Below are 144179 nucleotides of genomic sequence, written 5' to 3' on the forward strand. Positions count from 1 at the left end.
TAGTAGGTGGTACGCCCAATATGGTATGGAGCACTTCCAAACATTTGAAGAACTGAGCAAGGCTTTCCTAAAAAGATTCAAGAAAGTCAAGACCATAATGAAGGTATTGGAAAAGTTGTAGAGGATGACATAGAAAAAGAGGCCAAGAGAAGACTTTGTAGTTGAATTTTGAGCAATGTTGATGCGCTTGGACCAGCCTAGCCATCCTGCTCTAGCCACATTGCGCTAGTGGTTCATGAGAGGATGACAGTAGCCTCATATGACCTAGATGCCCTTACATTCGAAAAAGTGGTGGGCTCTGGTAGCAGGAGAAGCTGCCAAAGTTGAAGGGGTCCTGAAGCAAACAAGAAAAGACTCTAAGAAAAAGAAGAAGGACAAAAGGAAGAAGAAAGTGGAAGAAACCTCAGAATCGGATTCCAAAGAAGATACCTGAGAGTCAAAGTCCAATCCTGAGTCGGAAGCAGAAGAGCGAAATCCCTAGAAAAAGAAAGGCAGCAGGAAGCAGGCATACATTAGGAAGTGAATGGGGTCTTCTTGGGCCCTTTAATTTGCCCAAGCCTAATCAAGGTGATTAAGGAATAGCCAAATGGGGGGTTGCCATGTGGACTGAAATGTTGGGTTTTTAAGAGAGGTGTAAGAGTGGTCAAAGGGTGCACTTTTTTCCCAAAAAAGGGGGGGGGGGGGGGGGGGGATTTTACAATTTTCGGACCTCCATAACTTCTACATACAAGCTCCGATTTGAGCGGAGATTATAGATCCGTGATCTACGCATCAAGAGCTTTCCATAGATATGTTACATGATATGGTTTTATTTGCTAGATTTTAAATTCCATTTTCCCCCCAAAATTCAAATTCGAATAAAGTAGCCATTTTGAAGCTTCTAATTAGAAAACGTTTCTTCTTAAGAGAAAAGGTTTGACTCCCTTAAACTGCCAAATAAAAGGGCCCAAGAAGCCTTCCATTGAGGTCCTAATGAAAGGTTCATGAAGAACTAAGGGACACCCTAGCCAAGATTTTCGGAGGACACATAGGATTTGAACTCAGACCAGATGTTTGGTGCACGAGGTGCAACAATCAAGGGCACATGAAAGAGGAGTGCTAGTTAAGAAATGCCACATAGGATTCGAACTAAGACTAGATGTCTGGTGCACGAGGTGCAACAATCAAGGGCACATGAAAGAGGAATGTCAATTAAGAAACGCTCAGCATATATGCACTATCTATGGGGGAAGAGCAATCACTCATGCTGCAGATATGTGTTACTATAATACTCAGAACAGAAATCCAAGGGTGGTGGAAAGGTAGCAGTAGCAAGCCCCAGCCATCAGCTAGGTCGCCACACAAGACCTTAGGAGCGGGCTGAGGAAGGGGGAGCGGGCTGAGGAAAGGGCGAGAGGGAGGAGCTGAGGCGGGTGTAAAAGAAGCTCGAGGTCTGTTATTTGATCCTCCAATAGCCATCCATAGCAAGCAAATGTCACTCCTAAGCCTTGCCAAGCTTCAATGATGGTGTGGCTAATCTTGGCCTCAAGCCTTGTCAAGCTTCAGTGGTGGCTAATCTTGGCCCCAAGCTCTCCATTTCTGTTCCATGATGAAGAGGGAAGAAGAGGGAAGCTTCTTGTAGGTCCACACCATAAAACTTTGTCCACATCTCATAAACTTTGAAGAGGGAAGAAGAGGGAAGCTTCTTGTAGGCCAAATTACAGCACGTAACAAAGATTAGGGATTGGCTGGAAATTCTTTTGCGTATGAAAATTGGCCATATTTTGCATAGAATAAAATGGATCAATGCGAAGCTTTGATACAAATGAAAGGAAATGTACGCACTCACTAAGAGTCCCACGATTACACTCATAATAATGGATTACCATATGCACTCAAAAAGGGAGTACCACCATAGCCATGAGCTGGGAACTCCAAGGTTCAATGATTATTAGCATCCAAGAATAGTACCTTCAACCTTATCCCATGTTATCTTTTATACCTTTAGCCTAGACGCACTCAACTAGGGTATCACGGTTTCACTCATAATGGAGTACCACATGCACCCATAGAGGGAGTACCACTATAGCCATGAGCTAGGAGCTCCAAGATTCAAAGATTATTAGCATCCAAGAATACTACCTACAACCTTAGCCCATATACCTTGAGCCCATGTCACACCATTATTAATTCTTGCACTTTTGGCCATAGGCCCATCCCATAACCTAATATGCACATGTCCATAGACCCACCATGTGACACTAATCATTTCACTGAACACCACCGAGGAAGACCTCCTTATGATCATGTCGATAGAATATCCAATGTGGAAGGAGCCTATCAAAATTGAGACAAAGGCCACCTATCATTTCACTAAACACCACCAATGAAGACCTCAGAACACCCCTGTAGCCAATTTGTATCATTGGCTTCCATGGCCACACTTGATAGATCCCCCCTTCCCACTCCCAAGTCCCATGGCAGTGGCATTAGCCAGACTCCGCAACTCATTAGGTTTTTTACTCTTTACATATTGAAGCCATTTTGGTTTACAAATCTAGGCATGTCAAGGCTAGTGTTTAAGGATTTTGGAGGTGACTCTAGATAAGATCTCCTATTTCCTCTGTCTCATAGCTCACTGGGGGTGTGATTGGCCATTATCATAGACCTGGATAGATACAGGATAGTAAGAGTCACTCTCTATGGGATCACCGCACAATAGGTTTTTGTAAGGGCCCTAGGGCAGAAAGCAAATGCAATTTCTTTACCATATGACAGGAAAAAAATAAAACAGGAACCCTAAGTTTGAGAAGAGGAGTTGAATTTTCTTGCCTTGGTGAACAAGAGAGCCAAATCGCATAGTGTTTGGGGCGGATTGAACTCCTTCCACCACATCCATTACTTCAGCCACCTCTTCCTCCTCATCTACATGTGCTACCCATAGCCTGTGTTGAAGATGTGCTGCTTTGACCTATCTAACAAATCAAGGACGCTCTATTAAAAAAAGGTAGGTCATTCATTTTTAAGGTTAAAACTTAAGGGCTTAATCAACCCATTTCTTATTGCATAAAGACACACACATGTACCCACACATAGAGAGAGACACACACACATGTACACACAGTCTTTAATATAAGGATAACATAGAGAGGCACACACACATGTACACACACACACACACATGCCATGGTGATTCAAAACATGCATATCGCATACTCATTATATACTCACACAACCATACCAAACGAGACTGAACGCCTATGCCTAAAAGCAAGATACACTTAAATCTGACATAAAGAGCCGAAAAGCGGGTTTTCACTAAGGGGCTCGAAGGTTGTTAGAGATGTCCAAGCATACACAAACTTGGGAGTCGTGTTAGCAAGCCCAAGATTTTGTAATGAGATCATGCACATTTGCAAGGAGATCTATCACTGGCTCATTTTGACTCTTGAGCAATTTGTTTTCATAACCATTCCAAGGCAATATACCTCCCTGAGGCATCATGCACTCACCGTCGGAGCAATGGCAATAGTTTGCACAATCATAAGAGGACAAAACACACTAGAAAATTGCTAAGAGTGTGCTTTTACATAGGTTTATGGTCAGCTCTAAAATGAGTGCCTTCATGTGGTATCTTCTTAGGCTTCCAAAAACTTGAGAATGCTTGGACCTACCCATTTCTCAGTAGTTTCTCAATAGTAATTATGGTTTTCAAAAATATTGTCAAAACTACCAAAATTTAGTCAAAAAATTTATCACACTTTAAAGGCATTTGACATCAAGAAGATGAAAAGATTATAATCTATAGTAAACTCAAACATTTCTAAAATTATAAATAAGAAAAATATGTCTTGTCCGATGCTCAATATCCATTCTCAAGTAGTATAAACGACACAAAAATAATAATATTCATGCACATAAAATTGATGATAAAATAGACAAATATCATAAAGGCAAAATACTAATTTGTGCAAATTAATGAGGGACACATAAATTCTACATATGTGTAAATTCTACCCATCTAAACTTTGGTTCACTCATTAAACGGGAACACCTTTGATGGTGGTTTTAGATGCATATGTTTTTTTGGTTGTAAACATGCTAAGAAAAAGAGAATGGTTTGCTATTAATGTCAAATAGTTTTTAGAACCTCCAAATTTGCATTCAAGGCCGTAGGAGGTCATAAGAGATCAAATATGCTCAAATGCCTTCTATTGTGATCCAAGGTCAAACTTTACACACATCAAGGCTATCTAAGATCTTGATTTTATTTAACATTACTAGTACCAAAGACTCACACACATCAAGGCTATCTAAGATCTTGAATTTATTAAACATTACTAGTACCGAAGACTCAAGGGCTTGACTCAAGGATTTATGAATTTCTCAAAGGTTACAAGAGCTTGAATATGATTAAATATCTTCAAGAAAGATCTTAGGTTCTCACTTCATGGTGATATATTGACTTTTCATTTGAGGTGCATGATGTCATTTACAATCTCCTCTGTGTGTGTGTGTGTGTGTGTGTGTGTGTGTGTGTGTGTGAGAGAGAGAGAGAGAGAGAGAGAGAGAGAGAGAGAGAGAAGATCGGCTATGAGACGGAGAGTTTGATAAGCTCTTGAATGTTATTAGTACTTGCTCTAAGATCCAAGATCGGTTGTCATATTAAGATTAATAAGGTCTTGAACATCATCAGTACTTCATCTAAGTTCCAAGGTAATATAAGATGACGTTGTTTCTTATAAGTTCTAGAACTTTATTAGTATTGCATCTAAGATCCAATATATAGACTATATTTTTGATAATGGGTTAATGGTGGTGTGGTAGTTAGATGCTCAGAATTTGATGAAAATTAGATGTAGTGTTTTAAAATTGGAATTTAGAAGAGGAAAGAAGCTCTGGGTGCAAAGCTTCAGCAAAGGTTCATGTCTTTTTCAAATGTTGCCTTTAAATAAAGGCACATGGCTATTAGTGTGAAAGGATATATATATTGACAAAAAGGCTACATCCATCAATCAAAGGGTTGTGTCTCTTTGTGAAAATGTGGCATCAAGAAACAAGAACTAAATGTGGATGGAGGAAAGAAACTTTCCTGGTTGAGGAAAAATGTTCAAACTTTGTTGATCAAAGAGAGTACAAAGATAAAATGTTACTTATTGCAACAAACAATTCAATGCAAGACAGTGAGTGGTTTCTTGATTCCATGGTACATCTTCTCATATGATGTACCATAGGGATTGATTTTCGTTTGTAGAAGAGGTTACAAAAATAATGCATTGAGGGATATTGAGATATCCCAATTCAGCTTCCTTTCATTGAGAAAGAACATGTTAAAGATGCTTTGTTGATTTCAAATGTAGCTAAAAATTTACTTTCAGTTGGTTGTATTGTTGATCAAGATACAAAAGTGAAATTTTACAAAGATAGAGGACATGAAGAACAACTTCAAGGTTGTTGCACAATATGCTTTGGTATGTTAAAAGGATGACAAACTGTGGCATGAAAGGTTTGGACAATTGAGTTATTTAAATCTTTAATTACTTCATGACAAAGGTAAGATTCTTGACCTTCCATAGATAAAATTGAATTTAGTTATTTAGGTATTTGTGACCATGCATGATGGGAAAGCAATCAATAGTTCCATTTCCAAAGCATGATGCAAATAGAACAAGAGGAGTGCTAGACCAACAGCCAAAATTTGGTTCAAAAAAGAAGATGTGAAGGGTGATGTGCTGGAGAAGCAAGCTCCTAGGGATTGTTCTACTAAAGCTATGGTTGAAGCTTGCATTTTTCTTGGGTACCAAATTTCTACGGAAGAGTTGTCTTTTGTATCTAAGGATGATAGATGGGAGTTTGTTTTTAGCTTGGTTAATAGAGGTTGCTAAATTTGCTGTTATTGGGTGACTGGTGGGGTTGAAAGGATGTAATGTAAAGTTTCTTTATTGCAATAATTTATATATAATATTGGTCCCCAAAAAAAAACAAAAAAAAACAAGAGTACGTGATATTTGGAGACCGTCACCAACATAATCCCATGGAGGTTCATTATTTTGTTTTATATTTATGATTACTCACGAAAGTGTTGGTTGTATTTCTTGAAGCATGTAACCAGCTTTTGAGTGTTTTCAAGAGCTCAAAGAAAAGTTAGAAAATAACCGGCTCAAGGTTTTGAGAACAAATAGAGGAGGTGTGTATAACTCATGGATTTCCAAGGAAATCACCATCAATTCATAACTACCTATACTCCACAACAAAATGGTTTAGTAGACGGAAATGTCCAAGGAGCATGTTAAAAGCAAGTAAGCTTAGTGATAGTTTTTGGACCAAAGCAATCTAAACAACAATGTATTTGCAAAATAAGTAAATAGCATTAAAAAGTATAAGTCATCTAGAAGTCTTCTCAAGTATCAAACCACACATTTCACATATTCTTCGGATATGATGTGCATGTGCATATATCCAATAAAAGGAGAAGAAAGATAGATACATGTCCAAGAAGTGCATATTTATTGGTTACGCATCAAATGAAAAAGCATACAGGTTGTTCTAACCTCATGAGAGGAAGATTATCATCAATCACAATGTCTTTTACAAACACACGAATGCTGTGAACTTTTTCTTTTTTCTTTTTTAAAGAGCAACTCTTTATTTTGATTTAATGCATTAATCAACATCATATGCAAAAGCATGTCAAAGAAAGGAATGAAAAGCAATGGAAGAGGAATACAAATCCATCTTGATGAATGATACATAGAAGCTTGTCTCACTACTAAAAGGAAAGAAAGCAAGAAGTTGACAGAAGAACATGTTATAGATATTCTCACAAAGCCACTTGCAAAACTAAAGTTTAAGTATTTCAAAGATATGATGGGACTGAAGGAAAATAAGTTGATCATGAAGGGATAGTTTTTAAGGATAATGTTTACCTAAGGAGCTCATTTGGTAGATGTTATTACATTGTGTGGTTGTAGACTAAGCTTTATATAGGCTGATTATAATAATGGATAGAGGATATGAACAGTAGTGGTTAGTCCAAAAGTCAGACCTTTGACATTCCATTTGAGGGTCATTTAAGCATAGCCCCAATCATTGATTTAGTACATTGTGCGCGCACACAATCATTCTAGTCAATGCTCTCTCTCTCTCTCTCTCTCTCTCTCTCTCGCACACACATGCATGTGCATGCACACACAAGCACACACACAAACAAACAAACAAGAAGTCTCAAATCGTGTCCCATTTTCACCATATGTATAGATAAAACAATATTTTTTCGAATTGATATGGAGGTACAAATTCTAATGGACTACAAAGGTAGCTAACTACATGCATTATAAATGATAAGAAACACTAATAAAAGGCATGTGTCAACTGCATACATGGTGCAATTCAAGAGCCTTTCAGCAATCGAGGTTACATGCTTCAAGAGAGCGCACACACATGCACACATGCTCCATGAGTTATTTTACCTATGCACTGTCAGAACTACAAAGGTACTGTATTTCTAAACCTCACATTGAGGCACAGTACATGCAATCAGCTTTAAACCCAATCACGTTGGAGTCAGTAGGGACAACAATCAGCAAACAATGGCACTGGTAAGAACTCTATTTTTTACCAGCAGAGCAACAAGAAACCCGCATCTATGTTACATTGGGCTCCTTAAGAGAGCCTCTCTGGGCCTTGTTAACAGAAGCTCTTGGTCCAACTTGCAGAGAAACCTATCCAAGTAGGCCTTGCATGGACAGCATAACAACTAATAGCATCTCCCTACCATCAAATACACGAAACTACCACGAGCAGCACATCTATAGAACCCCAAAGAATGTCTAATAGGTAAACCCTCTTCTAACTATCAAGTTGATGTGCTGAGATCATTCGACCACCAGTGACCTCTTCTCGCTTGAACCAAGCTACCCATCATCACCATCATCACCGTCATGATGGTCATCGTCTGCATCAGAGGCAACACCGCCGTCTCCAGCCAATGGCTCCCCATCAGAGCCCTCTCCTCTATCCCCGGCAGTGTCGTCCTCATCATCATCTCCGTGCTGGTCCCTACTATCTTGTCTACTCCTCCGTTCCCTTTCACGGTTCATGGAGTGTGTGTGAGAAGAGGGAGGGTTTTCTTCCTCATCTGTTAGGCAAACAAAGATGAAAAGTTGTTAACAAAGGCCAAAAGCATCAATAAAGTGTAGTAGCAGTTCAGAAAATCCAGATAGTTATATTTTTATGAGCTTTTCTGCCAAAAATATGTAGTCTTTTGGAATTTCACAATCCTGATCACTGTCTTCTTCTTTTTGGCCTTGTCAGACTTGTATAAGTTTTTCTCAGCCCTCTTGGCCACTTCTGCCAGTTCATCAAATCCAAGATCTTCCACGTCTATAATTGCAACTGACCACTTCAGCTTCAGATTCAGTCTGTGAGTGAGCAGATGGATGCCCAACAGAAGTCCATCCGCGTCCCCCTTATTCACACATGGAAGATCAAGGACCACTTCAGCTTCGGATTCCATCTCTGTGAATGAGCGTCTAGACACCCAACAGAAGTCCATCCACCTCCCCTTGTTCACACATTGGCCAGCATGTATCAGCAAATAAGCATAGCCCACGTGGTGTTGCATCAGCCTGGCAGTGGAAGGTGGGCCCAAGCGGGTGGCAGGATGTTGTGGACACCATAGCACTCACACATGCTCTTCTTGCCATACATGACCAAGGGCTGACACCCAGTTGTGAACCCACCCTTAGTTTCATTTTGACCCTACCCCAAATAACTATTTTCATACAGTAAGAAAAAATATCCCATATGCTTATTAAGCTCAATAGTACACCATCAATTGAACTAGGAAACGCACAACAGCTGAAACACACTATTAGTTCATGAGCATTCTTTCCCTAGATACTCACCACTTTCGCCTTCTTCTGAAGATTCACCAACTTCGGCCAATGCTTTCCTAAGCATTTCTTCATGTTCCTGCAAGAGTTCCATCTCACAAAGGTGTAAAGACTTCACCATTTATTTTAAACATATCCAGCTCTAGCCAAAATATACATATGACACACACACACACACACGTCCCTCTAGAGAGAGAGAGAGAGTGTGTGTGTGTGTGTGTGCAAGCGCGCATTGCATGTGCCCATGTGCACGTGCTGCTCTCTCTCATGGTTATCAAAACAAACAAACATGAACGTAATGGCACTCCATGGAATCGTATGAAACTGTGATATTGTGAAAACATAAACAGATGAAATCCTTCTTTCCTCTCTCTCTACATATGTGCGTGTGTACATACATACATGTGTATGTATATGCATATGCTTACATGTGTACACACACACATACATACATACATACAGTCACACTACCCTTATAATGAGTTCCCTTTCCTTGGGGATAGTGACTTTTTTTCAAGAACAAACCTTTGCGGCCTTCTTAACACTTTCAATTTTCGCTAGATCATCCTCCTCAGCAATTTTATCAACCTGATAACAAAGAAATGGGAGTTCATCTAAATCCTTCCACAAAGCATGGAAACAAAAGAACATGTAACAAGCGCTTCACTAGAATAGAAATAAGTAGGCGTAAAGATATATTCAGAGGTGCAATAAGACATGGCCAGCATCTCAAGCTAACCACCATTATGAAGGCCTAGGTAATAGTGTATGACACACCCACCTGCTTGACAAGAGCATCAAGTGAGGGCAATTGAATGTGCTTCAATCCCTTCATGTCCGAACCATTTTCAGGTGTGGAAGCTTTCCAACTTCTTGCAGGCATGCCTGGAGCAGACCTCTCAAACGAAATGGCCTGTCCTTTGCTTGCAGGTCGGCCCCGCCCACCAGGAGAAATAAAACCAGCTCTTCCACCTCCCTTCTTAGTGCCTCTACCTGCTGCTGTTCCCCGGCCGCCCATACCAAAGTTGGCCGATGCTGATGGTGGGCCTTTCCCGACGACAGAAACAAGTGGTCCATCAACAACTTGCAGATCATTGGATGACAACTGTGGAACATTAGAAATGTCAAAATTCAAACGTCATACATACATACAGGCCTGCACATACATGCCATACATGCACACGTGCACACACACACACACAAAAGTGTTGAAGAGCTTAAAATTCTTACTGGAACAAAATTATGGTTCAGAAGAGCAACATACCTCCTTCAAATCCACCCATTCCCAAGTCTCATTCTCCGTATTCATCTCATAGACAAGGGCATGCAGACCCTGGAGAAAAGATGGCATACCCACAATGTGGTTGCCACATGCACTCAGAAGAAAAAAAGTGTTGCTACCAAGAGACTTTAAAATAATGTTTTGCTACAGAAACCTAACATTTTATTAATACAGCAACACTATGAGTAAACAGAGCACAACATAGAGGGTAGGATCGCCTAAGAGTAACAAGCACTTATCCTTTAATGCCCATACTCTTTGCATAGATTCTCTCCAGGCCCATGATGTCATGTGTTATGCCCACTACTGCCTACCTTCTACCTACTCTCAGGCTGAGTTACAGCTCCTCACTCCTTCCATACTTTCTTGTTCTCTCTATATGTTCAAGGTAGTGGGCAGGTTCTATGTGTGCAGCTGTCTGCCGATTGTGTGAAGGTACTTACGGGCCAACACCTTTTTTGCTTAAGACGGTAACTAGCCACTATTTACATAGAAAACACAGGAAAGCGAATGAGAAAGAAAAGGGTAAAAACCCGTGTAAGCAAAGCCATACTGAATAGAATAACAAGGGATGATTAGAGAAAGGTATTACCTTCTCTGGGTTATAGTCCGTTATGACTGCTTCGTAAAAAGCATTGTCAGCTGGCCACCTTGTTTTGACTCTTTTACCTATCCAAGGATTGATGCCCGAGATCAAACCTTCACCTGCAGACGGTCCACCTAACGGAAGTGGTTTCGTACCCGGAGTTGCTGCGTTTGGCTGCTGACGACCCTACACAAAACATGGCTAATGAGCAATAATTAACTCACAAAACACCTAATTGAATGCTGACTCGGAGGCCATCATACCCCTTTGTTCTTCTTGCCTCTTGATCCTCCAGCAGGCGGTGCCCGCTTTCCAGGACCCGTCGGAGCAAGTGTTGGAGATGGAAGTGCAGACTTCATTGCAGGAGGGGGTAAACTTGCTTGTGAAACATGGGTAGTTTTCTGCTTCTTACGAGAAGCAGCCGTTGTGGCAGCTGGGACTGGGTCCATGTTTGGCGCATACATGGACCCTACATGTTCATCCTCTTGCAGGCGCCGCTCCCTATGGACAAATCACATGCCATAAATGAATCAGTAGCCATGCGGTTAAGAGAAAACAATGGGTCATGTGTAAATCCACTGCTAAGAACTGATTAGAGAATCAGACCCTACAGCCAACCTGTACTGGTGAGGTGCATTGTTGGAGTCCATTCCCATCAGAAATTCCAAATGTTGCTCATCAGAAATCCTCAACTCTTGCCGCAACGTTACCATGAGCTGTTCTTTGCGCTGGGAAAGGAACACACCAAGACTTAGCACAAAAAGATTTCTCTCACCCAAGACTCAGGCCTGCTGTGTGAGCCCTCTCTACCCCTGCCACGATCACGCCTGTTGTGTGTGCCCTCTCTCCATCTCTCTCTCTCACTCCTTTGCACACTCAAACAACCCCCCCTGCAGGTGGCCCCCCCATTCTAGGTGGTTGGTAACAAACCACTCATAACCCCGCCACCAAAAAAAACACAGCATTCTTTACTCAACAAAGCTTGTATGACTTGGCTTCAAAAATTCAACCACTAGGGAGTATTCTGCTTCAAGGATGTGTTTTTGGCCTGTGGACAGCTCTTCGATTACTCACAATTTCAGGTCTGCTAAAAAGGGCTCTCCATAATGCCCAAAAAATAAGTTAGCCACAACGATGTTTCGAGTTGAAATAGATCACACTAATTCTATAACAATAAGAAAAAAGGGGCTTAGGGTCACTTTTTTTTAGAGTGATACGATATATTTCAGTATCAAAGTTCACGCTCACCCCCTATTCTGAAAAGCACGGTGCCATAATAGTAAAACAAGGACCCACCGACTTAGGGTCAACTGGAACTTTAGATCCCATAGATAGAGGAGCAGCACAGAACTGTGTGGCAGTTACAACAGATTTTGAGCGAGCTTTCCTGTTTTCAGACCAGTTTTCAGCAGTTTTTGAATAACATTTGACCAATTTCCTCAGCTTGGATCACCACTTGCTACACATTGGCCATCCTTTGACTTGGCTTGACAACCATTGAAAGAGACTTTTATCAATGTTTGACCATCATCACATCTTTTTTACTACTGTTGCTACCCTAGGGCCCCCACCACGAATGGTGTATTTGCTTTATTAAAATGATGTAAATCTGAAAATAAAGACAGAATCTTGATCTGCACTTTTCACCTTGATTGAAGCTCTCCCCTTGGCTGTCCTGACCCTTGGAAGGCAGCAATCCTTTCTGAAGTATGAAATGATGGACTGAATACAGGGCTTGGGTATTTATACCCCTTCATGCATCCAGTCGTCCAGTCTACTGAAGTCAGCTGGCAAAAAAAAGCTCCAGGACTGCTGAATTAGCAATTAATGCTAATAATACCAGTGTTTTCACACTATGCAAGGGCTGGACACCCCAAGAAAGTCGGCTAGAGGCTGGGCAGCCCCTGGACTGGCTGTTTGGGCTGTCCCACAGCTGGCCAACAGCCACTCTAGGGCCTAGGGCCTAGGGTCTAGTCGGCTGGCTGTCCAACGGCCATAGGGCTGGCCGACAGCCCCTCCTGACCAAGCCTAGGCTGGTGGGCACAGCCTGGGACCCTCCTAGCCCCTTGGGGGTGGTTCTACGCCTCCCCCATGCCCACAACAAGAGCACATGGCTCTGCCCTGGGGTAGCCTTATGGGCTGGCCCCTTCTCTACATGCAATCCTACATGCACCTACAGATGTCCACCGGCACCCAATCCCAAACCAGATACACAGATCACTTGACATCATTCCAGAGGGACTCACAGCACAGACTGGCACTGCTTCATGTGCAAGACAATGCACACCTGACCTCAGACGCAAAAAGTGGAGCCCTGGCTAACTCGCCCCAGACTTGGCTCACATGGGACCAGTTACCACTCCACGTCCTGCACCTTCTTGTTCAGATATTCCACGTGGCATCCAAGTGCGGGATGCACGTGACATCGCCTTCTGCTTAACTTGACGGAAGCTGCATAGCCTCCAAATAAAGCCGGGTAGTCGTCGAAGACCTCTTTGTCAAGCCATACCGCATTGTGGGTCCCTCGATCCTCAAACTTCGTGAGGAACTTTCTTTGTCTTCGTCCGGAGCCATGCTTGACGCGGTTTTGCAATGTAAATGGAAGGGCAGCTGTAACACGGAAATCTTTTTTTTTTTTGGGGGAAAAATGATCCTTCTATTAGTTAATGAGAAAACGCCATAAGGCTACAAAGCTCACCTCACAAGGAGGGATAATAAACACAGTGAACACCTGAGCTCCACCCCCGTGGTGGCTGGCCGCTCTCTGGGGAGGGCTACCTAGTAGTACATGCGGGAGGTGAGAAGAGCCAAACTGGAGGCCTGTAGTGCCAAGTGACATCCTCGCCCCTCGCGATGAGGAAAGGGCCAGGCTGCCAAGTGCGGAGGAACGCCTTGCGGCGATCTCTCATGCGATCCGAGTCCACCTGAAGTTTCCCCCAGTGTCCTCTCAAGGTGTGAATGATGTCCACCTAGAGGGCCTGTATGACCTCCGCCGGTGGAGTCGCCTGGCGGTCTATGGCCTCCCTGCATCGGGCTCTCCATATGTGCCAAGCCGTCATGCTGCTGATCATCTCCCATCTGTGCCCGTCCCCCTCCTGGGAGACTGCCGAAGAGAAGTCTGGCATCGGAACCACCGCCATCGCCTGTCAGAGACCTAGATGGTCACACTGCCAGGGACGTCCTCGTATCCGAGGGCCGGGACGCTGTCCGTGGCCCAAGCCACCGCACCCCACGTCACCATCATCTCACCTGGCGAGCCTGCAAAAACCATCCTGAGAGCGCGCTACCAGACCTGCTGTGCCTGTGGGCAATCCCATAAGCAGTGCCGCTGCGACTCCTGTGCATGGCCGCACCGCAGGCAGGACGCTGGGTGTCTGCCAAAAGCTAGCCAAGCCCCCACAGCCAGTCCTCTATGCGCGGTAAGCCAGAGAAAAAGCGTCACCTTCCGGGGCCGGAAGCTGGCCCAAAGGCGCTGCCAGAAGTCCCTAAGGAAGGCAGGGGAGAGCCCCTGTCGCCGCCAATGCTCGGCCGCCACCGGGGTGCCCGCTATCCTGTGCCTCTGGATCCGCCGCCCCAGCCTCGCTGTGTACTGAAAAAAGGGGGTGCCTGGGCTGGTAGGGGCCGAGTAGGGATCTCGCCAAAGCCACTCTCCTGGATCCCACTGAAGGCGAATAAGAGGCCTGCTGTCCCAGGCCCATAATCTCCAAGAATAGTCCTCCCCTATCGAGGCCGGTGAGGGGTCTACGTGCCACTGTCTCTGATGAAAGCCGACCACCCGCACCCTCTGAAAGATACAACCCTGGAACGCATCCAAATCTAGTCGGGTCCTCTGAAGCTGGCCTACCTCTCCCACCTCGAAGGTGAGTGGGGCGACTCTCTCTGCTGAGCCGCAGACCGCTAGAAGGATCTCATGCCGAGTAAAGACGCCCATCCACTGTGGAGGTGGAGGGTCCTGTACTGGAGTCCGCCACTCCCGGGGATGGCCGCCTCTATGTCCTGTCTCATCAACTCTCTGCCCCTCATCCCGCTGAGTCTCCTCTCCTGAACCTCTAGAGGCAGCTGCTGAAAACATATCCAGTCGTATAAGGACTGGGCTGGGCCGGAGCTCAACGGGCCCCACGACACATGAGATCGCGATCCAACCATATGACCACTGGGAAGTCGGATCAAGGGGTTCGAGATCAATGGCTGCCTCAGGCGCTCCTCATCGGTGCCCGGGGGAGTCTGGAAGAGTGACGGCCTCAGATGCTCCCAGGCCTTCAGAAGGCTAGCTGCAAAACGCTCCTCGAAACCAAGGCCCACTCCTCTGGATCGCTGCTCTGTAAAGATCCACCTGATGTTGGGGGTCCAGGGGCCGCTAAGAGAAGGAGTGCGGCTGAGAATCCTGGAAACAAGAAACTCCTTCCACGGCTCAGCGCCTGGTAGGAGGCCACGAACCACCAACTTGCCAAGCAAAGCCCGGCTCTGACAAATAGGATCAACTATGCCCAGGCCGCCTCTCTCCCTCGGCTGAGTGATCACAGCCCATGCCACCTTGGCCCTGGCGGGCCGCCCGTCGCCACCGGACCAAAGAAAGTTCCTGATGAGCCTCTGCACCTGGCCAATGCACGCCCGAGAGAAGGCCCAGCAAGAAGTGATGTACCACATGGTAGCAAGCAGAACCTGGTTGGCCACAACCACTCGGCCAGCCAGAGATAAACGAGCGGTACTCCAATACAGAAGCTTCTTCCGAATGCTCAGAAGAAGGGGGGCTATCTGCTGCTCCGGAGATATGTCGATGCCCACATAGCATCCCAAATAGCGCACTGTAGTGCCGGGGGGCAACCACTGAAACCCATCAACTGGCCTCCAAGTCAGGGGGGGCACAAAACTGACCCACAACCCACACGACTTGTGCCAGTTGATCAAAGCGCCCGAGGCTCTGCAAAACCTGTCCATGGCTGAGGCGAAGCGGCGGAGGTTCTCCTCCCCTCCCTGAAGATAGACAGCAGTGTCATCCGCAAACTCCGCGTCTAGGAGCTCCTCCGAGGTGCGGATGGGGAGGTGGAGGCCCCGCAAACCTGTATCCTGTGCCGTCAAGAAAGTGCTCATGGCCTCCGCCACAAAAAGAAAAAGAAAGGGCGCCAAGGGGCACCCCTGCTGCACCGAGCGCGAGAGCTGGAACCTCTCTCCGCGCACGCCCTGTATCAGCACCTGGCTATGAGCCGATGTGTAGAGTGCAGAGACCCCACGGATCCACTGACGGGGAAAGCCCATCCTCGCCATAGTGCCTTCCAAGAAGGCCCAGTCCACCCGATCATATGCCTTCTCGAAGTCGAGAAGGAGCACTGCCAGATCCTCCTGCCGAAATCTAGCCAAAGGCGTAGCCTCCCAGAAAGAGAAGATGTTATCCAGGATGCTCCTATCCTGGATGAAGCCTGTCTGCGTGGAGTGGATGATGTCCGGAAGGTGAGGCTGAAGCCGCCTGCTGATCGCCTTAGCTAGGACCTTATAGGCCGTGCCTAGCAAGGTGATCGGTCTCCACTGTCTAATCTCCAGTCTGTCTCCTCCCTCTTTGGGGATCAAGTGAATCAACCCCTCTGCCATGCTGTCCGGCATGTCTCCCGACTCCATGATCTCCTGGAATGCCAATCTGAAACCCCTATGCAAGAGACCCCAGTACCTCTGGAAGAAAGCCACTGAGAGACTGTCCTCTCCTGGGCATTTGCCCCGAGGAAGTGCCTGAAGAGCCTCCTCCAGTTCCGTATCCGAGAAGGGGGAGAGAAGGGAGTGCTGCAAATGGGCCGGCACAACCGGTCTCGTGAAGCTCCAGACTGCCTCCCGAGCCTCTCACACCCTGTCATCTGTTGGCTCAGCAGAGAGCAGATCCCTGTAAAAATCTGTGGCGATCGCCCGAACCCTGGGGGGATCCACCACTACCTGGCCATCAGCCTGCCAAAGACGCCTGAGACCCTCTCGTCTGAAGCGAGGCCTTGTCGCCTCAAAGAAATCTCGAGTCACTCTGTCTCCAGCCTGTGTCCAAAAAGAAGCCCGAGCATGGAATCGGAACTCCACCCTCCTCTCCTCGATGGATCTGATCTCTGTGCGAGCTGACTCCATCTGCTCTGAAATCCAAGGGCTCGTAGGATCCCTCTCTTGAAGTCTCTGAAGGGAAGCTAGACTCCTCCACAGGCTCCTCTCCTGCTCTCTGAAAGCCTCCAGACGGTCCAGGGCAGCCTGTCTGAGCATCCTACTGATCTCCTGCAAACCCCTGTCAAGATCGTTGGCTGCCGATCCTCTCCTGAACTGAAGCTCCTGCCAGACCTGCTCAACTCTGGTCGCAATCTCGGGCTCCTCTATGAGACAATCTGGAATCCGGACGCTCTGGCCTCGCTCTCCTCTCGTAGGGTCCTCGATCTGGAGAAGCACTGGAAAGTGGTCTGAAAACGAGGAGCCTGCAAGTATACCCACAGTGCCAACTCATCAATGTAAAACCTGTCGATGCGAGAAAGGTTAACTCCTGTGGCCCGTCTATCCGAGCGCGAGAAAGATAAACTCCCCTGCAACCTGCCAAACTCCGAGAGAGTCCACGGATCCTGGCCTCTCACCTGCAGCACTAGTTCCTCCCAGACAACGAGCTCCAACCCATGAACGGTCTCTTAGCTGCCCCCCATCTTGTCCGCTGCATCCTCCAGCATGTTGCAATCCCCCCCTAGGCACCAATGGTCTGCCATGGGGAGGGACTGCCTAATGGTGCTCCAGAACTCAGCTCTCCCGGTCGCCCCATTAGGGGCGTAGAAGTTGAGGAAGCCAATGCGGTCTTCCCCAACCCGAAGGATGATCCACTGCGCTCGACCCTGGACCAGAGTGCCAGAATCCACAACCTCGGATAGAAGCTGCTCGCTGACTGAGATGCATACTCCACCCTGGTTCCCCTGGGAGCCATATGCCGGTGACCAAAAAGTGTGACTCCTGCCCGGCAAGATCTTCCCGCAGGTGCGGGTACGCCCGGCAGAAAGGTGGTGCTCCTGGATGAAAAGGATATCTATGGGTCCTCCAACGAGAGCCCTCTGGATCTCCTGGCGAAGTCTGCCCCGACCAATGTAGCAGCGAGGTCCACCAAGACCCTGGATGTTCCATGAGAGGATCCTCATGGATGAGCTATGGCAAGTGAAGCAGCCGCCACTGGCTCACCCCTCTCAGCCGGCCCGGATGAGCTGCCCTCCACTCTGTGAGTCTTGGGCGCCGGCTTGGAGGGAGAATAGTCACTGTCTGTCCGGGTGCGGAGTCTCTCCAAAAAGAGGGTGACCTGTCTCTGTGTCCAGCCCCACTCCACCTTCGCCCTGTCCAGGGCATAGGCGTGAGACCAATCCTCTGCATATATGTATCTAAAGGTAGGCTGCATCCTCGGGGCGGCGTGGAGGAGAATCAGTAGCACCGCCTCAATTGAGGTGTGGACCGGATCTGCCCGCCAATCTCCTATACCAAACAAGCTCATGCGGGCTGAGTGTAATCGGGTTTGCAATAGGTCCGTGAGCCCCAAGTCACTGAAGTGGTGAGAAAACTCCAGTATCTGATCACGCAAAACTTACTCTACAGAGTTGCAATCCCATGCTGTGCCTGGGGCAACATTGAGAGGAAAGGAGAAGGCCACCATGCTGCTCACCACTGAAGGAGAACGAGAGGGATGGCACACCACGCAAACTCGCAAGGGCGCGACCAGTGTCTCGAACGGGCCAGCATCCAGCTGGAGACACCTGAAAAACCGTAATCCACTGGGAGCCCCATCACTCGCGGGGGCCCCCCAGGGGAGGCTTGGAGAGAACTCTGTGGCGGGCGAAGCTAGGATCGCCATCTCCACCGGCCCGGAGTGGCGGTGGAACAGCCGCTGAACTGAACTCTGGCCTACCCAGCTGCGCTGTCCCAGGGCAGTGGGTGGTCTGGAGGAGTATCCTGGAGAGGCCGAGGGAGGGATGGTGGCTCGCGGAGAGGAGGGGGGAGAGCGAGGAGAGGATGCAGAGGCATCTGCCAGAGGAGAGGTGTCAGGGGGGGCCGCCGGGGGAGGCGGGAGGGGGGGGGGCTGGGGGGGGAGAGGGGGGGGTGGAAGGAGTGCTCTCCGAGTGAGGGGAAGAGGGGCCGAGGGTCGCAGAGTGCGGCCCGGGATCCTCAGGAATCTGCTCCATGGAGGGGGTGGGGCCCCCCGCGGGGGGGGGGGGGGAGCGGGGTCTCCACGTGGGGGGCTCCACCGGCGGCCTCAACAGGCACTGAGACTGAATCCTCGTCCATCGGGGTGGGACCTGCTGGCCGCCTATCCCTGACTGGAGCATAAGTGCGGGTAGGTGCCTGGACGCCAGCCGGAGTCGCCTGTCCGCCAGCCTGTCCGCCGCCAGCCTTTGCTGCCTGCTGGCGTCTGCGACGGTCCCTGCGGGCCGGGCGTTTCCGCCGGCAAACCTCCTGCCATCGGCCAGCCTCCTGGGTCTGCGCAGCATCCTCCGCCGAGGCCTGCTCGTCAGATGATGGCGCCTGCTGAGACAAGCCAGGGATGTCCAGTCTCTGAGGTGGATGGCCACCCCTCGGGGCTCCTGAAGGGGGTCCAGAGGCGGCAGAGCGTGAAGGATGAACCCCCTTGCGGGGACAGGCGCGTGCGAGGTGGCCCATCTCCTGACAGATGTAACACTGGCCGGGGAGGCCCGAATACTCCACGCGCTGTATCAGATGTCCTCCAGAAAGACAAGGGAGGAGGATCGTCTTCGGGAGGGACTCCGGTGACGGAACCACAATGCGAATGGCCGCGAGTCCTGCTGCCCAAGCTATCACTGAAGCCGCTGTCTGAGGCGTCTCCACCACCTGCCCGAACGCCTTGCCAATGGATGACAAGAGGGGCAAGTACTCCCTGCGGAGTCCAGGAAAGCAGATAGTGATGGGGAAACCTGTCGCGCCTGCACTAGCGGGTCAGAAGCGGGGTCGAATCCGTGAGTCCATCGCGCCAGGAACGCCCGGGATGAGCGGAGGGCAATGGGGCTCCGAGCCAGCACCGTCTGAGCTGCCTGGGGGGACTCGAAATCCACCTGGTAGTAGCCACGTCCCAGAAAATCGACGCTGACGATCTTGGCAGGCACGCCAACGAGGCTGCCTTGCAGAAGGTCGCGAAGCTCTCTCCGCATCGGACGGCTACCCACTATCTTGCAGACCAAGGAGGAGGCCTCAAGAGCGGATACTGTGGAGACAAACAACTGATGATTTGCATCTGTGAACTCCACACGGAGACCGGAATTGGCAGGGGTAGTCGGAGCAGCTTCCATGGAGTCCTCCAGAGGGAAAAGGCCAGAAACCGGGGTCACCAACGGGAGGGACATAGCCCTACGAGGAAACGGATAGGCGGAAGAGGAGAGGATAGCGGGGCGGAGCGGGGCGGAGCGGGGCGGAGCGGGGGGGGGGGGGGGAGGGGGGAGCTGAGACGGGGGAGCTAGCGGTGGGAGGAGGGGCGAGACGGAGGGGGAGGTGAGGGAGAAGGCGGGGGGAAGAGCCGCGAAGCGGAGGAAAAGGCGAGGGGGGAGAGATGGCGGGGGAGGAAGCGAAGAAGGAAGCGGGGGGGGGGGAGATGGCGGGGGAGGAAGCGAGGAAGGAGGCGGGGGAGGAGAAGGCGGGGGGGGGGGAGAGAAGGCGGGGGAGGAAACGAGGAAGGAGGCGGGGGAGAGAGGCGGAGGGGATGGCGGGGGACAGGCGGGGGGGAAGAGGGGGGCACGCGACGGCGAGAAGCAGCAGGGGGAAGGCAGACGGGAGGGGGATGAGGCGGAGCTCGCAGGAGCAGATCGACGTTAGCAGCCTCCACCAATCTCAATCTAACACGGAAATCTTATCAATCATGAAAACTGAATAAACACATAAGCATGCCAGATAGAAGATAACAACTCTGCTTAGTACACCACACTAGGGGCCAGAAGATGGGCTGACCCCCCCCTCCCCCCCCCTAATGGTTAGATTACCAATAAGGAGTCTGCTTCCAAATACAACTTCATGGGTGCCCAGGGATTCTCCACTGGCTAGCACCTCTCTCTTCCAGTACAAGTATGAAAACAAGAAAACATAACATTTCTCAGCACAAGTGAGCATTCCCGGCATCAAGCACATGCAGGACAACTATGGACAGCCCATAGCACTCCCACATCAGCCCGGGACAACTCAACATCATCGACTTCTTCCTGTCCGGCCACTTGTCTCACTTTGGTCCACTTTCTTGCCACATGTCCCAATCTAAGAGATGGGTCCTTCCATAATCTTTACCTCTAAAAATATCCCAACTGGTAGACATTCTGTCATAGGCACTTTGCCAACTCTTGGTATCTGCTCAATTCCAGATGTAATGACGCGAACAGAATTTCCATCGGAGTCGGGCCAAAAATAGCAACTCTCCCAAATTTTAGGAGTGTGGTCCTTTGTATTCTAGGATAATCCCCCATTCCCAAAGCTTGTACTTTCCAAATATTTAAACATCCTGGAGTCCACCAGATCCCTTTCAGACTGGGAAATGTCCAGGCTGGTGACATCCTCCCCAGCTTCTTAAAAGTTGTCCGCAACTTTAAGCTTCAAGCCATATATTCAAGATATAATCATGTCCCATCGATTGGGCGAGACGAGACAGTCTCAAAAATCCAATATAACTGAAGATTCCATGTCCCAAAGAAATGGGCGAGACTAAATAAGTCTCCATAATACCAATATCAAAATCATGTCCCAAGATAAATGGGCGAGACAAAACAGTCCCATAAGTCCAGATAGCATAATCCATGCCAATGCATATGAAATTCAGCATTTAGAAAACAATGGTATGTCGATGTAGATCACCAAGGAGCTGCCTTGACGCCCGGCCCGACTTCAGTGCCCATATTCTCTACCATTGGCTCTATGTTCTACCACGCAAGGTAGGAACATCTTGAAGAGCACTTAGGACAAGAGAAATACTACACAGGGCGGCTAAACAAGGAGTCCTGAAAACAATCACTCGCAGGCATAGATAACCTGGTGTTCCATACGCATTTCTGCTACACATAGTTTATAGGCATTTCGGCCACCAACTCACACTACCCTCTCAAGTGCCCATGTTCCCTTCCATCTGCTCTCTATTGTTCCACCCACACATGGTAGAAACAATCTTCAAGAGAGCACGTAGGACAAGAGAACACTACACAGGGTATGTTGTGCTTGTCACTACCCTTTGAAGTGCCCATGTTCCCTTCCATCTGCTCTCTATTGTTCCACCCTCACATGGTAGAAACAATCTTCAAGAGAGCACGTAGGACAAGAGAACACTACACAAGGTAAGTGAACCATGAGTTCCATAAGTCCAATGCATCCCAAATAAAGGGAGCCAAAAAGAATAATCCATCCCAGTAAAAGGGAGCCATAAACATAATCCATAAACCTGAGGATGGATCCAAATTCCTAGAAAAGAAGTCTAGGAATCCATACACCTGTATACCATAATCCTTGTATACCATAACTCTTACCACATACTCCGTGCTAACCACACACCTTGGAGTAGAGGTGGACTTTATCCATAAAAGCATCATATCCATGAAATATCCAAAGATTTCTTCTCTATAAACTCGGACAGATTCGTCCATAAAAATTGCTTGTGAAGCCCAATATCTATATAAATCTCGTCCAAGAAAGAAATCTCCATGGATATAATCCATCCCAATAAAGGGAGCCATGAAAAGAATTCATCCCATTAAAGGGAGCCATAAACAATGTTTCCCTAAAACCATCTCAAGGCAAACAACAACACCTTTCTCCTTGCATAGCTATACAAGGGTTAGTGAACATCAAAAACACTTCATAGCAAATAGCCAAAGCACCAACTTTGCAAACTCAAAGTATACTTAGCTTTTCTTTGCCAGGTTGGTCATGAAGCCAAAAGAAATATCTCGTCACCATATCCTTAAGATATCCTGAGATATATCTCCATATAGCTTGCCTGTAAGCTTGATAATATAATCCAGAATATCCATATGGAAAGAGTGCTAAACGTGTGCACATAAAGCCAACTTCACACTTCCACGATAAATTTTGTGAATTCATAAATCCTTAGACCAAGCTGTCTATTGCTCATGCTCTTGCTTCATAGGCTCTGAAGTGGCTGGCCATGCTTAATAGCAATGATGGTAAGTGTGGTCCCCACTCCAGATCTTTTCTCTTCCTTATTGATAGAAGGAAGCCTCCGCTTCCAAGAAAGCCTATGCTCTGATACCAATGTAACTCGCAGCGGCGGGTGCCCGGGGGACTAGGGCCTTTGACACACTTGTTGATACCATCAATGCATATTAAAACACTTAAACATGGCCACAGCCTTAACACATATCCATCATCACTTTGCATAAAACATAAAGCTGGACAAAACATCCACAAATGCTGAAAATGGAGCTTGCACGTGCGACACCGCATAGAGGCCGGAATGGGCCGACCCCCCCCTTGGAGTATTTTATTACCCAAGGAGAATAATATCATGTACAAGCTTTGAGGGCCTTACTCTCCCCACGGGAGATGCCGGATTATCCCTATACAAATGCCATAACACAGTCCAACACAAGGCAACCAAGCCGGAACATAGGCTATAGAAATGTCGAGCCAACAATATAATCCATATACCTCCGTGTGGGTACTGATTCTTCCCCAAAAACCACGGGTCTTCATGCAATAGAGCTAGTACAGCAAGTACAACTCTCCATTCAGCCGGTACAGCAGGTACAATGGCTGGTCCAGCAAGTACAATAGCTGGTACAGCCGGTACGGTGGCTGGTATAGCAGGTACAGCAAGTACAGAAGCTGGTACAGCAAGTACAATGACTGGTACAGCCGGTCCGGTGGCTGGTACAGCAGGTACAGCAAGTACAAATGCTGGTACAACACATACAATGGCTAAAAATCATAATAAATGATTGAATACCCTTGCCTTCAGTATTTCTTCGCGATGGAAGCCTCCAAAACAGTCCCCAACAGCCGGTATTCTTCATGGGCAGCCTTCAAGAGAGAGAGAAAGAGAGTAGCCATCATTAGGGCAACCTGTAACGGTGGTAGAGGCTAGTGTGCAGCAAGAGAGCCTCCATTAATGAAGAGAGAGGGCTCCAATTTATAGATTTGGACCTCCCATGAGCTAAAATGGCAAGAGAAGGTTACGATGACAAGTGGAGAGCCACACAATAGCTGAAGTGACAAGTGTGAGGCCACTTGTCTCACTTTGATCCACTTTATAACAAGTGTCAGGCCACTTGTCTCACTTTGGTCCACTTTCTTGCCACATGTCCCAATCTAAGAGATGGGTCCTTCCATAATCTTTACCTCTAAAAATATCCCAACTGGTAGACATTCTGTCATAGGCACTTTGCCAACTCTTGGTATCTGCTCAATTCCAGATGTAATGACGCGAACAGAATTTCCATTGGAGTCGGGCCAAAAATTGCAACTCTCCCAAATTTTAGGAGTGTGGTCCTTTGTATTCTAGGATAATCCCCCATTTCCAAAGCTTGTACTTTCCAAATATTTAAACATCCTGGAGTCCACCAGATCCCTTTCAGACTGGGAAATGTCCAGGCTGGTGACACTGCAAGAGAGAGAAAGAGAGAGAGAGGCTGTGGGGGAGCAAGCTCAACCCTCAATTCATGAGTTGTAGGGCAAGGGAGTGCACCACCATAGCTGTTTTTCCTGCAACAAAACCACACGATGGCTGCAAATGAGCCTCCTTTTCCAAATTCCCACGCTTCCCTCTTCTCAATGAGGAAAATGCACCAAAATTTGACACTTGGCATATTTTTAAGCCTTTTCCACATGCAATCTTCCAGGCTAAAAATCTCCTGACTGGTTCACATTCTCACAACACTTCTTTGTCAGCTTTTGATCCCCTTGACATTCCGCACAAACTGACGCGAACACTTTTCAATTCCGACACTGCCCAAAATAGCAGTTCCCTAGATTTTAGGGATGATGTCATCTGCATTCCTTCTGGTCTCCTGACCATCTTTGACCACTATGGTCACTTCAAAATTTGCTTAGAATTCAAGATACATTCACATTTCGGTGGCGGCCACTTACTAGTGTAAACCGGCCTATGCCCTCATTCAGTGGCCATGTCCTGGACACTGTCATTCATCTTTCAGTGTAGTTCTCAGGCTTAGCCAACCACTGGTCCAAAGTCCCACTCGCTGACCCATTCTGACATTGCAATGGCCCAAGCCCTTCCAAGAGATCCCGGGGGAAAACAACAGCAACCAAAGAGAAAGAAAAGAAAAATATATATATATTTATAAAGAAATGTAAATAAAGAAAACAACTGCAAAAAGTTTCACCTCCTGGTGACATACCCCCCTCTTGAAAGAAGCAAGCGACCTCGATTGCAAGTCCACATGCAAACGGATGACACAGGACGATCACAAGATTTCGGAGGTGATTAGTGTCATCGCATGTATCTCCTGCCAACGGATGACACGGGGCGATGATAGGGATTCCCCACTACCATTTGTGCCATCGCAGGTTCAAGCCTTTCAAATACATGTTTCCGGATGCAACACAGGGCGATAGCATATATCTTGTACTATTAGTGTCACAACATGTAAATCATTCATTTGAAGCGTAACAGATACAACTTCAAAGCACTGAAAGTTCATTCATTGATTAAGTCATTGACAACAAATGTCAAAACTGTACATTGCCAAACATATAATACGAATGTACAGGTCATTCAAAATTCAGGTTCAAAAAGCAGAAATAACTAGGACAGACTCTCCTTTCAGCTTCACATCCAGAACATGAGTCTTGTCCCTATGTACAATTGTGATTTTCCTGTTGAAAGCATCCAACACTGCATGTTTCCTATGACACCATGGAATTCCCAATAGGACATCACATCCTTCCAAGGGCATGATAAGAAACTCCTCTGTGTCCACATAACTCTGTATATGCATGCGAAGTTTGCCAAGTATAGGAGTGACAGGAACTGAATGCCCAGGGCATGCCAAATCAACCTGTCCAACTGGTCCCATCTCTTCAGCACGAATTCCCAACTTGGCTGCCAATGCCGGTGAAATAAAGTTGGCTCGAGCACCAGGGTCAAAGAAAATCAGCACTGTAGCATCTCTGATTTTACCCCATGCTCTGCACAATTCTGTCGCATCATCACATGGCTGGTCACCAACCATGTCAGGTATCAATCCTGCACTCGGCATTGTCTTCTTCTTGGGTGGCCCTTGTTTATCCTCCACATCTTTTGCTGGCTGTTGTGGACATTTTGCAGCCATATGCCCTTTCTGTTCACAGATGAAACATTTCCCAGCTTGCATCAATGCCTTTCTCTCTTCAAATGACTTGCCATACAGTGGCCTCTTCTGTCCTTTGCCTTGAGGTTCCTTCTTCACTGTGCTCTTGAAACCACCTGAACCTCCGTGAAGCAGTGCATTAGCCATGTTTGCATTCTCAATTAGTTGAGTCATGTTGGAAACATTGGTCTTAATACAGTAATCCCTGATCTCTTTGGGCAAACCACAGCAGTACTTCTCTATTTGCTCTGACAATGGCACTGTTCTGTAGGAAGTTACTGGCAAGAGTGCATCCCAAAACTTCTTATTATACTCTTCCAAATTTACACAGTTGGCTGCATCAAGTTTGTGCCATGCTGTCATAACATCTACTTCAAAAGTATTTGTAAGCCAGGCAAAAGAGAACTGCTGCTTAAACTGAACCCATGTAGCAGGTGCTTGTCCTTGCATCAACAGTGAGGTCCACCACTGCAATGCATTACCTTTCAAGAAAGTAGCAGCCTTCCGCACCTTAGAAGACTCTGTAAAGTTACCCCTAGTGTATGCTGCATCAAACTGCTGAATGAAAGTCAGCGCTTTCAATTTGTCTTGCATCCCACTGAAAGTGTCAAACTTTACTGCTTGACCTCCTTCTTTGTAATCCTTTTGCACCTTTTCTGCATCAGTCCTTACTGCTCTTTGTCCACTAGGTTGAGAAAATTCAGCCACACTGACAGGCGTTGCAGGCCCCAAAGCTGGGCTAAAATAAGTTTGAAATCCGGGCTGCACACCTATATTGGCATAAAGAGGGTTCACAGCTTCCATACGCATCATTCCTGGTGACCCTCTTGACATCAATCCTGGCAAAACTGTGGGCGGCCTAGCCATGGCCTGGAAAACAGACCCACCACCAAAATAAACGGGTTGGACAGCAACCAAAGGAGGAATGGTCGGCATGACCCTTTGCACATTACTTTCCTGGCCATTAAATGCATGTACCTGTGCCTGTGTAACATCCTGCACTGGATCGGCTGCCACTACTGGTGTCTGCTCTACATGCTGTGGCATCCTTGGCATTTGTTCCTGTGTCCTGTCAACTGCATGCTGAGATGATTCAGCGTGGGAATCCCCTGTCCTTGACTGCAAATACCTCTTCATCCTGGGATTCTTCACCAACTGTTCAAAGGTACCAACCATGCTCAGGAGCTACGCATGAAATAAATCCTCTTGTTCCTGTTCTTCCTCTAACAAGGCTGGCTGTACTACTGGCTCCATCCGAGCAGAGGCTGACACCTGAGCACCTGTCACCTCTATACGCTGTCTGCGAGTAGAAGAGGAACTCTCTTCGGCAGGGAGCTTGCCTTTCCCTTTGTCTGTCATACTGTCAACTGAAAAATTAAGGGAGCCTGTGTCCAAAGAAAGAGACCGTACTCTTTCTCACCTGTAATCAGTTGTACCTCACTATGTGTGTCTCCTGTTCACCCAATCCAATCCGTGTCCGGGCTCTTGCAGAAAAGAGGACCCTATCCCGGCAATGAAACCATAAAACCGGTCTATGGACACATAAAGCGGTAATTCATTCACAAATAACCTGGTCTTACTCAGACACACAATCACAAAATCCTCGCTCCCTCGCTCAACAACACATTGGCCCCGAAGTCCGGCGCCCCTTGCGGTATTTCTTTATTGTTAAAATGTTGGAAATTACAAAGCACAAGTGCAACAAAGCACTCTACTTGCATCAGCTGAGTTTCACAAATTCTGGGAGAAATTTGCTAGCATAACTACACTAAAACTGTTCCATAACATCTCAGAATGAGTCCCAACTGACAGGCTCACTTCCATAGGCATCACGCTACCCAATGGAGTCCAAAACATCACAATTCAGCTTGCTGTAATTTCCTGCACACAGACCTGTTTTCAGCTCTGTTTTCAACCCAAAATAACCTTTGTATTGTCCTGGAGGACTTTAGCAAAGTCCTACTGCATTTTGGCATCAACCGGGCAACATAACAGCCCAAAAACAGCACCTAAACAGTGCTGAAACAGCATTGTATTGAAGAGGTTATTACCCTCTTCCGTCCCTGCTTTGATGTAGGAACCAACTACACCTGTTCCTGTTCAAGGAGGCAACTAGCCTTTGCATATAAGCATGAAATTCACACAACTGTACCTGATTTTATCTGATGAGAGCATTTCCATAGTCTGCAAGAGAGAGAAAGAGAGAGAGAGGCTGTGGTGGGGAGCAAGCTCAACCCTCAATTCATGAGTTGTAGGGCAAGGGAGTGCACCACCATAGCTGTTTTTCCTGCAACAAAACCACACGATGGCTGCAAATGAGCCTCCTTTTCCCAAATTCCCACGCTTCCCTCTTCTCAATGAGGAAAATGCACCAAAATTTGACACTTGGCACATTTTTAAGCCTTTTCCACATGCAATCTTCCAGGCTAAAAATCTCCTGACTGGTTCACATTCTCACAACACTTCTTTGTCAGCTTTTGATCCCCTTGACATTCCGCACAAACTGACGTGAACACTTTTCAATTCCGACACTGCCCAAAATAGCAGTTTCCTAGATTTTAGGGATGATGTCATCTGCATTCCTTCTGGTCTCCTGACCATCTTTGACCACTATGGTCACTTCAAAATTTGCTTAGAATTCAAGATACATTCACATTTCGGTGGCGGCCACTTACTAGTGTAAACCGGCCTATGCCCTCATTCAGTGGCCATGTCCTGGACACTGTCATTCATCTTTCAGTGTAGTTCTCAGGCTTAGCCAACCACTGGTCCAAAGTCCCACTGGCTGACCCATTCTGACATTGCAATGGCCCAAGCCCTTCCAAGAGATCCCGGGGGAAAACAACAGCAACCAAAGAGAAAGAAAAGAAAAATATATATATATTTATAAAGAAATGTAAATAAAGAAAACAACTGCAAAAAGTTTCACCTCCTGGTGACACCAAACTGATCTTAAAAATTCTAGAATTAGTTTGCTTGGTTAGAGGCTCACTTTTTCCTATAAATAGAAGTCTCTCTCTTTCTAAAAGCTTAATGGTGTTTATGCATTGTTACTCTACTCTCCTGTCCTGAGCCATCTACATTGAATTTTTTAATAATTCAATTGTTTTTGGCCTAATCCTCTCCAAAGTGAATTGGTGGCCACTCTTGCTTCAAACAAGAGTAGAACCCTCAATCCCTCAAGCCAAAGGAGAGCTTATAAGCTCCATGTAAGCTAATTTTCTTACTTTGTTTAATGAAAAATCTATGGTTTTCTTAATTTTTATGTTTTGCAAATGTTTGAATTAAATTCAAATGCTATGCCTTGATAAAAAGACCACCCCCTTCTCTTCTTTACATTCCAACCTTTCTTAATCCTAGAAAGATTAATTAAACTCTTTTTATTGTTTACTCTCTTGAATTTAGAAAATTATGTAGATTAGAGTTCTATAAATCTAATTTGGATTAATTTAAGTTAAATAAAGATTAATTAAGAGATTAATTAAACTCTTCTTATTGTTTACTCTCTTGAATTTAGAAAATTGTGTAGATTAGAGTTTTATAAATCTAATTTGGATTAATTTAAGTTAAATGAAGAAGATAAAAATAGGTTAAAGATCTTGATGATGCCATCAACTCTATTCGAGAACTAGTTGATGATGAGATGAGTTAGTGTCAGAGTCCCATTGATGCCATCAACTCTATTGGAGAACTAGTTGATGATGGGATGAGTTGGTGTCCCATTGAATAGGGTAGAAAAGCTTATGACTAGGTTCGATGGACTTATATTTAAACTCAAGAAAATTTCCCAACTCTAAGGTCCTTCTCACCCTTTGATTATAGTGAGGAGAATAATAACATAAAAAGTGTAAAGTGAGGTCAAAAAAACGGACGGGAGGTTTTTTTTTGCAAATGCGATTTTTGTCGTCATTTCTGTCCTTGTTCCCTGCCCATTTGCCACTTGACACATCCAACACTTCTTCTCGGCCGCAACCTGTTGCTCTACCTCTTCTCCTTGTCCACTCCTCCTCCTCCATGCCTCCTCTTCCTCTTCCCTTTTCCTCTTTCTCTCTTCTCCTCCACGGTCCACCCTCCTCTTCCCTCCTCTTTCTCTCCTTTTCTTGTCTTCCAACTTTCTCTCCTCTTCTTCTCACCTTCCTCTTCCCTTCCAACTTGTTTCTTGCCTCCTCTCTTTCTCTCCTTTTCTTGCCCAAATTTTGAAAATACCAAAAAACCTACTCCCAAAATCATGAATTTCATACCCACTAGTTCCAAAACATGCATCTTCATCTTTCTGTTGGGTATGTGTAGATAAGAAGTGTCATTTCGAAACCTTTGCGTTTCGTCCAAAACAGCTGAAACGAAACGAAACGAAACCTTCAAAACGACGAAACGACGAAACGAACGAAACATTTCATGTTACTATGCTTGGAGATCCTTAGTATAGGTAGGCTAGACAATCAGATCCTCAGGTTATGTACAAGGGAGAAGATTTGGATATGGCCATTTTGATCTAGAGAGGAGTCCCTAAACCTATCACCCTGGATGCACTACTCATATTTGTGCAAGGACGGTCCCTTAGGCATAAACGCTACACTGGGAGACCTTTGGTATTGGATTATCCATGCAAGTTCTTTTTTGGGGACAATTGGGAGATCCAACTGGGAGAGACACATCTCCATGTTCTGGTTCCTCAAGCACTGTAGACTCCTCCCCTCCCCCCAACCTTCCCTCACATTCAAGCTTGAAGCTCCATAGTTTGTAAGTGTTTTTAAAAAATAATGCAAGCATGAAACTCTAGGTTCCTTGCAATTGCCAATGCGCTCTGACTGTCACTGAAAATGGTAGTGGAGAACGGATGTCCAATACCCAAATCGGCCATAAGGCGTCTGAGGAAAACACACTCAACTGTAGTTATAAAAGCTACCCTGTACTCAGCTTTATAGCTCAAAGTGGCCACTGTTGGCTACTTCTTGCTGAGCCATGATATACATGAATTACCAACATGGAAGCAAAATCCACTAGTGGACACCCTAGTGTCATAGCATCCAGCCCAATCCGAATCTGTAAAGGCATGCAGCTGTGCACCCCCCCCCCCCCAAAAAAAAAAAAAACGATAGAACGATCCGAGGTACTAAGTGCCCTGCCAGTAGCGGAACACCCGCTTGATAGCCTGCCAATGCCTGGAGCTTGGGCTATGCATAAACCTGCTCAATTGAGAGACCCCAAACTGAATGTCTAGCCTCGTGTTGCATAAATAAATCAAGCAACCAACAGCCTATTGATATAATGTTTGATCGAAAGGCTCTCAAGAATCTTGAATGCTAAGCCTGGCACCAGTCTCAACTGGTGTAGACACAGGCTTACAATTTTCAAGATCAAACCTTTTAAGAAGTCTCTATATGTACTTTGACTGCATCATGACTATGCCATCATCATGCTGTAAAAACTGAATGCCCAAGTGAAAATGTAACTAACCCAAATCTGACAACTAAAATGATAAATGTAATTCAACTTTGAAAGCTAAAGTCTATTCCTTATAAGGGTCTATGAGCAACATGTCATCAATGTACAGGATGGTGACCAAGAAACTATCCTAAGTCCTCTTGACATAGAGGGTACTTTCAGTAGGACTGTTGCAGAAACCATGTATAACCAAGTATGCATGAATCTTTTCATACCAAGTCCTAGGAACTTGCTTAAGGCCAAATAAGGCTTTCTTCCCTGCATACTTTGCTTTCCTACTCCCTTTGTACAAAACCACAAGGCTAGGATACATATACCTCCTCGTGCAAGTCACCATTCAAGAAAGCAGGTTTAATGTCCAACTGATGTACATGCCATCCATGGTGTGCTGCCAATGCTGAACCATGCGATTGCCCTATATTTTGACGTGTTTTGGGCCCTGTGAACAGGTGGTAAGTGCACTCAAAAACTCTTGCATTAGTTATTAAAGTGATTAGTAATGTTTAAAACCTTTGCAGGTTGACATTCATTTAAAATGGGTGGACATTTTTATAAAGTGCTTGGGGCCCAACTTTGTGGGCACCCGGTTTGGGCAACCTAGTGACCATTGTGTGGGGTGGGCACCCCATAAGTGGGGTGACCACCCAAGTGGCCATTAGTTGGTGTGGGCAACTCAAATCTCATGCACGATTCATTTTCACCACTCTGCAAGCAAATCGTCACTTTGTTGCATGCCTAGCTCTCCATCGTTTATGCTCTTTGCGGGTGCTGTACTCATCCATTTGCAAATCCGAGCACATATCTGTGATCAGCATCAAAAAAACGTCCTGCTACATCCCTCCATGTCAGCTTTCCGGCTACTTCATCAGGGCAGCCTTTGTGGGTGCCACGTCATCATCAGCCGGCTGGTTTTGCTGCTGTTCGGTCTCCGTGTGCTGCCCCAATCTGCCCATGCTGCTGGACAGCCTGTTTTGATCTGGTCAAGCCATTCTGGGGGCTGGTTGTGCTGATTTGGGGCTGTTCCAAGTGTCCTTAGTGCCTCTTTGTGCCTATGGGCAACGCCCATGACCAATCCTTTGAAGTTTACACGACAGAAATTCAGCAACAATATCACCGTTGCTTGAAATTGTGCCCGGGAGTGTCCACCGGCGCCAATTCTCCATTTTCAGCTTTCCCACATTGTGAGAGGGCAAGCCAGGTGCTAGTATGGGCACACCAATGTCGTGTGGACCCAGAACACCAGGGCCGCGTTTGCTTCTCTCCAATGAGTGACACGGAATTGTTGAAAGTCTTCGACGATGAAATTGTTCCCCGACAAACATTGTTTGGTATTTGTATTCGGTTCTTTGTTCATGGCAAATTTGGAACATTGTACAAATAAAATACTCCAATAATATACTTGGTATTGAGGGGGGGGAGGGGGGGGGTTCCAGCCCCAATGTAACATGCATGTGCAATTTTCAATTTTCACCTTTGTTAAGTTTTGTGATGTGTCCAATTCATTAAGTGTTTAAGTGATTGTTATTTAAGAGACAGTACCCAATACGTGTTCTCACACCCAGTGGGGTGAATTACAGCCCACTCAAACCCAGCTATGTATGGTAAACCCATCTCAGCACTTTCTAACGAGTCACTGTATAGAAAATGGCCCTGCATGTGAGACTCTCACTCAAACCTCCTAGATCCGACCACAGTGTGCCATTGCAGTTCCGTACCGCTAACCTTGGGTTTTTGGTCTCATAGACCCCATGCTGCCCTTATTTGGGGCGAAACTCAGTAACAATGATCACACCATCTCTATCCCACCGCCCACTTGTCCACTTTGTGGGCCTTATGAACTGTCACTATCACTTCCCACCGGAGTGCCACTTGAGCTGGGGTGAGATCATTCTCTATGTAAACTTGTGTGCCCCCACCTATCCAAGAAGGTTTGTCTGCTAGTCTGCTAGTGACATCGGGGAACTGATGATAAGGGACCTTCCTAGTGTCATGTCCTTCCTTGCTCTCCATGTGTCTGTGAGGAAGGAAGGAAGGGGGGGGGGGGTGTTTCATCTACGTCCAGCATTTAGCAGAGTGCCAAAGCATCTGATTTTGGGGACGTTCCCACATGTAGCCCGCGTACTTGCATATAAAGGGACCGGGCTTTTTCTTGTGATTTTCCTCCTCTAGGGTCTCATGTATAATTCTTTGCGGGGATTTGTGTCTCTTCACTCCAAACTGTGCCCAAAAGGTGTCCCATCCATGGGCCTATGTTCAGGGCACTTCCGGGTGCCTATAGGGCCCTGAAATCCAGTCCAAATCTACCCCTAAATATGCCCATATACCCGATAGCGAGGATAATCATGTCCATGAGCATCGGGATTGACGGATCCACATGACATCTATTTATTGTGGTACTAGTGTAGATCCCTGCCCAGTCCAGCTGAGAAATAAAGTTAGCCTACGAAGAGGGGAATGCGTGGTTCTCTTAAGTGTATCATTATCTTGTGACTCTGTGAGGCACTACCTTTTACACAAATGTTTTGATAGCTGATCCAAATCCTGTACAAGTGAGTGGACGGCTACATATCATTCAAAAACTTACCTTTTTTACGAAAAATGAGCTGTTGTCTAGCCTAAATTCTCTCACATAATTTACAATTTAAATCATGTTTACGATAAATTTATCTTTGTTTGGGGGCTGCATAAACTTAATCCAATCATAGTAAAACCAAAAAGGATAAGAGATTTACCCATGTAATAACTTCTGATTGTGCAGTGAAGGCCCGAAGAACGGCAATGTATGCATCTTTCTCAAGCTTGCGCAAATGTTGATCTTGAGCTGAGCGTCCGTAATGCCCCCCACCACTCATGGCCCTTCCATTCCCACTAACTCTCCCACCTCTGGAGGCCCGGCCAGGTTGAGAAGGTGGAAGGTCATCATCTGTCCCTGCTTCAGCAGCAAAATTAGTAGGAAAATGTAAAGACAAGGGAAACAAACACAATTCTATCAACATGGAACTCTACTCAAGTCTTCATTCACAGAATGACCAGTAAAGTGCACTATCAAGGTTATACATTTAAAACATTCTCGATCTGATGGCTCACGGTGTGTTCCTAGCTGGGAGAACACCTTGAGATTTGGATCTTGGAGAAGGACTCCATAACTTGGCCCGATGTCCAAAAGCTAGAACCAACCTAGAGCTCCCGTCTTGACCACCCCCCCACCCCCCCCCCCCCCCCCGGCGGCCCCGCAGATTGCCTGCACCCAGCACTTACCCTTGCCCCTCGCCTTCATTTGTCCCACTTCACTTGTGCCCTCTGCTCGCTGAGCCTCCTGTGTGCTGCTCAAGCATCCCCCGCCACCTGTGTATCCCCTTTGCCCCAACTGTTCGCACACACAATCCCCCCAAACCCCCCCCCCCCCAAAAAAAAAAAGGAATCTCGTCAAGCGGTTCCTCATCCCCAAGAGGAGCAAAACCAACATTGGCACACTATTGGTGGCCACAACCATCACCGTGATGAGCACCAGCACCAATACCAACAATCGTCCCGCTGCATGAGGGCCCACCTCAAGGCAAGGACACACTAGATAATGGTCCATGGCAAGGGTATCAGTCCTTAAGCAGGCTGGATGGATTGATGGCGGCCACCCCTCCAAAGGTCCGGGCCATCGCCTCAAAGTATTACCATGCCTTGCCCTCTGCTGAGCCAGACCACCCACCAATACCACCCCCCCTGTGGTACCAAGCCTGAGGAGGCCCGCCAAAGGGTCTGGCATCACATTCAGGCTCGTGTTTCAAACTCCCTCTGGTATCACTCAATCTCCTTTTCTCCTTGGAGGAGCTTAGGCTTGCCCTCCAAGCACTCCCCCGTAGGTAGGGCCCCAAGGAGAACTGATTCCCGGTTTCTCTCTTCATGCAGCATTGGGACATCATGAAGGTTAGCCTCCAGGCAGCTTTCAACGAGGTCATCTGGCTCCTTCGCATGGTGAAAGGTATCATTTGCCTCATCCTAAACTAGAGATTCACCAGTGGAGACCCATCACCCTCTTAGGGACAGCCTATAAGATCCTCGCCAGGGCACTCAGCCTCCACCTTCAGAGATTCGCCAGTGGAGACCCATCACCCTCTTAAGGACAGCCTATAAGATCCTCGCCAAGCCTCCATCTTCAGGTGATAAACTAGAGATTCGCCAGTGGAGACCCATCACCCTCTTAGGGACAGCCTATAAGATCCTCGCCAAGGCACTCAGCCTCCACCTTCAGCTGCACCTCCCGATACTGATCCAATTAACACAAAGGATTTATCCAGGATAGGAGCATCTTGGATAACAATGGAGGCCACCACGACCACCAGGAGGCGAGGGCTTCTTCTTGACTTTGAGAAGGCTTAAGATAGAGTGGATTGGACATTCCTGGAGGGGACCGTGATCTTCCTGGGCTTCTCACCATCTTGGGTATGAGACATCTCTGCCTAATACTCTAGCATCCTCACCAGGTTTTCATACAGGGAAAGGGGGGAGATTGCTTTGCCATTTCGCACTCTATGCGGCAAGGCTGCGAACTAGCGCCCTTCCTCTTTCTCTTCGTCATCGCGGAGGCGATGCAATTTTACCTCCAGGCTCAAGACACAGGACTCAAGGGTCTTCCCTCCCCATTCGGACCCTCGAGGAGCTCCTTGATTCCATGTTTGCCGATGAAACCGCTGTTAGAAGTCATCTCCTGTCCAGTTTTATACACCAGGGCCTTTGTTGTGGGTGTGCCCGCCCTTATGAGGTGTTTTCCCATTTTTCCCCACTCTCCGTATTTTTCCCCTATTTTTTCCCATTTTTCTGAGGCTTGGGAGGGCTGCCAGGTGATGCCAGGAGCACTCTGAAGCTGGCCGACTGGATCTACATCAGTCGTGGGCTGTCAGAGTGCTGGCCGACTTGTTCTGTCTAGGCGGAGGAATCTGTAGCTGGCCGACTGCTATTTTCAGCAGTCATGGACATATTCCTCAGTCGTGGGCTTTCCTGATGCTGGCCGACTGCCCTCTAGGGGAGTATATATAGGTCCTCATCCCCCCATACCTCATTTGTATTATATCTCGGGATCTTCTTGTGTATATAGAGCAGAGTTACACGCCTACATCTGTCTCTCTCTTGTGCTGTTTTTCTGCCTGCGTTTTTGCTTTTGCTCTTGTGTTCCCAGGCTTGGTCATCATCTCCGCTGCGTATTCTGACATGGTATCAGAGCCTAGGCTCTAGATAGGTCTTGCGATTTGTGTGAGCAAGAGGGGGGCTGTTTTTGTGGCTGATTGGTGGACTGTTTTGGGCTGATCGGGAAGAGGAGAAGCAAGAGGAAGGCGGGCTGATTTGCTGGACAGCCACTTGCAGGTATCAGTTCTTCTTTGTTCCCACCCACCCACCCTTTTCAGAGTACATCCCCGCTATGGCAGATCTGTCTGAGATGGCCGAGAGACATGTGAAGATCCCGACACTCCCCACGTTCCCGGTGGACCGTCAGTTGGACGGGAGCAACTACGGCATATGGAAGGTGATGATGGAATCCGTTCTGGAGTCTTACGACCTCGCCGATTTTGTCGTTGTTGGTGTTCCACGGCCGGAAGTAGAGGAAGGGGAGTTACCGTCAACCCGAAAGGACCGGGAGGCCCAGACGCAGATGTGGGATCGCGTCAACGCCAGGGTCCGTTCGTTTATTTTCCTCAACTGCACACCACAGGTAATCAATCATGTAAAGCACATGACGCTGGCCAGAGGTATATGGCAGCATTTGGCCTCACTTTACAACAGGGTATCGCCCATGAAGAGGATTTCCTTGGAAGTACAGATGCGGGTTATGAGCCCTGCAAAGTCGTCGACGATGCGGGAGCATATTAACAAGCTGCAGGCTCTTCAGCAGGAAGTTCTCCAGGCTGGGAAGGAGATATCGTCAAAGGACATGGCCATAACGTTGCTGTCACATTTGCCCTCTTCGTACTCAGCATTCTACTCGTCGTTGATTACCAGTGGCAGGCTCAGCACCATCACGTGGGAGGAGCTTGTGCCTATGGTCTTGGACCAGGAGGAACGATTCACGAACCCTCCTCAGGGTGGAGGTTCGGAGGCCTTTACTGGCCAACGGTCGAAAGGCCGTAACACGGGCAAGGGGAAGGCTTCGTCGGAGAAGTCTTCTGAGAAGATGTCCGTTAGTGACCGCGAGAAACTGAAGGCAGAGAGGACCTGTAATGATTGTGGCGAGAAAGGCCACTACTGGAGGCAGTGTCCCAAGCGGAAGACCGAGAAGGGTGAAGACTCCTCAGCAATCATGAAGACTCCGGCTTTTGTGCACCTGGAGGTGATGGACACCGATGCTTCATTTTCTTCAGGCAGGGAGGAGATTGGAGGACTCTCCGCAACGGATACTCGGGAGTGGATTCTTGATAGTGGTGCTTCCAGGCACATGACTCCTTCCCGTTCCGGTTTACAGGATCTCTGCAGGCTTTCTAGTCATATTCTTACTGGGGATACATCCACTATCCCAGTTCACAGTGAGGGCAGGATGGAGATAGTTCCCGATGGTAGAGGAGGGAAGCATTCCTCCCAGGTGTTGTATGTTCCGGCACTTGGTTTTCATCTGTTGTCAGTGCATCAGGTTTGCAAGGCTGGCGTACGGGTGGAGTTTGATGAGCATTTTGTTGCTCTCCGGGACAAAGCAACAGGCCAAGTGGTTTGGGAAGGTGGAGTGGAGAATGGAGTCTACAGGCTTTCAGCACTCTCTCTCCCAGGTCCTCAAGATTGTGATGAGTGGCAGTGTGGTAATAGCTACTCAGGTGTGGATACGCTGCAGGTGCGGGCTTTCCGGGACCAGATGGTGGATAGCTTACCAGTAGATGGCAGCAGTTGGCAGGAACTTTCCAGTACTGAGGTTGGTAGTTCTTGTGTTCGTGAGTCAGAGGAAGCTGAACAGGTCACTTATGCTCTGATGTCTCGTCGTGTTCGGGACATAGAACTTCTAGTAGTTGAGGATGTTCTTTCCACGGGGACCTTTCGGAAAGCCAGGCAGGTGACAGGTGATTACTTGCAGAAGGAGGTGGTTTCTCCAGGCTTTGTGGTTCCGGATTCAGAGGGGGTGGCTGACAGGTTTCATCAGGTTTCCAGGACTTGCTTGTGCACCGTAACAGGTGTTGATCCTTGTGAGCAGTGTGATGTCTCTGTGACTCAGAAGCTGGATGGTTCATTGATCTGGTTGATGGACACCGGATTGGACGGGAGCTTCCTGATGAGGCAGTTGAGCTCTTGGTTGCAGATGTCTCCTCGAGAGGCAGGATTGCGTTTCCTGTGGTTTCTGCGACATGCGAAGGATCATGGACTCTTGTACACAGGAGGGGGATTGTTGGATGGAGTCCGACTCCGCGGTTGGAGTGACTCAGTTTGGGGAGGAGATCTGGACACGAGGGGATCTACTTATGGCCCAGGAGCAGTTTTACGGAGCAGGAGGAGGTTGCATGGCAGGTTTGGGCTTCCACTGGAGGAACCCATGGTCATCCAGAGGCACTTTGTTCGTGAACAGATCGTTGCTGATGACATCTTGCTGGAGTTCTGTTCGACGGAGGACAGTACGGTGGACCTCTTCATGAAGTCGCTCTCAGGATTTGCTCAGGCGGCACCCCAGCTCCCAGTGGTTGGTTACACAGCCAGGAGCTGAGAGGGGGTGTTAGAAGTCATCTCCTGTCCAGTTTTATACACCAGGGCCTTTGTTGTGGGTGTGCCCGCCCTTATGAGGTGTTTTCCCATTTTTCCCCACTCTCCGTATTTTTCCCCTATTTTTTCCCATTTTTCTGAGGCTTGGGAGGGCTGCCAGGTGATGCCAGGAGCACTCTGAAGCTGGCCGACTGGATCTACATCAGTCGTGGGCTGTCAGAGTGCTGGCCGACTTGTTCTGTCTAGGCGGAGGAATCTGTAGCTGGCCGACTGCTATTTTCAGCAGTCATGGGCTTTCCTGATGCTGGCCGACTGCCCTCTAGGGGAGTATATATAGGTCCTCAGCCCCCATACCTCATTTGTATTATATCTCGGGATCTTCTTGTGTATATAGAGCAGAGTTACACGCCTACATCTGTCTCTCTCTTGTGCTGTTTTTCTGCCTGCGTTTTTGCTTTTGCTCTTGTGTTCCCAGGCTTGGTCATCATCTCCGCTGCGTATTCTGACAACCGCTGCATACCTGGAGAGCTCAGAGAGGGTAACCTTCGCCAATTTGCAGCAGTGATGGAGGATTTTTGCCTCGCCTCAGGACCTCGGATCAGCTGGTACAAGCCGTGTGGTTTCTAGGTCGGCACGGCACCCACAATCTGACTTGGAAGCCAATTGACGGTTTTCAATGGATCCCCCCTTGGCACTCCAGTGCGCTACCTTGTATGTCAATGGGACTTGACGTTATGTCAGCAAATCGCCCCTCTCCTCCTGAGCATTTGGAGAAAACTTCTCTACAGGAGCACTGCCCTTCTCTCCTCCCTGGCTGGGCCGTAATGGCCAACCGGGTCCTCCACGCCACCATGTGGTACACCACTTCTTGTCGGGCCTTCCATTGTTCCTCCATTGGCCAGTTGCAGCGGCTGATCCGGAACTTTCTTTAATCGGGAGGAGACGGCAGGCCCGCAAGGGCCAAGGTGGCTATGATAGTACTTGTACAACTATGTCAACAAGGAGGCCTTGACCTCATTGACCCTGCAGTAAAGAGCAGAGCCCTTCTGGACAAGTTTAGTTCCTGGTCCCCAGCCAAGGACACAGCCCCAGAAGGATTTTCTCTTAAGCCGCATCTCCTCTTGGCTCCCATCCCATCGTGGCCCTTGGACTCCAAAAGTGTGATGGTTCTTTTCCATGGCTCACTTGAGAGAGTTCAGCACCTCTTTCGTTGATAGACCTGCAGCCATCCTCCTCCGGGCTTGATGTGCTCTCAGCCTTGCATTGCACCTGGATGGCTTCATTCTCAAGGATGGGTGGGGGCCCCCCTTCCGATTCCCGGCTTAGTGGGGGGCCTCCCCTTTGTCCCTTTGGAGGTTGGTCCCCTTGGGAGCCTCACCCGCTCATGACGGCACTACCTCCACTCCCCTTCAGAGGGTCCATATTGTTGGCCTCCAAGAGAGGAAGTCCTCTCTTGAGGTCATGGGCATCGCATCTTAGTGCTTATGGCTTTGGGAATGGATTTGGGAGAACCAACCCTTAATGCATGTACAGTGGGGGAGTTGGCACGACCCCACTGCTTCGATGACCCTCCCACCCCCTTCTTCGGGTACTCCGCCAAACTAAGAATGGCGGATCCTCCTGCAGTACATTGATGGCATCCCCACTACCTCCACCCACTGGCAAGCTTAGGAGATCCCGAACACTTTCCCAGAGGATTTTTGGCAACGCCTCTGGGGCAACTTCCGCCTACGAAAAGTTTCATGCTTCTTATGGATGATGCCAACTTCCACCTACGCAAGGTTTCATACTTCTTCGGGTTGATGCTCACCATTTCAAGGCAGCCACCCTATCGCAGATGTGACGACCTTGATGAGTCCTAGTGACACTCCCTTTGGGATTGTCCAAAGGCCTAGCAAGTTTGGTGGCACATTCTCTGCCTCTTCACTTTCGACCCCGCCATTCCTAAACCATTACCTGGGGGCACTTGCCTCGCAACCAAAGTCCGGCACATAGTCATAAGAAATGTTTCGAGGTTTTTTTCGTTTCGAGGTTTTTTGGGTTTTGTTTTGTAAGGTTTCGTCCCTCGGATAAGAAACCGCAAGGTTTCAAAAAATCAATAATTTCATAAAGTATAAATACCTAAAGAACTTATAGTAGCCATCTAAAAACATAGTGCAATGATGAAAAAATGGTGTCTTCTCACACATCTCGAGGAACCATCCTTATTTTAGTGAGGCAGTATGGCAATTTTGCTTGATTAGATGCCACAAATGGACTCTTAAGTAATTGAAGAAGATAGAAAGTGGAAAAGATTTAAGACATTGAAGGATGGTGTATGAAGAAAAAGGGAAAAGAAGAGAGGAGAAGAAGAGAAAAGGAGAATAAGAGCAAGGGAGAAACAGAGGAGAGAAGAAGAGAAAGGAAGCTTTTTGAGGAGGGAAGAAGAGAATGAAGGAGAAGTGAAAGAAGTAGCACAAGATGAAAAAGGGAAGGAGGGAGAAAGGAGAAGAAGAGGGAAGGAAGGTAACAAGGAGGATACGGAAGAAAAACAAAAGTTAAAAAATCCCATAAAAATCGGGGAGGGAAAAAAAATAGAAATTTGGGCGAAACTGTTGTTTTTAAAAACTGTTTCGAAGTTTCAAGGTTTCGAGGTTTTGAAAGCTAGAAACAGGTTTTTTTGTTACTATGGTCCAGCACATCACTCTTATAGGCCTAGCTCTCGTGCTCACGCACCACCGCATCTCAAAGGCAATAGTGACCATAGCTGTGAGGGACTCCTCCCAAGGATCACCTAATACAAAGGCACAAACAAGATTAGAGAAACCAAATAAAAGGGGTACACGCAAGCTCACCACCCAACTGTAGGTTCACATCCGCAATCTCCCCCGAGCCAGGGGCTAAGCCTACGAGTCCATGCCAGTCAGCCCTAGTGTCCCATACCACCAATGCCTGATCACAAGGACCCTCGACAAGACTACCCCTTAATCCGTCAGCCTCTTAGTCCAGGTCCGGACCACACTGAATCAATAATAACCCAAGACTCACTTATATAGTGCTTATTGCTGCTATAAATAACATTGAACAATCCAATCATAATGTCATGTGCATGGCTTCCACGCACATGACCCCTTCCCGTTCAGATTTACAGGATCTCTACAGGTATTCTGGTCACATTCTTACCGGGGATACATCCACTATCCCAATTCACAGTGAGGGCAGGTTGGAGATAGTTCCCGATGGCAGAGGGGGGAAGCATTCCTCCCAGGTGTTGTATGTTCCATCACTTGGTTTTCATCTGTTGTCAGTGCATCAGGTTTGCAAGACTGGCGTACGGGTGGAGTTTGATGAGCATTTTGTTGCTCTCCGGGATAAGGCAACAGACCAAGTAGTTTGGGAAGGCGGAGTGGAGAATGGAGTTTACAAACTTTCAGCACTCTCTCTCCCAGGTCCTCAGTTTTGTGATGAGTAGCAATCCGGTAATGGCCACTTAAGTGTGGATACGCTGCAGGTGCAAGCTTTCCGGGACCAGATGGAGGATATCTTGCCAATTGATGACAGCAGTTGGCAGGAACTTTCCAGTACTACAGATGTTGGTAGTTCTTGTGTTCGTCAAAGGAAACTTTACAGGTAACTTATGCTCTGATGTCTCGTAGTATTCGGGACAAAGAAACTCCTGTAGATGAGGAAGTTCTTTCCACGGGAACCTCTTGGAAAGCCAGGCAGGTGACAGTTGATTACTTGCAGAATGAGGTGGATGTTGCACATTCTCTAGGCTTTGTGGTTCTGGATTTAGAGGGGATTGGTTACAGGTTTCTGAAGGCCTTGAGTGGTCTTCAGCAAGTTTCCAGGACATGGCATCCCACCGTAACAGTTGTTGATCCTTGTGAGCAGTATGGTGCCTCTCTGACTCGGAAGCAGAATGGTTCATTGATTTGGTTGATGTATACCAGATTGGACGGGAGCTTCCTCATGAGGCTCTTGAGCTCATGTTTGCAGATGACTCTTTGGGAGGCAGGATTGCGTATCTTGTGGTTTCTGCAACATGCGAAGGATCTTGGACTCTTTTACACAGGAGGGGATTGATGGATGGAGTCCGACTCCACAGTTGGAGTGACTCAGATTGGGGAGGAGATCCAAACACGAGGAGATCTACTTCAGGTGACAGTTTTACCCTCGGCTCAGGAGCAGTTTTATGGAGCAGTAAGAGGCAGCTATCTCTTGCCTTGTCGACAGAGGCAAAGTACCGGGCTGCTTGTGGTGCTGCTTGCGAGGTGGTGAAGTTGCAGAGGTTACTTGGCAGGATTGGGTTTCCACTGGTGGAATCCTTGGTCATCCAGAGGCACTTTGTTCGTGAAAAGATCGTTGCTGATGACATCTTGCTAGAGTTTTGTTCGACGGAGGATAGTGCGGTGGACCTCTTCACACGAAGTCACTATCTCAGGCGTTGCTCCGGCGGCACTCTAGTTCCCTAGGGCTGGTTTCACAGCCAGGAGCTGAGAGGGGGTGTTAGAAGTCATCTCCTGTCTATACATATACACCAGGGCCTCTATTGTGGGTGTGCCCGCCCGTATTAGGTGTTTTCTCATTTTTACCCACTCTCCATATTTTTTCCCCATTTTTTCTTGTTTTTCCATGGCTTGGGTGGCTGCCCTGTGATGGCAGGAGGACCCAGTTGCTGGCCGACTGCATCAGTATGCATGTGTTCACACTCTGGGAGCTGGCCGACTGGTTTGCACAAGTCGTGGACTTCTCAGATGCAGGCCGACACCTTTTCTGCTGGCCGACTGTTCACATATGCTGGTTGTGGGTTTTCTTGTCCTGTCGGCTGTCCTTGATGCAGGCCAACTGCATGTTTGGGGCCATATAAAATGGCCCCATTAGGGATTTTCCTTGTGTATGTAGAGCAGAGTTACACGCCTCTCTCTCTCTCTCTCTCTCTCTCTCTCTCTCTCTCTCTCTCTCTCTCTCCATTGCTGTATTTTTCTGCACTTGCTCTTGTGTTCTCAGATTTTGTCTTCATCTCCGTTGCATATTCTGACAGCTTTATAGCTGGTCGGCTGCCCGCATAGGTGCTACAGGACAAAGCGATTCTTCTCTCACTCTCCCTGGAAGTAGGCGACCACTCCTGGCCTCTCTACAAGGCTGGTCAACTGCTGTGCAGAAGGTCTTTTGGCTGATTATTGATGCTCTGAAGGCCCGTGGTTCAAGGCAATCAGCAGAGCACTCACCTCATCTCTTGGGGTGACTTTTACAGCATGTTTGTGAACTGAAAACAGGGCTGTGCAGTCCAATTCAGCAAGGTTCTTCGCAACAGAAGTGAAGGTAAACAGTCTCTAAACCTACATGAAGCCTGTGGGTCAAAGGGTGGAACCTTCGGGTGGCCAGAGCCAAGGTTTTTCATGGCTAGTTATTCGGGACAGCATCACTGCTAGAGGGTGTGATCACATACTAGAGTGTGGCTGTGCCCGAGAGGCTCTTGAAAGCTTGAGATTGAATACTCCGCTACTGTTTGAATTGTTTTTCATGATATTCTGGATGTATCCGGTGCCAATTTGAAGAGTGTTTACTCTCTGGCACCCGTTCTCTTGTACTGGAACACTCCGTTGGTAATAAAGATACCTCAGGGGGCCGTTCTCTTGTACTGGAACACTCTATTGGTAATAAAGATACCTCCGGGGGGGGGGTGTCAAATCCCCACGGATCCCCTAGTGATCGTCCTTGGATCGTGACTCGAATCCTGCAAACAAAACAAACAAACAAACAAGGGGGCGTGACTCACCTCCCAACCATGACAGCCGTGGGCGAGCCCACAGTCTTGGCTGTCCCCACCGAGCCACAAGCTGAGCTAACTAGGTTGACGTATCCACCAATCTCCTCCTCGCGACGTCCCATACCGCCACGAAGTTGCCCTCGCGGGCCTCGAGATTGCTGCCGGCCTCGGCTGCATAAAGCAGGTGCACGTCTGCACTAGATCCAGGCTCCAAGACCATAGAGCTCTCACAAACTCGCGAGACTCTCTATATCCCAATAACTAACCTTGGCCACTCTTTTATAGGCTCTTGGCCGGTTATCGGGCGTCCACACTTGGGCGCCCGCCCGTCCATACTTGGGTACCCGCCCGTTAGTATTTCCCTAACTCAGCTCGTCAATCAGCCTGCCTAGTTCCAAGCTTCCCCAAGCCTCGAAACTAGTCTTGCGTGCGTGTAGCACACGGTAGATACACACTGTGCACATGACATACTCTCCTTCCTCTAAGAGCTCACTGCTGAGCTCACTAAAAAGCCAGGGTACTCTCTCTGCAGAGTAGTCAATGTCTCCCATGTAGCGTCCTCCTCAACACGATCCTTCCACTTGATCTTGTATTCCGTGATAAGTGTATTACGCAATCTTCTTTCACGAAATCCAAGAATCCTTTCAGGTTCGTGCGAAACAAATGTCATGTCCTCGACATCTATAATTTCTTGAGGAGTAACTAACTGATCTGCTCCACCCAGTACTTCCTTAAGTCTACTGACATGAAATACAGGATGAACTTTCACATGAGAAGGCAAATCCAATTCATATGCAACTGAACCAATCCGTCGTGTAACACGAAATGGTCCACAGTATCTAGGGGATAATTTCGGAGATCGACCTGTCCGTAAAGTCTCAGAATCTTTCGGAACTCGCAAATACACCATCGTTCCTTCAGAGAACTCTCTGGGTGAACGATGTCTATTAGAATAAAACCTGTCTTGGTCTTAAGCACTTCTAATAGATTCCTTCGCAACTTGTAACATTTCCTGCATATCTTGCAAAAAATTACGTGCTGCATCATGCTGAAGTCCTAAGAATCCTACTGTAACAGGTGATCAAGGTTGAAAACCATACATAAGCATGAAAGGACTAAACCCTGTACTCGTATGCTTAGTACTGTTATATGCAAATTCTAACATAGGAAGATAATCCTCCCATGAAGTCTGTCTTTTGGATACATATGCTCGAAGCATATCCTCCAAAATCTGATTCACTCTTTCAGTCTGGCCATCAGATTGAGGATGATCAGAGGAACTCAAATTCAAAGTTGTTTCCAACTTCTCAAAAACAAGTTTCCAAAAATCACTCGTAAACTTAGAGTCCCTATCACTGACTATGTCCTACGATAACCCGTACAGTCTAAACAATTGCTCGATAAACTGCCGTGCTAATTGCGTAGCTGTAATAGTCTTCCGGGTCGGTAAAAATCTAGCCATTTTTGTCAAGCGATCTACCACAACCCAAATAGGATCGTGGCCTTGATGTGTTCTTGGCAATCTGGTAATAAAATCCATGGAAATACTTTCTCATTTATTACCTGGGATTTGCAAAGGATGCAACAACCCAGCCTGTCTAAAGCGTTCAACTTTATTTGCCTGACAAATTTGACACTTGAGAACATAATCTTCTACATACCCTTTCATCTTTGGCCAATAAAAAGTGTGTTTCACTAATGATAACCTCCTGTGTACCCCAAGGTGTCCAGCAGAAGGGGCATCGTGACACTCCTTAAGAATCTTGGACCTAATGTCCGGGATCTGTGGTACACAAATTTCGTCATTACGGAATAGTAAACCATTCCGAATCATTCACTGGCCTCCTGCAGCCTGAATGGTAGACTGCTCAGTCATCGAGTCTTGGTCAATCAATGAGCTCCCGTCCTAGATCTTCTGCCAAAATGGACCAAAATAACTATCAGTCCTGCAAAGCCCTCTCAATGACTGAAATAAGTCAGTAGAAATCTCGGTGAATGACAAAGTATTCACCTCTTATATCCGACTAAGCGCATCTGCAATACTATTCATGGACCCTTTCCGATAATGGATCTCAAAATCAAAATCTTGCATCAACTCCGCCCAACGAGCTTTCCTTCCTCTCAAATCATCCGCATCACACGCATACTTGATTGACTGATGATCAGTCAATAGCACAAACTTGGAGCCATATAAATAATGTCTCCAAACCTTGAGAGCATGAATCACAGCATAAAGCTCCTTCTCAAGGGTTGGCCAACAAGATTGAGTGTCGTCTAGCTTTTTAATTTCAAAAGCAACCCGTCTACCATCTTGAAATAAAGCAGCCCCGATAGCACAGTCACTGGCATCAGTTCAAGAACATAAGGCCGACTAGGATCAGGCAATGCTAAGATAGGTGCTTCCTTGACTTTATCTTTCAAAAGCCTGAAGGCCATATCCAAATCGTTATTCCAAGTGATAGGCTGATTTGACTTACGTCCATGACCTTTCAATAAGTCGGTCATCGGTAGTGTGAGCTGAGAGTACTCCCGTACAGATTTCCGAAGAAAAACAACAAAACCGAGAAAAGAACGAAGTTGTTTCACTGTTCGTGGTATAGGCCAGTCCAGAACCTTCTGAACTCGGTCATAGTCAATGCTCAATCCATCTCTAGTGATCTTGTGTCCCAAGTAAATGATGTCGGTCATAAAGAACTCACATTTACTTAGCTTAGCATATCGTCGATTCTGTCTTAAAATAGATAAGACAATCGTGAGGTGTCGATTCTGATCCTCAAGAGTACGACTATAAATCAAAATATCATCCAGGAACACCACCACAAATTTTCCCAAATGTTCACGAAAAAGATCGTTCATCATTTGCTGGAAAGTGGCTGGAGCATTGGTTAACCCAAAAGGTAATACGAGAAACTCATAATGGCCATACCTAGTCCGAAAGGCGGTTCTTTCGACATGCCTTTCATGAATACGTATCTGGTGATAGCCAGTACGTAAATCTATCTTCGTGAAATATTTCGCTCCTGCTAACCGGTCAATCAGGTCATCTGATCTAGGGAGAGAATAACGGTTCTTAATGGTCAGCTTGTTCCATCTCTTGTAATCTATACACATTCTCCGGGTATTGTCCTTCTTTCTCCTAAGCAACACAGGTGCACCCAAGGTGATTTACTTGGACGGATCTGGTCCATCCTTAAATAATCTTCGAGTTGTTTAGCTAACTCATCTTCCTCGGCTTGGCTCATCCTGTAAGGTGGAATACTGACAGGATGAGCACCAGGGATCAAGTCAATACGATGATCTACTGCCCGTTCAGGTGGTAAACCTGATGGCAGTTCCTTAGGAAATACGTCTTGAAACGAATCAAGTATCTTCTGTAATTCTTTGCTTTCAAACACACTTAATTCATTTACATCCATGGAAGGGATGAGAAAAGAAGAAAGTGGAATCAATACACAATGAAAAACGGTATACAAAGAAGAATCCATTATATTTCCAAAATCAATTGTATTTACAAGAGGTTCCTCAGAGGGATGAATACAATCACCTAAAATACTATACTGGGTGTCCTTATGCTGAAAAAAAAAAATATGACTAGACCAATCTATCTGGACTTGAAGAGTCTTAAACCACTCAATCCCTAATAACAAGTCTACATTTTCTAGATGCATTACATAGCATTCCAGAGTATCTTTGTAGTCTTGGATCTGGATTGGAAGCATCTCCACCTTGCGATCCCAAACTTGCCTTCCCGCAGGTAGGCGTACCTCATAGATATGGTCGCTAAGTATCGTATCAAGATTCAATTTCTACACAAGTTTATAGTTAACAAAGTTGTGTGAACTGCCAGGGTCTAAAAGAATGTGAATTTTATGGCCATTCACTTCTCCATAAACTCGGAGAAGATCATGCAAACCAAATACTTTAGAATTGAACAGACAATCAGAACAAGTACTAGGGTGAGAAAGTACAGTTATTGACGTACATGTCAAAGACAACTAGTTAGCTGCCTTTGGCTTGGGTCCTGCGCTTTGGGCACTCGTTACGCATGTGTCCTTTTTCTTCGCAGATAAAACAACGTCCTTCCTTCTTGAGTTTTAAAGCCCTAAGGAGTCGTTTCTTCTTCACTGGTGTCGAACTGGAACTCTTCGAAGATTGGTCCGAAGACTTTCCTTCTGTCGCGTTAGCCATAGGTGTAGAGAACTTTCTTCTATGCTTGTTCCCCTGCACAGTAACGGGTTTCGACTTGGAAGAGACCATTGTATCATCATAGATACGAGCTGAATGAATGGTCTCGTCCAATGTTTTACATTTGTTATTTTTAACCTGTAATCGGTACGAGTCTGGTAAACCAGCTACGAAAAACCCCAAAAGAGTAGTGGGATCCATCTTTGTAGCTTTCATTTGCAAGTCACGAAACTTCTGGAGGTAGACTTCATAAGTGAGGTGCTGCGAGGTCATGGTCAAAGCTGAAAACCGGGCAACAACATCATAATCATCCTCTTTCTTGAGGAATTCTTTCTTGAAGACGTCTTCGAATTGTGCCCAAGTCGTTGGCTTAGGGTTGAGTTCCTTCCACCAAAGCAAAGCTTTGCCGGACAGGAAACCTGCTGCTAACTAGATCTTCTTTCCATCATCATATGGATGAAACTGAAAGTGAACTTACCACTTGTGTAGCCACATGTCCACGATCTCCTTGGTGCGCTCCTTTTGCTCACTCCTGAACGGTTCCGGAGTAATGTTGGGGCCTAAAGCTAAAGCCAAGGTATCCATACCCGAGAAAGTAGAGAGGGTAGTGGTCAATAGAGCGATGGAGTTCTGCAAAGCTTGCATCTGGGCTGCGATTTGTGCCTGACGTTCCGTCGAAGAAGCTTCGAGAGCTACTTTGAACTCTTGGAAATCTGATTTTGACACAAAATCGTCAAAAAGATCGGCATCGGTACCTTCCGTAGCCGGCAAGCCTTCGCGTTCCACAAGGGACTCCAACTCCGATTCTTGGGTCGACATCGTGAAGAGGGGACATGGAGAGAAAATTCGATCTTTGCACAAGGAAAGTGCAAGGGAACTTGAGAGCTTGAGAGCTTGAAAACTTGAGAGATGTGTGGCAAGAAGCCCACTTAAGGGGTTTATAAAGATAGCCCCAAAAGCTAAAAATCTCCAAAAGCTAGGCTTAGCTTTTGCTTTGCTTTTGTGTTTATATATATATATATATATATATATATATATATATATATATATGGATATATATATTTTATACTCTTAAAAAAAATAAACACTTCGAAACCTTGGAGAAGTTTTTAAATCTTTTTTTAAAAAATTTAAACTCAAAAAAAAATGAAAGCCCCAAAAAAAACGTATGCTTTCCTTGTTTTTTTTTTTTCTCCTTCCTCCTGGAATAGCCGTCGCCCTGCTGCCGTCGCCAACCACTGCCGGCGCCTAATGTGCTGACGGCGTATGTGCGTCGCCGGTATCTACGCGCCATCTTGCGCCTGCGCCTGCCTGCGTGGGATTGGGCGCCTGCCTGCGTGGCCTGGGCGCCTGCCTGGCGTGGCCTGGGCGCTCGCTTGGCTTGGCTTGGGCGCTGCCTGGGCTGGCTGCGCAAGCCTGGCCGCCTGGCTTGGCAGGCCTGGCCACCTGGCTACGCAGGCCTAGGCGCCTGCCAGCCGACTGGCCCTGGCCGCCCATGCAACACTGGCGCCCTGCAGCACCCGACCAATCGCACGTGTCCGCAGCACTCGGCCAACCAACGCAAATCTGCAATCCAACACTTCTCTCGCTCTCTCTCTCTTTCGAACCAGAAAAGCAACGAACATGCTTTTTTTTTCTGTTTTCTCTCTACGGTCATGCGACTGTCTTTCCTCTTCTTTGCAAAGCAAACGACCCTTACAAAACTACCATCCCCATGGGTCTCTTTGATGAAGAAAAAACACATACTCAATCTGAAAACCACAGTATGCACAGAAAAACAGCAAGCTTTTTAACACATACCTTTCTTCGACCTCTTCTTCTCTACCTACCGACTTGCTCGTTCACGCGGTATGCTCTGATACCACTGTCAAATCCCCACGGATCCCCTCGTGATCGTCCTTGGTTCGTGACTCGAATCCTGCAAACAAAACAAACAAACAACAAGGGGGTGCAGGCCTGACTCACCTCCCAACCATGACAGCCGTGGGCGAGCCCACAGTCTTGGCTGTCCCCACCGAGCCACAAGCTGAGCTACCTAGGTTGACGTACCGACCAATCTCCTCCTCACAACGTCCCATACCGCCACGAAGCTGCCCTCGCGGGCCTCGAGATTGCTGCCGGCCTCGGCTGCATAAAGCAGGTGCACGTCTGCACTAGATCCAGGCTCCAAGACCATAGAGCTCTCACAAACTCGCGAGACTCTCTATATCCCAAAAACTAACCTTGGCCACCCTTTTATAGGCTCTTGGCTGGTCATCAGGCGTCCACACTTGGGCGCCCGCCCGTCCATACTTGGATGCCCGCCCGTTAGTATTTCCCTAACTCAGCTCGTCAATCAGCCTGCCTAGTTCCAAGCTTCCCCAAGCCTCGAAACTAGTCTTGCGTGCGTGTAGCACACGGTAGATACACACTGTGCACATGACAGGGGGGGGGGGGCACCAACTTCAGCCCCTAGTGCTGTGTCTATGTGCAAATTTTCATATTGTTGTTTCAGTGGTAACAAAGTATGATGATGATGATGTCAAATGCTATGTATGATGCCATGAACACGCTTCCGTATTTGTGATAGTGGTATCAGAGCTTTGGTTCTCTATTCTGTGGTAAATCCCCTTGTTGAGGGTAGCAGATAGAGGGTTCCGAGCACAGAAGATTACTATGTTGGCATAAATTTTGATCTGTAATCATGGTTGATCATGTGAGTGATGACAAACATGTGATGAATACACCAAACATACAAATGCAGGACGAGGTGCCTAGGGAGATGGCTGCAGCTATTAGGTTAAATGTATCAGATTATGGTATGCAAATGAATGTTTGGAGGAATGATCGAGTACATCCCTGGTAAGCATAACCCAGTCGTCGCAGATACTCTCAGTCGAAAGGCCAACATCCAGGCAGTGCATGTCAAGTGCATGTTTGCCATGGGCATATCCCAGAGCTAATCCTGAAGGGGCAACCAGAAAAAACAGATTAGAACCAAGAAGTTGAGCATGAGGTGCAGATTGGTAAGGGTTAAACTTGGAGGAGGACTTGGATGCTCTGTCGGCTGCACACAGGAGCTGTCGGCTAAACCAAATCAGAAAACACGAGCTGTCAGCTGAGGCGGCTGCAGGTGCATCTTCATTTAAGGATTTTATGACCAGTCGGCTAGCCAACCAGCAGTCGACCGGCACTCTGTTGGTCCAAGAGGCCTATATAAAGGCATGAAAGCTCATTGTTATGATCTTTCAACTCCTTATGAGTTGGGTCCTAGTTTAGGACAGATTTTGGTGTATTCCACCTTTTATATGAGACAGCCTAGGGCTGTAGATTAGGGTACCTTTTTGTATCATATGAATAAACTGAATTTCCAGCATCTCTCGCTCTCTCTCTCTACTCTCCCTTTTGTCTGCGTTTTTGCATCAGCATGTTCTCAGTGGTGTTTAGGGCTGAAAGAAGACCCCCAAAGCATCCGCGTGTTACATTGGTATCAAAGCATCAAGCTCAGCAAAGCTAAACACTGATTCAGTCCCATATGATGGTTGTAATCGGATAGTCTTCGAAAAATTCTTTGTCGAGCCATACCGCTTCGTGAGTTCCTCGGTCCTGAAACTTCGTGAGAAACTGTCGTAGTCTTCGGCCTGAGCCATGTTTGAAACGGTGCAGAAGGATCTGTTCTGGAACCATTACTTCTGCTTCATCAATAATGTCTGGTTCCGCTTCGTCTTTGACCTCTGAAGGGGGTGGACCTGCATATGGCTTTAACCAACTGACATGAAATACATCGTGCATAGTCCAACTCGGAGGTAGCTTTAACTGCATAGACACTTCATTAATCTTTTTCCGGATGGGAAATGGTCCAAAGCTCCTGAAAGACAACTTTGGGCATCGCTTGCCCACCTGCTTCAATCTTTGCTTCATAATCCGAAGATACACCCAATCCCCTTCCGAAAACGTCATGTCCCTTCGGTCTTTATTGGACTGTCGAGTGTAGGCCTCTTGCGCTTTAGCCAATCTATCTTTAACGGGTACTGAAGACGAAGTCCTGGTTAACAACGACTGGAAAGGCCTTCCAAACGCTGCCTCATATGGAGTCCTGCCAATAGCTGAAGAAAAAGAGTCATTCAAAACAGCTTGAACTAAAGGCAAAAACGATTCCGACTTACCTTGCTGATCGTGGACATAACACTTCAGCACATCAAAGGCCAACTGGTTGTATATCTCTGTCTGGCCATCTGTCTGTGGGTGGAATGCACTGGAAAAATTCAATTATCAAACAATGCCCTCCAAAAATGACTGGTAAACTTGGCATCTCGGTCTGACACTATGGTCCTAGGAATCCCGCCAATCGGGTACCAATGCCGAATGAATAGCTGGGCAACATCCTCGGCGGTCACATTGGCCCTGCAAGGAATAAGCATAACAAATTTGCTGAACCTATCAACAATAGTTAAACACTGCGTATTACGCTTACTCGGACTGGGAGGCAGATTTGTGACAAAGTCCATTGAAATGTCCTGGAAAGGACCCTCAGGAATTGGCAAAGGCTGTAACAACCCTATCTTCTTTCCCTTTCACCTTTTGACAAATGTCACAGCGTTGTACATATGTAAACACATCACGCCTCATCTTTGGCCAATAGTATTGCCGTTCTAATTTCTCCAGAGTCGAATTCATGCCCCTATGACCACCTGTAATGGCGTCATGGGCATCATGGAGAAGAGCTGCCCGGAATGATTTCATGACACATAGTCGGCCTTTGTAGAAAAGCCAACCATCGCGTATCAGAAAATGGCATGGTCCTGTGGCATCCAATGCCTATTCCCACTGTGTACCGAATTCCTCGGAATCCGCGTAAGTGTGCTTCATGTCTTCTAGTCCTGTACCAACAAGGTCAAGTCTAGTGGTCTGAATCGCAGATACTTGTCCCTTCCTGCTCAAAGCATCGGCCACTGGATTGGCCTTTCCTGGAAGGTACTCAATCATACCACCGAACTGCTGGAATATCTGACTCCAGCGGTGTTGTCGATCACTCCACTGTGCACTTGGCATCGTCTAAATCCAGCGCAATGCCTGATGGTCAGTGCGAACCTCGAAGTCACGGCCATACAAGAAATGTTTCCAATGTTTCAAGGCCTGTATAACTGCTAGGAGTTTACGATCATAGACTGAGTAGTTCTTTTCGGCGGGCAGTAACTTACGAGACATGTAAGCTACCGGATGACCATTCTGTTGTAATACACCTCCAATTGCGATGTTACTCGCATCGGTGATCACTTGAAATGGTTCGTCCCACGAGGCAAGGGCTAAACAAGGTGCTTCTGACAAAGCCACCTTGAGGTTCTGGAATGCCTCCAACGCTCGTGGAGTCATTCGAATCTTTTGCCTTCTTGTTTTCACTCCCTTTAGCAGATCGGTGAGGTCTGCCGAGAGGTCGGAAAACTTGTCAATGTGGGTGGAATATGCCTGGCATATACCCACAAATGATCTAATGTCATAAGCTGTCTGTGGTACTTCCCAGTTAACAATCTCGGCCACTTTAGCCGGATCCAGTCGAATGCCTTCAGCACTAATTATATATCCCAAGTAATGTACCTGGAACAGATAAAATTCTGACTTCTTTTCATTGACGTAGAGCTCGTTGCTTTCCAGCAACTTAAGGACTTTCTCCACATCAATGTCATGCTCCTCAACTGTAGCTGAAAATATGAGTATGTCGTCCAAAAATATGAACACACACTCTCCAATCAACTCCCGAAAAACACGCATCATCATGCGGTTAAATGTAGCTGGGGCGTTCGTCAAACCAAATGGCATGACCACAAATTCATAGTGGGCCCGTTCTGTACGGAAGGCTGTTTTGGGGATGTTCCCCTCTACAATCCGTACCTGGTGGTACCCACTCTTTAAATCCAATTTAGAGAACACCTTAGCTCCATTCAACCTCTCGAGAATATAGTCAATTCGGGACATCGGGAATCTGCTCTTGATAGTCAGCTTGTTGAGTGCACGATAATCGACACACAACCGAGAAGACCCATCTTTCTTCTTGACAAACAAGCTCGGTGCTGCAAATGGCGACACGCTGGGACGGATGAAGCCAGCTTGCAACAATTCTTGGAGTTGGCGGTCCAACTCCGATTCCATTGCCTTAGAAAGGCGATACGGAAACTTGCTCGGGGGTTCCGAGCCTGGGAGGAGATCAATCTTGTGATCCTCCGGTCTGGACGGGGGGAGCTGGGGAGGGAGACTGTCCCGAAGAAAAATCTTCTGGAACTTTTCATGGAGAACCGAGTACTTCTCGGAAGCACTGGCCACCGTCTGGGCTGTCTGGATGTAAATCATCGCACACTGTGCGCCTTTCCTGGCTGCTCGCTTAGCCTGCAAGTGGCTTATGAGCGGAAAGTTTGGAATATCTGGCTCACACTTAATGGTCACCGGGGTGTTTGACACATTCCGATCGATCTGGAACGTGTGCTTGTCCCACTTGACATCAGAAAGAAACTTGTGAAACCACTGGATACCCAAAATTATGTCTGCTCCTACAAGAGGGGCAACCATAAAGTCACGCACAAACTCTATGCCCTGAATCACTAACTTAGCACCTAGAGCTTCATACTTGACGCTCGTTGTCATACCTGTGCTAAAACCCTCAACCTGTTTGTCCACCAGAGTCAGCTCGAAACGGGCACGCCTAGCGGCCTGTTCCGTGATCACATCCTCCGTGCTGCCGCTGTCAAACAAGACAACGACTCTCTGGCCACCTATGTAGCCAAAGGACTTGAGCAATTCGTTGCGCTCATACTCCTGGTCATGGGCGCCCTTTTGCTTATCTTCGAGCTCCCGGCTAATAATTGCTCCAACTGAAGCACCGAGGGTTGAAGAACTAGGGGGAGCCGCTGGGGTCTGTGTGGGAGCTGTGCTCACCACGGAAGCTGTGGAGGCGGCGGCGGCCTTTGGAGGCTTCTTCGGACAATCCCGAGAAGTATGTCCTTTTGTGTGACAAAAGAAACATCTACCCTCCTTCTTGTACTGAGAAAGCTCCTCAGCACTCAACTTGCCACCTGTCTTGCCTGCCTCCGCTTTCTGGTCTGGAGTAAGCTTAGACGCATTGTTCAAGTTCTTGGAGCCAGAGGCTCCCGGGCTCTATCCTGGGGAAGACCGCGTCAGTTCTGGCTTTTGCCCCCCGAGGCGTTAGCCTTGGGAGAAGCCGGCTGGGAAGTCTTGGGCTTGCCACCATTGTGTTTCATTTCTGCACTCTGCGCAAGCGAACTCGTCTTCGAGTCGCTCAAGGTAGTGGGGCGGTAGAAACCGCTGCTTAAGGTCGCGAACGAACTCGTCCCACACATAAGCTGCCATACCTGCTCTGGTGTGGGCATGAGCCCACTGAGTCCACCAAGGAATGGCCTCACCTTCCAAGTACCAACTAGCTAAGATCACTTTGTCAGTATCTGTTTTCCTAACTGCGGCAAAGTAAGCTTCAAATTGATGTAACCATGAATAAAGAGTAGTGGGATCGAGTTTACCATTATACTTACTGAAATTCATTTTCTCAGGAAAATGATTCGAGGGCGCCGCCGGTGTCAATCTGGCGTCCAAAGCTCTGAGGTAACGCTCGTGTTCCACTCGTCGCATGGCGTCGTCTTCTCGTTGTCGAATCTCCAATGCACGCATCTGCATCTCAAGCAAGGAGCTTCGCTGCGGCTGTGACCCCGCGAGAGGGTCCCTGTGACGAGGATCTGGTATCTGGGATACGGAAGGAGAGGGAGGAGGAGATGGAAAACGCGACGCTAGAGAGCGAGAACGCTCCTCCAAAGCCAAAATCCGTGCCTTTTGCTCATCCAACTTGGTTGTCTGGTCTACGATTGCTCGCATCATCTGCTGGAACATGTCTGTGACACTCAAGCCGGGTGCCCTAGCTGGGCTGCCTAGTGCACTCTGGTCCCATGGTTCTGGTTCTCTCTCGTCGCCGAAACTCGCCATAGCGGGAAAATGCAATTCCTTTCCGGAACGCAATCTGACCATCCACTATCTGTGTGGGAGACTTCCGGAGGCTTCCGGAGGCTATAAACCAGGGACAGGAGTCACTCCGAAAGGGGTAGTCCACCGGCGTCTAAAAACCAACCACACGAGCGAGAAAATTTTCTGGTTTTCTTTGCTGAATCTTTGTCCTTGAAGTAAGCTCTGATACCACTGTAATATGCGGAAGCTTCGGAGAAGGATCGGTACTTCAAAACTCAGAAATCAGCACTCTTTTCGCGACGGAACTAACGCACAAACTGAAAGGAGATGTGCAGAAAATAGAGAGAGAAGGGGGAGATGGAGAGGACACAGTATTGGGTCCCAATTACCCTCTGTAGGGCCCCCACCACGGATGGTGTATTTGCTTTATTAGAATGATGTAAATCTGAAAACAAATACAAAAACTTGACCTTTTCTTGGCTGGAAAATCCTGCCCTTGACCTTCAGAAGTCCACCCCTTTGCTTGGCAATCTCCTTGGCTTGACTGGCCCTTGATTGGCTTGAGCACTTGGTGAAAACTGAGATGAATGATGGGATTATTGTTACCATATTATAGTAGTGATGTGTGTGAACACATTTAGGACCGCCGGGGCACTTTTTCCCTCACTAGGAGGTTTTTTCCCCCGTGCATTGTATATACGCCCATTATCTTCTAGGGCTTGTTATCTTTCATTTTTGGCACTCATAATACACTACTGTGTTGTGCTCAAGCTTCCTCATCTTCTTGAAGTTGTGTGTGCATTCCTGCAACCCTAATTCCAACAATTGGTATCAGAGCAGGCTTCCTCCTCCCGGGCAGCATCACCGGCACCTGCCGCTTCATCTCCTCCGATTGCGACGAGGTTTCACGAGCGTCTGCAGGTTAGTATATGCCGTGGGAGAGCCCGTAGGGCTCGTTCGTTTCAGAATTTTGATCTGAAGTCATTTCGCCCTCCGTTTTTGCATTCCAAGTACTGCGCAGGCAAAATCGTCCTACTGTGCAGATTTTCTGTCAAGATTAAAATCTGCAGGACAAGAGCCCATTCGTCTTTTTTGGGCTGTGCTACATAGCACAGGTCGATTTTATACAGGTTTACCTCTTACAGACAGCATTTACATCTAGTAGTACAGTCATTGGCCATGGCTGACAACAATGATGTATTCCGCATGTTGGCTGCTGAGGATAAGTTGGATGGCACCAACTATCCATTGTGGGCATATATGATGCGACATGTATTGGTAGCAAAGGGGTTATGGAACATTGTGCAGGGTATTGATGCACGTCCTATTGTGGCTGGGAATGCTGCAAACACATCAGAAACAGGTACTGTTGATGATGGTGCAGGCACAAGTGCTGTAGCAGCTGTTCGAGAACCACCACTTTCAGCAGAGCAGATTCGTTGGGATGGTAGAGATGCGCAGACTCATGCCTTGATTGCGCTGTCTGTCAAACGTACCATTATCCCACATATTCGCTCCTGCAGGACTTCTAAGGATGCTTGGGATGTACTTGCCACATTGTATCAGGCAAGAAATGAGGCTCGTGTTGCTTATCTCCGAAAACAGTTGGAGAGTGAGCATATGAACGAAGGTGATTCTATGGATAGCTTTTTGACAAAGATCAAGGATTTCAAAGAGCAGCTCATTTCTGCAGATGAAATCCTGTCAGACAGTTCACTTGTGCAGACTGTTTTGAATGGTCTACCAGATTCTTATCAGGGTTTTGCTTCCACTCTTCGCTTGATGATGAAAGGCAATCCCAATGCCTTATCATTTGAGGAGTTAGTTTCTGTTTTGCTGCAAGAAGACCAGTCAAGGCAAAACAGGAATATTATGCGTGTCGCAGATCAAGCTTTCGTTGCTAGTCAGAGAAGCGGGAAAGGTAAAGCTGGCTTTTCTTCTAGTAAGCAGAAATCTGCAAATGCTGCGCAACCAAAGAAGGAAGACAAAGATGAGAAGAAGGGTGACAAACAGAAGACATTTTGCAAGTACTGTAAGGGAAATGATCATGTCATCAAAGCGTGTCCTAAGCTGGCTGCGAAAGAGGCTAAGAAGAAAGAGGCTGGTATGGCTGTTGCAGATGCCTCTCCTTCTAACAATGAATCTGCTAATGTTGTGCTAGATACAGAATGGGCATTCAATGCGCAGTGCAGTTATGACCCATCTTTGCATGACACATGTATGTCTGCAGTAGATTCAGATGTATGGTACTTTGACAGTGGTGCCACTAAGCATATCACCTCGCAGCGCAGTTTATTCACTTTCCTTGAGTCTGCTCCCACAGGGAATACTGTCACTTGTGCCAATAACTCCTCTTATCCCGTTGAAGGAGTTGGACAGATTGTGCTGAATGTTGCAAATGGCAACACCTTTACACTTTTTGATGCATTGTATGTGCCAGGGATCAAAAAGAATCTGCTGTCAGTCTCCGCATTTGCCAAAACAGGTTTGGTTGTAAAATTTGTGGATGACAGATGTACTGTTCATGATCTCTCTTGTGGTGACATCATTGTAGCATCTGGTTCACTATGTCGAGGGCTGTATAAGCTCAATATGAATGGCAAATGTGTAGAGGATTCAGCATGTGCTATTATGGATACGCAGGCTATTTCAGATGCAAAACTGTGGCATGCACGTTTTGGTCATCTGAATTTTGCAAGTTTGCTGCGCCTGCAGAAATCTGAAATGGTGTCTTCTTTGCCTAAGCTTGAGGCACCTGTCAAGCATGTTTGTGAGGGCTGCATATTGGGTAAAATGCAGCGTGCTTCCTTTCCCAAAGATGGATCAGTGAGAGCTGAACGCAGATTGCAGCTTGTTCACAGTGATGTTTGTGGTCCCATGCAAACTCCATCATTTGGAAACTACCTTTACTTCGTGACTTTCATTGATGATTTTACCAGGCATGCATGGGTATATCCTTTGAAGGCAAAGTCCGAAGTGTTTTTGTGCTTCAAACAGTTTTTGGTTATGGCTGAAAATGTGTCAGAAAGTAAGATGGGCACCCTCCGTTCAGATCGAGGGGGGGAGTATATGTCTTCAGAATTTAATGCATTTCTGGCTGAGCGTGGGATAAAACACCAATGTACAGTGCCGTATACACCACAGCAAAATGGTGTGGCTGAGAGAAAAAACAGGTCTCTCATGGAAATGGCAAGATGTATGGTTAAGAGTCAAAGTCTACCACATGGTTTTTGGCTTGAGGCTGTCATGTGTGCCACTTATGTACTAAACAGGTGTCCCACCAAAGCATTACAGGTTGTCACTCCATATGAGGCTTGGCATAGCCGCAAGCCATCTGTTGGCCATTTACGTGTTTTTGGTTGCCTGGCATATGCATTAGTGCCTGTGCAACATCGCAGAAAATTGGATGACAAAGCTGTCAAATGTATTTTTGTTGGATATAGTGCTGAGAGCAAAGGCTATCGTTTGTATCATCCACAGACAAAGCGCATTTTGGTTAGCCGTGATGTTGTATTTGTGGAAGATGCAGTTCAGCCCTTGGTTTCATGTACTAAGGAGACAGATATCAGCTCACGTGATGTCTATGATACATTGTTGCCTCTTTTCAGTGGTGCACAGTCAAGTGCAATACCTCATGAGGCAGTTTTTCAGCCTATGCAGGTTTTAAATGATGGCACAGATCAGCCTATATCTGATGCAGATGTGCATGATGCACTTGAGGATGAGAGACAAGAGATTGAGGGCTCTAGGAATATGCCTAGATGGCTGGTGCAGACTTTGCGTGACAGCAAGTTGGATGCCCCTTTGTCTAGTCGCACTCGTTCTGGCTCTCATGGTGCCTCTTATGCGTCAGATTGTTATGCATTGGCTGTTTCTAGTATGTGCGATGAAAGTGAGCCTGTTTCATTTGATGAGGCACAAAGTTCAGAAAATTGGATGGCTGCTATGCAAGCAGAATACGATGCTATTATGAAGAATGGTACATGGTCTTTATGTGACTTGCCCCCTGGCAAGAAGGCCATTGGCACTAAGTGGGTATACAAATTGAAGCGTAAGCCTGATGGCACAGTGGATCGCCATAAGGCTAGGCTTGTTGCAAAAGGTTATGCTCAAGAGAAGGGCATTGATTTTGATGAGACTTTTGCTCCCACATGTCGTATGACCACTGTTCGTAGCATCTGTGCATTAGCAGCTCATAATGGTTGGAATGTACATCAGCTGGACATAAAGACTGCGTTCTTAAATGGAGATTTGCATGAGGAGGTGTATGTATCGCAGCCTCGTGGTTTTGTTCAAAGAGGGCAGGAAAACAAAGTGTGCAGGTTAAAAAAGGCTTTATATGGTTTAAAGCAAGCTCCACGAGCTTGGTATGAAAAAATACATGCATATTTGACTGCACATGGGTTTCAGAATAGTCCAACAGAAAGCACTTTGTATGTTAAACGTGTGGATGGTGTACATCTAATCATTGCTCTCTATGTCGATGACATGCTGCTCACAGGACCAAATGAGAGTCATATTGCTGATTTTAAGGCTGATTTGAATGCCTCTTTTGAGATGTCAGATTTGGGGCATTTGCATCATTATTTGGGGATACAATTTAAGCAGTGTGATGGAGGTATTGCTTTGTGTCAGACAAAGTATATTGAAACATTGTTGCGGAGATTTGGCCTTGAAGACTGCAAGCCTATTGCTACTCCAATGGAGACAGGTTTGAAGTTGAGTCTTCATGATGCTGGAGATCACTTTGATGTCACACTCTATCAGACAGCTGTTGGTTGCCTCATTTATGTATGCATTACGAGGCCAGACATTCAGTTTGCAGTCTCACAGGTGAGCAGATTTATGCATAGCCCAGGCATTAAGCATTGGCAGGCAGTGAAGCGTATCTTTCGCTATTTGAGTGGTACTCGGTATCTTGGGTTGTTTTATCCCAAGGGGGGATCATTGCCGCCAGATTTACATGCTTTTTCAGATTCTGACTGGGCTGGTTGTTATGACACACGCGTGTCCACGAGTGGTTTTTGCTTCATGCTTGGAAGCTCATGCATATCATGGTTGAGCAAGAAGCAGCCTACTGTGGCCACTTCTAGTTGTGAAGCTGAGTACAGGGCAGCTTTCACAGCTACGGTTGAGTGTGTGTGGCTCAGACGCCTTATGGCTGATTTGGGTGTTGGGCAGCCATCTGCCACCACCATCTTCACTGACAGTCAGAGCGCATTGGCAGTTGCGCGGAACCCAGTGTTCCATGCTCGTACGAAGCACATTGAGGTGCACTACCATTATGTCAGGGAGAGACTCTCTGCAGGAGAGATCAGTTTGGCTTATGTGCCAACACAGGATAACCTTGCAGACCTTTTCACAAAGGCTCTGCCTCGTGAGAAGTTCGAAGCTTTTCGCAAAGCTTTGGGCTTACTCCCTTTTGTGGATTCGTCCACATAGCTAGACACTTCCCTATACATGAGTGCTAGCTCTTGTTCACCGCATCACTCCAGGGGGGATTTGTTACCATATTATAGTAGTGATGTGTGTGAACACATTTAGGACCGCCGGGGCACTTTTTCCCTCACTAGGAGGTTTTTTCCCCCGTGCATTGTATATACGCCCATTATCTTCTAGGGCTTGTTATCTTTCATTTTTGGCACTCATAATACACTACTGTGTTGTGCTCAAGCTTCCTCATCTTCTTGAAGTTGTGTGTGCATTCCTGCAACCCTAATTCCAACAATTATGGCCTCCCCTATTTATACTCCTCCTCAGGAGCAGTCAGCCAGCTGAAAAACAGTCCATGTCCCACGACTGAGTAAATTCAGCATTAAATGCTCAAATAAATCTTAATAAATTTTGCATAAATTTCCTAGCAAGCTGGGGAGGTAGGCGCTTGCTTCTAGAAGGCTGGATAGCCTTTGCCCACAATCTATGGGCTGGGCAGCCTGTATGGGCTGCCCCATACTTGCCCTACAGCCCTATGAAGGCTGTAACCTCCTGAAAATAGCCTTATTCTTGCCTTAGGTCTGTACTACAGCCCTTCCATGGCTGGTGGGTCCAGCCTGAGCCTTACTGGCCCACATGGGGATGGTTTCACACCATTCCCATGCCCCCACTCAGATCCGGGGTAGCCCTATGGGCTGGCCCCTTGTCCTAAACCTAATCTACTCAGTGATCTGGCATCCGGTACCAAACCAGATACACAGAACCACTGACATCATTCTAGAGGGAGACTCACAGCGCGGACGAGCACTGTTTCATGTGCAGGACAGTGCACACCTGACCTTGGACTCATGTGCAGGACAATGCACACCTGACCTCGGACGACTGAGATGGATCCCTGGCTGACTCGTCCCGGACTGGGCTCACATGGGACCAGTTCACCATCCCAGGTCCTGCACCTTCTGTACAGAAATGTCTACGTGGCATCCAAGTGCGGGATGCACGTGACACTCTAAAGTATAGTCTTCGGAAGTGAAGCCTGATGTTTTAGCATTAAAAGATTTACAAATTTGCTCGCATTGCACTCATTTTTGCACAGGATTGCTCAACTGGAGCATGTGAGCGGAACTGGAGCTCATACTCTCTTATACACACCAAGATTCGAAATCGCCTTAGTACTTCTCAATTAGAGAAGTTGGTGTACTACAGAGCTAACATGAGGCTCGTGCGAAGCTACCATGCTTTGGGGTCACCGAAGCAAGTATAAATTGGACTCAAGAAGAACTTAGAAGTAGAAAATTATTTCTAGTTCAATGAATATCCAATATGCAATTTGTGGTATGTTTAAACAGGTTGATCCAACACTACTCAAATTGGTAGATGAACCCAGTCCGGAGCTTGTGGATCGGCAAGATGAGCAAGATGAGATTTTGAGAGCTTTACATAGAGAGCTTGAGAGTGTGGATCGTTGTGTGACCCGCTCACGTGCACGATCTCTCAGCATTCCTCTACGCCAGGCAGCTCCAGATCTAGGCTCTGCGAGACGAGAGAGCAGTCTCGCAGGGGAAAGCTTCCAGTTCGTCGCACCCAGCAGAGGCGTGCAAATGAGGCTGTCCAACTCATTTACACTCAGATTCCCGAGGCACATGACGAGGATGCACTGGAGCTTGTTGTTGCTGAGCCAGAGTTCGATGAAGAGGGCAATGGTATCAATGATGGAGGCATGCTCTCTTCAGAAGACTCATCATCTTCATCTGATGATGAGATTTGAGACTCTTGCATCTAGAGTCTAGACAACTGTAGTGTTTCATTGTTTTGCTTTTTGCACTTGTGGACCAGGACATGTGCTGTAGACATGATATTTGTACTCTCTTTTATCATCTATGACTTTCATGGTTCTTGCTTATATCACTATGACATGAGGTATTGTGTAACGGGCTTGGTAACTAATTTAAACTTTAAGTAATGAGGTTCACTCTTTATTTTAAGTATTTTGGTTGCTATGTCTACAAAATATTCAGGTTTCTAGGACTGTTTACAAATGGTACGTACTGTTTACGTACCTTAAAATTTGTTCCGTACATAAGTACATTCCGTACGTACTGATAGCGTGCCGTACACTACGTACCTTGGATGGAACAGATGCATAGATATTATTCAGAGTCAGAGTGGTTTTGGAGACCGGGCCAGGTTTCAGAGAAAAGGGTTGCCAGAGACGGATGGATGACAGGGGGACTTCGGGAATAGAATGGGATGATGACAGTCATCCAAGAACAGGTTGGAATCCCGTCATCAAGTTTAGCAGAGGGGGATGTCATGTGCATGAAATGCCATGGACATTCTCAGAGCTAATCGAGAAGGGGCAGCCAAGAAAAAGAGCATTAGAACCAGAAGACGGAGCACAGAGTGCTAATTAGTATGTTGGACTTTCAGCAAGGCTTGGAGGACTTGGAGGGCTCAGTCGGCTGCAAGACAGTGGAGTCGGCTATACAAGAGCAAAGGCGGCTGCAAGCGCTGCATTAATGGAGAAACCAAGCCCAGTCGGCCAACGTTTCATTTCTCCTATGGCCTATAAAAGGGCAAGTGTGCTATTCATTGTAATCATTCATTCCTTTAACATGGTTGGCTGACATGGCAGCTGACGTGTGCAGGTACGGCTGGCTGCTCAGGCTGGACTGCACATGTGCAGGTGTTGCCACATGGGCAAGCAGGCAGGCAAGCAAGAGAAAGAGAGAAGCGCCATGCAGCAAGCGCAAGAGAGGCAATGGGCCGCTAGTCGTGAAGGCACCGTGCAGCAAGCAAGAGGCGAAACGAAGCTCAAGGCTAGCTGAAGCGATGGCGGATAGGCGCACAAGCAAAGGAGAAAAGCAAGCGAAAAGCACCGGGCAGTCCAAAACAAAGATCAGCGTGGGATTTTTCGAAAATGCTGAAGCATCACATTTATATATATATATATATATATAAAGAGGAAAAAAAACTATTCGATAGTCTTTTTGGAAAAAGCTTTTGTAATAGTTTTTTTTTAGGGGAAAAGCCCCCTCAAACTTGTATAAATAAGGGGCCAAGGTTCTTGTATGCCACAACACAATTTGGGTGAAAGCTAGAAGATCTCCTCCACGTGGATCAAGGAGGCATCTTCTCGGGAATTGTACAAGGGCTACGCCGACCTCGAGTGATAAATAAATACCTGCGGGTGCGCCACGCTTTGGGGCCAATTGGTCTTTTGTGCAGGAGCACTCTAGCTCCACTTATTCTTTTTCTTCTTCTTCCAAGTTAATTATTCCAATTCATAAAGAGTTTTAAGTGTGATTAAGTGTGTTCACCGCCCGTCAAGTTTCTAAAGGCCGCAGGAGCACGGGGGCCGAGTTTTGAGTTGACCAAATCAGCTCGTCAGGGGTGCCCTCTCGCCCCGTTTCTTTTTCTCTTCTTTTCTGAGGCTATGAGCATGTATCTGACAGCAGAGGAGGTTGGTTTGAGAGGACTCCAGCTCCTAGTCCGGGGAGAGGACCTGCTCGATTCTGAGTTTGCTGATGACACGGGATTATTTTTGCATGGCCAAGAGGCCAATCTTCAGAGGGCAGAGCAGTCGCTACAAGTTTTTGGTGCAGCTTCGGGAGCATTGATCAATTGGCGCAAGACAGTGGTCTTTTGGATCAGTAGCGCTCCCACTCCGGCATGGAGCCCAGACCCGGGTTTTAGATGGATTCCTCCTGGCACAGCAGTGCGGTATTTGGGATGCCAGATTGGACTTGATTTGTCACCTGAGAAGCAGATCGCCACGCTTCTTCTAAGCATTCGGAAGAAGCTTTTGTATTGGAGTACAGCTCGGCTATCCTTGGCTGGGAGGGTGGTGGTGACAAATCAGGTGCTTTTAGCGACCATGTGGTACATCACGTCTTGCTGGATCTTCTCGAGCTCTTGCATCAGCCAGGTACAGAGGCTGATCAGGAACTTTCTTTGGTCTGGGCGGGACGGTCAGCCAGCCCGAGCTAAGGTGGCTTGGGCAGTTATTACTCTTCCGTTGGCCCAGGGGGGCTTGGGCATTATAGATCCAGTTGATCAGAGTAGAGCCTTATTGGGGAAGCTTATTGTTTGGGGGCTGCTTCCAGGCGCTGAGCCTTGGAAGGAGCTTCTTTTTCAGCGACTGCAGGGTAGGGCTCCTCCAGTAGGGGGCACTTGGGCACCAGAGATACGATGGATCTTCATAGAGATAAGGAGGACAGGCCTCAGTAGAGGATGGGAGGATAGATTTGCCTTGAGCATCCTGCGAGCTTGGGAGCTGCTGAGACCAGGGCTTTCTCAGAGACGTCCTACTTGTGATGAGGAGCGGGCCAGACTGCCGCTCATTTGAAGCCCCGCGGTACACGCTAAGCAGGGTCATATGCTGGGTTCTCGGCCTCGTCTAACCTGGGGACCATTGGCGGCAGGCCCAACACGCAGTTTTGGAGACTGGCAAGCCTTCTACAGTCTCCCAGAGGAGGTCTAGGTGGAGAGCTTGAGTCACTTCAGAGGGGGGCTGATTATGAGGGATGACATTCAGGAGGCACTCACTGAGGAGTGGTTCACGCCTTTCGAGCCAGCGGCCCCACAGTGGATGGGAGCCTTTACACAAATGGAGATCTTGATTGATGTCAGAGCTTGCACTGAGGATGGTAGATGCCTCTACTATGAGATCCAAGATGAGGGCAGCCTTCAGGCGGAGTCGCCTTTGGTTGCAGAGTGCATCTTTCAGAGGATACGGGTAGTGGCCGCCGCTTCTCGGAAGTGGCATATTGATCCAGACCCTGCAGATGTGGACTCTGATTCGCACATTTGGGCATATGCTGCGCGCCCCTTGGCCCGGCTCCAGTGGGACCCTGGCAAGTACGAGTGGCATGATCCTTATGCGTCCCCCGAGGCCACAGAGATTACCTTTTTCCAGTACACTGTTCGGTTGGGGAGGCATATTTTGACTGCGAGGAGGATGGTCTCTCCAGCCCGCAGAGCGAAGCATTGGCGGCTACAGGGACTCTCACAGGAGTTCCTGGAGGATTTTTGGGCCAGGCTCTGGGCTAGTCGACAGGCACGCAGGATCTTGACTTTTCAGTGGCTGGTTGCCCACAGGGGCTCTGCAGTTGGCACCTGGCTTGTCTACAGTGGTCTTCCGGCGGCCTGCGTCCGATGCGGCCACCCTTTGGAGACACAGAGACACTGCCTATGGGACTGTCCACCACACAGGCGCAGCAGATTTGGTTGAGGATGCTGCGCATTTTGGCCCCCCTCTTTCCAGAGGGCATGTATACGCGGGGTGCCGCTGCTTGGTCGACATCGTCAGGGCCTGCTCTGGGATACGAGTGTTAGCACTTTCATCCCCAGTTTCTGCTCTTTATGGTGCCCATTTGGTCCCCTTTTGTATGGCCCTTGCTTGTGGGCTGGCCACCCCTTTTTTTACTATTTTTCTAGGATTTTTCCCAGCCATTCTAGCATTTTTCCAGTCGGCCATGTCCAACAGCTCCAGTCGGCCTGTTTATGAGCTCCAGTCGGCCAGCACTTCCCCACTATAAATAGTGGGTGCGGGCCTCTCATTTTTCATTGAGTCTTGTACATATTTGCTCCCTCACTTATGAGACTATCACTGTCTCTTGCTTGGGACTGTTTTGGTTCAGTATATTCAGCATAGTTTGCTCCATATCTCTCTCTCTCTTGCACTCTCTGTTCAGCACATTCTAGTGCCACTCTGCTTCCGCTCTGTGCACTCTTTCATGGTATCATCGCTCCAGGTTTAGCAACCTTTCTGCTGCCCCAGATTCAGCCCTGTTTTCAGCACCTTCTCCTCTGAATGGAGCTAATGAAGCTCAGCTGAAACAGTTAGGGTTTCACATGTGGGAGACACACACAGAGAAGGGAGGGAGAGAGAGAGTTGTGGGGATAAGTCAACTCATCAAGTGTTGAGTGTGTGACTCCCCTATCACACATGTATATTGCACTAGTACACATAGTGCACTTAGTACATTAAAAGTACTAAGTGTACTATGTACTATAACTTATGGGCTTGTACACACTATAAGGGTGGGCATAATGCCTTTACCCCCCCAACCTCCCACTTAAAGGCAAAGTGCCCTTAAATGAAGGAAAAGAAAAATCAGTATGTACATGATAATATACAAGGCCATATCAAGGCTGAAACTGGCCTCATCCAATGCCCATCAAGTGTCTGCAATGAGCAAACCGCTCTGGAGGCAAACTCTTTGTCAACAGATCAGCCGGGTTGTCATCCGTATGAATCTTAACAAGCTGAATTTGCTTGTTCTCTATCACCTCTCTGATGAAGTGATACTTCACATCCACATGCTTCGTCTTTGCATGAAAGACAGGGTTCTTTGCCAACTGGATGGCACTCTGACTGTCACAATGCAACAATGGAATATCCCCTGTATAACCCAAATCAACCACTAACCGAGATAGCCATAATGCCTCCTTGCAAGCCTCTGTGGCTGCAATATACTCGGCCTCTGTAGTAGATAAGGCTGTGCACTTCTGCATCCTGGATATCCATGACACAGCACCTCCTGTGAATGTAAACACATAACCGGTAGTAGACTTCCGGTTATCTGGATGACCGGCATAATCCGAATCCGTGTAACCATGCACTAATGCATCCTGTTTGCCAAAACAAATGCACATATCCTGTGTGCCCTTCAGGTATCTCATGACACCTTTCACTGCTTCCCAATGCTTCTTGCCAGGGTTGGCCATGTATCTAGAAACCACTCCCACTGCAAATGCAATGTCCGGCCTAGTAGCAACCATGGCATACATGAGACTGCCACAAGCTGAAGCATACGGAATCTTGGCCATATCAGCCCTGTCTTTATCCGACTGTGGGCTGTCCATAGCACTGAGTTTCACATATGGAGACAAAGGAGTACTAGTCTTCTTCCCCCCATCCATATTGAATCTCTGCAAAACTTTGCCATGTATTCCTTCTGAGACAAATACAACATATGCTGATTTCTGTCCCGAAGTATCCGCATACCCAAAATGTGATTTGCATCACCCAAACCCTTCATATCAAAGTCTGATGCAGCCTATTTTTCAAGGCATCCATCTCTTTACGAGATTTTCCAGCAATCAACATATCATCAACATACAAGATGAGAATCAATAGACTGCCATCCAAAGCTTTCTTGGTGTATAAGCAGTGATCTATGTCACTTCTCCTGAAATCCTGGGATTTCATGAATGTATCAAATTTATGATACCATTCCCTTGGTGCCTGTTTGAGCCCATAAAGACTCTTTTTCAGCTTGCATACAAGCTTCTCCTTTCCACTCACTGCATAACCCTCTGGCTGTTGCATATATATCTCCTCATGGAGATCACCGTGAAGAAAAGCAGTCTTCACATCCATCTGAATCAAATCCAGATCATCATGTGCAACCAAAGCTAACACAGCTCTAAGTGTGGTCATTTTGACCACTGGAGAGAAGATCTCGTCAAAGTCCACACCATATTCCTGCTTGAAGCCCTTAGCCACTAGCCTGGCTTTGTATCTTGGCTTTAAGCCTGTAAACCCACTTGCATGGCAAAACCTTCTTGCCTGCAGGCAAATGCACCAACTTCCATGTTCCATTTTTGTGCAGAGAATCCATCTCTGACTTCATAGCACGCTCCCAAAGAGCCTCGTCTGCCCTCTGTAAAGCCTCCTTATAACATGAGGGCTCCCCACAGTCAGTGAGCATCAAGTAGTCAACCCCTGGAACAAACCTGTTTGGGGCTCTGAAGGGTCTTGTGGACCTCCGTACCCAATGACCATGATTTGCAGGTTGCTGTCCAACCTGCATATCACCTATTGGTGGATCCTGTTCCATGCCATAAGGTTGAAATATCATGCCCGGTATCTCCTCTAACTGTGGGATATCCATAGGGATATCTTCTGCCATCTCTGGCTGTCCATTTGGACCATTTTCAGCACCATTTAAGGGCTGGTTTTGCTGCTGTAATGGCTGATTTACAGCCCTTGGTTGTTGTCCATGATGTCCATCATCATCAAAGATGACTCTGCCAGGCTCCTGTTGCCTTGCAAGCTCCTTATACATGCATGTTTCATCAAAAATGACATCATTGCTGCGTATAATCTTTCTATTCACGGGATCCCAAAGTCTATACCCCATTTCACCTCTGTCACCATATCCTAGGAATATGCATTTGTGAGACTTAGGATCAAGTTTGGTGCGCATTTCCCTGCGTATGTGCACGTACGCAACGCAACCAAACACTCTCAAGTGCTTGTATGACGGAGGCTTCCCTGTCCATACTTCCTCTGGCACTTTCCCACCAAGCCTCGTGTTAGGTAACCTGTTTATAAGATGAACGGCTGTCATAACAGCTTCAGCCCAAAAACCATGAGGTAACGCAGCATGTGACAACATAGAACGGACCTTCTCCTGAATGGTCCTGTTCATCCTCTCTGCTGTCCCGTTCTGTGGAGGATCATAAGGAGTAGAGAGCTCCCTCTTGATGCCTTTAGCATCACAAAAGTCCTGAAACTATTTGGACATATACTCTCCACCATTGTTGGAACGCAAAGCCTTCAGTGTTTTGCCAGTTTGATTCTCAACAAGAGCAACAAACTTCTCAAACACTGAGAATGTATCACTCTTCAAACGAAGAGGATAAACCCACACCTTGCGTGTGGCATCGTCAATAAAAGACACAAAATATTTTGCCCCTCCCAAAGAAAGCTGAGGCATCTCACATACATCTGTATGCACAAGCTCTAGCTGAGCATCTTTCTGTCCAAGAGCTTTCTTGTGGGGGCACTGGAGTTGCCTGCCATATATACAATGCTCACAAAACTGAAAACTTGAAAACTTTAGAGAAGGCAAGTAACCCAAACGAGACAATTGCTCCATTCCCTTGACACTCATGTGTCCCAACCGGCTATGCCACATAGAGATTTCCGGCAGCTCGGTTGCATTTACATTAACATGGTGACAAACACCAGCATGCATGAAGTAAAGAGTGTCCACCTTAGAGCCTCTGGCAACAACCAGTGAGCCCTTACTAATCTTCCACTTTCCACGACCAAATGTGGTAACATAATCAGCATCATCAAGCTATCCAGTAGAAAGGAGGTTCTTCTTGATCTCAGGCACATGCCTGACATCATGGAGCATAAGCTGTGAGCCATCTGAAAACACAAGTCTCACATCACCTCTGCCAAGAATCTTGCATGCATGGTTATCACCCAAATAAACTACTCCTTCATTGCCAGCAGTATACATGACAAACAAGTCTCTGCAACCTGTGACATGAAAGGAGGCACCTGAATCAATGATCCACGAGTGCATACCATGTCCATCTCCTGCAAGTAGTGAATGGGCATCAAGTGAAGACGTGAATAGGACTTCATCCTCACTGTCACCTGCATGTGACACATTGACTTCTTCAATCTTGACTCCACTTTTGCCCTTTGGCTTTACATCTTTGGCTTCATCTTTGTCTTTGTCTTTGCCTTTTTCCTTTTCCTTTTGATCATTCTTCCATTTGTAGCATTGCTTTTTGATGTGTCCTTTCTTGCCACAATAATGGCATTCCAAGTCCTTTTTGGAGCGGGACTTGCTCCTTCCCCGTTCTTGGCTTTTACCCCTTTGTTGGGATCTCCCACGTGCATTCATTGCATTGGACTTTCCAACAGAATTGTTCTTCCTGTTCATCTCTTCTTGAAGGAGCGCACCCTCAACATCTGCATATGACAGCATAGCATTCGAATTGCTAGTGGCTGTCCTGAATGTGTCCCAACTCTCTGGCCGAGTGCATAAGAGAAAAGTGGCTTTGAACTCATCGTCCATTGCCAACTTTTGATTAATGACCTGGCTGACAATACCATTAAACTCATTTAGATGGGCTGTCATAGACGCCCCTTCCTTCATCTGAAGACCTATGAGTTTCTTCAACCAATACACTTTGCTTGAGGCACTTTGCTGGGCATACAAGTCCTGCAATCTCTGCCACATTCCCCAAGCTGTCTTCTCTTCACGAATGCTGAAAAGTAAAGAGTCTGACACAGACAACATGATAGTAGATCTTGCCAGCTCATCCATATCTTCCCACTCTTCAGCAGTAAGAGAAGCGGGCATTACACCCCTTTCTTTGATAGGCTTGTGTTGCTTCTTCTGGAGCAACACATTATAGCACTGGGTTTGCCAAATATCATAGTTATGTGAGCCTTCAAGCTTCTTAATGTGAAGCAATGAAGAGCTCTCACCTGTGGTTGCCATAGCAATATGCAACCTGTCAATGCCTAACTCCCTGCAAAATGTGCAAGCACTGCACCAAAAGCACACAAAGTGCTCACAGTTGTTCTCCCAAAGTTTATCTCCCACTGCGGAAGCACGAATGCAACTCTACTCCCACTGTATGTGATGAAATCACCAAAATCTGGTTGCTGCAGATTTAGGACAGCACCTTAAATGTGCTCTGTTGCCCTTCCAAAGTACTGTATAGCAGTACTAAGTGCTCACCAATGATGTACCAAACCTGTACCGACAAGTACAGCAGCTGAAAATGAACCTTTTCTTCACTCAAATCAATGTACAGCCATGCCAAAACTTGCACAAAGTTGTACCAAATCTGTACCAGCAAGTACAGCAGCAATAAATGCTCTCCTGGCTGTCCAAATGAGTGAAAATCAGACTTTTACAGTCACGACCACTGCATACAACAGTCCCGAACAGAAATTGGACAAAAGCCCCTTGACTGCAAGCTGATTTCTGAGGATTCAAGGCATAAAAGTCTTGCATGCTGCTTTGCCAAGCTCAACAAGCACAAAATCTTGAAAAGCCCCTTGATTTAAGCTCAATTTCTGATCATACATGGTACATTAACGCACATGAAGGCATCCAGAGTCTTCACAATGCTTCCCCCTGGCCACATATACATCAAGTACATAAAAGCCCCTTGATTTACAGGCACATTGAGTGCTTGACAGGCATCAACACATTGCCCAAAGCATCAAATGCGAGTGCTTGCATGCAAATCAATCCAATTGGCACAAAAGCCCTTTGATTTGCACATCAATTTCCTGCGATTTTGCCCAAATGTGAAATTTCTCACATCATACAGCATGTATGAATGCTTAATTGCACAATTACATCAAAAAGCCCCAAATTTCGACATCGAATTTCCTGCAAATTGATCTTGAATGTGACCAATGTCACCCAATTTTGCCAATTTTGCTCAAAATTTGAGCAATTTGGCACCTGTACCTGCTCAATTGATAATTGTACTTGCTCAATTGCAAATCCCAAAAAAAATTGAAGCATGTACCTCTTAATTTCTGATTTATTTTTTTTTGTTGCAAGAAAAGGGGGGGTTGGCTGATGCTGCTGCAGAAAAAATTGTGCTGATGAAGGACTCCTCACGCTTACCAGTTGAATGATGCTGTTGCTGCTGAAAAAGTGCGGATGCTGCAGTTCGTGCAGACCTTTGTAGTCGGGCTTGGACTGATCGCAGAGACGGGGCCCTGTTTGGGCAGGCGAAGGACCAGACGGCACTGGTAAGGACTAGTCGAAAGGCGTGGGCCTTGTTTGGGCAAGCGAGGGATCAGACGGCGCTGGTAAACACCTAGCACCCTCCTTCGCACGGCGCCCGACTCCTCAGATGCGCGCGAACCTACAGCACGGCGCCCGACTCCTCATATCAAAAAAGCAATGCTAGGTGCTATCGAGTCGGCGACGCACGGCGCCCAACTCCTCATATGCACGCGAACCTGCAGCACGGCACCCGACTCCAACCAGCTGTGCGCGCTAGTGAAGCGCCGCTGCTCTTCTTCTTCGCTCACCTGCCTAGTGGCCAGCGCTACACGCGATGGCTCTCACCGAAGCGTAGGCGTGTTCGATGGACGCCCGCCTGCTGTGCGCTGACTCAATGCTTGCTGTGCAGTGCTTTGCAGCACCTGTGCCTTGCTCACGCTGGCCAAAGTCCAGCGCTGTTTCTAAATGCTCACTCACACAGGAAACTTGCAGCGCACGTGCTCCTTGCTGAGCCTCTGCTCGTGCCAAGCTCAAGGCTCCATAGCCGAGCTTCTTCTTCGCGATGAAGACGACTCCGCACACCCGCACACACACGAACACAACCGTGGCTCTGATACCAGTTGAATGGAGCTAATGAAGCTCAGCTGAAACAGTTAGGGTTTCACATGTGGGAGACACACACAGAGAAGGGAGAGAGAGAGAGAGTTGTGGGGATAAGTCAACTCATCAAGTGTTGAGTGTGTGACTCCCCTATCACACATGTATATTGCACTAGTACACATAGTGCACTTAGTACATTAAAAGTACTAAGTGTACTATGTACTATAACTTATGGGCTTGTACACACTATAAGGGTGGGCATAATGCCTTTACCCAACATCCTCTACGTTTTCTTCCAGATCCATAGCTTTTGCTGCTGCGTTTTCTGGACAGCACTCTGCTGGTCGTTTTTTCTTCAGATTGGCTTCACTGATTCAGCCGTCTGGCTCTTGTAGATCAGCGTTTCATTGCCCACTTGGAGATTGGACTGCAGGCGGCCTGTTTTCTACAGGACAGCACTTGTTCACTACTGCGTTTTCCTCTCCAGTGGTCCTTTCCCTTTGCAGAGGGGGCTTGTGGTGTTGCAGGCTTTGGTGGCACTCTTGGTACCTGTGGAGGACACCTTTTTCTTTAGAGTTTGTGCATTTCTTGAGATTGAGCCCAAGCTCTTGTGATGGCTGCTCCCACTTCTCTTCATATGTTTGCTGAGTCTGCCAAGTTGGATGGTTCCAACTACACCCTATGGAAGGTGAAGGTGAAATCAGCCTTGCGTGGCGTGGATCTCTGGGATTGGCTCAAGGTTGGATCAAAACGTACGTACGGATCCAATCCGTACCGTACATCCGTACCGTACGGGGATCCGTACGTACGGATCGATCCGTACGCCGTTTTCTTTTTTTTTTTCTTTTTTTTGCTTTGCTTTGCTTGCCTGCAAGATAAACGTTTGCCTGCGATAAACGTTTTTTTTTTGGGTTTCGCCTGCGATAGCGTCTGGACTCCGTACGGCGCACACCTTCCGGTAAGGGCCTCTACAGTCGCACTCTCTCTCTCTCTCTCTCTCTCTCTCTCTCTCTCTCTCTCTCTCTCTCTCTCTCTCTCTCTCTCTCTCTCTCTCTCTCTCTCTCTCTCTCTCTCTCTCTCTGCTACTGTTGCCTCTTTCCCGTCGCCGCCGCCTTCCTTTCGCTTCGCCTCTTTCCCGGCGCGTTCCCCACCCACCCTTGCTCAGGCCCCCAAGGTAGCACCATAACTCTCTCTCTCTCTCTCTCTCTCTCTCTCTCTCTCTCTCATAGCCTTAGCCCACCCTCTGTGGACCGTGCATAGAGCTCTCAGCCTCTCTCTCCTTCAAGTCTCTCTCTCTCTCTCTCTCTCTCTCTCTCTCTCTCTCTCTCTCTCTCTCAGAGTTGAGCTGCCCACTAAATATTATGCATTGCATGATTGCTGAATCCTGATTGAAATTGTATGGCATTGTGCATTGAATTTGTCAGAGTAATCATGCATTGACTTGTGATTCTAATTTCTCACTTTTGAATTAGTAGGTTTTTGACCTTCTTGTGTCTCTATTTTGAAAGTTTTATATGTCAATGTGGACATGGATTGAAATTTTATGTAGGTAGCTGAAATTTCTGAGATTTTATGTATTTTTACCAATGGTACGTATTTTTACGTACCTTAAAATTTTTTTCCGTACCAAACAACGTACAGTACGTAAAGATCCGTACAGTACATAACGTTTGGAACCACCTTGGATTGGCTTGTTACACCAGCCAATGCCACCCCTCCCACCCTTGCTTCTGGTGGTGTGACTCAGGCACAGATTGATATTTGGCAGTCGAATGATCGACGTGTTTTCTCCTTCCTGAGTTGAACTGTCAGGATGCTGTTCTCTCTCATGTGCGTACAGCAGATGCTCCACATGAAGTTTGGAAGGCTTTTGCAGATCTCTATGAGATTAAGTCTCCAGGTCGGATTTTGGCGTTGGAAAAGCAACTTATGAACTTATCAGTTTCTGCGTTTCCATCTTTATCTGCTTTCATCTCGAAGATGAAAGATCTCCGGAACGAGCTTGCTGTTTGTGGCAAGGACATCTCCACAGAGGATATGGCTATTCGGCTGCTCTCCAAACTTCCAGAGAGGTTTGATGCATACTTTCAGTCTCTGGTTTCTTCTCCTCGTCCTGTTCCAGTTACTTGGGAGGAAGTTCTCCCCTCCATTATGCAGATAGAGTCTCGCTTTGAGGAGCGGACTGGCACCTCCGGTGGCCCTGATGGAACTTTGGCAGCACGAGATAAAGGGAAGTCTCAACAAAAGAAAGGTAAAGGGGGTTTTGACAAGAACTCCAAGGATTCCGATAAGGATAAAGACAACAAATCTTCAAAGAATAAGGACATTGAATGTCATTATTGTGACAAGAAGGGTCACAAGTCACCCCAATGTCACAAGAAGAAGCGTGATGAAGCAGCAAAGAACTCTTCCTCAACGGCGGTGTCTCAACCCAAGAAGGATGATGGAATTCTTCTCTTAGCAGGTACTCGGCGTATACTTGCTCTTGTGACTTCTCAGTCACGGTCTTGGATTGTTGATAGCGGTGCTACTGCTCATATGACACCCCATCGAGATTGGTTCGAGGACTTCACTGCCAGATCAGGCGAGATCACTCTCGGTGATTCTTCTTCTGTGCCAGTGCATGGTCATGGCACTATCCCCATCTTCCGTTCTGACGAGGACAAGAGGTACTTCTCTGACGTTCTGTATATTCCAGATTTGGCTTTTAACCTTTTGTCAGTGAGTGCTCTTACAGCTCAGGGTGCGGAGGTGATCTTTTCTCGTTATGAGATTACCATTCTTGATAAAGCGACTGGTAGCATCTTGGCTCAGGGAGTCCAAGATAGTGGCCTCTACAAATTGACCGCTCTGCTTTCTTCTGGTGCTTCTTCTGCTCTTTGGCATGCTCGGTTTGGCCATTTGAGCTATCAGCTTCTACAGCGAGCCTCGAAGGATGGGTTGGTTGATGGATTACCAACCATCAAGGCTCCGTCTTCTGCTTGTTCCTCTTGTTTACAGTTGGTCTTCAAAGGTCTTGCATTTGGCTTATCATCAGTCACACCGTCAATCTCTTTAAAGATAATAAAGCAAATACTATCTCAGTAAACGGGATAGGGGGCCCTTCAGTGGGTAATTCGGGACCCATACGGTGTACAGTTCTCATATCTCTTTAAAGTTTGAAGTCTTAAAGTGGATTGCTAAACTCGCGAAACTCAGGATACAAAAGACGGTGTGAGCATTTGTGTGACACGATCCTCCAATACAAATACTCCGCTGCATGTTACAACTACTTTTCCTAGTCGTGGAAAAATAAAGTTGTTGGCCGCCTTTGATAAGCTGGCTGACTGGAGATGAAAACAAGTATAAATACCCCAGCCCTTTTTCGCGTTTCAATCATCTCATATTTCACAAAGTGCTGCAGCAACTCAAGGGCCCGGACAGCCAAGGGAGAAGCTAACGCAAGGGTGCGGGTTGAAGGTCAAGGGCAGAGATTTATCTCAGTCAAAACAGGTCAAGGTTCAATCTTTTATTTTCAGATTTTACATCATTCTAATAAAGCAAATACACCATTCGTGGTGGAGGCCCTACAGAGGGTATTCGGGACCCAATATTGTGTCCTCTTCTCCCTCTCTTACTCTCTCTATTTTCTACACATCTATTTTCAGTTTTGTGCATTATTCTCGTCGTGAACGATTGCTGATTTCTCAGCATTGAAGTTAGAGATCTACCCCAAAGCTTCCGCATGTTACATTCACCTTTTAGGAACCTGCATGTTATATACTCATGGTAGTCAACCCACAAGACTATATAACTATCAACTCCATTACGCATAGTATGGACTAGATACTACGACATCCCCACTAACGTCATCAATGCCCAATAGTGGGTGTAGAACTCTATATCAAGATATGCTCTCACACACGCACTCCACACACACACATATAAGAGCATATATTCACACAAAACCCTTCGTACTGAGTTTCTGTCAAACCTTCGGAGATGATATTTCCATTGTCCTTACAATGACTACAATGCATCTGCTTTTATTCATGCACAAGATAAAACAAGGTTGCATAGAAGAGCTTTTCAACCCTGATTCAATTCTTTACATGAGCAACCCCAAGGATCAACTCTCGTTCCACCAAGCTCCTCAAAAGCTCTTCAACATCTTCCCACTATCTTCTCTTAAAACTTTTCCTAAATGACTAACCCTTGGCTTAGCAATGAGCCTCCTTATGGAGCTACTCCTTGCAAGTTGCATTTCCTAAAGTACTGAGAGACAAATTAACTACAACCAATGCAATCCTTGGACTTCATTTTAGCAGTCACAGGAAAAGGCCGTTTCAATCCCTACAATCGCGTTTCTCCGTTTCAGGACCCCATCCGTTTCTTGTTTCCCAAGTGATATTGTCACAAGAAACGGCCGTTTCCGCCCCTAAAAACTCGTTTCCCCGTTTCCATTCCTCGAACGTTTGCGTTCCCGTTTCTCGTTTCCGGTGACTATGCTACATAGAGCACTCCTTGCAAGTTGTATTTCCTAAAATACTAAGAAACAAAGATTAACTACAACCATGGATTTCATTTTGACTCTCATAGGACTACCTTGACTCAATCCTTGGACTTCATTTTGACTCTCACAAGACTACCTCAACAACTGCTCAACTTTACCAGTCTATCCAAATAACAAACATCTTAGCTTCTTATACACATCGAGGAGGTGTTTACAAAGCTTCAACCAACGGACTTGCCACATTTTCCAGGCCTATCTAGGACAATTCGGGTGTCCTTTTGGGCCCCACAACCTGAACGCCACAAAAAACCTGAACTGTTGTTACTTTTTAGCCCAGCACTCATTTTTGTAGGCTGTGTGTGCTATACACAAACTTCCTGGTGCAAACCTCAAGGGTACTGCCCCGCACACGTGCCCAATTCCAAAGAAAATTGAAAAAGTACACCTGGTCTGAGGATGGCTTCAGAAGAGGAACCTGCATCTGGACCGACCACATCATCAGGCAGCAGTAGAAGCTCGTCCACCGTAGACTAGCTCATGTGAATGTCAGAAAAGTGAAAAAAGCTATAGGCGGGAAGAGGAGAAGAAGGGGAGGGAAGGGGCAGGGGGGAGGGGGAGGGGGGGCATCTAAAGCCACTCGACAGCCAGAAGAATAATTTCTCATTGATGGCATGTTTCTCTAGTAAAGTGTAACGGGCATAGTAACAAAAGCAGGCTTAAGGTTTTCAAATTCTACGAACACAATTTGGTTGAGGGGAAAAAACCCTAAGTTGCACAGAGCTAGCCCTGGTTGTGCAGAGTTTGCGTTTAGCCTCATAACCCTAATTGCACAGGAATCGCCAAAAAGAAGACCCAAGCAATTAATCATGCAACTCAAGGCAACAGGAAAAAAACCCCTAAGTTGCGCAGAGCTAACCCTGGTTGTGCAGAGTTTGCGTTTACCCTGATAAACCTAGTTTTGCAGAGATTGCATTTAGCCCGATAAACCTAAGTGTACAGAAATCGCCAAAAAGAAGACCCAATACCCAAATCGCGCAGGGATTGCCTAAAAGACGATTCATGCAGGGATTGCATTTAAAAAATGACCAAACACCCTAGTTGTGTAGGAATTTCCCCCAAAAAAAAAAACCCAAACCCGAGGGACTCAGAGTTAGAGCTTGGCTAGAAGGTCAAGTTTTCTCAAAAAGGCGCCATCGCCGGAGCTCGCAGAGCTTGAATTGACCTACAGAACAACTTGATTTCTGTTTTCTAATTTTTCTTTTTGCGTTTTGTTTACTCTCTTTTTCTGCAAAAGGAGGGGGTGGGCGTGTACCGCTGGTGTCGGATCGCTCATACTCCATGGTTGCGTAGCCGAGATCAAGCAGGAGGGGAGCGCATAGCAAGGTGCGTCTGTGTCGTCCTCTCCTTTTCTACTTGCTCTTTAGTAAATGTCTTTTAGTCGTGCCGAGAGAGGGACTTTGCAAATTGCAGCCATTTGATTCGTTTCCTAAACCCACCTTTTTATAAGGCTTCCACTAAGGTCCATGCTTCTAAAGAGCTTTGAGGAGTTACAAAAATCCAAAACGTCCACACACCCCTAAAAGAATCGTCCCCGAGTAATCCACACTAGTGGCAAAGGTCAACCAGGTCTACCAGCCTACATGACAATGTTCACCACGCGCACACACAGGTGAAGGTCTCCATTTGTGAACAGTGCGAAGGTCTCCATTTGCAAACAGTGTGAAGGTTTACACTCTTGATTGCAACTCTCCTTATGCAACATGTGAAGCCAAACATCACGGAATCAGATTTCCTGTCATGACACTACTCAATCGATGAAATGCACGTGTTTATGCTTCAAGAATTCTAGTTCTAGAAGATGTGCACTTCAACAATGAAAGATGTGCATTCCTCTCAATACCTAGACAAATGCAGGTCTAGGACTTGAGCCCAAGATCTCAACCCTCTGAGGCTTGTTTTGAATTCACCACCATGCACTAGACCCATTAGAGCCTAGCAAAGGAAGAGGGTAAATCCCCCCACTTGTGATTGTTCCTTCATTGTGGCCTTTAGTTCCACTACTCTAAGTGCCAAAAGGATTGCATGAATTCATTTGCAAGCTATAATGGAAACGCAAAAGGTAGTCACTAAGAAAGAAAGGTGGAAAACAATAAGTGCAAAAAATATTCTCTACAAAACCAATGCTACAAATTATTACAGCATGCAATATTTGTTGGATATGCAATACTCTTTGTCACACAATGGTGCAAAATTAAATAAATAGGGTCCAAAAACAATTCATACCTCCCCACTTTTACATTGATTATTAATTCTTGCAAGGTGACCTTTCACAAAGGGACTCACATGAGGGTGCACGCACTTGTTATACTACATATGGCACCATATTCAAGAATATGGATAAATTTGATCTTTTATTACATCTGGAAAGGCCCAAAAAAAAAGAGGAAATTGTAGGACACGATAGGTTCATTAGGTATGTATTTCTTAACTAACAAGATAAGGAGCCAATGTAAGAAGAATTTTCACCACCAATAAGTCCTCTTTGCCCACCACAAGATTCCATTGTTGTTGATGAGGATGCCCCACTAGCCAAGACACCTCCTTCCTAGGTGGCCCCCAAATCATGCTTGCTAGAATTTGCAGTAGCTATGTAAGTTAATAAATGGTAGTCCATGACTAAGATCCTAGGTTTCCAAAAGTGCCACTTTTGCTAGAATTTGCAGTAGCTATGCAAGGCTATGCAAGTTAATAAATGGCAGTCCATGACTAAGATCCTAGGTTTCCAAAAGTGCCCACTTTAGTGATAAAGCATAAAAGCATGAAGACTTAGATAAGGTTGTTGTAGCATCTCACCCCCCAAGTAAACAGGTGGATGATGATGGAGAAACCATGATTTATAGGTTACCATACAAATAGACATATGCACTTGCAGTTGAGATCTAGAGCATTCCCTTCCAAAAACAATTCATACCTCCCCACTTTTACATTGATTATTAATTCTTGCAAGGTGACCTTTCACAAAGGGACTCACATGAGGGTGCACGCACTTGTTATACTACATATGGCACCATATTCAAGAATATGGATAAATTTGATCTTTTATTACATCTGGAGAGGCCCCAAAAAAAAAAGAGGAAATTGTAGGACACTATAGGTTCATTAGGTTTGTATTTCTTAACTAACAAGATAAGGAGCCAATGTAAGAAGAATTTTCACCACCTCCTCTCTGCCCACCACAAGATTCCATTGTTGATGAGGATGCCCCACTAGCCAAGACACCTCCTTCCTAGGTGGCCCCCAAATCATGCTTGCTAGAATTTACAGTAGCTATGCAAGGCTATGCAAGTTAATAAATGGCAGTCCATGACTAAGATCCTAGGTTTCCAAAAGTGCCCACTTTAGTGATAAAGCATAAAAGCATGAAGACTTAGATAAGGTAGTTGTAGCATCTCACCCCCCAAGTAAACAGGTGGATGATGATGGAGAAACCATGATTTATATAGGTTACCATACAAATAGACATATGCACTTGCAATTGAGATGTAGAGCATTCCCTTCCTTAAGCAGCTAAGGGGGATAAAGACCTAGTATGGCATGCCCCAATTAGCACACTCCAAGTGATGCACATTAAACCAATTGTGTGTTTTTTCTAGTTCCATAGAACTTGAGAGTTTGTTGATTTCAAGATGGAGTTCCACTTGCTACGACATCTCCCACATTCCCAAGGTCATGCTCTCAACTGTGACCAAGAAATCAAAGCGATAATTATCATATTATCAACATATATTAGATTTCCTTAGTTCCCTTGGTCTCAGACATGGTGCTAACTATCATCATCTTCATCCATTTTTTGAAAATTCTATTAGTATCTTGCTAAGAGTGCTTATGGTTTCTTAGTGGTCAGAATCCTTTTTTATCTTTCTTATGACCTCGCACCCCTTCATCTTGATATCTAACACCTATATTTATGAGCTTGCAACCTTCACATACTTTGAGCTCTAAATCATGGATGGATCAATGGGTTAAAACAATGATCTTCTCTTGGGCCTTGGCCTTGACAATGGAAACATTGGCATACTTTCATGGTGGTCAACTTCCTCACATGCATTACTATGTAAAGTGAAGATAACAATAGGAGGAATATAAGTGCCAAGAGTGCTTGTAATCCCTAAACTTCACATCCAAAAGAGTGGATGTCAACACAAAGATGGGGGAAACTTTGATGGGATCAATGCTATTGACCAATTCAATGGCATTCCACCATCTTGAATTATGTCCAAGGCATAGACAAGAGACCTACTTATTCTCCTGATAAATGAGGTGCCATTTTGTGGCCTGCTAGGATCTTGGTACAAGTAGAAATGTCTCACCACTCACTTACCTTTCAAACTAGAATTGGATAACATGTACAAGGAGAAATCAAAATCTCTCACCACTCAATTATAATTTATGGCCTGATTGAATCTTGGTGCAACGAGAAATCTCTCACCACTCACTTGCCTTTCAAACTAGAATTGGACAACATGTACAAGGAGAAATCTCTCACCACTCAATTATCTTTCAAATTGAAATTGGATACCATGCACAAATAAATCAACCATGGTAAAAGCATATGAAAGCACATAAAATCATAAAGAAATTAACACAACGTAGATCATTGGATGCAATCCCCCTCGGATGTAAGTGGCTCCACTATGCGAGGCTCAAATATTTCCTCTTGATCAAAAATTAAAGGTGGCTCTTCATAAATAGTTCATAAGTAGGATATGAAGGAAGTGGTCCTCAAAATGGTTTCAATAAAGTAATTATGAATGTGCCAGTGTGACTGGCAGATATAATCAATATGCCTAAGTTGTCAAAGAGTGTAGTCCAAAAATGACTACAAAACTTAGAATCACGTGGTAAGATACAATGCCTCAGGTAAGCCATGATGTACAAAGATTTTCTTGATAAAAAACAAGTGCGCGGAGTAGTAGGAAAGTCCGTGATGAAATCCATTGATATTTGCTCCCATGGTTCATGGCATCAATAGGTCTTGAGTCTTACCTTTGTAGCTTTTGATCTTTTGGCAAGTCATGCACTTAGCAACAAATCTAGCTGCATCCATTTTCATCAAATTCTATAGCCACAACATGTAATGTAGAGGATATCCGTCTAAGACCCATATATGGAGGTTGATGCATCTCCTCTAAAATAGTATGTCTTAATGGTCATGTGATGCATAATTATTTTTTAAAGAAAATATATCCTTCATTATATGAGTGCTCACTATTGGGAATCCAATTGTTATCTTTCATCGAGTTTCAAGGCTCTGAAAAAATTGGATCCTGATCATAGGAATCCTTCACGGCTTCAAAGGGTGAAGTCTCTATGGGAAAAAGTTATGATTGATGCTTGGTCTTACACTTAGAGCATCAACCACACTACATTTTCCTTGCCAGGTTGATATTATATCATTGGTTGAAAACTCTGAATAAAATATGCCCATTTGATATGTATGTCTGAAATCCAAGGTTGAAAGAGGTAGTGTCTAATACTCTATTAATCAATCTTGATAAGGAATTCATAACTCATAAGATAATGTTTCCAAATCCTAAGAGCATGTAATACAATAGTCAACTCTTTAGGAGCTTGAAATGATTTATCATGTTTTTCAATCAATGCAATTGTTTAGCCTTCTTTAGGAGCTTTGTCAATGCATGTGCAATGTATGTAATGTTGAAATTATATACTCATAACTCATATTAGAGATAAGATGTGTGTGTGTGTGTGTGTGTGTGTGTAGCAAACCATCTCATGTTGAGATAAGGTTTGTGTGTACCAAACCCTAACCTAGAGGCTATAAAGGGATCAACTCTCTCTCATATTTTGTGAGAGGAGAAAGGCATGTGTAAGTCTTTATTTTAGCTTAAGCATATTCATAAGCTTAGAGTTTCATCACACCGATTGGAGATTGCGACTCGCAGAGCAGCACGGATCCCCCGAGAGGAGAGGGTATGCAGATTGTGCAGAGAGGAGGTGGAGAGTGAGGAGCATTATGTATGCACATGCAGAGCATATACAGCCATCAGAGAGAGATATCCCATTTTATTCAGAGAGCCACATTCCTTACGCCAGATCTTTGAGGCAGCAGGCCGGCGCATACTAGGGAGATTCATTCTAGACATACAGCGCCACAGAGAGACATCATTACAGGCTCAGACAGCTCCAGAGGGGGGACGACAGACATAGATTACTACATTTTTTCAGAGATCCATCCCACTCCCAGCCCCTACATGGCAGGGAATTACTCTCCAAAGAGCAGAGACACTCAGAGCCCGCAGGAGACAGAGGACACCTGGCTTTCGGACACCACGCCTATACCAGAGAGAGATGACAGAGATCAGAGCTCAGTTTCACAGAGAGGGTGCGGAGCGACTGGCTCGCTTCAGAGCACACCCAGGCATGTTCTTCAGGGAGCTGTGGACACCCCCTTCATTGATGTATACCATTTTATACCCCCAGTATGGTACAGGATGGGGATCTAGCTAGGTTGCATATCATGATTGTATACTCCATGCATATAGCTTTGCATTCTCCTAGTAGTAGAGCTCCATTCCCACTCATTGTACTTATTGCACACCCAGATTCAGCTTTTTAGTTCAGTACTTTTTCATTTTGTTGGGATGACAGAGGATACCCCATACATGTACACTGATTTGTCTCATAGGCCGAGTTCGGTCTTTTGGAAGACGTTAATAAAATCTATCTATCTTTCTCTCTCTCTCTCTCTCTCTCCGTTCACCTCAACCTTATCTTGTTAGCATCACTTTCATCCATGCTTCACTTCACTTATCAACATGGTATCCAAGCCAGCTATGTGGTGGTCTCTCCTTGTTCCCAACATTGTCCCAACACCATAAGCACTGCTATGCTCTGCTCAGATATGCAAACCAACAAGTTGTCATGCACCTCTGCGTCTCCTTGTTGAAATTAGAGCAATGTGATGAGCTACGGTGGATCAAATACTAGAATCAACATCATTAACAAAGTGATTAGACAATGTAGTGAGTAATTAGCAAATAGCTTAATGTAGGCATGGATAATAAAAAACCAGCAAATTCTCATTAGGCCAATGCCTCAATTTATAGAGTTTACATCCAAGCATCTAATCCCACTGATTTCTCCTTGATTCACGCCACCTCTCCCAGAATATCTCCACCTCTTTTGCTTGATTCTCTCCACCTTTTCACTTTTCCCAGAATATCTCCACACTTCCTAAATCTTCTCATGCTACCCTTTATTCTCTCCCAGTAGATTCTTCTCACCTTTTCACAGGTTTTTTCACATTTACACATCCTCTTTTATAGCCTCTAACCAAGGGCTTGTTCCCGCACACACCCTATTCACTTGTATATTTCAACACCTCCCCTCAAGTGAATACTCCTAGAACACATAGACCCTATGCCAAGTTTCCCTCCTTACTTGATAGTCTGCACTAGTGTCTAGCACACCTCCCCTCAAGTTATCTTAGCACACCTAGACCCTATACCAAGTTTCTCTCTTACTTGATAGCCTGCGACCAGTGCCTCAAGTCCCTAAACTCATAGTCCTTGGACACTCTCTCTCTCTATGTGTCCAAGGCTTACTATAGTTGCCCGCAAGGTTGATTCCGTACGTACGTACGGATCCGTACAGTACGGTATAGCCGTACGGTACGGTACCGTACCGTACTGTACGGATCCATACGGATTTTTTAAAAAAAAATTAATAAATGGCGTGGCGTGGCGAAACGTGTGTGGCGACCATGCGCTTGCGGATAAGCGACCAGATTTTGGGCAATGTCCTGAGGGTTGTTAACACCCCTTCTCAGCAAGGGTCAGGTACTCGGCTATGGGCATGCAAGTATTGCGGGGAGCAGTACACTAGCACCATAACTCGCGTCATCAAGCACATGACAGGTATCGGGTGCACCAATCAATGTGGTCCATGTGATAAAATACCACAAGCTGTGAGGGACCAATTGATTGCGGAGAATTGTCCTGCAATGGGTGGTGCAAGCAGTGTTAGAGGTGGTGAAAGTACGCAAGATGCTCTCCATGATGCTTTTATTGGAGATGTTACAGGTTCAGGTACAGTAGATGAGGGTGAAAGTCTTTCGGCTTCAGCCCAATCCACCACAGGCAGGAAGAGGGCACGTATTGCTGATGATGAGGACCTCCTGCCACAAGATGCGAGAGGTACAGGGGAGGCATCAAAGCAATCCACTCTGCGTTCTTGTATCTCATCACAAGCTTGGGTAAAGGAGCGGCAAAGGGTGGCAGAAATGGAGATTTGTCGCACTCTTATTGAGTGTAATATATCCTTCAATGTGTTACGGACAGACCAATGGAAAAGAATGGTGAAAGCAATTGCGCAGGTAGGGCCTACTGAGACATGGACAGGTCTTCAAAGAAGCTGCGTACATCCATGTTGGATGAGCAGAAGGCCTTGATAGACAAGGCGCTCACACCTGTGAAAGCAGGTTGGCAGGAGTTTGGATGCACTATTATTTCAGATGGGTGGGCAGACATTCGCAAGAGGCACATAATCAATATCCTTGTGTCATCTTGCTTGGGCACCTATTTCTTGCGTGCCGTGGATGCAGGGAGAGCAGGCGACAGGATCACAGGGGAGTTCATTTATGGCCACATTCGACAGGCTATCCTTGAGGTTGGGGAGGACAATGTTGTGCAAGTGGTGACCAACAACGCCTCTAACTGCAAGGCAATGGGTCAAATGGTCGAGGCAGAGTTTCCACATATAGTGTGGACTCCATGTGCTGCCCATTGTCTTGATTTACTTATGGAAGACATTGGGAAGCTTGTTTGGGTGCAGCCCATTGTTGCAGATGCTGTAAAGATCACCACCTTCTTCCGCAAGAAGCATCAGGCTCTTGCCATCTTTCGGAGTCATAGCCCTTTGGATATGGTGAGACCATCCAAGACCAGGTTTGCCTACATGTTCTTGGTCTTGGATAGGCTCTACAAGATAAGAGATTCACTATCATCAACAGTTGTGGATCCAAGGTGGCGACAGATGCATAATTTAGAGGATGAGCGTACAAAATACTTGCAGAGGCGGATCCTGGATGATGATTTTTGGCAGCAAGTTCATAGCCTTTCAGTTGCACTTAAGCCCGTGTATGTCCTTCTCCGACTTACAGACATGGACGGCTCAACTTTGGGGCTGGTCTTTCATTTGTTTATGCAAATGAAAGACCATGTTGCTCAGTGCTCCATGATGACTGCTCAACGGTAAGCAATAGTTCTAATTTCTTCCTCTTTCTTTGATTTTTATGACTTCTCGATTCTCGATTCTCTTAGCACTATAACCTAAGACATGTATGTTCAATCTCTCATTTTCAGCCGAGGTGAGATCCTGGACATTGTAGACAAACGGTGGACATTCATGAGCCGTCCCATCCATGCGATGGCTGCCATGCTCCATCCTCTCTACAGGTCGCCAGAGCTATGGAATAATACTGCTTTGAGCATGAAGCAGTCAGAGTATGTGGGAAGGATGTTCTCAGAGGAGGAGCAACTTCAGATTGATAGAGAGTTCACCACTTACATGAGTGGTATTGGTGCTTCATTTGCGAGACCTGTGTCATTGAGGAAGGAAGCCATGAAATTCCCTTTGACATGGTGGCACTCTTATGGAAGGGTTGGTCTTCCAAACCTTTCATGAGTTGCTCTTCGTGTTCTATCTCAGGTAACTTGTAATTAATCTCTAAAGTATACTCTTCGGAAATGAAGATTGATGTTTTAGCATTGAAAGATTTACAAATTTGCTCGCATTGCACTCATTTTTGCACAGGATTGCTCAGCTGGAGCATGTGAGCGAAACTGGAGCTCATACTCCCTTATACACACTAAGATTTGGAATCGCCTTAGTACTTCTCAATTAGAGAAGTTGGTGTATTGCAGAGCTAACATGAGGCTCGTGCGAAGCTACCATGCTTTGGGGTCACCGAAGCAGGTATACATTGAAATTTGGACTCAATAAGAACTTAGAAGTAAAAATTTTTTTGTAGTTCAATGGATGTCCATTGTCCAATATGCAATTTGTGGCATGTTTAAACAGGTTGATCCAACACTACTCAAAATGGTAGATGAACCCAGCCCGGAGCTTGTGGATCGGCAGATTAGAGATGAGCAAGAGGAGATTTTGAGAGCTTTACATAGAGAGCTTGAGAGCGTGGATCGTTGTGTGACCCGCTCACGTGCACGATCTCTCAGCATTCCTCTACGCCCGGCAGCTCCAGATCCAGGCTCTGCGAGACGAGAGAGCATTCGCAAGGGAAAGCTTCCAGTTTGTCGCACCCAGCAGAGGCGTGCAAATGAGGCTGTCGAACTCATTCACACTCAGATTCCCAAGGCACATGATGAGGATGCACTGGAGCTTGTTTTGCTGCTGAGCCAGAGTTCGATGAAGAAGGCAATGGTATCAATGATGGAGGCATGCTCTCTTCAGAAGACTCATCATCTTCATCTGATGATGAGATTTGAGACTCTTACGTCTAGACTCTAGAGTCTAGACAACTGTGTAGTGTTTCATTGTTTTGCTTTTTGCACTTGTGGACCAGGACATGTGCTGGCAGCTGTAGACATGATATTTGTACTCTCTTTTATTATCTATGACTTTCATGGTTCTTGCTTATATCACTATGACTGTTAACATGAGGCATTGTGTAATGGGCTTGGTAACTGATAATTGATTTAAACTTTGAGTAATGAGGTTCAGTCTCTTTATTTTAAGTATTTTGGTTGCTATGTCTACAAAATATTCAGGTTTCTAGGACTGTTTACAAATGGTACGTACTGTTTACGTACCTTAAAATTTGTTCCATACAGAAGTACGTTCCGTACGTACTGATAGCGTACCGTACACTACGTACCTTACCACCTTGGTTGCCCGCGACCTTGACTAAAGTGCTCACACATACATCTATCTACCACGTGGCCTGCATCATCGGTGGCTCAGAGGTGGTTTTAATTTGTTGGGGCAGGTTACATTGGGTTGTGGGGTCTCTCTCTTTCTCTCTCTCAGAGATTTTCACATGGCTCCTCACTCTTTGGAGCCTCACATCTTCTCTTGTCTTCAGTCTTCTTGCCGTGGCAGCTTCTCTCCACGCGTCCGTCTCTTCTTTCAATCTTCTTAGGGCAGCTTCTCTTCTTGGCAGCTTCTCTTCTCGTGTCCATGTCTTCCTTCAATGCTTCCTCTAGATCTTCTTGGTGTGGATCTTCCTCTTGGAAGGAGATGTTCTTCTCTTTCATGGCTGGGACCCATGAGCTTGTCCGTCGTCAGGTCTTTTTGCTCCATGTGAGCAACATGTTCAAATGTTTTGCTGACAGTTCCTTTGGGTTTTTGATATTTATCTTGTATCATTATGCAATGCAAACCCAAATTTATGCGGGAGGTCTTACCTCTTGCCTTATTCTGGACAAGGGCAGTGTGTCTGATCCCATATTTACACTGATGTAATGTGCCCAATACATAATGTGATAGCATTCATTCTTATGCACATTCCCAAATGCAACTCTGGCTATGAATAATCTTGATTTTGAGTGAGATTTACAGGCATTAACCAAGGGTTAAATGCAAAATGATGATTACCACAATTTTATCAGCATGATTTTACTAGAAATTACATTAAATCAAGGGTAACCAATTTGTACGGAATGGTTGGAGTATAAAACAACTCCCAATTGCAATCTGAAGTTATAGGGATCTGTATCAGATACCTAATGGTTAATTTGAACCCTCAATTGCACCAAAATACAGTGTGATTAGCACCAAAATACAATGTGATTAGCACTGATTAATCACTGATTAGCAAATTAATCCACTATTTTGTGTGCAGAAAATAGAGTATGCGGGGAGTCTAGATCTGGTGCCTTAGACTTCAAACGAGCTCAAATGCTTTCAAGGCCATCAATAGCAATGAGTCTAGTAGAGGATTAAGCCAACAAACACAAGATTTGACCAATTATTGAATGCTTAATCTCTGTTTTATCAAAGTCACCTGCTCTGTAGATTTGATGAAGAGCTTGGATCTCACTGTAGACTTGATGAAATTGAATTCTGACTTCACTAGCTTGTAGAGCATGCTTGAAAACACTTGGGGCTAAGAGGAATTAGGCTAATTTGATTGGATGAAGTAGCAATGTCAAAATCTCCTCAGAAAAACGATGCCAACAAAAATCGCAATTTCTCCTACGTTTCTTGGCAGTTTGCGCTTTTGATTAGCTTGGCTGGAGCTCAAGGATGTTGGCTAGTTAGGGTTAGAAGCAATAGGCCTAATTTTGAGTGTGCAAGGAGCTAGAGATCCTCCACTGGCTGGGGGTGAAGAGGTGAAGTGAAAAATAACTAAAATTTTGATTATTTTCTAATTATCTACTAATCCTAATTAATTAGATAATGGGCTCATAAACCTGATGGATTCTAGGCATGGCTCTGATACCATGTTGAAATTAGAGCAATGTGATGAGCTATGGTGGATCAAATACTAGAATCAACATCATTAACAAAGTGATTAGACAATAATTAAGATAATTAAGACGTAATTTTAGCAAATAGCTTAATGTAGGCATGGACAATAATTAAGACATAATTAGCAAATAGCTTAATGTAGGCATGGACAATAATTAAGATGTAATTAGCAAATAGCTTAATGTAGGCATGGACAATAATTAAGATGTAATTAGCAAATAGCTTAATGTAGGCATGGATAATAATTAAGATGTAATTAGTGAGTAATTAGCAAATAGCTTAATGTAGGCATGGATAATAAAAAACCAGCAAATTCTCATTAGGCCAATGCCTCAATTTATAGAGTTTACATCCAAGTATCTAATCCCACTGATTTCTCCTTGATTCACTCCACCTCTCCCAGAATATCTCCACCTCTTTTGCTTGATTCTCTCCACCTCTTCACTTTTCTCAGAATATCTCCACACTTCCTAAATCTTCTCATGCTACCCTTTATTCTCTCCCAGTAGATTCTTCTCACCTTTTCACAAGTTTTTTCACATTTACACATCCTCTTTTACAGCCTCTAACCAAGGGCTTGTTCCCGCACACACCCTATTCACTTGTATATTTCAACACTCCTTGCACAGGCTTGTAAATAGGACCATAAGAAAGCTAGTTTGAGAACTGCTATAGTGACCCCCCTTAGAAATGCATAGATATGGTGAACACTTGGTAATCAAGTCAAACTCCCTATGTAGTCAGATCTTAAAGAGATTCACCGTAGCAAAAAGATCCATGTGAAACTAGTTTATTACTATAAACCTTGTTTAATTACATAGTATATCTCTCTAGAAATTAGTGAATAATATAGTCAAACTCTAAGAAGAAAATGGAAAATAGGTAATTAGAGTTAGTTAAATTTAATGTAGAATTTTACCAACTTAAGTAGAATGAGTTTAGAGAAAAATATCAAAGTTTGGACCATAAGAAAGCTAGTTTGAGAAGTGCTAGTGACCCTTAGAAATGCATAGATATGGTGAACACTTGGTAATCAAGTCAAACGATTTGTGTAGTTAGATCTTGAAGAGATGCACCGTAGTAAATTTTGTTATGATGAATGATAGACATGGTTATATGTGAAGTTTTTCTTCAAGCCTTTCAGCTACACAAACCTTTATATTAACGTTTCAAGTATCTAGTTCGCCCAAAAGGTCCTTCCTTTTGTTTCCTTATTTACCCAAGGGTCCTCTGTAAGCCTTCCTTTGAACTTTAGTTCCTAGTTTGCAAGTTGTTAACCACTCCATAGGCTAACATGGTTTCATCCACTCCATAGGTTAACATGGTTTCACCTGCCCAACTAACTGTAAATGCTTTTCCATTTTATCCGCTCAAATTTTTTATTACAATGGAACATATAATGTCAAATAGGGAAAGTCTACGGACTCAATGTACGTAGTTAAGACTAGTAATATAGGGGCCGCCTAACCTTTTTTAAATTTGACTGACCTAGTGTGAAAACTAGTCATTTGTATATACCATTTTCGACAATAAGCAAGACACAATCACTCGCTTGCAATAGTTTCCTTTGTGAGCTCTCCTTATTCCTCTCCTTACTTGCTTATATACTATTGAACCTTACTCCTTTGTGAGCTCTCCTTATTCCTCTTCTTGCTTGCTTACATTCTATTGAACCTTACTTGCTTGATGGAAGCACGTTAGATAGGTTTGGTTATAGGTTTTCTTCTAGCATTAACTTCCCCTTCATTCCCTACCTATTGTGAGAGAGAAAACATTGTGAGGACGGATCTCTTCTTGCCCATTGAGAGCTCTCCCTTCACCCTTTTGGCAAGGAACATTTTCGTGTAACAACGAAGTGAGAAAGTTGTATTTGCGGCTCAAAGATAAGACCCAACGCTCTTTGGCAATGCTAAGGTAAGCTCTTGACTTAAACATATTTGGTGCCGCTATGCCAGGGACTAGCCTAGGGCTTATCTCTATTTTTCCATCTATTCTAAGATATAATTTGGTATTACCTAATATTACTATTGGCTTGCAATCTTACTCTTTAAGCAAATCCAATACATACCATCTTCTATCTTGACAATCTCTATTCTTAAAAAGAACTTCAACTCACCAAGATCTTTTATTCAAATCTATCATGCGAATGTCTCTTCAATGTTTATATTTCTCTTGCATTCTTCCCACTCACTATGAGATTATCCACATAGGTGACTATGAGTGTAAGACTCCCATTCACTTCTCTTACAAATAAAGAGTGATTGATGAGCTAATATGAAACCCTATTTATTTCAAATACATAGCCAATCGCTCAAACCAAGCTTTGGAGCTTTCTTTAATCCATATAGTGCTTTCCTCAACTTGTATACATGTGTCTTCTTTAAAATATCCACAAAACCCATTGGCATTGTCGGTAGTATATGGATTTTTGTATAAATTTTTTGTTGGCGCGCGGATAGTAGGTCAGCCATTTGTGGACTTCTCTTGAGACCTATAAAAGGCTTTGCCAAAGAACCTTTATATCATCTCCCCTCACTTGAGGGCAGGTCTAGACATAGGACCCTTGAGGTCATAAATTAGGCGTTTACTACCTTTTCATGGGCATGCCCAAGAATATGTACCTTTTTGTATTATATAAATATACTAAAAATATAGCTCTCTCTCTCTCACTCTCTCTCTCTCTCTCTCTCTCTCTCTCTCTCTCGTAATAGAAGATATATCCCCAAAATTATTTTACAAATGGCCACATGGCCACCATGTGATGAACTAGCTGTCTCTCACTAATTACTCTGAACCATAGGTGTAGCTCGGAGTACCCTCATCCAATATATAGCCGTGTCATTCTCCACCAAATGAGCTGACCGAGGAAGAGACTTGCCACAATAGTGGCTCTTTTATACGACCTATGTGAGCTGTAATACTAACTTTTGTATCAAATATGAAGGCATTCCTAGTTAACCAAATATGCCACAAACCTATCCAAGTAAAAAAATGAAAGAAAATTGAATGTTGTGGGTTATCTGGCCCATTTGGAATCTTGCCAAAAACCTAGTCTTTAGGGCGAGGCTTTTGATAGACCTTGGTGACTTACCATAGTCTCAAGCCTACGTAAGGGTATTTTTTTGGTGGTATAGTTGATGGTGATGGCAAGGTCACCTTGGGAAGTCATCCTATATGCTAGGAAGGACCATTAGCATTAAAGAAATGATATTATCCCTTAATTGAGGTTTCAAGGACTCTAATCATTTGTCAGTCACATAAGGACGATCACCTACTTGAAGGCATGCTATCCAAGAATCCCAGTCAATCTAGCATCTATTATGGCCCATTCATTCTTGTCTGAGGAGGACCTCTTTTTGCATTGTCCTTGAAAGCATCACAAAGAACTTCCCTTCCAAGGGTTTATTCCAAATGCGGAATAAAGAAGTAAAATCTTTGTGACATGCAATCACCAACATTTGCCAATAACTTTGTGTTTGCTTCAATGGTATTAAGGTTAGTTTACAACCTACCATCCCATACTTAGACAACATGTGCAATGCATATTGCCTCCAAAGGCCAAATCCCATCTCATGATCTAATCACTTATACATCCAAGAAGTTTTGTGGCCCACCTAAATCTTTCATTTCAAACTTCTTCTCAAGAAGAATCTTCACCTCACAAATATCATCATCACTATCACCTGTGATAATTAAGTCATCAACATAGATGACCACTAGCACAATCCCCGTGTTAGTCTTTCTCACACATAGAGCTTTGGATATTTAAAATAAAGACAAGATACTCTCCTATCTTATGTGGTCATGCTCTAGGTGCTTGTTTTAAGTCATCAACATAGATGACCGCTAGCACAGTCCCCTTGTTAGGCTTTCTCACATAGAGTGGAAAATTAGCTTTGGATATCTAGAATCCAATAGTGATAAGATACTCTCCTATCTTATCTGACTAGGCTTGTTTTAAGCCATACAAGTCTTTGTGTAACCTCTACAAACAAAATTAGCGTGTGTATGATCCTCATATCCTAGTTGCACCATGTAAACCTCCCCTTGTAAATCACCATGTAAGGTGCTTTATATCCATATGATCTAAAGAACATCGCAGCAATAGTAATCATTGTCTTGCCATCCTAGTAAATGGGCTGAAAGTCTCCTCATAGACAATGCTAATATGTCTATACATTTCCCATGCTAACAAATCTTACATTGTGCTTGGTAATAGAACTATTTGAATTGTGTTTCCGTTTAAAACCCACTTACATTTAATTGCTTTTTTCTCCTTAAGAAAAGGTACCGAATCCCATGTCATATTTGTATCTACTGCAATTATCTCTTCGTCTATGACATCTTCCCAATGTTTATATCTGTGTCTCCTCAAAACATGTGAGCTCTATCTCTTGAATAACTTTGACTATATATGTATAATGACTAGTTGTACACCCATCATACCTCAACTTGTCAAACAACTGGATATCCAACCCTGGTAGACCTACATACATTTGGATCACTACTAGGTGTTCTTAACCCTACTTGGGCTCTTCGTACACACCAGATGTAATGACTATTGGGATCCCAAACTACTCATCACAAGACTCTGTTGTTTTGAGCTATTGGACTCTCCATGTGACCTACTAAAGCATTAGGCATTATAAAAGGTTGATTTTTCGTCTTTTATCCTTGCATGATATATGTGAACTTCTTGATTTTTTTTAGCACCAGGAGTACCACCATGTGATATGTCAGAATCCCTAACATTCTATCTCAACTTGTCTAACTAAAGATCTCACAATAGACTCACTACTAGAGGAATCTCCCGGTCCACTAACTGCTTGTGATTTTTGCTTTACAATTGAGATACCTATCCATTTTTTTCTTCAGCCTTCATAGAGTTCTTCACTGGTGTGGTACTCATCTCATCAACACAACATTTCTACTCATTCCTATCGCTCGTCGTTTGCTAGTGGGCTTAAGTACATAAACAATGCACTTAAAAACTTTCAAGTGTGCTAAATCTAGTTTTCTACCTATAACTTTTGTTCATGATGGGTGTATGGGCATGATATAAATTTCACTTGTTGCTCACTTGTTGTTATTGCTTCAGCCTTAAAATACGAGTCATCCCTTTCTCAATTATCAATGTATGAGCAGCTTTTGTAATGTGAATGTTCTTACTTTCTACAACCTTATTCTGGTATGTGGTGTACGTGTATGTAAATTGCCTCTTTATCCCATACTCTCTTAGATAATTCTTGAATTCATTGTGGATAAATTTTCTCCCCCACCATCTAACCTTAGGCATTTTACGTGCATGCCTTTGTCTTTATTTATTACCATAGATTTGGAGCTCTGAAAAAGTGAGTAAAGACTTCACTCTTCTTTGTCATTGAAGTATACCCACACTTTCTTAGTGTGATCAATGAAAGTCACATAATAGTTGCATCCTTTGATTAATGCTGACTTAGTTGGTTCTCCCAAACATCTTAGTGTACCACATTCAAAGGTTTTTGACTTACATTCATATCACTTGAACATGCATGCTTAGCCTACTTACCAATTGACAAGCTTCACATACTTTATGTAGCTTGCCCAATTAGTAAGCCGTCCATCCACCGTGAACTTTGGCAAACCTATAATAATGTTTAGGCCTACATATTTTTTAGCTCTGAATATTGATATGTCCAATGCGTTTATGTTAAATATCAATATCTATAATCACACCTATATCATGTGTAAACATTGCAAACTTCACTTCAAATATGTTTACATCCACAATGTAAGCATTTAGCCAACTTTGTTTTCCTTTGCAACCAAGCATCTAAGAGTATATGCTACATCACAAAGCATCACAAATATCTACTCACTTCTATCTTCAGCTACTTACTTAAAGATACATAGTTCAGGTTCTTACAACTTTCCACTTTTTATGTTATTCTATTTTCAAAGCAGTCCTTTACCACATGCCCAAAATAATAGGATTTTATGCTATGCTATTTTCACTTTAATTTCTTTTCCATCCACACCTTGGTCTCTCTGGATCCCCTTGCCTCTAGAGTGGACTCTTTCACTTGTTTGTAATTGAGAGTCGTATTTTTGTTATCTATGTTTCCATATTGGATTGCACCTCGGTCTTGATGAAAATCTACCTCTACCTCTACTTGTGTCTAAGTAGAAGGCCTTCTCCTCGTGCGTATTCCCGGATAATGATTTTCTCCCAGCATTATTCTCCTCACTATAATCAAAGGGTGAGAAGGACCTTAGAGTTGGGAAATTTTCTTGAGTTTAAATATAAGTCCATCGAAACTACTCATAAGTCCATCAAAACTATAATCAAAGGGTGAGAAGGACCTTAGAGTTGGGAAATTTTCTTGAGTTTAAATATAAGTCCATCGAAACTACTCATAAGCTTTTCTACCCTATTCAATGGGACACCAACTCATCCCATCATCAACTAGTTCTCGAATAGAGTTGATGGCATCAATGGGACTCTGACACTAACTCATCTCATCATCAACTAGTTCTCCAATAGAGTTGATGGCATCATCAAGATCTTTAACTTTTAATGAATAACCATTGATATATAGCTTTCCCTTTGTCAGTTCCCTTTGTTACATTATGTAGATCTCCTACTTTAACTACATCTTTCTACCCTTGGTACTTGTTGTGATATACACATCAGGTTTCCCATGTATCTTTAGGTGTTGCTATGTCTTGTATGTGACCAATCATAGAGTTCGACACACTAATAGGGACCTAGTACGACAACACCTTGATAGCCCTCTCATGCTTTAAAATCTTGTACATGTTTGTGGATTGGTATTTTCTTTGGGAAGCTTTAGCTCCTTTTTATCACCTATAATGAATCCCCCAAATCCTTTTCCCATGCGAAAATTTATCATCCTAAACTTCCATGTGTGAGATCCTTGTCCCCTCCGGGGCTCCTGTCGGTCGGCGGCGGCGGAAGCGGCGTCGGCCTCCCACGCGGGGCTGGGATCCACACTCGGGGCCTCGCCCCACAGATGTCCGGGACGAGAGGCTAGCCCGGGTAGTTCCTTCAAAACCGGGCTCGGAAAAACTCCCCTCGTCCAAAAGGCACGGGCGATTCTGCCATGGGAAAAATCTTCTAAGGGGGGAATTATTCTAATGAGTCAAAGTCTTAACTAGCTAAACTGATCTGACCGAACCTAAAGTCACATGGTCAGATCAAGAAGAGACTTGCACTTGGTCCATGGAATCACCGCTTTTTTCCTTATTTATGAGGCACAGCCGTTGATCCCCTCCCACAGAATAAAGTCTTCTCAAGATTTAATTTAATTAACGTAACTAATCGTATCTAATTGTTTCACAAGAATCCTCCGATCCAGCCTACCCGGCCCATGGGTTAGCCAGCCACCCGACCATTGTATTGGTGGGATTCCTTTATAAAGATTAGGTTGTGTTTTTGCCCGGGTATCGATGAAGAAAAGAGTTCCTAGGTCCCCTTGTTGATGATTTATGCAAAATTTAAGGTAGGCACGCCACGTACACACCCAATATGAAATCGTCATTTATAACAGATTCAACGGGCTTTAAAACAATCCTTCAATAGAAATCATAATATTACTGATCATCATCTTCCAAAATTCCGAGTCCATTGTATTACAAAATGTGTCCTCTGGACTCTCTGTTGAAGACCAGCTGGCCAACCAACGAGATCCAGTATCAAAATTTGGTTCCCAAATATCTTTCCTTTTAGTCCATTCGAATCTTCCTCGACGTACGCATGGGTGTCCTAGCAACCGCGAGCCCATGCATCGCTTGGTCAGAACCCTCTAGGATTCTCCTTGGGTATCCTAGCACTTCACTCAGGGACCGCTTCGTCGGTCCTCGCCCATCATACCGGAAGCACACCATTTTAACCGTACCAAGGCTGGTCAAGACCTCGACAGGCTTTGTCGCGAGCGACGTCCCTTGACAACTCCCCGGCCAGCTGTTCCAACAAACCTCCTCTTTAGTAAAACATATGCCAAATGCTTCCTCATGCTTCCTCCAGCATCCTAGCATAAAACAGTCCTTTAAATGAAAAACAGAGGTTCCAATGCAAGTAAGATTCCCAGTTTGAGATTGGCTCCACGAAGCCCTTTTCTCCATAATTCTTAGTTTCATAATGGGGATCTTTGATCTCTTATGAGGGTAATCTACCCATCATTTTGTCTATCTGTCTAACTAGATTATTGGTGATTTCGGTTAAAGAAAAAACTAATTTAGCTCCGGTAGTCTATTCTTTATATTTAGGAATCGAAATTGGTCACGAGGTTTTTGCTTGATTCAGATCGAGAGATGGACAAGTAGGTTTATTGTCCGTCCCTCTCGTAGTTTAACCAAATTCATTCGGTTTAGTTTTAACAAGGATTCCCTTCAGATAAACATCTAGTTTTGGATAAATATCAATTTAGTGATTTTTCCAATTAAAATATCCAAGATATTCTTTTTGCCACATAATTTCTTGACCTTAATTCATTAGTTAGAATTACGGTGGAAATTCTTTGACACAAATTAATTCAAATCCATCTTTTCCTAAATATCATAAAAATTATTCTTTTAACTGAATACCAATTACCTATTTTTTAAATAAACTTGAAATCCCTCTTTTTCTCATTTAATGAGTGCAATCCAATTATCATGGAATTTTCTCTTTTACCATGAATTAAATCTATCTAAAATTCTTCTTAAAAATTACATAAAAATATCCATTAATTCCATTAAGCTAGAAATTCCACTTTTCTCATTCAAATGATTGAATTCCAAATATGGTGGGAATTCCTCTTTCATCATTTAAATTATCTATGCAAAAAGATAAATTAAACTAAATTTTCTCTTAAAAATTAAATAAAAATCACCATTAATTCCTTTACACTAGAAATTTCACTTTTCTCATCTAAATGGTTGTATTCCAATTATGGTGGGAATTCCTCTTTCATCATTTAAATTTATCTATGCAAAAAGATAAATTTGACTAAATTTTCTCTTAAAAATTAAATAAAATATCCATTATTTGGGTATTCTAAATTTTTCTCTTTCCTCATTGGAATACATGGATTTCTATTGTCATGGGAATTTCTCTTTTATCATAAAAATGAATTACTAGAAATTTTTCTCTTTTTTCTAATTAATTATTTATGTATAAACATAAAAACTAATTTTTCCATGGTTATGATGAGAACTATTCAATTAATTAATCCTAGAATATGGTAGGAAGTCCTCTTTTCATATTATGTACAAAAATGATTTATGTGTTAATTTTTTAGAATTTTTGCCATAGCTTCGCTGCTATTACTGATAATTTTCAATAATTTTGAAAGCATAAAGTTTAGTAATACCATATGATAGAATAACTATCATTAGGATCAATATCCAATTATGGGCTTGATTCCAAAGTTTTTCATAAATTAAATAGCATAAAAGTATTAAAAAGCCACTTCTTTGGCCTCCAATTTGACAAGCATAGAAATTACTTTTAGATTTGAGAATTGCTTCATGAGAAGCATCATTTGAATATAGAATAGGTCATAGGAATGACCATTCTTTGTCATAGGAATGACCATTCTTTGGGGGAGAGAGAGGTATGCTTAAAAAATTATTTTAATTTAAGCATAAATATAAAATTTATAAGATTTATCACTAGAATTCATTAGAGAGTTCCAATTGCATTAAAGAGCCATTCAATTGAATGCTTCTCAAGCTTGAGAGGGATTGAGAAGTGAGAAACATTTAAGAAAAAAGACCATAAACCACACTTTACCTCTTAATTTGCTTGATTCTTTAGTCAATGGAGAGGCCCCCAACCAATCAAATGGTTTGGTATGTTGATGAAGACTCCAAGGAAGATTGAAGAGAGAGAGAGAAGCTCCAATCTCTTCAATTTGTAGAGGATTTTTAGAGGATAATAGAAAATAAGCTTAACTTAGAGTAATACCGACATAGTTTAGTTTATAGGTGAGAATACAAAAGAATGAGGGTGTATTTATAGGAGAGGGAGGCCACTAACTGAGTCCAACTAAGCTCTAGAATTTTCTAGCTTCAGTTTGGCTGAATTTGGACAAGATTTGGACCAATTTGGCTCCCTTTTTGATTTGGTTTGATCTAGGAGAGAGGAGAGATAAAAATATCTTATTATTTTTTAGTTTAAAACTCCTCCACACATGTGAAATAGGCACCTCCTTGAAGGTCCCCCTTTTCCTTACCAAGGTGTCAAAAATGAACGATTACTCCAAAATATCTCATTTTTTTAGTAATATTTCATAATTTTTAACTAATAAATCTTGTACTCAGTCAACTCTTCATCTTATGTGGGCATTTACTGTAAGATTCCTCCCTCCAGCTTTTGAGGTGTGCAGGTGTAAGAACCTCCCCTTTTGATCTTATAATTATTCCCCTCTCTAAAATAAAAGAAAGATCCTGTTTTACCCTGTTTTGGCTTGGAAAGAGAAAATGTCTCGAGGGAGGTAATTCAAAATTGAGATATTTTTGGATATAAAAATCTTCCTAGTGTCTAAAACGGCTTCCCTTGAAAAAGAAATTCAAAAAGAACTTTCTAATGTGCAATTGGTGTAATTGGAATTGGAATTAATTGAAACTAGGTGTAAAAGACCTTAGCAGCCTAAGGGTCCAGATTTTTAAAAAATTTGGATTATGGTCCAATTAAGGTTCCTATGAAGATTAATCCAAATGTAGGGAGGAGATATGTCACGTAGGCTGTAATGCCTGTGATCGACGGCAGACCGGCGGATGGCCATGTCCGGGGTTCAGTGGGAGAGGATGCCCATGCGGAGTCATGGGCGACCAGGGTAGTGTGGACGGCAGGCCACACACTATATAGCCTGGGAGATGAGGGGCAATCCTCATTCTTCCTCTATGGCTGGGTGGTGAGCCAGAGGCCGTCCCCTCCTGTGGTAACGCCCGTATAGCGGCGTTACGGATATCTAACACTGGTATCAGAGCGTGGTTCGATGGGGTCGTCAGGGTCCACGCGTGACCGGGGGACCGGAGCCCACTCAATGGTTTTCAACCATTCATCTCCTCATCCTTATCTCCAATGGAGTGTGTGGAGGGAGGCGGCCAAGAAGAATTGAAGGGAAGAACTCTCTCTCTCTCTCTCTCTCCCCGTCACACACAGCAAGCAAAAACGCAGGTAAGCAAAAGCAATTTTCGTTTTGTTTTTTTCTCTGCGTTGAAATTGTCTGCGAAAAAAATTTGTTGAAGCTTGTATGTGGGGGGGCGGCACCAGCCCCATTGTCTGTGAAAGAAAACGTTGAAGCCTGTGTGTGGGGGTGGGGGGGGCGCAGACCAGCCCCACGAAAGCATGTTGAAATGCACTACGGTGTGTGGGGGTGGGGGGGCGAAGACAAGCCCAGGACAAAGACTAGCCCACTACTGTGTGTGGGGGGCGAAGCAACTTTCGTTCGGTGGGGGGGGGGGGGGGGGGGGGGGGGGGGGGGGGGGCGAAGAGCAGCCCCATGGCGAACACCAGCCCCCCAGCCCCCCACGACTTGCGTTGAAGAAACTGCTATATAAGGCTTGAATGAAAGTGGCGTAGCCACCCAGGTGTAATGACCTGCGTGATCAGCAATGCCAGGCGGGCTATATGGCGGGCGAACGATGGGCGTGTGCTGCTCGATTGCGTTGAAGCTGGCCTGCGTGGCCAGCCAGCGGGCGACGGCGACGGCCAGCCAGGGAGACGGCCGGCCAGGCGCGGCGGCGGCGGCCAGCCATCAGCGGCCACTAGCGAGAGGAGAAAAAAAATAAAAAAAATATATTTTTAATATATATTTTATTATTTATTTTTAATGAAATTAAAAATGAACTAAATTCAAACAAATCCTCTCTCTCGGATGGGGAGGAGGGATAATCCCCGCAAGGGATAATCCCAGCAAGGCACAGCCTCTCGATCATTTTTATTTTTGTTATGAAGACTCTCGGAGCGTAGCCTCGCCAGATTTCAATTTCCACTTTTGCGAACGTCGTCTTGCTAGAGTTAAAGTTTTTGTTCGGACAAATTTGTGTTTGTTTTGTAGTGACAAACAAATGTGTTCTTCTGTAGACACACCTTCTCTGCAGTGTCACCACTCAGGTCTAGTCCGAAGTGACTTAATCCTAGTTCGAAGTGAATTGAGGGTAACACATGTGGTGATCACACATTTGGTTCAGAGAGATTAAATTTAAGCTAAGCATAAACTTAGTATTGACCATCAAAGTCACATAGTTTGGCTATAGTGTAAATCTAAAACTGCGGTGTGTTTTACTTGGGCTAAGAGGACCGGCAATGGCGTCAGTTGTGCCCAAATTAGACGAAGTGCTTATCACGAGAAATCAAGGTAAGCCTAATTGAGCCGTAGTGCTCATAACCCTTCACAATCTTTTAACAGTTGCTAGAAGATTGTGATAAACTTTGGCAAATGAGAACCATGTACAAGCGTAGTCTTGATGTGGTTATGCCTTGTGTCCAAACAAGTTGCTTACTGTTTGTAGCAACAAGAGAGCCTTGGCCCGTAGAGGCAAGCTGGCCCTTGTTGGTAGTAACAAAATAGTGTCACTACTTGGGCCTAGAGAGTAGTGACTAGTTTGATTTAGTCACGTAGATTGCCTTGTAAAAGTAATCCCTAAGGTGTGTATTACTTGGGATAAAGGGGCTAGCAGTGCTGCTAGCAGTACTCAATTGAATGGTTTATCTAGGAGTACTAATCTGGGAGATTAGCATATGCCTAGATAATAATAGCAGATTTAGGATTGATTTATAGAAATCAAAGGTAAATCTGAAGGGGTATAGTCTTGAGATGTAATGCTCAATGCCCTTATAGAAGTTGATCGAAGAGAACTGTTCTTAAACTTACTAGCATGGTTTTCTCTTCTTTTTATTGCCATGCATCGACATCCCACTGCTCGAGAGTTTGTGGTGATCTTTCGAGGGGGGAAAGAGCCTTTTTATATGTCACATCAATTGGTTTGGTGGTAATTTGATGGTATGGGACATCAAATTCTCACGGAATCGATTGTAGTCTTGGTGGAATGGGACGCCAAGGCTTGTGCATGTAACTTGACTCTTTGGCAGGTCTGTATGTACACTTGTCTGTAGTGATAAAGTGTGCAAGATAAAATTTGAACTTTGAAAATTACCAAATATAGCCATAAGTTGGGATAAAACCCAGTTACAGAGTTCGGAGAAGCTCTAGGTAGCAAGACCATGATGGTGTACTAGTGCTAACAGAGTGATTTAGTTCCGGAGTGATCTAAATCTAGAGGTTAGCAGTAAGACTAGTTTGGTTGGACAGTTTCATGTATGGGGGACGCCCTATAGCATTTTGCAAGCGTAGTCTTGCCTATGTTCAACATAAGTGTGCGATTGTGAGCACATTTTAGTTGCTACCATATGAATTTGGGAAATATATTACTTTCCTACATAAGCAATTGTAATATTGCATGGCAGGCTATTTTGCTTACAAAGTTCATGTGCGTGTAAACCCTATAAGTCGTATGACCCCTGGGGAATGAGTGGAGCATTTCTAGGATTTAATAAGGTTTTACATGGCAATAGTGAGTAGTATCTCACTCCAGACGAGCCTGGTTGTTGTTAGTATCGGATCCAACCTATGTAGTGTACATAAACTCGGGCTGAGTTAGGATAGGAGGCTAAGCCGGAGAGCTTAGTGGTAAATCCTACTGTATCTAGTGAGTTTTGACTTAACCGGAGTGTTAAGAAGGAAACTGAAAGTCTGGGGCTGAACTGGAGTGTTCGGAGGCAGACATATCTTTTGTTAAATCGGAGAATTTAGCAACAGATGAGCTTGGGGTGAACCATGGTACCCAGGAAAAAAGCTCTTCACACTAAAATAGTGCACAATAATTTTAGGGTGATAAAAATCCATCGCAGGAATGTTTTACAACTTTCCATAGATGATAGATGAAGACCATGTACTTTACGGAGTTAAAGTACATAGGTGGTGACTTCGGCGCCACATTTTTTGTAGGAAGTCACCAGTGGTGTAATTAGGTCAGCCGAGACTTCACGACCTATGCACTAGTTTTTAAGTTGACCTCTATGATAAGGACGTCCAAAAATTCGTGTTGTAATACCAGAAATTGTACTGTAATGTGCAATGGAGGGGTCAATTTGTGTAGTCACTTCTTAGCAGCAAGTGACTTAAGCATCTTGTTATAAATGGTTGTATATGGTACTCCCACTCGGGGGAGGTACGCCATTGGGTACGGAGTTACTCACAGACTAGTATGTCAATTTGTGTAGTCACTTCTGAGCAGAGCAAGTGACTTAAGCATCTTGTTATAGATGGTTGTATATGGTACTCCCACTCGGGGGAGGTACGCCATTGGGTACGGAGTTACTCACAGACTAGTATGGAGCTACTAGTGTGATGATAGTGGGTACGTAGTTACTCACTACTAATACATAGCTGCTAATAAAATTAAGATCCTCGAGTGAAAGATACTCTAGATCAACATTTTAAATTACCGAACCACAATCCAAGCAACCTATGGCTTCGCAGCAAGCTCAGTCATTATCTGTGGATTGATAATGTGGTTATTAGTAGTTTGGAATTTTTCTTGATAGAGCATACAACCCACCCAAATGATTCATAAGTGTGTAACCGCTTATGAAGGGTAATAATATGCAAGAATGAAGCACTTTGTTACAAGTGTGAAACCACTGATCTGTTGCAAAGCAGTTTATCAATAGTACCACCATATGTGCGTAGACACTATACCACATCTTCGTTGCAAGATGTTTAAAAGTTTCTTGGAAGGACTCAAGAATATAACATATGATATTAAACACGGTCTAGATTTGTTCTTAGACCTATGACACTAGCGCGTAGTCCACTTGAGAGTAGAGTTTTTGAGGACAAAAACCTTTCTTGAGGGAAAGGAGGGATATCCTCAAATATCACATAAACTCAAATAGTTGTGTGAGTCCAGACAATACTTGAAGGGATGTGTCTGGTAATAGCAACAAAGAGTTGTAAGTGATTGGATGTAACTCCAGACACCCATAGTGGTGCAAGAATCTTTATCAAACATCTCCACATACTATATGGTCTGCCCGCAGATATAGTATGGCATAAGAGATAGGAAGTTTGATTGTTATATGTGAAGGAAAATTTTCAAAACTTTTTACTCTGAGTTAGAGTGGAGTTTAACCATCCGTAGATTGATGGTAGTTAAAACTCAACAAGATTCTAGAGCATATGCTTGTGCAAAGATGTTACTCTAAGAGAGAAAGTATCTCTCAGCTTTGGAACTAATCCTTGTGATGCATAATTAGATTGGCTCTAGTTTATTTCTCCTATGGCCGTAGAGCTTTCCAAGGAGAAGTTTTAACAAGTTGGTGATGCAACATGGTAGCGTAGTCTACAAATATCTAGTAGCATAGTCTAAGAACTTGCGCTACTAGAGTGCTCTCCAGTACATTAACTTCTGTGCTAATGACATGATGCAAAATCAAGGCATGAAATTTGCCTTGGGGTTTTGGTTGAAATACCAAATCACGGCTTGCGTGAGTACTACTAAACATTTGCTTACCAATGACTTCCCCAGTTAATGGCATGTCGGATTGCCCGTAGCGGCGGTCGAGCTCGACCGGACATGTGGGAGAAATATGCTAATTACTCCATTGATGACGGGTACTTACTTTACAAGGGTAGAGTATGTGTACCAACTATTGGTGACTTTCGGGCCCAAATTCTTAAAGAAAGTCATGATAGTCCAAGTGCGGGTCATCCTGGGATTCAGAAGACCTATGCACTAGTAAAAAGACAGTTTTATTGGCCTAGTTTGTTTGAGGACGTCCAGACTGATGTGCTGAAATGCAGTAAGTGCCAGGTCAATAAACATGAACGTCTTAAGGTTGGAGGACTACTCCATCCACCGCTGGAGATTCCTCAAGGAAAGTTGGGAAAGCATTTCCATGGATTTCATTACCGGTTTACCCAAGACGAGTAGAGGGAATGACTCGGTGTGGGTGGTAGTGGACAGGTTAACTAAAATGGCAAAGTTTATTACCACGAGAAAACTATAAAAACGCCAGAGTTGGCAAAACTCTTTATTGAACATCTCTACAAGCTATATGGCCTGCCCGCGCAGATATAGTGTCGGATAGAGATAGAAAGTTCAACAGTCATTTTTGGAGGGAAATCTTCAAAAAGTTGAATACTACTCTGAGTATGAGTACGGCAGATCATCCGGAGTCTGATGGTCAAATTGAAAGAGTTAACCAAATTCTAGAGGATATGTTGCATTCTTATGTTAGTAAGAAGCAATCTAATTGGGAAGAGTACTTGCCCTTATCGGAGTTTGCCTATAAAACAGCTCCAAACACTCAGCGATTGGATTTACACCATTCATGTTAATGTATGGATTCCAGCCGAGATCTCTGATGGCTGTAGGCCTAGAAAAGGAGAAGATTCAATCTGTCAAGGATTTCCTTGAAGATATGAATGATATGCTTAGAGCCGCACGAGAGAGCATTCGTAACGCTCAGGATCGCGCTAAAACTTATGCGGATAAAGGACGAAGAAAGGTGACCTTTGCAGAAGGTGACTTTGTATTCCTCAAGGTTCCTGCGCAGTCAGAAACCATGAAAACGGGAAAGTGTGATAAACTTTCTCCGAGAAATTGTGGTCCTTTTAAAATCCTTAAGAAGATTGGAGACGTAGCATATAAACTTGAGTTACCGGAGAGTTCTCAAGTCCATCCTGTCTTCCATGTCAGTAAACTGAAGAAATCAGTTCACGGGTTAGAGAACGCAGTTTCTCCAGAGATTTTGGTGGACTTGATAGAGCCACCAAAGATACCACATGAACCTAAAAAGATTCTACAGTATCGTGACAGACAAACCCGACATAAAGTGTACCAGGAGGTACTTGTTAAATGGACAGATAGGGATGAGGAGGTGGCAACCTGGGAACGCCGTAGTGCAATTTCCAAAAGGTTTCCCTAGTTTGTTTTCGAGGACGAAAACTCTTCTTAAGGGGGGGATAATGTCACGTAGGCTGTAATGCCTGTGATGACCGACGGCAGACCGGATGGCCATGTCCGGGGTTCAGTGGGAGAGGACGCCCAGGCTAGTGTGGACGGCAGGCCACACACTATATAGCCTGGGGGATGAGGGGCAATCCTCATTCTTCCTCTATGGCTGGGTGGTGAGCCAGAGGCCATCCCCTCCTGGTAACGCCCGTAGCGGCGTTACGGATATCTAACAAGATAAATTGAAGAATAAAAGAAAAACTCCCCAAAAATGAGTAAATGCTCACATAAGATGAAGAGTGGACTAAGGACCAAAGAAAAGAATTAAAAAAGCCAAATTTTGACACCTCAGTGTGGGGATCACCCTCATGAAGTAGGCACCTTTTTCTCATCATTACCCCCAATTTTTAATCAATAAAATGAGATATTTTCATCTCTCCTCTCTCCTATTTCAAAACTAGATCCAAAAAGTAAGCTGAACTAACCCAAAAATGGTCAAAAATTGACCAAACTGATCTGGAAAATTCTAGAATTAGTTTGCTTGGTTAGAGGCTCACTTTTTCCTATAAATAGAAGCCTCTCCCTTTGTAAAAGCTTAATGGTGTTTATGCACTGTTACTCTACTCTCCTATCCTGAGCCATCTACATTGAATTTTTTAATAATTCAATGTTACTCTCCTCTCCTATCCTGAGCCATCTAATTAAACTCTTCTTATTGTTTACTCTCTTGAATTTAGAAAATTATGTAGATTAGAGTTTTATAAATCTAATTTGGATTAATTTAAGTTAAATGAAGAAGACAAAAATGAAAAATGGTCAGCCATACAAAGGAGGTTATGGCAAAATTTTCCAGAATTTTGTGAAAAAGAAAGTTTATTTTTATGTTATTCCAAAAGAGTAATTCCCACCATTTTTACATGTGAAAGAAATATTCTGATTACTCCATGTACATATTCATCTATGAATATGCATGGATATCACTGATATTAATTATTAAATTTGATTTTTATGCATAGAAAGATGCATAAAGGAATTTTTTTATTATAAAAGTGTTATTCTTATTAAATTTAAATTTTATGCATAGAAAGATGCATAAATGAATTTTTTTATTACAAAAGTGTTATTCTCATTAAAATTGATTTTTATGTATAAAGGAAAATTTTTTATTACAAAAGTGTTATTCTCATTAAAATTGATTTTTATGCATAGAAAAATGCATAAAGGAATTTTTTAATTACAAAAGTGTTATTCTCATTCAATTTGATTTTTATGCATAGAAAGATGCATAAAGGATTTTTTTTATTACAAAAGTGTTATTCTCATTAAATTTGATTTTTATGCATAGAAAGATGCATAAAGAAATTTTTTTGATTACAAAAGTGTTATTCTCATTAAATTTGATTTTTATGCATAGAAAGATGCATAAAGGAAATTTTTTATTACAAAAGTGTTATTCTCATTAAATTTGATTTTTATGCATAGAAAGACGCATAAAGGATTTTTTTAACAAAAGTGTTATTCTTATTAAATTTGATTTTTATGCATAGAAAGATGCATAAAGAAATTTTTTTATTATAAAAGCGTTATGTTTTTATAGAAATTGATTTTTATGCATAAATAGATGCATAAAGAAACTCTTTTTATTTTAAAAGTGTTATTCCTATTAAATTTGATTTTATGCATAAATAGATACATAAAAGGATTTTTTTAATAAAAGAGTTATTCCCACTGAAGTTGATTTTTATGCATAAATAGATGCATAAAGAATTTTTATATCAAAATTAGAATTCTCTTAAATTCTATGTTTAAATTCTATGAGTAGTCAGATCAGTTCTGTTAGTTAAGGCTCTTGACTACGTTAGAGTAAATTTATCTTGGCGGAATCGCCCGTGCTTTCCGGGCAGGCGAGGGAAGTTTTTCCAGGTTCGGTTTTGAAAGAACCGAGGGATTAGTCTCTTGTCCGAATATCCGTGGTGGGGAGCGAGGCCCTGAGTGAAGAACCCTGCCCCGTACATGAAGTGCTACTTTCGCTGCTAGCACCCCAGGATTCGTTGTGCGGTGGGGACAGGGATCTTTCATTTACTCATTTTTGGGTATTTTATTTTATTCATTGGATTTATCTCATCCCAACACTTGGATTAGTCTTATTGGTCCATAGGAACCTTAATTGGACCATAATTCAAAATTTTCAGAAAATCTTGACCCTTAGGCTAAGGTCTTCAAAATCATTTAATTCCAATTGCACCTTGGAAAATTTATTTTGATTTTTTGTTTCAGGGAAACATATTTTTGATATTTGTAGAATTTATATGTCCAAAAATATCCCAATATTGAATTACCACTCTCTAGAAATTTTTTATCTCACTAGGCAAAACAAGGAAAAAATAATATTTTCTTGTATTCAGAAATAGGGAATAATTATAGGGGATTCAAGTAGAGCCTATTCATTATTCAGGCTGAGGAGGAATCTTATATCCTCTCCCACTTGAAAAACGTGAGATGTTCTCATCTTGCAAAGTGGGGGTAATCCTTCGCCAACTCTTCTTCTTTCTCCTAGGTGACATCTTCTAGAGGGAAGAACTTCCACTTTACTAAGAAATATCTGAGGACTCTGCTCCTGAGAATATTCTCCCGAACGTCAAGGATTTGCTCAGGTTGGAGTACCATCTGGCCTTGAGTTGGAGAGATCAATTGTTTATCATCAAGCATGTGACTCGGGCTGGTACATATTTCTTAAGCAAACTGACATGGAATACATCATGTACCTTGAGATGGGGAGGCAGAAGAAGTTTGTAGGCTAGATCACCCACTTTCTTTATAACAGCATATGGCCCACAATATCTGGGAGAGAGCTTCTTGTACTTCCCTACTAAGGATAAGCAACTTCTTTTTGGTCGTACTTGAATGAAAACCATATCTAATTCTTCAAACTCTCTCCTCTGACCTCTTTTTATCTGCATACTACTTTTGCCTGTCTTGGGCTGCCTTTATATCTTTACAGATTGATTATATCTGTTGGTCCATGTCATCAAGCATTTGTCTGGACATTTTGACTTTGATCAATGGGTCAGACCAGGTCAACGGTGTAAGGCAATCTTGTCCATACAAGGCTTTGAAAGGACTCATCCCAATGCTTCGATGATAAGAAGCATTGTAAGCAAATTTGACTAGATGCAAATGGCTTAACCATTTCTTAGGCTCCTTGCCACCATAGCATGACCGAATGATATCTTCAATTACCTGGTTCACTCTTTCAGTCTGGCCATCTGTTTCGGGGTGATAGGCTGTGCTGAGATCCAAGAAAGTTCCTACTGCTTCGAAGAATACAGTCCAGAATTTTGATGTGAATTTGGGATCTCTGTCACTTACTATCCTCCTGGGTAAACAATGCAATCTGAAGATCTCTTTAAGGAAAACTCTGGCAACATCCACTGCTGCAGAGTATGTTTCTTTCACTGGAATTAGATGGGCAACTTTGGTTAGCCTGTCAACTACCACAAAAATGGAGTTTTAACGTGATTGCACTGAAGGTAAACCAGTGACAAAGTCCATACTGATACACTCCCACTTCATCTGTGGAATGTCTAGAGGCTGCAGTTTGAGGCTGTAGTTTCCCTGGCATCTTGACTCTCTCTGCCTTGACTCTTTGACACATTAAGCATTTCCGCACATGATCAAGTACATCCTTTTTGAGTCTTGGCCCAGAAGAAGCTTTTCTTCACAGACAAATAGATTTTTATAAACCCTGGATATCCAGCTACTATCAGGCTATCATGGGCTTCTCTTAGAATTCTTCCCTTTATTCCCTCATCATTGGGGATACATAAGCCGATTAAACTCGACTCATTTCTTGAGGAGTCTTGCTTTCCTCCATCAGAAGGATAGCAATAGGGGCAAGGAATTTGTCCTGCATGATTTTATCCTTTGCTTCATTTTGATTAATGGATTTGACACCACTGTAATTGCAAGCAAGGAGGCTTTTCTGTTGAGTGCATTTGCAACCACATTTTCTTTCCTCGGTCGATACTTAATTTCAAAATCAAATTCCTGCAGGGTCTGCATCCATCTCCTTTGATGCATGTTGAGATCCCTTTGGGGGTGAAGATCCACTTCAGACTTTGATGATCTATCATCAAGGTGAACCTTTGTCCCAAAAGATAATGTCTCCATAACTTTAGAGCATACACTACTGAGAGTAACTCCAAGTCATGGACGTCATAATTTCTCTCATGTGTTCTGAGTTTTCTGGATTCATAGGCCACTCCATGACCTTCCTTAAGAGCACCACCTAAGAAGGCAAACCCACTGGCATCAGTAACTACCTCAAAGGGTTTGGTAAAATCTAGTAACTTAAGGACAGGGTTGGTTACTAAGGCTGTTTTCAGCTTGTCAAAGGCACTCTGACACATTGCAGTCCACTGAAAAAGTGTACTCTTCTTGAGAAGGTTAGTTAAAGGGGATGCTATCTGAGCATACCTAGGTATAAAGATCCTATACCATCCGGTTATTCCTAGGATTCCTCTGACTTCCTTTATTGTCTTGGGTTTCGACCATTCTACTACTGCTTGGATTTTTGCGGGGTCAGGAGAAATCCCATCCTTGGCACTATGAATCCCACGTATTCTACCTGGTCAACAGAGAAAGAACACTTGCTCTTCTTTGCAAAGAGTTGGTGTTTTCTTAGGATTTCCAGGACCTTGCGCACATGATCTTCATGATCTGCAACATTCTTTGAGTATACTAAGGTATCGTCAAAGAAGATAAGAACAAAATCATCCAAGTATTCTCTGAGAATATCCTACATAAGACGATTAAATGTCGTCGGGATATTAGTCAATCCAAATGGCATGACTGTGAACTCATAATGCCCATAGCGAGTATTGAATGCTGTCTTTGGGATGTCCTGCTCCTTGATTCTGATCTGGTAGTACTCGGATTTGAGATCTATCTTTGTGAACATTTGGGTCCCACTTAACCGATCCAAAAGTTCATCAATCCTAGGAATAGGATACTTATTTTTAATTGTTAATTGGTTCAATCCTTTGTCAATACAGAGTCTTACCGTTCCATCTTTCTTCTTTTGAAAGAGAACGGGCGCACCCCAAGGTGAGACACTGGGTCTGACGAATCCTTGTTCTAACAGTTGTCTTAACTGCTCCTTAAGTTCTATAGCTTCAGGGACCGGTATTTTGTATGCACGCTGAGCTACTGGCTGAGCTCTGGGGGTTAATTCAATCTCATGATCTACTTCACGAGACGGAGGCATCTCAGTCAGCTCTTCAGGGAACACATCTACATACTCACTTAACCACTCTGGTTCTTTAGCATTGCATTTTATGTCTACTGGACTCATTTTAACGACATACACAGCTTGCCTATTTCTGAGCCCTTTTAATAATTTGGAAGCCTTGACTAATTGCAGCACTGGGGATCCAGAAATTCCAATTCCTTGAACTTTATTCCTATGAAGGTCAAGGAAAGAGATGGTTCCTTTGTGACAATGAATGTCAGCCTGATTCTTTTGGAGCCAATCCATTCCAAGGATCCCATCATAGACTACCAAGGGTAGGACTCTGAACTTGCACTCTGTTACGTTCCCATCTAGGCTAAACTGAATAAGGTCAGTCTCAAGGTGTATGAAAAGAATCTTTCCACTGGCCAATTCCACTTGCATAGGTTTCCCTGATTTTTGATTTAGGACTAATTTACGCAGACATGCTGGGAAAATAAAAGAATAAGTAATGCCTGCTTTGGATGGAGGGTGCAGGAGGCTGAGCTGGCACTCTTCTAGGGTTACCCTGATTTTGGCACGGGGCACCTTGATTGGACTGATACGAAGGAGTCTGTCTTTGAATTCTGGGACCCTGGCTTCCTTGGCCCCATAGAAGGAGATGGGGAATCCTTGAGCTGGTGCCCAAATCCCTGACATCCGAAGCATTTGTTCTCGCTTCGAAGCTCTTCCCTTTGCATTCTTGAGAGAGCCAGAGTTCCTGAGAATGTACTTCAAGGGAAAGGTCTTCCTTCATTCCTGAAGCTTCCTGTCTCCACATTCTGGTTGGGACCTTGGTGTCTCTTTGGAGGCGGAAGGTTGGAAGAACTTCTCGGTGTCTGAAATCTCTTGAAAGATGAGGGAGCTCTGGCTTTGGTGGGACTTTTACGATGAAAGCTTTGGCAAAGTCTTTCGCCATCCTGACCGCTTCTACCATGGATACTGCTTGGCATTTTTGACCAGTGTGTCTAAGGGTTCGTTCATTCCCCGAATGAACCTGGTCGTGAGTTGCTCTTCATCTAGAGGTGGTGAATACCTGAGTAGAAGAGCGAATGCCTGGTGATATTCTTCGATGGTTTTGCTCCCTTGTTTTAGTTCTAGAAATTCATTCATTTTGGTTTCTAAAAACTCGGGGAGACAAAATCTCTTCCTCAAATAGGTTTTAAGGTTGTTCCAGGATTGAGTATTTTTGTCTAGATGGTTGGTGTCACAATGGTTCCTCCATGCCACCTTGGCTATTTCCACAATTTTTAGCCTCGCAAGAGCCCTTTTGCTTCTCTCATTGTAGCCTGTGACATCAAAATATTCTTCCATAGCTTCCACCCATTTCTCCATAGCCTCACCCAAGTTCTCCCCTTCTCCTTTAAAGTTTCCTGGCTGAGTTTTGTGAAGAGCCTTACGGACGTTGGGGTCAAGCTCTTCATCTTCAGAGAGAGGGTCTGGCTGACGGCCACGGTTTCCTCGTCTCATGATTCTGCCAAAAATGATATATTATTAAAATTTTATTTTGATATCATCCACGAGATCCTAAGACTTAAGAGGTTCGAAAAATAATTTCTTAAACAAGATAAATGATCTTATTGGAGATCTATGACATATGTTCGGTAACATATTTTTCTTTATCAGTTCGTTCATAAACAATCACTTATACACAATAGGAAATTTTTCACCAGAAAACATTTCTTTATTTATATAAAAGTTGCAATATGTATATAGAGCAGCTCGGCTCCAGAAATCAAAATCTCCTCTCGAGAGACGCATAAGACGACAGTACTGGGAGGGACATAGCCATGCCCTGATACAAATGTTCCCTTACTGCCAAGGGAGCTACTATCTTCTCCTTTTAGGAATAAAGCGACTAAGGAGTCTGTAGATTTGGTATGAAAGTCTGAAAGTCCAAGGCGTTGAATGATATAAAATAACACCATGTATCACCTTCAGCTTCCTCAGAATCATTGTCAATGAGAGATTCTCCCTTAGCATCGCACGTTGGTCGTAAGAGGCGTGGACATACTACCCTGCAAACCACTTGTGCTGCCGTCTCTCTGCTCTGTGGGTCAGGAAAATATAGATCCTCGAAATGGCGTGCGAGTCTTGCTTGGCTCGCTTGAGTTGTAGCGGAAGAGATGAGATGCTCGAAGGCGAACGCATTGTGACTGGGTGAGATCGGGAATACCAGATAAGTGTGGCACTTCCATCTATAAAAACAATTTCTTTGATTAAAATTTCTTTAGTATTGAAGCGTACGGAATGAAAATACAATATGAAAATGCTTTTTCTGAGCTTTTATTATCAATTCTTGATAAGAACTCGCTTATTCTTATTAACTTTCAACAAAGCTCTGATACCAGTTGTGAGATCCCTGTCCCCTCCGAGGCTCTTGTCGGCGACGAAAGTGGCGTTGGCCTCCCGCGGGACGGCTGGGATCCACACTCAGGGCCTCGTCTGTGGATGTCTGGGATGAGAGGCTAGCCCGGACGATTCCTCCGAAATCGGGCCTGGAAAAACTCCCCTCGCCCGGAAGGCACGGGCGATTCCGCCATGGGAAAAATCGTCTAACGGGGGAATTATTCTAATGAGTCAAAGTCTTAACTAGCTAAACTGATCTGACTGAACCTGAAGTCACATGGTCAGATCAAGAAGAGACTTGCACTTGGTCCATGGAATCACCGCTTTTTTTCTCATTTATGAGGCACAGCCGTTGATCCCCTCCCCCACAGAACAAGGTCTTCTTATGGTCCAATTAAGGTTCCTATGGACCAATAGGATTAATCCAAGTGTTGGGATGAGATAAATCCAAAGAATAAAAGAAAATACCCAAAAATGAGTAAATGCTCACATAAGATGAAGAGTTGACTGAGTGCAAGGTTTATTAGTTAAAAACTATGAGATATTACTAAAAATTTGAGATATTTTAAAATTATGATACATTTTTGACACCTTGGTAAAGGAGGGGGGAGACTTTGAGGTAGGCACCTATTTCACACATGTGGATGAGTTGTTAATTCAAAAAAATTGTGATATTTTTATCTCTCCTCTCTCCTAGATCAAACCAAATCAAAAGGGAGCCAACAAACTAGGTCCAAATCTTCTCCAAATTCAGCCAAACTGAACCTAGAAAATTCAGCCAAACTGAACCTAAAAAATTCTAGAACCTAGTTGGACTTGGTTAGAGGCCTCCCTCACCTCTATAAATAGATCCTTGGTTAGAGGCCTCCCTCACCTCTATAAATAGATCCTTAGTCTTTTGTAAAAAAATGTGTGAACTATACCATGCCAGTATTACATTAAAATAATGATATTCTCTATTATCCCTTAAAAATCCTCTACATTTTGGAGAGATTGGAGATTCTCTCTCTCTTCAACCATCCTTGGAGCTTTCCTCTCGACACACTAACCAATTGATTGGTTGGGGGCTTCTTCTAAGATAGAGAAGCAAGCAAAATCAAGAGGTAAGGTGTAATTTCATGGTTTTTCTCTACTATTCTCAATGTTTTCACTTCTCAACCCCTCTCAAGCTTGAGAAGTTTCTAAATTAAGTGTTTATAATGAAAATCAAGCTTTTCTTAAGAGTTAAGAAAAGATTACATTTATGCTTAATTAGGATGCTTTTTATGTTTATCTCTCTCTCCCCAAAAGAATTGGTCATTCCTATGACCAATTCTCTATTCAAATGATGCTTCTCATTGATAAATTCTTAATTCACAAATCAAACTCTAGGCTTGTGAAGCTAGAGGTTAAGAAAGTGGCTTTTTATACTTTTATGCTTCTAAAATTATGATAATCTTATGATTTAAATCCATAAATTGGATTTAAGTTTAGAAGATAGTTATACTATCATAATTGTATTACTAAGTTTATTCTTTTCAAAAATATAAAAAATTATCAGTAATAGCAGCGGAGCTATGGTAAATTTTTTAAGAAATTAATACATAATTCATTCTTATACATAAAGTGAAAAGAGGACTTCCTACCATACTCTAGGATTGGTCATCCTATGCTAAAAGGATGATTTTCATCACATTCAATGGAAAACTAATTTTTAAGGTTTATGCATAATTAAGAAAAGAGAAAATTATGGTAATTTTATTTAAATGATAAAAGAGGAATTCCCATGACATTTGGAATTCAATCATTTAAATGGGAAAAGTGGAATTCTTAGCATATTGAATTAATGGATATTTTTTTAAAGGAATTTTAGATAAATTTATTTTATGCATGAGAAATATTTAAATGATAAAAGAGGAATTTCCATGACATTTGGAATTCAATCATTTAAATAGTAAAAGTGGAATTCTTAGCATATTGAATTAATGGATATTTTTATTAAAGAAAAGAGAAATTTTAAATAAATTTATTTGATGATAAAAGAGGAATTTCCATGACATTTAGAATTCAATCAATTAAATGTAAAAAGAGGAACTCCCATGATATTTGAGATCCAAGAAATTAAATGAAAAAAGAGGAATTTTTAGCATAATTCAAATTATGAGTATTTATCAAAAGTGGAATTTTGAGCATTATTGGGAAATATGGGTAGAATTGATTTTTGTAAATCCCATGAATCTTTTACTGAAAAAGAAGAATATTGAATATATTTCACTTGAGAAAATTAAGAAAGAATATGAAAATATCCGTTGAGAAAAAGAACCTTTACACCTAGGCCAAGCAATTGGCAGAAATATTAGAAAAGTCCCAAATATAAAAAATGTTACTAAATGTGAAATGGATGTGGATGTGAAAGAAGACATGAGAATGAGATGTGAGGATATGTGAAAGGATGTGATATAAATGAATGTGGATGCGAATGAAGAGATGAGAATGAGATGTGAGGATATGTGAAAGGATGTGATATAAACGGATGTGGATATGAATGAAGAGATGAGAATGAGATGTGAGAATATGTGAAATGATGTAATGTAAATGAATGTTGATGTGGATGTGATAGGATGTTGATGTGATGTAAATGAATGTTGATGTGGATGTGATAGGATGTGATGTGATGTAAATGAATGTGGATGTGGATGTGAAAGGATGTGATGTGATGTAAATGGATGTGGATGTGGATGTGAAAGGATGTGATGTGATGTAAATGGATGTGGATGTGGATGTGGATGTGAAAGGATGTGAAGTGATGTAAACGGATGTGGATGTGGATGTGAAAAGATGTGATGTGATGTAAATGGATGTGGATGTGGATGTGAAAGGATGTGATGTGATGTAATTGGATGTGGATGTGGATGTGGATGTGATGTGGTGTAAAGGGATGTGGATGTGAATGTGATGAGATGTGGATGAAATGTGATGTGATGTGAATATATGTGGATGTGAATGTGAATGTATGGATGGATGTGGATAGACATGCATGTGGATGACTGGATAGATGTGGATGAATGAGATAGAATGTGTATGGATGTGATGAGATATGGATGGATATGGATGTGATGTAATGTGGATAGAATGTATGTAATGGGATGGGAATGCAATGAATGTGATGGATGTGAATAAATGCGATGAGATGTGATGGATGTGAATAAATGCGATGAGATGTGAATGGATGTGAATAAGCGCTAGGTGACTTGCGAAGGATCCTAGAGGGTGCTGACCATACGGTGCTCGGTGGGCTCTGGGTCGGCCGAAGATACCCACGCGTGCGTGAAGGAAGAAAATGGAACAAGGTGTTAGAGTTGTTTTCTAAACTCGGGCATGGATTTGGTTGATTGACCTTGCTGGTCCTCAACGGATGAGTCCATGGCTCTTTTATATGGATCTGTTGGTTGATCTTATTGATCTTCAACAGAGAGTCCATCTGGATTTTCTTATGTGATTATATTCCCGGGTACTATGAGCTAGGAACTATTGAAAAGGCCCCTGAGTGAACAGGTGGTGAGCATTCTGGTTACCAATGATGCCATAGGTACACCGATGATGAAGGAATGATTGAAAATTAGAGTTCAACCGGATATTTTGAAAGATTATGATCAGTGATACTATGGTTTCATTTAAAGATTGTTTTAAAGACAGCTGAATCTTTGAAAAAGGTAATTTCATATTGGGTGTGTAAGTGGTGTGACTATCTTGAAGTTTGCATGAAGCGCTGGGCTAGGGGGCCTCGGAACTCTTTTCCCTGGTACCGGGGACAAAACATAACCAAATTCCTAAATGGATCCTATCACTACAGTGGTCAACCTAACCCGTGGGACTGGATGGGGTTAGGTTGGACTGATGGATCCCTAAAATGAGACTCAATTCTGTTATGGTACGATAGATGAAGTAAATCCCGGACAGTCCTTGTTCTATGGAAAAGAATCATCGGTTGTGCCTCTCGATGAGGAAAAAAGCGTTGGTGGCTCTTGACTACGTTAGAATAAAAGTATCCTGGAGGAATCGATCATGCTTTCTGGGCGAGGGGAGTTTTTCCGGGACCGAGGGATTAGTCTCTTGTCTGGATATCCGTGGGCAAGGCGCCGAGTGAGAGTCTCTGCCCTCCGCGCAAGAAGTGCTACTTCCACTGCTAGCACCCCCGAATTCGTTGCGCGGAGGGGGCAGGGATCTTTGAGCTGTGTAAACTAGTGTAACTTCCTAGCAGATTGAACAGGATGACAAATAACCTGACTCCTGATCTGACAAAAAAAACTCTAACTTCCACATTCTCTCTAAGATAAACAAAGACGAACAACATTGTACAGAGTACTATAAAGAGAGGAACACCTTCCATTAATGAGACTGATAAACATCAAAATACAAATCGACAAACTTACTAACTTCTTCATTGTCCAAAACACAGTTTTGCTTACATCCATCTACATTTTTCTTGTGCACAAACATAACTGCGGATTTATATCCAACACCAAAAGACATTCCAACTTCTCCTAAGATCCCAAAAGTCACATTTGATTTTCCTAAGGTTACATATCATATGACAAAATAATAATCCTTCTAAGTTCATCCCCTAAACAAGCTGGTATTAGAGAGCGAATTGGCTAAAGTGGATCAACCGAGAAGCAAGAAATGTCAAAATTTTAGGAAGTACTAGTAAAAGATTATAATTGTGTGATGAAACTCATACAAATCATATGATGGTATTTACCTTATAATTCTAAGGATCGTGACTATCCATATATACCGTGGGTATAACTGTAGCTCTTTATTGACAATATATAATACGAGTAAATCTAAGACCTTGAAATTATAAGTAAAAATACTATCGAGATGATGAATTGGAATGTTGGTTAATATGATTTTAGAATTCTGGTTGAGAATTGATGAGTTGATTTGGATTCTGATTGAAAGATAATGATTCTTGAATTCTAGTTGAAAGAAGATAAGATGAACAAAGCCACAATGAGGATGAATGGGATGAATCCCAGTGATGATGATAGTAACTGGAATGACAATTGTGACCTCAGCAAATCACTATGAGATTAGTGGATTGTGCTAATAGATTGCTGCTGTTTGACCCTTGACCCAGTGGATATAATTAAGGGATGACAAATTAAAAACCTGTATAACTGAAATTCCCATGGAGGAATGATCAGATGGAATTTTCGGTCTGATGGACCACATTACTGTGTTAAAAATATGAATGAATTATTCTTTGATAATGAGTTCTGTATGTTCTTCTATTAGAAGGGATCTTTTACCCATGATTTTGTGGGGGGCTGACCAATCTAAAGAACCCCAGAATCAGTTGGATCTAAAGTCGGTTTTGAATTATAAATAAAGGGACTTAACAAGAATTTTCGTATTGATAGGATCATGGATCGAGGTCGTCATAGTAGGAATGATAACCCCCAACTCAATGAGGAAGAGCTCGACTTGGATGTTCGTAAAACTCTTCATAGATTGCAGCCTGGACCTTTCAAGGGTGAAGGGGAAAACTTGGGCGAGGCTGTGGAGAAGTGGATCGAAGCAATGGAAGACTACTTTGATGTCACCGGGTACAACGAGAAAAGTAAAATGGCTCTTACAAGGCTGAAGATAGTAGAAACACACAGAGTTGCATGGAGAAACCACCGCGAGACAAACCGTCTGGATTGGAACACCCAGACATGGAATGATCTCAAAATTTACCTAAGGAAGAGATTCTGTCCTCCCGGATTTTTGGAAACCAAGATGAACAAATTCTTAGAGTTAACCTAGGGGAGCAGAACTATTGAAGTGTAACACCAAGCGTTCACTCTCCTCCTCAAATACTCGCCATTGTTGGGACGAAGAACAGCTAATGGCCAGGTTCATTCGGGGACTGAACGAACCTTTGAATATCCTAGTGAAGAATTCCAAGCCAGTTTCCATGGCCGAAGCAGTACGGATGGCGAAGGATTTCGCTAAGGCCTTGATGTCAAGGTCCCGCCGAAGCCAGCACCATGATCTTTCAAACGATTTCAAGCTCCTGAAGGTGATTCCAACCTTTCACCACCTAAGATGAGATAACTCCAAAGAATAAAAGAAAATACCCAAAAATGAGTAAATGCTCACATAAGATAAAGAGTTGACTGAGTACAAGGTTTATTAGTTAAAAACTATGAGATATTACTAAAAAATTGAGATATTTTAAAATTATGTTACATTTTTGACACCTTGGTAAAGGAGGGGGGAGACTTTGAGGTAGGCACCTATTTCACACATGTGGATGAGTTGTTAATTCAAAAAAAATGTGATATTTTTATCTCTCCTCTCTCCTAGATCAAACCAAATCAAAAGGGAGCCAACAAACTAGGTCCAAATCTTCTCCAAATTCAGCCAAACTGAACCTGGAAAATTCTAGAACCTAGTTGGACTTGGTTAGAGGCCTCCCTCACCTCTATAAATAGATCCTTAGTCTTTTGTAAAAAAATGTGTGAACTATACCATGCCAGTATTACATTAAAATAATGATATTCTCTATTATTCCTTAAAAATCCTCTACATTTTGGAGAGATTGGAGATTCTCTCTCTCTTCAACCATCCTTGGAGCTTTCCTCTCGACACACTAACCAATTGATTGGTTGGGGGCTTCTTCTAAGATAGAGAAGAAAGAAAAATCAAGAGGTAAGGTGGAACTTCATGGTTTTTCTCTACTATTCTCAATGTTTTTACTTCTCAACCCCTCTCAAGCTTGAGAAGTTTCTAAATTAAGTGTTTATAATGCAAATCAAGCTTTTCTTAAGAGTTAAGAAAAGATTACATTTATGCTTAATTAGGATGCTTTTTATGTTTATCTCTCTCTCCCCAAAAGAATGGTCATTCCTATGACCAATTCTCTATTCAAATGATGCTTCTCATTGATAAATTCTCAATCCATAAATCAAACTCTAGGCTTGTAAAGCTAGAGGTTAAGAAAGTGGCTTTTTATACTTTTATGCTTCTAAAATTATGATAATCTTACGATTTAAATCCATAAATTGGATTTAAGTTTAAAAGATAGTTATACTATCATAATTGTATTACTAAGTTTATTCTTTTCAAAAATATTAAAAATTATCAGTAACAGCAGTGGAGCTATGGCAAATTTTTTAAGAACTTGATACATAATGTATTCTTATGCATAACATGAAAAGAGGACTTTCTACCATATTCTAGGATTGGTCATCCTATGCTAAAAGAATGATTTTCATCACATTCAATGGAAAACTAATTTTTAAGGTTTAAGCATAATTAAATAATTAAGAAAAGAGAAAATTATGGTAATTTTATTTAAATGATAAAAGAGGAATTCCCGTGACATTTGGAATTCAATCATTTAAATGGGAAAAGTGGAATTCTTAGCATATTGAATTAATGGATAATTTTTCAAATAGGAATTTTAGATAAATTTATTTTATGTATGAGAAATATTTAAATGATAAAAGAGGAATTCCCATGACATTTGAAATTCAATCAATTAAATAGTAAAAGTAGAATTCTTAGCATATTGAATTAATGGATATTTTTATTAAAGAAAAGAGAAATTTTAGATAAATTTATTTGAGATAAAAGAGGAATTCCCATGACATTTAGAATTCAATCATCAAATGTAAGAGGAGGAACTCCCATGATATTTGAGACCCAAGAAATTAAATGGGAGAAAGAGAAATTTTTAGCATAATTCAAATTATGAGTATTCATCAAAAGTGAAATTTTGAGCATTATTAGAAAATATGGGTAGAATTGATTTTTGTAAATCCCATGAATCTTTTACTCAAAAAGAAGAATATTGAATATATTTCACTTGAGAAAATTAAGAAAGAATATGAAAATATCCGTTGAGAAAAAGAACCTTTACCTAGGCCAAGGAATTGGCAGAAATATTAGAAAAGTCCCATCGGTATCAAATATAAAAAATGTTACTAAATGTGAAATGGATGTGGATGTGAAAGAAGAGATGAGAATGAGATGTGAGGATATGCAAAAGGATGTGATATAAATGAATGTGGATGCGAATGAAGAGATGAGAATGAGATGTGAGGATATGTGAAAGGATGTGATATAAACGGATGTGGATATGAAGGAAGAGATGAGAATGAGATGTGACAATATGTGAAATGATGTGATGCAAATGAATGTGGATGTGGATGTGATAGGATGTGATGTGATGTAAATGAATGTGGATGTGGATGTGATAGGATGTGATGTGATGTAAATGGATGTGGATGTGGATGATGTGAAAGGATGTGATGTGATGTAAATGGATGTGGATGTGGATGTGAAAGGATGTGAAGTGATGTAAATGGATGTGGATGTGGATGTGAAAGGATGTGATGTGATGTAAATGAATGTGGATGTGGATGTGAAAGGATGTGATGTGATGTAAATGGATGTGGATGTGGATGTGGATGTGGATATGGTGTAAATGGATGTGGATGTGATGTGGTGTAAAGGGATGTGGATGTGAATGTGATGAGATGTGGATGAAATGTGATGTGATGTGAATATATATGGATGTGAATGTGAATGTATGGATGGATGTGGATAGACATGCATGTGGATGACTGGATAGATGTGGATGAATGAGATAGAATGTGTATGGATGTGATGAGATATGGATGGATATGGATGTGATGTAATGTGGATAGAATGTATGTAATGGGATGGGAATACAATGAATGTGATGGATGTGAATAAATGCGATGAGATGTGAATGGATGTGAATACGACGTGACATAAATAGATGTGAATGGGTGAGATGTGATGTGGATGTGATGTAAATGGGGATAGATGTGAATGGATGAGATGTGCTGTGATGTGATGTGGATATGGGTAGATGAGAATGGATGAGATGTGATGAGGATAGATGTGGATAGATGTGATGGGATGTAATATAATGTGATTAGATGAGAATGGATGAAAGAAGGACGATGGGAATACATATGATTGGATGTGGATTAAGCAAAGTGAATTGATTTAGAAGAATGTGGAATAACAAAAAATGATGTGGAACGATGTGAAAAGATGAGAGTTTGTTAGAAACTGTATTTATGACCTGTTTTTAAATGACTATTTTATGACCTGTTTTTAAATGACTGTTTTATGTCAAAAATGTTGGAGAAGCATTTTGACCATCTTGTGAATTCGTCACAACGGATGAGTCCATGGCTCTTTTATATGGATCTGTTGGTTGATCTTGCTGATCTTCAATGGAGAGTCCATCTGGATATTCTTATGCGATTATATTGCCAGGTACTATGAGCTAGGAACTATTGAAAAGGCCCTTGAGTGAATAGGTGGTGCGCGTTCTGGTTACCAATGATGCCATAGGTGCACCGATGAAGGAATGATTGGAAATTAGAATTCAACCGGATATTTTGGAGGATTATGATCAGTGATACTATGGTTTCATTAAAAGATTGTTTTAAAGATAGCTGAATATGTGAAAAAGGCAATTTCATATTGGGTGTATAAGTGGTGTGACTATCTTGAAGTTTGCATGAAGTGCCAGCTAGGGGGCCTGGGAACTCTTTTCCCTGGTACGTGGGACAAAACATAACCAAATTCCTAAATGGATCCTATCATTACAGTGGTCTAACCTGATCAAATGTCAAAATATGATGAGTACAAATAGTAGAATGTGAGGCCGGCATAGTCTACCTAATCCTATACTCATGTCTATGTGTAATAGTATGTAAAACTATGTATAATGTCACCTCCAAATACAAAATTGGTCTCAAAACAAGCTAGGGATCTAGAGCAAGGAGAAGGAGGATCCTCTAGTCTCTATGGTATATACCCTCGTCATCCTCATGATCATCATCCCCTATGCAGGACATAGATTTGCACCCAATGGCACTCTGTCAATCTACCCCCGTGATGTTCTCATCGCTGTGCAACTCCTATATTGGTTTAGAAAATGTAATTACTTGATGTTTGAATACTTTAATTAGAGGTAGAATGACATTTAATCTAGATTACTTACAAAAGTAGCTGGTGGAGGTAGTTGGGTCTTCAAAAACTTATAACCCTAATAGGTGGCCATCTCTATCTCCTGAGGCGTGGGCTCGCAACCATAATCCTTCACTTGTTATATAAAAACCACATAAGTTATTGGATGATATAAAAAACATAAGATACACACCTACATGCATGTTTAAGACAAAATGTGAACATACTTGAAAGTGGCAATCAAGCCCTTCTTGCCCGTCCTACCAAGACGTGTTGTATGCCCAGCATGTAGCCTAGCTCATGCTGCATCCTATAGACATATGTTTGGAATAAAAAGGCATGTGTATATAGACCTAATATATTACATAGCTAGAGAGTAAATATTACATACCTTCTGCTCTGCTGATCCCAATGTATCCTCAATTGCATCTCCGGCTGCAGAAAGTCCCTCCACGACTCAAGATGCATACTAGTGGGGCGGGTATTCTCGGCCACTGCACAATATCTCCTACGCATTTTGAAGTCACATCCAAGAAGTTTGAATAAAAAATAAATGTGTGTCTCAACAATTGTGAGGTGTGAAACACTCACCCATCAATCTGTCATCGAGTTTCATATCATGTAGACATAGGTTGCAACAAAACAATGAGCCTAAATATATATTACAAGTACAGATAATACTTACTAGGTTCATATGATGCAAAAAAAATGAACATGCTATGAATACTTTTACTACAAACTCATACATAACTTACTTTTAACAATGAATAATTGTTGTAAATTTTATTTTGTTCCAATGGCAAAACATGTTCCGACTCCTCCTCTGGTACACCACCTCCTCTAGCACGCCTATGAGCTCCTATGATAGGATGAGGAGGTGTGTCCTCGTCTCCATCAACATCTTCTTCGATGTCCTCTAGATCCGTATAGCATGAAGTTGATGAGGCACATGCATATTACAAGTAGAGAGTTCCATGTTGGTGTGTGAATTATCAAGGCACTCACCACAACGGACATGATGGCAATGTCGTATCCACCACAAGCTAGAGTTTGGAAGATGTCATGATGCACTAGTACCAGAGAGACAAGATCAGTCTATGGATAGTGATATTTCTTTTTCTAAGAATTCTACATTGACTCGTTCAATTTCTATATGGTCTTGATAGACAAAGTGATGTATAACATGCATCTAGGTACAATCATCATGGCCAAATCTAGTTGTACATCTTTTTGATGATGACGATGGATTTCATGGGATTGATCTATGCTTTCTTGCACGTGCTATAGTCAAGCTGTTCTTCAGTTAACAAATGGAGGCATGTGCGCACCAATTACCTCTTAGTTCTCAGTCCGAGACGTCTGTCGATCATTCCTTACCCAGTCACCTCTCATAAAGATATATAATTGCAGACATTATGGCGGCTCGTTGTGTGCAACAGTTCCGGCTGATGGAGTATTTTTAGCTTTTGGGGTGCTCGCTATATGTGATCATGCCATCTTCAATTGTCAGTGGGGGTCGAGGTCTTTTTATTGCACATGATTTACATGTCCATTAGGAAACCTTTGGTGGACATCTTTTGGGCCCTTTGCTAATGACATTCACTAGCAATGGACCAATAGGAAGAGAGGAGTGTGCACATTTGGTCTCCTCCAAAAGTAGGAGGCAACTAGGCTTGTCTCCCTCATTACTACATTTGTGGGGTTCAAAAAGTAGGGAGTGGCCTTCATAAATTAGGGAGGTGGAGTGCAAAAAGTAGGAGGGTGGCATAAATCAAGGGGGTAGCTTCTAAAAAGTAGAGGGCTCCACCAATTTTCAGCCCCATCATTCTCGTGGGTCAAAAAACCTTTTTATAAACCCTAGATGTCCAGTTATAAACCCTAGATGTCCAGTTATCAGGCTATCATGGGCTTCTCTCAGAATTCTTCCCTTTATTCTCTCATCATTGGGAATACACAGATTATTATAATACATGCATCCTTCATCCAATTTGTACCCAAGAACTCGACTCATTTCTTGAGGAGTCTTGCTTTTTTGCATCAAAAGGGTAGCAATAGGGGTAAAGAATTTGTCCTACATGATTTTCTCCTTTGCTTCACTGATCAATGGATTTGACACCACTGTAATTGCAAGCAAGGAGACTTTTCTACTGAAGATCCACTTCAGACTTTGATGATCTATCATCAAGGTGAACCTTTGTCCCAAAAGATAATGTCTCCACAACTTCAGAGCATACACTACTGAGTGTAACACCAAGTCATGGATGGCATAATTTCTCTCATGTGTTCTGAGTTTTCTTGATTCATAGGCCACTACATGACCTTCCTGCATAAGAGAACTGCCTAAGGCAAACCCACTGGCATCAATAACTACCTCAAAGGGTTTGGTAATATCTGGCAATTTAAAGACAGGGTTGGTTACTAAGGCTGTCTTCAGTTTATCAAAGGCACTCTGACACATTGCAGTCCACTGAAAAAGTGTACTTGTCTTGAGAAGGTTAGTTAAAGGGGATGCTATCTGAGCATACCTAGGTATAAATATCGTATACCATCCGGTCAATCCTAGGAATCCTCTGACTTCCTTTACCGTCTTGGGTTTCGGCCATTCTACGAGACTGCTTGGGTCTTTGCAGGGTCACGAGAAATCCCATCCTTTGATACTATGAATCCCAAGTATTCCACATGGTCAACAGAGAAAGAACACTTTCTCTTCTTTGCAAAGAGTTAGTGTTTCCTTAGGATTTCTAGGACCTTGCGCACATGATCTTCGTGATCTGCAGTATTCTTTGAGTATACCAAGATATCATCAAAGAAGACAAGAACAAAATCATTCAAGTATTCTCCGAGAATATCCTACATAAGACGATTAAATATCGCCGGGGCATTAGTCAATCCAAACAGCATGTGAACTCATAATGCCCATAGCGAGTATTGAATGTTGTCTTTGGGATGTCCTGTTCCTTGATTCTGATCTGGTAGTACTTGGATTTGAGATCTATCTTTGTGAACATTTGGGTCCCACTTAACCGATCCAAAAGTTCATCAATCCTAGGAATAGGATACTTATTCTTAATTGTTAAATTGATTCAATCCTTTGTAATCAATTGTTCATCAATCCTAAGAATAGGATAATTATTCTTAATTGTTAATTGATTCAATCCTTTGTAATCATACAGAGTCTTAATGTTCCATCTTTCTTCTTTTGAAACAGAATGGGCGCACCCCAAGGTGAGACACTGGGTCTGACAAATCCTTGCTCTAACAGTTGTCTTAACTGCTCCTTAAGTTCTATGGCTTTAGGGACTGGCATTTTGTATGCACGCTGGGCCACTGGCTAAGGGGGTTAACTCGATCTCATGATCTACTTCGCGAGACGAAGGCATCTCAGTCAGGTCTTCAGGAAACACATCTGCATACTCACTTAACCACTCTGGCTCTTTAGCCTTGCATTTTATGTCTACTGGATTCATCTTAACGACATAAACAACTTGCCTCTTTCTGAGCCCTTTTAATAATTTAGAAGCCTTGACTAATTGCAGCACTGGGGATCCGGTAATTCCTATTCCTTGCACTTTATTCCCGTGAAGGTCAAGGAAAGAGATGGTTCCTTTGTGACAATGAATGTCAGCTTGATTCTTATGGAGCCAATCCACTCCAAGGATTCCATCATAGACTCCCAAGGGTAGGACTCTGAACTGGCACTCTGTTACGTTCCCATCTAGGCTAAACTGAATAAGGTCTGTCTCAACGTGTGTGAAAAGAATCTTTCCATTGGCCAATTCCACTTGCATAGGTTTCCCTAATTTTTGATTTAGGACTAATTTACGCAGACATCTTGGGGAAATAAATGAATGAGTATTGCCTGAATCAATCAAAAGCTTGAATTGCTTACCCTGGTACTCTGCTGGAGTCTGGAGGACTGAGAATTGACAGTTATTCCCCTGATGCTCTATTGTTGCATAGATCTGTCCTTTTTCTTCCTCCACTTCATCAGCTATAGTGACTACTCTAGTAGCTGCTGCAATCTGAGGTGGAACTCTCTCTCTTTGGTTGTTCCAATTTTGGGAGGGAGTTTGGAGACTGCTTTGCATGGAGGCTATAGGCTGAGCTGGCACTATTCTAGGGTTACCCTGATTTTGGCGTGGGGGACCCTGATTGGGACTGACATGAAGGATTCTGTCTTTGAGTTCTGGTCCCAAGCTTCCTTGGCCCACTCAAGGAGATGGGCAATCCTTGAACTGGTGCCCAAACCCCTGACATCTGAAGCATCTTTTCTTGCTTCGAAGCTCTTTCCTTTGCATTCTTGAGAGAGCCGGAGTTCCTGAGAAAGTCCTTCGAGAGGGAAAGGTCTTCCTTCATTCCTGAAGCTTCTCGTCTCCAGATTCTAGTTGGGACCTTGGTGTCTCTTTGGAGATGGAAGGTTGGAAGAACTTCCCGGTGTCTGGAATCTCTTGAAGGATGAGGGAGCGGGCTTTGGCGAGACTTTCACGATGAAGGCTTTGGCAAAGTCCTTCGCCATTCTTACAACTTCTGGCAAAGACACTGGCTTGGCATTCTTGACTAGTGTGTCTAAGGGTTTGTTCATTCCCCGAATGAACCTGGCCATAAGTTTCTCTTCGTCTAGAGGTGGTGAATACTTGAGTAGAAGAGCAAATGCCTGTGATATTCTTCGATGGTTTTGCTCCCCTGGTTTAGCTCTAGGAATTCATTCATTTTGGTTTCTAAAAACTCGGGGGACAAAATCCCTTCCTCAAATAGGCTTTAAGATCATTCCACGACTGGGTATTCCTGTCTAGATGGTTGGCTTCACAATGGTTCCTCCATGCCACCCTGGTTGTTTCCACAATTTTCAGCCTAGCAAAACAAGAGCCATTTTGCTCCACTCATTGTAGCCCCTATGACATCAAAATACTCTTCCATAGCTTCTACCCATTTCTCCACAGCCTTGCCCACGTTCTCCCCTTCTCCTTTGAAGGGTCCTGGGCTGAGTTTTGTGAAGAGCCTTACGAACGTCGGGGTCAAGCTCTTCTTCTTCAAAGAGAGGGTCTGGCTGATGGCCACGGTTTCCTCGCCTCATGATTCTACCAAAAATGATATATTATTAAATTTTTATTTTGATATTGTCCACCACGAGATCCTAAGACTTAAGAGATTCAGAAAATAATTTCTTAAACAAGAAGATAAATGATCTTATTGTTTGGAGATCTATGACATATGTCCGGTAACAGATTTTGCTTTATCAATTCATCATGGAATTTTTCAACAAAATATTTCTCTATTTATATAAAAGTTGTAATATGTACATAGAGCAACTCGACTCCAGAAGTCAAAATCTCCTCGCGAGACGCATAAGATGACGGTACTGGGCTATAGCCATGCCCTGATACAAACGTTCCCTTACTGCCAAGGGAGCTACTATCTTCTCCTTTAGGAATAAAGCGACTAAGGAATCTGTAGATTTGGCATGAAAGTCTGAAATTCCGAGGCGTTGAGTGATATTAAATAACACCATATATCACTTTCATAGAATCATGGTCAATGAGAGATTCTGCCTCAGCATCGCACGCTGGTCGCAAGAGGCGTGGACATACTGCCCTGCAAACCACTTGTGCTGCCGTCTCTCCGCTGGGTTAGGAAAATATAGATCCTTGAAATGGCCTGCGAGTATGGCTTGGCTTGTTCGAGTTGTAGCGGAAGATCAGGGTAATCTACCCATGATTTGACTGATTGTCCAACTAGATTCTTGGTGAGTTCGGTCAAAGGAAAACTAGTTTAGTTCAACAGTAGTCTATTCTTTGTATTTTAGGAACTGGATTTGATCACGAAGTTTTTGCTTGATTCAGATTGAGAGATGGATAAGTAGGTTTACTGTCCGTCCCTCTCGTAGTCTAACCAAATTCATTCGGTTTAGTTCTAACAAGGATTTCCTTCAGATAAACATCTATTTTTGGGTAAATACCGATTTAGTGATTTAACCAAATAAAATATCTAAAGATATTCTTTCTACCACTTAATTTCTCGACCTTAATTCCCTAGGCAGAATTAATGTGGAAATTCATCTTTTGACACTAAAAATTAATTCGAATCCTTCTTTTTCTCATTTAATGAGTGCAATCCAAATATCATGGAAATTTCTCTTTTATCATAAATTAAATATATCTAAAACTCCTCTTTAAATTAAATAAAAATATTCAATATTCCAATATACCAAGAATTCTTCTTTTTCCATTTAAATGATTGAACTTCAAATATGATGGGAATTCATCTTTCATCATTTAAATCTATTCATGGATAAAATAATTTTAACTAAAATTTCTCTTAAAAATTACATAAAAATATCCATGAATCCTAATATGCCAAGAATTTCACTTTTTCCCTTAAATGATTGAATTTTAAATATGATGGGAATTCCTCTTTTATCATTTAAATTTTTTCTATGCATAAAAATAAATTTAACTAAAATTTCTCTTAAAATTGAATAAAAATGTCTATTAATCCAAATATGATAAAAATTTCACTTTTTCCATTTAAATAATTGAATTCCAATTATGATGGAAATTCCTCTTTTATCATTTAAATACTTCATGCATGAAAATAATTTATCTAAAATTCTTCTTTAATTTTAAATAAAATATCTATTATTTTAGTATCCCAATTTTTTCTTTCTCCATTGGAATACATGGATCTCCATTATCATGGGAATTTCTCTTTTCTCATAAAAATGAATTTACTAGAAATTTCTCTTTTTCTCTAATTAACTATTTATGCATAAGCATTAAAAATTAATTTTCCATGGATATGATGAGAATTATTTATTTAATATAGGATGACCAATCTTAGAATATGGCAGGAAGTCCTCTTTTCACATTATGCATGAAAATGATTTATGTGTTAATTTTCTGGAAATTTTGCCATAGCTCTACGGGCTATTACTGATAATTTTAAATAATTTTGAAAAGCATAAGGTTTAGTAATACAATTTGATAGAATAACTATCATTTGGATCAATATCCAATTTATGGACTTAATCCCTAAGTTTATCATAATTTAAGTAACATAAAAGCATTAAAAAGCCACTTATTTGGCCTCTAACTTGACTAGCATAGAGTTTACTTTTAGAATTAAGAATTGCTTCATGAGAAGCATCATTTGAATATAGAGTTGGTCATAGGAATGACCATTGTTTGGGGGGGAGAGAGAGAGATATGCTTAAAAAACATTCTAATTTAAGCATAAATGTAAACTTTTATGATTAATCATTAGAATTCATTAGAGAGCTTCATTTGTATTGAAAAACCATTCAATTGAATACTTCTCAAGCTTGAGAGGGGTTGAGAAGTGAAAAACATTTAGAAGATTAAGAAAAACCCATAAAGTCACACCTTACCTCTTATTTTGCTTGATTCTGTAGTCTTAGGAGAGGCCCCCAACCAATCAATTGGTTAGTATGTTGAGGAAATCTCCAAAGAAGGTTGAAGAGAGAGAGAGAAGCTCCATTCTCTCCAAATTGTAGAGGGTTTTTAGAGGATAATAGAAAATATGCTTATTTTAGAGTAATACTGGCATGGTCTAGTTCTTCACAAATGAGAATACAAAAGAATGAGGGTCTATTTATAGGTGAGGGAGGCCACTAACTGAGTCCAACTGAATTCTAGAATTTCTCAGCTTCAGTTTGGCTAAATTTGGACAAGATTTGGACCAGTTTGGCTCCCTTTTTTTGATTTGGTTTGATCCAGGAGAGAGGAGAGATAAAAATATCTTAATATTTTTGAATTTAAAACTCCTTCACATGTGTGAAATAGGTGCCTCCTTGAAGGCTCACCCTTTCCTTACCAAGGTCTCAAAATTGTATGATTACTCCAAAATATCTCATTTTTTTAAGTAATATTTCATAATTTTTAACTAATAAATCTTGTACTCAGTCAACTCTTCATCTTATGTGGGCATTTACTCATTTTTGGGTATTTTCTTTTATTCATTGGATTTATCTCATCCCAACACTTGGATTAATCTTATTGGTCCATAGGAACCTTAATTAGACCATAATCCAAAAATTTCAGAAAATCTTGACCCTTAGGCTAAGGTCTTTTAAATCATTTTTAATTGATTCCTAATGCACCTTGGAAAATTTATTTTGATTTTCTGTTTCAAGGAAATATATTTTTGATATTTGTAGAATTTACATATCCAAGAATATCTCAATATTGAATTACCACTCTCTAGAATTTTTCATCTCTAGACAAAAAAAATAATATTTTCTTGTATTCAGAAATAGGGAATGATTACAGGGGATTGAAGTAAAGGCTTATTCATTATTCAGGCTAAGGAGGAATCTTACAACACTTCTGTTACCTATTGCCATTTTTGTAAAGCTGGTTACTATTATAAAAGGTGATCTTGTCCAAACTCTCTCTATCTCCTTTTTCTCTCTTCCTCTCACTTGTTATGTTTATGCTTCTGCCTGTGCATTCTCCAACATGGTATCATTCGCTTAGGTTCACGCTGCTCCACACTTCTGCAATCTACTCACCATCTTCTTCTATGCCTTATGTTTTGCTTCCATAGCTTCTCTGGCTGCAGATCAGTCTCCTATAGTGGCTACGTTTCACTACCCGACTGCGTTTTCTGGTCCATCCATCATCTTCTTACCATTGGCCAGCCTTACATGCTGTGTTTTGTTTCGCACAGGCAGGTTAAGGAGTTGTGGCTGCATTTTTTGCTCCGACATCAGTTTGTGGTGAGTTTCTTGCATTTGGTGTTACCAGACAAGTGGCACTGCATCTTCTTCTTCCTCCATGGGTTCCTTCCTTCCAATAGGAGGTTCCTAGTGGTTCTAAGATTATTTTGCTGCTATCCAGCCTCTTTCTCTCTCAGATTTGAGAGGGGTCTGATCGGTCCTGGTGCCTTGCTTTACTGGAAAGCACTCGAGAGAGGAGTTTTGGAGTGCTCAGATTTGTGTTCTTTGTTGCTGTGGATATGGCTCCCCCCTTACGAACAAGGATGACAAGTTGAACAGACCCAACTATCCCCATTGGAAGCTGCAAATGCGAATTTGGTTCATCCACAAGGGTTTGTTGGAGACCGAGCGTCCGTAGAACTTTAGGAGGTGGACTTAGCATCAAGAGAATGAATTCCTTGCAAAATTACAAGACTAGGAGAATCGGGCTTCGAAGGCACACTCAGTGCTTGTGTTGCAGAGCATCACACAAGAGATCTCACTGGCCGTGCAAACTCTCACCAGTGCAAACTCTCACCAGTGCTCATCAGATATGGTCTAAATTGGAGGATCTCTTTGCTTGAGATTCATCAACGAGGGTAGTTACTTTGCAAGGGCAACTTTATGGTTTGTCCTCTACTCAGCTGGCGATGGGCAATCTGAGAGAGAAAAAGGCTATTTTGCTACTGGCAATGGGTGCTGCTTTGTCCTACTCAGCTGGCTGCACTTATCCTCTCTAAGCTTCCCTCGGAATATGATGTGGTTTCAAAAATTTTGAGGTGCCAAGTCACAATCACTCGATTGGATTTTCATGATCTTAGCTCCCTAAGCTTAGATGAAGATTCCATCCTAGTCTCACAAGGTAAGATGAAGGTGTCTCTCAATAGTTTTGACGAGGCACTTTCCACAGTTCAGAAGAAAGGTCAGAGTCATTGCTTCTCTTGTGGGAAGAGAGGACATCTGTCCAAGGATTGTTTGCCTAAGAAGAATGACAAGACCAAGGGCAAGTCTTCATCTCAGAAAAAGGGTAAGGACATGACAAACGACAATGATATAGATTCCTCTAGTAACACATCTAGGGCTCCTAGGGCGCTTCCAGCTCGGGAGGACCAAGATGGCGTACTTCTCTAGTATACATGCAATTCCCCCCATGTGATTCTATACATGCAATTCCCCCCATGTGGGTGGGAGAGGGGACTGATTGCAGCTCCAGTTTTACTGGTGCATGGGAATCGTGATTCAGAGTTCCAAGCATTAGACATCTGGCAGGACATGGTTATCTTTAGTGTAGCAGAGATTATGAACTAGATCTATTCTGAGTTCATTGTTTGAGGTTTTTGGGAAGTGATGTGGTTTCCGTCCACTATTGGGAATTATGGCACAGTGTGTCTAGCAGCTCATCATCTATTCTTAGAGTTCACTGCACACTTGTGTGGGAATCTGTAGCCAAACAAAGTTCCTTGCTGTTTGTGGTGGCATTTTGTTTTATTTCTTTAATCATACTGCTTTAGGAGGGGTGAGAGGGAGGGGGTGGCCCGAACTAAGAATTTATAGTGCATATCAAACATTCAAAGCTGAAACTCTTGTTTAGTTAAGGCCCAAGTGGAAAGGGATACAGATTTACTCATTGCCCAGGTGCATTGAGAGTAAAGACTTCACATGCATACCTTTATTGTTAAGGCCATGGTAATTTAATAGCCAAGTGCCAAGTGGTAAATGGAGTGGCCAGTGGCTAGCATCTTACCATGTGATCCCATTACCAACACAATTGTCAATCATGTAGAGTGGCTACTAGAGCCTCAGTATAGCATATATCTCCCATATGGTCATTGGATGAGCACAGTTCTTTTTTTTTTTCCTTGGGAAAAAGATCATTCAATTAGTTAAAGATAAAAACAACCACACAAAGGGGGGCTAAATACAACCACGAAGGGCTAAATAAAAACTCGCCTCATATAAGGGAAGGAAACAAGTGCTCATAGGGGGGAGAGATGCTTCTCCTCTAGCTGGCCGCTCTATGAGGAGAAGGCTATCTCATACAGGGGGAGAGGGGGGAAACAACCACACAAGTGGTCTGTATGTAGTGCCAAATGGGGTCACCACCTCTATCTGTGAGGAAAGGGCCAGGCCTCCAAAGTCTCAAGAAGGCTTCCCACCGCTTTTGCATGCAGTGTCAGAACATCCCTACAGCTTTCCCCACTGGCCGCGGAGGGTGTGAATGATGTCGAGCCATATGCTCCTCATGGTCTCAGCCGGCGGAGTGTGGGTACCCTCCTTGATGGCTTGCCTACATCTAGCACGCCAGATGTGCCAAGCGGTTATGCTACTGCAAATCTCCCAGCGCTGGCATGCGCCTGGACGCCAAACACCTGCTGGTGGGACTGTGACTGGAACTCCTGTGCAATACAATGATGGGTGTAGCTATTTGGCCCTCCTAGCTCAATTTCACATAATGAAATCCATGCCCCCGAACACCAGACAGGTGGAAGAAGACATGGGGACAGGGTCCATAAGGATTGATTAGTGTATATAGTAAGTTTAAATTGGATGAGACTTGAAGGTATGTATGAGCATTTATTATTATATTAAGCCTCTAAGATGTTTGGAAAAATCATCTTCTAAATGAGTATGTGAAGAGTTAAATCACCCATATGTTGAGATATCGAGCTCAACTAGTATGGATATGGATGACACGCCAGGATGGTAGCTCAACTAGTATGGATATGGATGACACACCAGGATGGTAGCTCAACTAGTATGGATATGGACGACACGCCAGGATGGTATCTCCACACTTACACCACTAGCATGGTAGTAAGATTATGGTTGATATACCTACCAGTTGGTTTATAGGCTATGTGATAGACACTTTGGTTTATTAGAGTTATGGCATAGTTATAGCGCCCGATGTAACGTACCCATATGTACATATTTTTTTGGTCCATTTGACTCAGCGATTTTTAGCATCTACATTTAATGCTGAAAAGTGAAAAATAATTAGACGTAAAAGATTTTGTTTGGTCACAAATTTAGTAATTTTAGAGATGTCAATTTTTGGTCAATTTTGGGGCTTTCTATGCGTGTTTTGTGGTGTCATTTGTAATCGATTTCTATTCTATACTTAACCATGTTATATAATGTAGAAGAGGGTCATAGTGAGTAGTTTAGCCTAAAGGAAACTCATATGGGGGTTTACATAGTAAATATAACCGCAAACGAACGCCCAAAATAGGGCCCGGACACCAAATTGACCTTTAATTTTCAGTAACAGCCTCACATAAGGGGGTAGATAACTTTATTTATCAGAGAGAAGTATTAAAGAAAGTTAGTTCATCACACAAGAAGAACAAAGTATGTGTTCGGATAATTGGGAGATTCCGCATTGGGGTGGCCGATATTCGCGAAACGAATCCGACACCACTTTCGAGTATTTTTTTTTAATGTATCATCTCTAATTTGGTTCAAGATCATGTTTTTAGAAGGGATTTCTATCTTTATCATTTTCATGCATGATAAGCTATTGATTCTCGTGGGCTGTTGTTTTTTGCTTCTCCCAGAACCTTGAGGTGATTTCTATGTAGCATAAAAAGAGAGAGAGAAAGAGAGAGATTTTGAGATTCAGGCCGGGCGTCCTTAGACAGGGAACACCAGATAGAGAATGTGATTTATGTGCTCTGGGAGCCATTTGGTAGAACCCAGAGAGGATGAGATTTAGAAGAGGCATACGTGGGATAGCCACGCGACATCCAGCGTGGGGTTGGGTGGATGGGCATTGGCGGCAGATAAAAGCCCTAGATTGGCTAGATCTTTTACCATCAAGGTCAATCAACCAAATCCATGCCCGAGTTTAGAAAAAAACTCTAACACCTTGTTCCATTTTCTTCCTTGACACGCGTGGGTATCTTCGGGCGACCAGAGCCCACCGAGCACCGTATGGTGAGCACCCTCTAGGATCCTTCGCAGCTCACCTAGCGCTTCACTCATAGGCTGCTTCCTTGGTCCCTCATCCACCGTACCAGAGGCTGGTTAAGACCTCGGCCGACCTTGCTAGCGAGATGTCCTCCATTGACTCTCCATCAGCTCTTGCAACTTTATCACTTAGGTCTCTACGACCTCATTCACAAGATGGTCAAAATGCTTCTCCAACATTCTTGACATAAAACAGTCATTTAAAAACAGGTCATAACTACAGTTTCTAACGAACTCTCATCTTTTCACATCATTCCACATCGTTTTTCGTTATTCCACATTCTTCTAAATCAATTCACTTTGCTTAATCCACATCCAATCATATGTATTCCCATCGTCCTTTATCCATTCTCTTCTAATCACATTATATTACATCCCATCACATCTAATCTCATCTAATCACATTATATTACATCCCATCACATCTAATCTCATCTAATCACATTATATTACATCCCATCACATCTATCCACATCTCATTACATTATATTACATCCCATCACATTATATTACATCCCATCACATCTATCCTCATCACATCTCATCCATTCTCATCTACCCATATCCACATCACATCTCATCCATTCACATCTATCCCCATTCACATCACATCCATTCACATCTATTTACGTCATGTCGCATTCACATCCATTCACATCTCATCGCATTTATTCACATCCATCACATTCATTGCATTCCCATCCCATTACATACATTCTATCCACATTACATCACATCCATATCCATCCATCACATTCATTGCATTCCCATCCCATTACATACATTCTATCCACATTACATCACATCCATATCCATCCATATCTCATCACATCCATACACATTCTATCTCATTCATCCACATCTATCCAGTCATCCACATGCATGTCTATCCACATCCATCCATACATTCACATTCACATCCACATATATTCACATCACATCACATTTCATCCACGTCTCATCACATTCACATCCACATCCCTTTACACCACATCACATCCACATCCACATCCATTTATATCACATCACATCCTTTCACATCCACATCCACATCCATTTACATCACTTCACATCCTTTCACATCCACATCCACATCCATTTCACATCCACATCCACATCCTTTCACATCCACATTCACATCCACATCTACCTCCACATCCATTTACATCTCATCACATCCTTTCACATCCACATCCACATCCACATCCACATCCATTTACATCACTTCACATCCTTTCACATCCACATCCACATCCACATCCACATCCACATCCACATCCATTTACATCACATCACATCCTTTCACATCCACATCCACATCCATTTACATCATATCACATCCTATCACATCCACATCCACATTCATTCACATCACATCTTATCCTATCACATCCACATCCACATTCATTTACATCACATCATTCCACATATTCTCACATCTCATTCTCATCTCTTCATTCATATCCACATCCGTTTATATCACATCCTTTGACATATCCTCACATCTCATTCTCATCTCTTCATTTGCATCCACATTAATTTATATCACATCCTTTCACATATTCTCAAATCTCATTCTCATCTCTTCTTTTACGTCCACATCCATATCCATTTCACATTTAGTAACATTTTCTATATTTGATACCGATGGGACTTTTCTAATATTTTTGCCAATTGCTTGGCCTAGGTAAAAGTTCTTTTTCTCAACAGATATTTTCATATTCTTTCTTAAATCAATTCTACCTATATTTTCCAATAATGCTCAAAATTCCACTTTTGATAAATACTCATAATTTGAATTATGCTAAAAATTCCTCTTTTTTCCATTTAATTTCTTGGATCTAAAATATCATGGGAGTTCCTCTTTTTACATTTAATTGATTGAATTCTATATGTTATGGGAATTCCTCTTTTATCATCAAATAAATTTATCTAAAATTTCTCTTTTCTTTAATAAAAATATCCATTAATTCAATATGCCAAGAATTCCACTTTTACTATTTAAATGATTGAATTCCAAATTTCATGGAAATTTCTCTTTTATCATTTAAATATTTCTCATGCATAAAATAAATTTATCTAAAATTTCTCTTTAAAAAAATATCCATTAATTCAATATGCTAAGAATTCCACTTTTCCCATTTAAATGATTGAATTCCAAATGTCACGGGAATTCCTCTTTTATCATTTAAATAAAATTACCATAATTTTCTCTTTTCTTAATTATTTAATTATGCATAAACCTTAAAAATTAGTTTTCCATTGAATGTGATGAAAATCATTCTTTTAGCATAGGATGACCAATCCTAGAGTATGGTAAGAAGTCCTCTTTTCACGTTATGCATAAGAATGAATTATGTATCAATTTCTTAAAAAAATTGCCATAGCTCCGCTGCTATTACTGATAATTTTTTATATTTTTGAAAAGAATAAACTTAGTAATACAATTATGATAGTATAACTATCTTCTAAAATTAAATCCAATTTATGGATTTAAATCATAAGATTATCATAATTTTAGAAGCATAAAAGTATAAAAAGCCACTTTCTTAACCTCTAGCTTCACAAGCCTAGAGTTTGATTTGTGAATTAAGAATTTATCAATGAGAAGCATCATTTGAATAGAGAATTGGTCATAGGAATGACCATTCTTTTGGGGAGAGAGAGATAAACATAAAAAGCATCCTAATTAAGCATAAATGTAATCTTTTCTTAACTCTTAAGAAAAGCTTGATTTGCATTATAAAGACTTAATTTAGAAATTTCTCAAGCTTGAGAGGGGTTGAGAAGTAAAAACATTGAGAATAGTAGAGAAAAACCATGAAATTACACCTTATCTCTTGATTTTGCTTGCTTCTCTATCTTAGAAGAAGCCCCCAACCAATCAATTGGTTAGTGTGTCGAGAGGAAAGCTCCAAGGATGGTTGAAGAGAGAGAGAGAGAAGCTCCAATCTCTCCAAAATGTAGAGGATTTTTAAGGGATAATAGAGAATATCATTATTTTAATGTAATACTGGCATGGTATAGTTCACACATTTTTTTACAAAAGACTAAGGATCTATTTATAGAGGTGAGGGAGGCCTCTAACCAAGTCCAACTAGGTTCTAGAATTTTCCAGGTTCAGTTTGGCTGAATTTGGAGAAGATTTGGACCTAGTTTGTTGGCTCCCTTTTGATTTGGTCTGATCTAGGAGAGAGGAGAGATAAAGATATCACAATTTTTTTGAATTAACAACTCTTCCACATGTGTGAAATAGATGCCTACCTCAAAGTCTTCCCCCTCCTTTACCAAGGTGTCAAAAATGTATCATAATTTTAAAATATCTCAAATTTTTAGTAATATCTCATAGTTTTTAACTAATAAACCTTGTACTCAGTCAACTCTTCATCTTATGTGAGCATTTACTCATTTTAGGGTATTAAAATCTTGACCCTTAGGCTAAGGTCCTTTATACATATTTTTAATTAATTCCAAATGCACATTGGAAAGTTCTTTTTGAATTTATGTTACAGGGGAAACCATTTTAGACACTAGGAGGATTTTTATATCCAAAGATATCTCAATTTTGGATTACCTCTCTCTAGACATTTTCTCTCTCTAGGCCAAAACAAGGTAAAATAAGATCTTTCTTTTATTTCAGAGAGGGGAATAATTACAGTAACAGAAGGGGAGGTTCTTACACCTTTACACCTCAAAAACTGGAGGGAGGAATCTTACATCCTACCCCACTTAAAAAATGCGAGATGTCCTCATCTCGCAGGTGGCGTAAAATCTCTTTCGTCTTCAATCACTTCCAGCGTTATTGCCTTGGAAGTGGACGGCCGATTCGGGAACATCTCTTTCGTCTTCTTCTTCTTCAATCACTTCCAGTGTTATTGCCTTGGAAGTGGACGGCCGATTCGAGAACATCTCTCTTTGACTTCCCTTATTCTGAGGTGGAGGTCTTTGCATTACTTTGGATTGAAACTGAGGGTTGGTTAGAGGGTCTACCTCTGGGATTTCCTTGATTTTGGCGGAAAGGAACCTGATTACTCTGGAAGGAAGGAGCTGGAGTCTGGATTCTTGGTCCCTGATTTCCCCACCCCGAAGACCTTGATCCAAAAGGAGTTGGGCAATCCATACTGCGATGTCCAAATCCTTGACAGTTAAAGCATTTCACTTCCTTGTTCAAGGGTGGAACTTCTGAAGTTGAATTCCAAGGGGATTGAGTTCTGGGAAAAGAACCTTTCTTCCATTCTGGAACTTTCCATATCCTGAGCTTAACTTTGTTGTCTCTTAGGCGATGAAAGGTTGGAATCACCTTTAGGAGCTTGAAATCTTTTGAAAGATGATGGTGCTGGCTTCGGCGAGACCTTGACATCAAAGGCCTTGGCGAAATCCTTCGCCATCCGTACTGCTTCGGCCATGAAAGCTGGCTTGGAATTCTTCACTAAAATATTCAAAGGTTCGTTCAGTCCCCGAATGAACCTGGCCCCACCAGTTGTTCTTCGTCCAACGGTGGCGAGTATTTGAGGAGGAGAGCGAACGCTTGGTGTTACACTTCAATAGTTCTGCTCCCCTGGGTTAACTCTAAGAATTTGTTCATCTTGGTTTCCAAAAAGCCGGGAGGACAGAATCTCTTCCTTAGGTAAATTTTGAGATCATTCCATGTCTGGGTGTTCTGATCCAGACGGTTTATCTTGCGGTGGTTTCTCCAGGCCACTCTGTCTGTTTCTACTATCTTCAGCCTTGTAAGAGCCATTTTACTTTTCTCGTTGTACCCGGTGACATCGAAGTAGTCTTCAATTGCTTCGATCCACTTTTCCACAGCCTCGCCCAAGTTTTCTCCTTCACCCTTGAAAGGTCCAGGCTACGATCTATGAAGAGTTTTACGAACATCCAAGTCGAGCTCTTCCTCATTGAGTTGGGGGTTATCATTCGTACCACGACGACCTCGATCCATGATCCTATCAATACAAAAATCTTTATTTATAATTCAAATCTGACTTTAGATCCAACTGATTCTGGGGTTCTTTAGATTGGTCAGCCCCCCACAGAATCATGGGATAAAGATCCCTTCTAATAGAAGAACATACAGAACTCATTATCAGAGAATAATTCATTCATATTTTTAATACAGTAATGTGGTCCATCAGACCAAAAATTCCATCTGATCATTCCTCCACAGGAATTTCAGTTATACAGGTTTTTAATTTATCATCCCTTAATTATTAGATCCACTGGGTCAAGGGTCAAACAGCAGCAATCTATTAGCACAATCCACTAATCTCATAGTGATTTGCTGAAGTCACAATTGTCATTCCAGTTACTATCATCATCAC

The 144179-nt window shown here is 43.5% G+C and overlaps 2 protein-coding genes and 1 pseudogene across 4 annotated transcripts; 2 read left to right on the forward strand and 1 right to left on the reverse strand.

Moving 5' to 3' along the window:
• Positions 1–7455: 7455 nt before the first annotated feature.
• Positions 7456–80555, reverse strand: LOC147604515 (protein EMSY-LIKE 3-like). 2 transcript variants are annotated; one of them, XM_086794954.1, is made up of 10 exons: positions 80364–80555; positions 34206–34402; positions 11360–11469; positions 11005–11242; positions 10748–10927; positions 10138–10206; positions 9655–9978; positions 9399–9461; positions 8886–8952; positions 7456–8116 (listed from the first exon to the last, which is right to left on the reverse strand). In XM_086794954.1, the coding sequence occupies exons 1-10, from the start codon at positions 80389–80391 to the stop codon at positions 7893–7895; spliced, it is 1500 nt and encodes a 499-aa protein (XP_086651080.1). In that variant the 5' UTR covers positions 80392–80555; the 3' UTR covers positions 7456–7892. The 2 variants fall into 2 exon arrangements, with proteins under 2 accessions (XP_086651080.1, XP_086651081.1); XM_086794955.1 differs by having other exon boundaries at positions 34206–34396; positions 80364–80527.
• A 7244-nt stretch (positions 80556–87799) lies between these two features.
• LOC147604516 (uncharacterized) lies at positions 87800–88759 on the forward strand. The gene is made up of 2 exons (XM_086794715.1): positions 87800–88326; positions 88438–88759. Exons 1-2 carry the CDS (start codon positions 87800–87802, stop codon positions 88757–88759), a joined length of 849 nt encoding a protein of 282 aa, XP_086650841.1.
• Positions 88760–88925: 166 nt separating this feature from the next.
• Positions 88926–89722, forward strand: LOC147604517 (uncharacterized; annotated as a pseudogene). Its single transcript, XR_015265315.1, has 2 exons — positions 88926–89050; positions 89156–89722. The product of XR_015265315.1 is annotated as an uncharacterized LOC147604517 (transcript).
• Positions 89723–144179: the final 54457 nt, after the last annotated feature.

This window comes from Cibotium barometz, chromosome 61 (genome assembly GCF_041138505.1).
Source record: "Cibotium barometz isolate CiBa-2024 chromosome 61, ASM4113850v1, whole genome shotgun sequence".
NCBI lineage: Eukaryota > Viridiplantae > Streptophyta > Polypodiopsida > Cyatheales > Cibotiaceae > Cibotium > Cibotium barometz.

What these genes read in the sequence shown, in the direction of transcription:
- LOC147604516 (XM_086794715.1), top strand. Translation starts at nt 87,800, where the DNA reads ATGGGTCAAATGGTCGAGGCAGAGTTTCCACATATAGTGTGGACTCCA. An exon ending in TCCATGATGACTGCTCAACG is followed by an intron (nt 88,327 to 88,437) that starts GTAAGCAATAGT and finishes TCTCATTTTCAG; the next exon opens with CCGAGGTGAGATCCTGGACA.
- LOC147604515 (XM_086794954.1), bottom strand. Translation starts at nt 80,391, where the DNA reads ATGGAGTATGAGCGATCCGACACCAGCG. An exon ending in TGAGCGATCCGACACCAGCG is followed by an intron (nt 34,403 to 80,363) that starts GTACACGCCCAC and finishes CTGCTGAAGCAG; the next exon opens with GGACAGATGATGACCTTCCA. An exon ending in AATGCACCTCACCAGTACAG is followed by an intron (nt 11,243 to 11,359) that starts GTTGGCTGTAGG and finishes ATTTGTCCATAG; the next exon opens with GGAGCGGCGCCTGCAAGAGG.